Source organism: Diceros bicornis, chromosome 26, assembly GCF_020826845.1.
Source record: "Diceros bicornis minor isolate mBicDic1 chromosome 26, mDicBic1.mat.cur, whole genome shotgun sequence".
Lineage (NCBI taxonomy): Eukaryota > Metazoa > Chordata > Mammalia > Perissodactyla > Rhinocerotidae > Diceros > Diceros bicornis.
The window spans coordinates 3,656,863-3,793,300 of record NC_080765.1 but is presented as its reverse complement, the minus strand read 5'-3'; the positions used below and the strand labels follow the sequence as shown (position 1 = coordinate 3,793,300).

General features: G+C 53.2%; 7 protein-coding genes across 12 annotated transcripts; 3 read left to right on the top strand and 4 right to left on the bottom strand.

Annotated features, from left to right (window-relative positions):
- Positions 1 to 15,701: 15,701 nt before the first annotated feature.
- PRKRIP1 (PRKR interacting protein 1) lies at positions 15,702 to 40,255 on the top strand. The gene is made up of 6 exons (XM_058569057.1): positions 15,702 to 15,860; positions 16,611 to 16,689; positions 17,570 to 17,670; positions 22,552 to 22,637; positions 24,467 to 24,534; positions 38,954 to 40,255. Exons 1-6 carry the CDS (start codon positions 15,735 to 15,737, stop codon positions 39,049 to 39,051), a joined length of 558 nt encoding a protein of 185 aa, XP_058425040.1. The 5' UTR covers positions 15,702 to 15,734; the 3' UTR covers positions 39,052 to 40,255.
- Positions 40,256 to 50,108: 9,853 nt separating this feature from the next.
- ORAI2 (ORAI calcium release-activated calcium modulator 2) lies at positions 50,109 to 60,227 on the top strand. Of its 2 annotated transcripts, XM_058569053.1 has the most exons (3): positions 50,109 to 50,155; positions 53,404 to 53,641; positions 57,460 to 60,227. In XM_058569053.1, the coding sequence occupies exons 2-3, from the start codon at positions 53,417 to 53,419 to the stop codon at positions 57,997 to 57,999; spliced, it is 765 nt and encodes a 254-aa protein (XP_058425036.1). In that variant the 5' UTR covers positions 50,109 to 50,155; positions 53,404 to 53,416; the 3' UTR covers positions 58,000 to 60,227. The 2 variants fall into 2 exon arrangements, with proteins under 2 accessions (XP_058425036.1, XP_058425037.1); XM_058569054.1 differs by lacking the exons at positions 50,109 to 50,155; positions 53,404 to 53,641 and adding an exon at positions 53,649 to 53,764.
- Positions 60,228 to 60,332: 105 nt separating this feature from the next.
- ALKBH4 (alkB homolog 4, lysine demethylase) lies at positions 60,333 to 69,612 on the bottom strand. The gene is made up of 3 exons (XM_058569052.1): positions 69,460 to 69,612; positions 67,303 to 67,500; positions 60,333 to 64,342 (listed from the first exon to the last, which is right to left on the bottom strand). Exons 1-3 carry the CDS (start codon positions 69,580 to 69,582, stop codon positions 63,755 to 63,757), a joined length of 909 nt encoding a protein of 302 aa, XP_058425035.1. The 5' UTR covers positions 69,583 to 69,612; the 3' UTR covers positions 60,333 to 63,754.
- A 134-nt stretch (positions 69,613 to 69,746) lies between these two features.
- LRWD1 (leucine rich repeats and WD repeat domain containing 1) lies at positions 69,747 to 76,563 on the top strand. Of its 3 annotated transcripts, none has more exons than XM_058569038.1 (15): positions 69,747 to 69,866; positions 70,357 to 70,591; positions 70,708 to 70,824; positions 71,325 to 71,465; positions 71,705 to 71,806; positions 72,074 to 72,196; positions 72,272 to 72,386; positions 72,607 to 72,716; positions 72,935 to 73,142; positions 73,557 to 73,728; positions 73,828 to 73,968; positions 75,548 to 75,639; positions 75,822 to 75,977; positions 76,069 to 76,181; positions 76,274 to 76,563. In XM_058569038.1, the coding sequence occupies exons 1-15, from the start codon at positions 69,787 to 69,789 to the stop codon at positions 76,412 to 76,414; spliced, it is 2,046 nt and encodes a 681-aa protein (XP_058425021.1). In that variant the 5' UTR covers positions 69,747 to 69,786; the 3' UTR covers positions 76,415 to 76,563. The 3 variants fall into 3 exon arrangements, with proteins under 3 accessions (XP_058425021.1, XP_058425022.1, XP_058425024.1); XM_058569039.1 differs by having other exon boundaries at positions 69,748 to 69,866; positions 73,656 to 73,728; positions 76,274 to 76,562; XM_058569041.1 differs by lacking the exon at positions 69,747 to 69,866 and adding an exon at positions 70,216 to 70,268 and having other exon boundaries at positions 76,274 to 76,562.
- A 614-nt stretch (positions 76,564 to 77,177) lies between these two features.
- Positions 77,178 to 81,031, bottom strand: POLR2J (RNA polymerase II subunit J). The gene is made up of 4 exons (XM_058569056.1): positions 80,903 to 81,031; positions 79,629 to 79,718; positions 78,230 to 78,404; positions 77,178 to 77,412 (listed from the first exon to the last, which is right to left on the bottom strand). The coding sequence occupies exons 1-4, from the start codon at positions 80,953 to 80,955 to the stop codon at positions 77,377 to 77,379; spliced, it is 354 nt and encodes a 117-aa protein (XP_058425039.1). The 5' UTR covers positions 80,956 to 81,031; the 3' UTR covers positions 77,178 to 77,376.
- A 3,636-nt stretch (positions 81,032 to 84,667) lies between these two features.
- RASA4B (RAS p21 protein activator 4B) lies at positions 84,668 to 109,188 on the bottom strand. Of its 3 annotated transcripts, none has more exons than XM_058569035.1 (21): positions 109,032 to 109,188; positions 104,361 to 104,417; positions 102,597 to 102,710; positions 102,006 to 102,067; positions 100,750 to 100,879; positions 98,847 to 98,928; positions 98,202 to 98,333; positions 97,869 to 97,960; positions 96,460 to 96,577; positions 96,073 to 96,223; positions 95,763 to 95,827; positions 95,302 to 95,414; positions 94,865 to 95,057; positions 94,480 to 94,617; positions 93,721 to 93,865; positions 93,386 to 93,555; positions 91,552 to 91,689; positions 90,236 to 90,371; positions 88,690 to 88,810; positions 85,488 to 85,552; positions 84,668 to 85,328 (listed from the first exon to the last, which is right to left on the bottom strand). In XM_058569035.1, the coding sequence occupies exons 1-21, from the start codon at positions 109,094 to 109,096 to the stop codon at positions 85,207 to 85,209; spliced, it is 2,409 nt and encodes an 802-aa protein (XP_058425018.1). In that variant the 5' UTR covers positions 109,097 to 109,188; the 3' UTR covers positions 84,668 to 85,206. The 3 variants fall into 3 exon arrangements, with proteins under 3 accessions (XP_058425018.1, XP_058425019.1, XP_058425020.1); XM_058569036.1 differs by having other exon boundaries at positions 96,478 to 96,577; XM_058569037.1 differs by having other exon boundaries at positions 102,006 to 102,031.
- A 16,225-nt stretch (positions 109,189 to 125,413) lies between these two features.
- Positions 125,414 to 129,646, bottom strand: LOC131422117 (uroplakin-3b-like protein 1). The gene is made up of 6 exons (XM_058569055.1): positions 129,536 to 129,646; positions 127,802 to 127,954; positions 127,391 to 127,610; positions 126,786 to 126,862; positions 126,386 to 126,506; positions 125,414 to 125,522 (listed from the first exon to the last, which is right to left on the bottom strand). Exons 1-6 carry the CDS (start codon positions 129,615 to 129,617, stop codon positions 125,414 to 125,416), a joined length of 762 nt encoding a protein of 253 aa, XP_058425038.1. The 5' UTR covers positions 129,618 to 129,646.
- Positions 129,647 to 136,438: the final 6,792 nt, after the last annotated feature.

Genomic DNA, 136,438 nt, shown 5'->3' with positions numbered 1-136,438 from the left:
GCCATTCACCGCTGCCCAAGAGTCTATATGCAGCCTGACCTCAGGCCACTTCTCCCTAACACAGAGTTGATGGGCACTGTACTGCTCAAAATTGTGCCTGCTGGGAGGCTTTCTACTCACCATCCTCCTTTAGGGCTACCCCTGAGTGGGGCTGTTAGTGTAGTAGCAGTCCATTTCTGGCTTACCAACATATCAAGCCAATGTTCTTTGAACGAGGTGCAAATTTTTCTTCCCCCATCAGCTGGTCTTGATACCACCTACCCCTTCCTACATAAGTGAACGCCAAGAGGTACCAGTGCACCAGAAGAAAAGTGGGCTACTTATTCATTCCTTTTACTTGTGTCCTCTGGACCTGCTTGAATCAGATCCCAAATGCACCATTTCTGTTATACAGCGATGGCACTGTGCCACCCAACGTATGGATCTAAAAATACCCAGCTTATAACAGCCACTCCGGTTGCACAGACCATGATTCCCACGGACAGTACTCAACTTCTTCCAGTAACTAGTAGCCTACCAAGAGCTGCTTTACTTAATTTCCAAACAATTAGGGATTTTCCAGTTATCCTTTTGTTATTGATTTCTACTTAATTCCACTGTGGTCAGAAAACATACTTGGTATGATTTCCATCCTTTGAAATTTAGAGACTTGTTTTATGATCCAAACACGTGATCCACCTTGGTGACTGTTCTGTGTGCACTTGAAGAGAACGTGTTCTCTGCTGTTGTTGGATGGAATGTTCTATAAATGTCAATTAGGTCAAGTTAATTGAGATCATTGTTCAGATTTTCTATAGCCTCATTAATGTTTTTGTCTACTTGTTTTTAATCAATTGCCTAAGGAGCAGTGTTAAAATTTTCAAATACGATTGTGAGTTTGCCTATTTCTCATTTTAGTTCTGCCAGTTTTTTCTCCTTGTTCTTTGAAGTACTGTTATTAGACCTACACACCTTTAGGATTGTTATGTCTTTCTGTTGAATTGACCCTTTTACATTAAGAAATGTTCCTCTTGAGAAAGGGATGATTAGGCGCATGTGTATGGTGATGGATTGTAATTAGTATTTGGGTGGTGAATACGATGTAATCAATGCAGAAATAGAAGTACAACGATGTATGCCTGAAATTTATACAGTGTTACAAAATAATATCACTGCAATAAAAAATTAATTAACTAAAAAAAAACAGAAATGTGCCCCTTCGTCTCTGGTAGTACTCTTCATCTTGCAATCTACTTTGTTATTGATACAGCCACCCAGCTTCCTTATAGTTGGCATTTGTAGGGTATATCTTTGTGTATTTTTATATTTTCAATCTCTCTATGTCCTTATACTTGAAGAGTGTTGCTTATAAAAAGCATATAATTGGTTTATTGTTGGTTTTTTTAATTCCAGTGGGACAGTCTCTGTCATTTGGAATGTTTAGGACGCTAAATTTAATGGGATTGTCTATCATGTTGTTACCTGTTTTCCATTTGTTCCATCTGTTTTTTGTTCTTCTTTTCCTTTAATCTTTTGGACAAATCAGTATTATTTTTATTATTCTGCTGTATTGCCTCTGTGGCATTTTAGTTATATCTTTTTATATTTTTTCTAATGGTTAATCTGGTAACCTTTAACCTTATTAGAATCTACCTTGAATTAGTATTCTACTACTTCAGGAAAGATGTGAGAACTTTACAATAGCATAATTCTATTTACTCCTGCTTCCCCCCGACCCTTTGTGTTGTCATATAGTTTACTTCTGCATAGGTGAGAAACACCAGTGTACACTGTTATTATTGTTGTCTCAAATAGTTAATAGTCTTTTTAATATTTTTATTGTGGTAAAATATACAAAACATAAAATTTACCATTTTAACCATTTTTAAGTGTACAGTTTAGTGGCATTAAGTACATCCACATTGTTGTGCAACTATCACCACCATCAATTTCCAAAACTTTTTCATCTTCCCAAACTGAAACTCTGTCCCAATTAAACACTAATTCTCCATTCCCTGCTACCCTGGCTCCTGGCAACCACCCTCTGCTTTCTGTCTCTATGAATTTGACTACTCTAGGTACCTCATCTAAGTGGAATCATGCGATATTTGTCTTTTGCATCACCCTTATTTCACTTACTATAGTGTCTTTAAGGTTTATCCATATTGTAGCATATGTCAGAATTTCCTTCTTTTTTAAGGCTGAATGATATTCCACTGTATGTATAGACTACATTTGTTTGTCCATTCATCTGTCAGTGGACACTTGGGTTGCTTCCACCCTTTGGTTATTGTGAGTAATGCTGCTATGAACCTTGGTCTTAGTGTTCAGATACCTGTCCAAGCCCCTGCTTTCAGTTTTTTAAGGTATATACCCAGAAGTTGAATTACTGGATCATATGGTAATTCTATGTTTAATTTTTGGAGGAACTGCCAAGGCTGTTTTCCATGTCTTTAATTTTTTTCCATTTATTCACCCATTCCAGGTTTCTTCCTTTTTTCCTGAAGATCCAACCTAGCATTTGGGATTATTTTCCTTCAGCCTGGGGGTCTCATAGTGCAGGTCTGCTGAAGATAACATCTCTCAGTATTTTTCGTCTAAAAATTTTTGCCTTAATTTTTGAAAAATATTTTCACTGGGCATAGATCGCTAGGTTAGCAGGGTTTTTTTCTTTCAGCACTTTAAAAATGTCATTCCATTTCTTCTGGCTTCTATAATTAATCTTAAGAAGTAAGCTGTTATTCTTATTGTTACCTTGAATTTAATGTATCTTTTTCTCTGGCTGTTTTAGAATTTTCTCTTTGTATCTTTGGTTTTCAGAAATTTGACTCTGGCATGCCCAGGTATGGTTTTGTATTTATCCTGCTTAGGGTTTACTGAACTTCTTGAATATGTAGATTCACGTCTTTCATCAATTTTAGAAATTTCTCAGCCATTATCTTTCAGATATTACTTTCATGCCTTCCCTCTATCCTCTGCTGCAGGGCCTGATTTTCAGGATAGACTTTCCTCCAGCTACTGGAGATGAGAGTCTCTTTAGCTGCTGCCAAGTAGGCACTCTTTTGGTGTTGGGTTTCATTGGCTTCCCTGAGCCTGTTCTTCTCTTTCTTTAAATTTTCTAGGGCAGTAAAGAAAAGTCAGCCAATTCCACAGTTCACATAATTGCCACTACCCCCATATCCTTCAATATCTAAGGCTACAACATAAGGAGTACTTACCAATCCACTGTAAGTGAGATTCTTGGCAACTGTGATGCTATATCCAGAGAAGCAGAGAGACATGGACACTTGAGGTGGGCAGCTGTCAGTGCATATGGTCAACTCAAAGGCAGGCCAAAGAGATGTGGGTTGTGGCATCAACAGCCTCTTCTACACAGGATAACCAAATAGGCAATGAGGAAAGTTCTTTAGAGAAAAATAGCAGCTAATAAATACATAAAGAATGATATAATTAGAAATTCAATATTTTGTACCACCCAATGAAATAGCGGATCCAGGAACAACCATTACAAAAACCATTAGGTAAGGCTTTTGGAGTTTTATAATGGGTGGATTAGACTTCCAACTTCTAACCCCAAATCGACCCTAATATGACTAAAAGTAGGACAACCTGTCACAAAGGGGATCCTGAGGTGAGATGATGGAAAGAACACAGCACCTTTTATGAAAAAAATTTTTTAAATTTGAACTTGAATTTAATCAAGTCTGTAGATCTAACTATGAGTTTACAAAAAAAAAATTGATAATATTAAGGGGGTGGATGAACATATCAAAGGACACTAAAAAATGTATTTGGCCAAATCCAGAACTAAGAAATTCTATAGGAAAAAATACTCTGTTTCGGGGCCGGCCCCGTGGCTAAGTGGTTAAGTACGCGTGCTCTGCTGCTGGCAGCCAGGGTTCAGATCCCGGGTGTGCACTGGCGCACCGCTTCTCTGGCCATGCTGAGGCCGCGTCCCACATACAGCAGCTAGAAGGATGTGCAACTATGACATACAACTATCTACTGGGGCTTTGGGGGGAAAAGGGCAAAAAAGGAGGAGGATTGGCAATAGATCTTACCTCAGGGCTGGTCTTCCTCAGCAGAAAAAAAAAGAAAAAAAGAAACAGATCCACAGGCCCTCCAGATATTGGAGTTATCAGCACAAAAAATGTTTTAAATATGTTTACTATGTAAGACAAGATCAAGAACTTCAGCAGAAAACTGGAAACTATAAAAAGGACATGACAAATTTGAAAAAAAAGGAAACAGAAAATTTAGAACTAAAAAATACAATAAGTTAAATTAAGAATTTAATGGATGGATTTCATAGTAAATTATATACATATGAAGATAGTATTGGTCATCCGGAAAATATATCAGAAGGAAATATGCAGAATGAAACATGGAGAAACAAAAGTATGGAAAATACAAGAGTGAAGATACAATATATGGAGAGTACAAGTTATGATATACCTTCTAACATACATGAAATTGGAGTCCCAGAAGCACAGTAAAAAGAGAATGGAACAGAAGTAATATTTGATGGGATAATGGCTGAGAAAGTGATGAAAGATATCAAGTCACAAATTCAGGAAAGCTCACAAACTCCAAGCAGAATAAACAAAAATTTAAGGTGTTCTAAGGTCTTTGCATTGTCCTAAAGAGAGCAAAACTACCGTTTAAGTTGTTGTTACATGCCATCAAGTTGGCTGCAACTCCTGGTGACACTATGAATGAGTGATGTCCACAGTGTCCTGTCCTCCACAGCCCTGCTCAACTCCTGTAGACTCAGGTCTATGGCTTCCCTTGTGGAGTCAATCCATCTCATATTTGGTCTTCCTCTTTTCCTGCTGCCTTCTACTTTTCCCAGCATTATTGTTTTTTCTGAAGAATTCTGCCTTCTCATGACGTACCCAAAGTAGGACTGCCTCAGTTTTATTATTTTTGCCTCCAGCCGTAGTTCAGGCTTAATTTGCTCTAAGACCCATTTGTTGTTTTTCTGGCAGTCCAGGGTATCCGTAGAACTCTCCTCCAACACCGTATTTCAAGTGAATCATTTTTTTTCCTGTCAGCCTTCTTCATTGTACAGCTTTTGCACTGCACATAGTAATTGAGAATATGAGGGTGTGCGTAATCTTGGTCTTGGTCTCTAATGACACTTCTTTACACTGGGTGATCTTTCCTAATTCTTTCATTGCTGCCCTTCTAAGTCTCAGTCATTTCTTGATTTCTTGGCTGCAGTCTCCATTTAAATTGATGACTGAACAAAAATCTTCATTGTCTGCATTAAAGTTATGTAGTTCTTCTGTAGTCATGATTTTTGTCTTCTTGATGTTTAGACTTTGATAAATCTGCTACATATTGCAATCTCTGGGGCAACCACTAAAAGAATGATAAAGTGTGTATAAATGCCAAACTAACAGAGGAGGAAAAATGAAGTAAAGCAAAAATACTGAAACAATCAAAAGGTAGGCAAGAAAACAGGTTAAAAAAAGAAAGAAAGAAACAGAACTATAAGGACAAATAAAAAATACGTAGTAAAATAATAAATTTTTAAAATCTATAAATTTACTTTCAGTAAATTTAATCTTCAGTTAAAAGATAAAGATTGTTATTTTCTATGTGTATTTCTATATGTATAAAAAATATATAGGGGCTGACCCGGTGGTGCAGCGGTTAAGTTTGCGTGTTCCACTTGAGAGGCCTGGAGTTCGCTGGTTCGGATCCTGGGCACAGACATACTCACCACACATCAAGCCATGCTGAGGTGGCACCCTACGTAGAAGAACTAGAAGGACCTACAACTAGGATATACAACTATGTACTGGGGCTTTGGGGAGAAAAAAGAAAAATAAAAAGAAGATTGGCAACAGATGTTAGCACAGGGTCAATCTTCCACAAAAAATATATGTATATAGAGATTTTTTAATCTAGCTATATGAGAAAAATGTAAATCATAATGATACAGAAAGGTTCAACATAAAAAGACAGCAGGACTGGCCCCGTGGCTTAGCGGTTACGTGCACGCACTCCACTACTGGCGGCCCTGGTTGGGATCCCAGGCACGCACTGATGCACCGCTTGTCTGGCCATGCTGAGGCCACATCCCACATACAGCAACTAGAAGGATGTGCAACTATGACATACAACTATCTACTAGGGCTTTGGGGGGAAAAAAAGGAGGAGGATTGGCAATAGATGTTAGCTCAGAGCCAGTATCCCTCAGCAAAAAGAGGAGGATTGGCATGGATGTTAGCTCAGGGCTGATCTTCCTCACAAAAAAAAAAAAAGTAATTAAAAAAAAAAAAGGTAGCAAAAGGACATAGACTACAACCAAAAGTAAGTTGGTACAGGGATAGTAATATCAGACAAAGAGGACTGTAAGGTGAAAACTATTCCTCAAAATAAAAAGTAACTCTTCACGGTAATGAAAAGTTAAATTCCCCCAGAAGATACAGTGATTCTAAATTTGTATGCCCCTAATAACATTGTCTTAAAATAAATAGAGCAAACATTGACAGAGCTTCAAAGAGATATAGCAAAATCCAAAAATATTGGGAGATTTTACCACACTTTTCACAGAAACTGATAAAACAGTCAAATAATCTGTAAGGATATAGAAGATTTAAACAAGTTAACCTTATGGACATATATAGTCACAATGATGTGCCTATATGATATGGTATGAGCTGATTTGTATCTGCTTATGAGAGCCAGTTTTTAAATTTTCAAGAATTATGTAAGCCAGTTGATATCACATTGGTAGCTTGAAATTAACCATGGTGGGAGAATTTTTACCATGGTAGGCAAATGCTACAAATCAGGATTTTATTCCCTCCCCCTCTCTGGCCACCTCCTGGAAGCCAGTTGTTAAACATTTATAAGCATATCAATGTACATGGAAAACTGTATCTAATTGCAGATTGCACGTTATTTTCAAGTGTATATGAAACATTTGCAAAAATTATATACTGGGCCATAAATTAGTCTCAACACATTTCAGAGAATTGATATTATCAGAGCATGTTTTCTAATGACAATTCAAGTAAGGTAGAAATCAATAACAAAAAAAGATAACTAGTAAACTCCCATATATTTGGAAATTTAAAAATACACCTCTAAATTACCCAAGTGTCTAAGCCTGAATTCCAGAAAAAGCAGAGCTGAGACAAGAGCTTGCATGCAAGTATTTAATATTGAGGGTGGTCCCAGAAAACAGGAATGCACAACTGAGAAGACTGAAAGAAGGAAGAAGAAAAAGCCAATGCAGAGTTGGTCATCATTGTAAGCAACTGGGACTTGATCCCACTGGGACCCTCTGAGGAGCTGTGTAGAATATGCCTTAGAGTTGTCAGTCCAAGAAGTGGAATAAGGGAGTATTTATCCACTGGTTCTTGCCCCAACTGCTCAAGAGTTGCCACATGTGCCATTAAGACTCCCTTGCACTTCGAGATTTGTGAATACTTGAGTGCCGAGCAAGTCCTGGGGCAGAAAGCAAGATATACGCAATTATACTAAGACAAGATGTGCCAGGTTATACCTCTATGGAACTGGTTGGGGCTAGAAGATGCAAAGTGGGCACAAGAACTTCCTCTCCTGTCCAGCCCTTTCAGCTCCCAAATCCATTCATTACCATCCATTATGAAGCCTTCAAATGGTGCCTGGTCACAGTCCTTGCCAAAGACTTTATAAGGGAGGGTTAGTGAAACAACCTGTAGTCTTCATTGCTTTAACTGCTCCCAGGACCATAGTTGATATTCATCATCTCCCTCGTCCACCCTCCGTTCTAGACTTCCCTCATCCATGGCCAGAAGCTGGACATGGTGGCCTGACCCAGGCTTCCATTCCTGAGAAGTTGCATCTCTGAGTCGCTATACCCTTGTCAGGCCGTAGTTGCTGCATTCATCCATTCACGATTATCACCGGATGTGGAAGCATTAAGAAATGGTCCCCAGTAAACCTCTAAAGTTTTAGACATATTCCTCCACAACCTCGTTATAATAGCCTCAGCTCCTCATGATCATCAAGGTCAGTTAGTCCCACCCCTTCCTTTTGCTACTGTCTCACTGGCATAAAAAACCCAAAATAAACAGGTGGTAATCATAGCTTCAAATCCACTGGAACCCTCACTGGATGCCCCCGTGTCTCACCAACACCCAGGACTCAAAATTTCTTATCCAGCTGAGACTAAGTTTGAAAAAATGAGAAGTACAGGTTCCCCAGCAGATTTCTGGGGTGGTTGTGAGAGGAGCCACTTCTACTTCCACCTTTTGGTTCCCTAATCCATGAATTCTAACCATAGAGGATGCAGCGCCACATATCAGCTGTCAATTCCACGCACACTCTGCCTCCTGGAGGATATCACTCCAACCTCTAAACGGTGTTGTCCTTCAGCGAGCACCTTACCTAAGAATGTAACAGTCCACTCCATGCTATATTAGGTCAGCTGCTTTCAGGTATTGTGGTATATAATCTTCTCCTCATATTGCGTCTCCTTTGCCATAAAATGACCCCTTGGTCTGAAGAGATGTTGTACGAGATCCCTTGCAAATCAAACACATTCTGCAAGCCCTTGAATGATACTGTTGGCAGAGGTACCGCAGGCAGGGAAGGCAAACCCATATCTGGCATAGTATAAATTACAGTAAGACAAATTAATGCTCCCTCTAGGATGAAAGGTGGTCCATGTAATCAACTTGCCACCAAGAAGTTGACTGGGCTCCTTAAAAGATAATGCTATATGAAAGTCATTCAGTTCAGGCATTCAGCAGCAGCAGTAATATATCAGCCGTGGTGAGAGGGAGCCCATTCTGTTGTGCCCATGCATAGCCTTCAGCCCTGCACATGGCTACTCTGTTCACGGACCAACTGCACAGTCACTGGAGTGGCTTCGGACAGAGGCTGGATGACTTCCACTAGACAAGCCATCTTGTCTAACTGGTGTTGAATGCCTCTTCTGCAGTGATCGCCACCTTGGATGCCTTCTGACTTTCACGGCCTGCCTTGAGTTGATGTTTGGTGAACCTGAGCCTGCATTTTCTCCTTTCAAGCCCTCTAAGGCCATTAACAGAAAGCAGCCAACAGCACAATTCTTACACTTTCCACTGCCCCTGTGCCTTTCGAGTATCATCAGTGCACATAAGCCAGCACATCACCTTCTACCTGAATCTCAACTCAATCTATCATAGGAGAGAGTATGAAGAGTCATGTTGCTATTGCATGCCAGGGGTCATCACCATCCCACTTACCCCCAGCAGAGGAGTCCTTCGTGAGGCCTGACCAGTGCGTTAGCCAATCCCATAATCCCATCCTGAGGGACTGCTTTCTTGAGTCACTTACAGCACCAACTGTCTTAGCTTGGGAACCCTCCAGAAGTGTCAGTAGTTTATTTTGGGAAGTGATCCCAAGGGGACATAAAGTAGGGGACTAGGCAGATTGAAACAGGGAAGAAGAAAAAGCCAGTACAAGAGGGAATGATCGAGCTGGTCACTGCTGTGGGCATTCTGGGGCTCAAGCCAGCTGGGACCGTCTAAGAAGCCATGTAGAATACATTTCAGAATTTTCCACCCACGACAGAAGACAGAAGCATTTAGCAACCGATTCCTGTCCCCACTGGCTAAGCACGCCACGTGTAATGTAGCTCCCTTGCATGTCCAACTCTGGATATGTGTGATACCAGTGGACCCCAGGGCATAAAGCAAAAGATGCGCAGAGCACCTGAGGCAAGGGGCTGTCAGCCACGCCCAGAATAAAAGTTGGGTTGACAAGATTTGAAGCACAAGAGCACTAAGGAAAGGCAATTTTTTCAATAAAAATTCTGGGAAAATTAAATATGGATGTGGAAAAACATGAAATTAGGCTCCTACTTTATACCAAACCCCAAAAAAGATTTGAGGTGAATTGTAGATCTAAATGTGAACGGCAATAGAGCATCTGAAAGATAATATAGGAGAGTTTCTTTATAACTTTGGGGTAAAAAGATTTTTAAAAATAGGACACAAAAATCCCTAAACAAAGAAGATGGTGATAAATTTGACTACACTAAAATGAAGAGCTTCTTTTTGACAACAGATACTAGTAAGAGAGTAAACAGACGAGCCACACAGTAGAAGGAAGCTATTTAAAATGCATTCTGATTCCAAGTATATAGAATTCCAAAAACAGGACAAACCAAACAAGTTTTAGAAATGCATGATTAGGTGGTAAAAATATAAAGAAAAGCAGGGAAGCAATTGGGAAGCAATTACCATTAGCCAGGAGAGTGGTTACCTCTGGGAAAAGGGACAGAGTAGTGATTTGGAGGGTCGGGGTGGGCTCTGTGTGCTGGCATGTTCCATGTCTCAACTGGAATGGTGTAATACAGGTGTTTGCTTTGTGATCATTCACCGAGCTGTATGTTTTGTTTTTGTACATTTTTCTGTATGTATGTTTTATTTCATGACATAAAAGTTTAAAATAGTGTCAATTTCATAAGGTTCTTGTGAGAATTAAATGAGATAATGTATAGGACCCAGTTGCAAAGAGCCTGGCATATCGAAAGTGCCCGCAAAGGTTAGAAACTCTGATTCTCACCAGATTGGGGGCATTTTGAGTGTGGCCTGCTCATGGGTGTGGAGCTCAGCAGAGGATTTGTGGGTGGTCACCCAGGGAAGGTATGCGGGGCACGGGTTGGGGGGCGGTGTCAGGTGCTGAGAGACCACTGACCAGCCTGACAGGGCAATGTATCTCTCCTACTGGGTCCTTCAATCAGCAGACTATGGAGTCTCCCAACCTTGGGGGTCCAGGTTCATGGATAAAAAGGTAATTTATTTTTTTTAAGGGTTTTATTTTTTTAAGCATATTTATTTTTTTTCTAATTCTTTTTTTTTTTATTGAGGTAACAATGGTTTATAACACTGTATAAATTTCAGGTGTACATCATCATATTTCGATTTCTGTGTGGATTACATCATGTTCACCACCCAAAGGCTAATTACCATCCATCACCATACACACGTGCCTAATCATCCCTTTCGCCCTCCTGCCTCCTCCCTCCCCCCTTCCCCTCTGGTAACCACCAATCCAATCTCTGTCTCTATGTGATTGTTTGTTGTTGTTTTTGTCTTCTATTTATGAGTGAGATCATATGGTATGTGACTTTCTCCCTCTGACTTATTTGGCTTAGCATAATACCCTCAAGGTCCATCCGTGTTGTCACAAATGGCCAAATTTCATCTTTTTTGTGGCTGAGTAGTATTCCATTCCTTATATATACCACACCTTCTTCATCCATTTGTCCCTTGATGGGCACCTAGGTTGCTTCCAAGTCTTGGCTATTGTGAATAACGCTGCAATGAACACAGGGGTGCGTGTATCTTTACGCATTTGTGTTAGAAAGGTAATGTAGTGAGTCAGACTGGGAGCTCTGAAGGATGGGAGTCGTGCCAGCTGCAGCTCTAAGAACCTCACACCATTGCTCAATGTGGCCTGGCTCAGAAAGAGCCCTGGCCTGTGGGTGCTGACCAGCCAAGCCCCTGCCCCATGGGTGTGCAGGGCCAGAGGCATAAGTGTGGGGGCTTCACCCACATTGGCTTCTGGGCTTTAGGAAGCCTGTTACTGCCACTCACCCCTTGGCCCACATTGGGCAGGGCATGGCAGAGTAGATTTACAGGCTCTGAGCTTCTCAGGCGGGCATAATGGGATAAAGGCTGTCAGTGATCCCAAAGCCACCCAGGCAATGGGGGGTTGGCTCCCCTGCAACTTGGCAAGGTGACTTGTGTTTATTTTGTCAAGTGTATTGAGGTATAATTTTCATACAATTCACCCTTTTGAAGCGTTTCGTTTAATGATTTTGACAAACATCTGTGTTCATGTCACCAGCACAATCCAGATGTACAACACGTCCATCGCCCAAAAAATTCCCTCGAGCCCTTTAGAGTCAATCCCCTAGGCCCACCTGCAGCCCCTGGCAACTGCTGATTGATCTGAGTTCTGTCCCTGTCATTTTGGCTTTTCCAGAATGCCAAGTAACAGAATCATTCAGGTTGTAACTTTTAAATCTGGGCTTCATTCACTAAGCATAATGCTTTTGAGATTCATCCATGTGGTTGCAAGTATCAATAATTTCCTCCTTTTTATTGCTGAGTAGTATATTACTATATACTATATATCACAATTTGATGGACATCTGGGTTGTTTCCAGTTTTTGGTAATTGTGAATCAAGCTGCCGGGGCTGGCCCCATGGCTTGGTGGTTAAGTGCGCGCGCTCCGATGCTGGTGGCCCGGGTTCTGATCTCGGGCGCGCACAGAGGCACCACTTCTCCATCCATGCTGAGGCCGCGTCCCACATACAGCAACTAGAAGGATGTGCAGCTATGACATACAACTATCTACTGTGGCTTTGGGGGAAAAATAAATAAATAAAATCTTTGAATCAAGCTGCCGTATGTATTCACATACAGATCTTCCAGTGGACATCTATTTTTATTTCTCTAGGGTAAACGCCCAGGAGTGAGGCTGCTGGTTGTGTGGTATGTGTACGTTTATCTTTATGGGAAACTGACAAACTCTTTTCTAAAATGAGTGTATTCCATTTTTCTTTTTATTCCCATTGGTGGAACTGTTCTTTTGTTATCGACAGCAGGACCACTGCAGAAAGACCACTGATTCATGAATTCAATGAGAAATTCAAATTATGGAATAGTTGTAAACATTTTTGCTGTTTTAGTTCTTTAAGTCCCAACCGCAACTTAAAGGATTGAAGTAGGCGTATCTACCCACTAGGGTGACCAACTGTCCTGGTTTGCCCGAGACTCTCCTGGTTTTAGCACTGACAGTCGTGTGTCCTGGGAAACCCTTCAGTCCTGGGACCAAACTGGGAAAGGCGGTCACCCTACTATTGAGTGTCAGGTGCTTTGCCAGGCACTGTACGTCTGTCACATCATTTTGTCCACAGGCCGGTGTCAAGGGTAGGTTTGCTTGTCCCCATCTTGCACATCAAGAAATAGCTTTTGAGAGGTTAAGTTGCTCCCCCAGCCCACACTCCAGAATAGGTGGAGCCAAACTTCGGCACCAGGTCTGCCAGACTCCAAAGCCCTGGTGTCTTCCAGGGCTAGCCCTTATTCCCTAGGTGCCAAGTTCTGGGCCTCGGGGCAGGGCCAGCAGGTAGACCTGGGTGGAGCTTTGCTGCCCCCTGGTGGCGAATGGGTGGCACCCCGAGTCTGAGTCCACTCTTGTGGGGCAGCCTGTGGTGGGGGTGGGAGGAAGAGAAGGCGCCCTTTCCTCCTACAGAGCAGGATCTCAAATCTGGCCTCAGCTTTAGGAGGGTGCCACATGGAGGGCCCCCACCAGGGTCTGCTGGAGGCCTTGGTCCAGCCACCCGTGAGTCATGTGATCACTCAGGCCCCTACAGACCCAGGGCCCCCTACAGACCCAGGGCCAGACTGCTAGGCTGGAGTCTGTGTCATCCTGAGCTGTTGCTCACCCCTCTGAGCCTCAATTCCTTATCTGTAAATCAGGATGATAAACATGTCAACACCACTTAGACAGGCTTAGACATTGAGGCTGTTATTACAGCTCATTCACGCACATATGCCTTAACTCTCCTCCACCTTTGTGCACTTATTCACTGCATTCATTCACTTAACTTCCATCCGGCAGCTATCTGCCAAGCACCAGCTCTGTGCCAGACCCTGAGCTGGGGGTACCAGGGAGAGGGCTGCCATCCTGGCTCCGTAACTCTCTGCTAATCCACTGTTTTGTGTGTTTATTCATCCATGGAGTATCCATCTATTATTGAGTCTTCACTCATTCTTTCTCATACTCACTTAACTTCCTTATTCAGTCATTCACCCATCACTTGGTCATCTCATTTACACATTCATTCATCCTTCATTTATTTTTTCAGGCAGCTATTGACTCCCCCCTTTCCTCCCTCCCTCATTCCTCTGTTCTGCAAGCATCCTGGAAGCACCACTCTATTCTAGGCCAGGATTAGATGCTGAGATTCTGGCTTAACCCTCCTCCCAGACTTGTGGGTAGGCGGATGGTGAGGACACACTGTGGTAACTACCACATGCCAGCCGTCGGGACCCAGAGCAGGGGCAGCATCAACAAGGGAGCAACTGACTGCCTGAAGGAGGGGGCTGAAGGGGCAATCAGAGAAGACTTCATGGAGGAGGTTGAATTTAAGCCAAGCTAAGAAGGATGTGTAGAAGTTTTCTAGGGAGAAAAAGAGACTCCGGGTAAAATCTTTCTTTGTGTGTGTGGCATGTTTGGGGAAAGTGAGGTCCCCAGGTGGCTGGGGAGTGTGATGTAGGGTGGTGCGTCCACGACCATGTCCAGGCCAAACCCTACCTAGGTTCCAGTGACGGACTTGGGCCACTCAAGGACTTCCCCTAATTCATCACCCTTGGCCCCTGGAAAACTACCACTATCAAGTGGTCAGGAATCGCCTTAGAGCACTAACACAGCACTCTGTCACGGGGTCACCTTCTGACCCCTGGACACTCAGTGGGAGAGCTGTCCTGGGCTGACCAGGCTGAGCAGGCGGCAGCAGCGGTAGTATCTGAGGTGCCTGGCCCCAAGATCCCAGGGTCATCCCGCTAATGTTTATTTAGCGCCTTGTGTGAGCCAGGCCTTGCCCCAGACACTGGGAATACAGTAGTGAACAAGACAGAACTCCCACTCTCTAGAGGGCAACAAATGATAAACAAGAAAAACATCAATTGTAAAGACCACCCGGGACACATCTGTACTTGAACAAATCAGGTTTATTGCCTCTTTCAAAGAGGAAGCCTGCACTTACTTCAACAAGAGGGTGTTAAAGAGGACGTATTATAGAATTTGGGCTTGGATTAAGTGATTTGGGAGAGGGTTCAAGTAAGTGGGCTTCTACTTGGATTAGGTGCTGTCAGGAAATGGTGGCAATTCTATGAATGGATGTCTTAATAAATATTTAAAGTGGGAGGAATGAATGCAGGCTACTGCTGTAAAGAAGCAGCAGTTATTCATATTAGCCAGAATGGGGAAAATGTTTGGTCTTTTTCTCGTTCCAACAATAATCTTGTTTTCATCTGAGTTCAAACATGATTACAGAACGTCTTGATTATGCCTTGCTCCATCACGGTCGCAGAATGGCCTTGTGTGATGTTGGTGTTCTGGGAAATTGTTTACGTCCAACAAGAGAACACCAAGGCCTAGCTGTAAGTGCCAGGACAGCTCCCAGATGTGAGGAGCAGCTTTTCTTTTTCTCATAAGAAAGGCTCCTTCTCTCGACCGAGGTAGATTTTTGCTAGGTGCCCCGTGGACAAAAGAGACGCAGCCCCAGTCCTCAGGGAGCTCACAGTGACTTGTTTGCGCTGTTTTAAATAAATAGACTGTCAGAAATGGGAGGGCGAGTGGACCAGACCCAAGGAATGGCGAGGACAAAGGCCCGGGGGCGGGAGGGGACGCTGAGAGCCACTAGCGAGGCGCCGGGGGAGCCACAGCGCGCACGGGGACTGGAGAGGTCGGCGGTGGCCGGACCCTCGGGCATGCAGGGCCACCTCCCCCGCAGGGACGTGAGCTTGCGGCTGCCGGGATTTGTTCAGAAACAGGAAATGAAATCAAACAGCGTTGATCAAAATAACCCACCCGGCCACAGGCTCATGAATATTCAGCAGCCTGCTTCCGGCTTGCGACTCCGCCCCAGCCCTGCCCGCCTAGGGGACTGCGCTTGCGTCGCTGGCGCGCGGTTCTGTCGTCATACGTGCGTGCCGCAGCCGCCGCTCGCCAAGGAAGTAGGCAGGGTGTCATGGCGAGCTCTGCCGCCGCCTCTGTGCGACCGCCGAGGCCCAAGAAAGAGCCGCAAGCGCTCGTCATCCCCAAGAATGCGGCGGAGGAGCAGAAGCTCAAGCTGGAGCGGCTCATGAAGAACCCGGTGAGACGGGGCGCGGGCTCGACGGCCCCTCCGAGTCTCATCCCCTTCCGTTCGGGCGCCTTTGAGGGCCCGCGAGCCCACCTCCTCCGCCTCCAAACTCAGGAACTTAGTACCCGAACCCCAGGGCCAGTCCTTAGGAAGGAGTAGACTACCCCGGAGATAGTGAGCTTCCTCTGTTCGTATGTTAGAGTCTCGCCTAGATGAGGGCGCTGTGAAGCGGCTTCCCGTGCTCTAAGACCCTTTCCAGTTAACTTTCCATGAACAGAAGCGTTAGACTGGAAAGATGGAATCAGTGGGTTAGCACAAGGGTTTATTCTCTTCTAAGCGGCACCGATTGTTAGAGAGGCATTGGCCTAGACACCTGGGACAAGTCACTCCCCCCGTCCGAGCCTGGGTCCCCTCAATCATAAAAATAATTGGATGAGAAAGTCTCTTATGCCTTTGACTAGAAAGAGTTGACTCTCCTCTTACAGTAGGGTTAAAGTTGGAGGTTTCCAACCATGAGTGGTGACTTAGGTTTCTGAGTTCTCCTCTGGAAAGTGTAGCCCTGGCAAGGCTGTGGGCTGTGATAGACCCCAACAAGTATACAGGATGAAGTAAAGCTAAGACAGAGGGAAGATAAACTCAGCCTTGGGTCTTAGGAGCAAAGCCGCCTTACTTCACCAGTCCAGTTAAAATTCTTTGGTTAGAAGAGATGTGACTCTCTCCGCAGGTTTATACTTAAAATGCTTTCGTGTTTATATATTGCAGGACAAAGCAGTTCCAATTCCAGAAAAAATGACTGAATGGGCACCTCGACCTCCACCAGAATTTGTCCGAGATGTAATGGGTAATGTCTTTGGTTGGGGGGGGGAGAGTATGTAAATATAATTTTTGAGGTGTGGATATAAAAACGCTGCAGTTAGTGTTTGTTAATTAGATCTCTAATAGGAAAAAAAAAGTTCACTAGTTCAGTATTTTGCTCCTACAACGAAGGGGTATTGTTGCTCATGGTTTGGCCTTAGAGAATTTTCTTCTGCGTTATTTTTAATAATGTGTCGTATTGTTTTTTTCTACATGGGAATAGTTTTATTGTTTTGTTGGGTTGTAAATTAACATATCCTAATTATAAATAAAAATAAATAATAGAGCTATGAAAAAGTTTGAAGCACCTGTAATTCCATCATTCTACTTGTAACATTCTGAGATAGCCTTCCAAACCTCTTTATAGTCAAACCGCTCATGCTTTATAATCAACCTTTTTTTTAATAGTCAAACCACTCATGCTTAAGAAAAAATGTTTTTACAAAAATATGGTTATTCTCCCCTTACTATTTGGTAACCTACTTTTTTCACTTGTTATATCATGGACGTCTTTTCAACTAAGTAGAAATTTAGCATGTCAAATGTGAAATCATCTGGTGGGGGGGTGGGGAAAGGTCGTAGGCTGTCTTCTAGGTTTTTAGTTACTGAACCACAGGCTGTTTCTCCTCTTAATACTGCATTAGAGTGGAATTTTTAGTGACTTCGCATCCAGCATTTATGCACAAATATTGAATGATGCCTCCACTATGCCGGGCACTGTGCTCGATTCTGGAGTACAGTGGGGAATAGGGCAGGCATAAACCCTTCCATTACTTTCAGTTTCTTTCTTTGGTTCCCTTTTGATTAAGGGTAGCCTGTGTTGGCAACTGGATTTCATCAGGACCTCTGGACTGTCTCGGCTATAGGTTCAAGTGCAGGGGCCGGCAGTGGAGAGTTCCATGTGTACAGGCATCTGCGCCGGAGAGAGTACCAGCGACAGGACTACATGGATGCCATGGCTGAGAAGGTCAGTGAGCGAGGAGGCTGGCTGAGCCCTTGGGTTTGGGCAGTGTGCACTTAGAACTTTCAGAGAAAAGTATCGGAAGAACAGTAGATATACCTGGTTGTTGCTTGTGCGAGGGCTGCCTTCTCAAGTCAGCATGGGAAACAGACATCAAGTAGACTCTTAGGTCAGACTCAGCACAGCAAGATGCTCACACTAGGAGATGAATGAGGGGAGGGAGACTTCCATGCGTGTAGAAGGACACAACAGAGTCTGCTTTCCCCTCCAGGCCATTTGCCGTGAAATGGAGTAGAAAGCGGAATCTCCCACACCGCTTGAGTCACTATTTCTCTATTCTCTCTCTTTTTGGCTGAACACCTGTAATTCCAGTTAGCTGTGTGTTTGGTGTGAATAGTAGTGTGCTTTCATGTGTCTGCTGCTTTGAGTTTTCTAGCTTGGAGGCTGGCATTTCTTCATGATCGGTCTCCAATAATAATTGATTTAGAACCAAGAATTGCTTTAGAAATTGTGCTATAAGAACTGTTAAGCTTTCTATTACTTGACTGGAAGAGCCAAAACCTCTCTCCTGTTGCTCTTAAAAATACTCTTTTGGGGGCCAGCCCAGTGGTGTAGCGGTTAAGTTCGCCCGCTCTGCTTCAGCGCCCTGGGGTTCACGGGTTCGGATCCCGGGCGTGGACCGACGCACCGCTTATCAAGCCAGTCTGTGGCGGGGTCCCGTATAAAGTGGAGGAAGATGGGCACGGATGTTAGACCAGGGCCAATCTTCCTCAGCAAAAAGAGGAGGATTGGCAGCGGATGTTAGCTCAGGGCTAATCTTCCTCACACACACACACAAAAAATACTTTTGGACATTTCACTTGTTTTATTTTTTGAATTGCATTTTGGAGTTCTTTTATCCACACCATTGCTAGAATTGAGTTAATTCTTTCACTTAACTTGAACGAGAATGGATGTTACAGTGTTTAGTCATCTCCTGTAGAAACTTTGTCTTTTTTTCATTTGTTTAAATCTTTTTGTATTTCTCAGTTGTGATTTTTGGAAATTTTGCATATATCTCACCACATTTGTTTAAAGCTATTTTAAGTTGTTTGATTGCAGTGGTGCTAAGTGGTCCTTTATATTTTATTATTAGCTGTTAGTGAGAATCAGGAAAAGAATACTGCCCTGTGTATAGCGCTCCACTATTTACCTACCTTACTATTAATAAAAATCAAATATTATTTGGCTAATTCTTTGCGATTTTGTAGATCTGATTTCTCCTCTTAATACTGTGCATGAGAGATTGCCCCTTGTTCTTAATTTTACAGCATGCACTGGAAAAGTCCTTTTCCTTGGTCTGACCCTGATGCCTGTTACTTCATGGAATACATCTGTGCCTTTTAGAGAGATGCAGATACTTTAAAATGATATTCATTTGTCTGCTTTTTATGAAAGAGGAAACCGCTTTACCCAATAGCATTTGATTTTCTAATAATTTGGTTTAAAAAAATTAGACACTCTTCTTATATAGAAAATTAGAATTTCTTCCTATATAAAGGAGATAAAATACTTTAAACAATTAAAACAGGGGCCAGCCCGGTGGCATAGTGATTGCGTTCGCACGGTCTGCTTCAGCAGCCCAGGGTCCACAGGTTCAGATCCTGGGCCCGGACCTACGCACTGCTTATCAAGCCATGTTGTGGCAGGCGTCCCACATGTAAGGTAAGATGGGTGCAGATGTTGGCCCAGGGCAAATCTTCCTCAGCAAAAAGAGGAGAATTGGCAATGGATGTTAGCTCGGGGCTACTCTTTCTCACCAAAAAAAGAGAAAAAAATTAAACTACATTCATAAAAATAGAATACTACTTAGCAATAAAAAGGAACAAATTACTGATACATGCAACAACAGGAGTGATTCTTAAAGACATTATGCTGCATGAGAGAAGTCTTGTACAAACGAAACCATATTGTATGGTTCCATTTATATGAAGTTCTACAACAGGTAAAACTCATCTATGTGAAAAAAAATCAGAACAGTAGTTGTTTCTGTTGGGAGACGCAGTTGGGAGTTGGGTGAGGAGTTAACTGGGAAGAGGTATCTGGGGTGATCAAAATTGTACACTCAAGATTTGGGTGTTTTGTTGTATATAAGTATTACCTTAAATGGAAAAAAAAAGGAAAACCATAAATAAATATTAAACTCTAGTTAATGATATGCATGCTTAAATCTTTAGAAGTGAAATGTTCTGGTGTCTGCAACTTACCTTGAAATGCATCAAAAAAAATAAGATGGATTGATGGATGGATAGAGGTATAGACAGGTGGATAGATACGTGATAAAGCAAGTAGCAAAATGTCTGTTGTAGAATCTAGGTGGTTGGCATATGCACTGTGTAATTCTTGCAACTTTTCTGTGTTTGAAATTTTTCAACATAAAACACTAGGGGAAATATTAAACCAAAAGAGACAGACAAGATACAGAAGAAAATATATAGATATTGATTGGAATGGCCAAAATTGAGTTTGAAAACTATGATTTTGGAACAGAATGGGATCATTGCCACGGTGGTTTTCATCTGTATTTGCTTCTCCTGCAGCCTTTCTTGGTCCCTAGATGGTGGTGGTTCCCCTAGATGGTGGTGGTTCTTCTCCAGCTCCTGCTGCCCTGTTTGTGACATTCTCAATTCCTCTGGGAAGTTTCAGGTGGTTTGTTACACAGTTATACCAGGTCGCTGTGATGGGTTTGCCACTCTCAGGGGTAAACAAAACTTTGTATATACAGACTATTGGAAGCACTTTTTTATTTTTAAACTACTTTAGAGGGGAGGAAATAGAGCAAGCTTGTTGTCTGAAATACCATCAGTTAGTTTGAAGTTTTTATATATTGATTAAAGACCCAGAGAAAATACAGAAAAATGTTTCACAAACCTTGAATCCACATAGGTGCAAAGGTTTTTATTTCACCTGGTGAAAGATAGGCTCTGAGGTTAGAAGAAAAAGAAGAGAGGCAAGAGCATTCTCCCCTTTCCCAGTGACTGATAGGACGTCGCCACCAGCAGAGCACATCTGACTTGCTCCTGCTTGAGCCTTGCTGCAGCCAAGTTCAGCAGCCCGAGGGCCCTGTTCAGTTCACTGGGTCAGTGTAGCTGCCTGAGCAGCACAGAGTGAGACGTTTACAGCTCAGCTTCCAAACAAACCAAGTGCTTTTAGTTTGCTTTCTAGTTGTCCTCTAATAAAGCTGATTTCCTTCTTGCAAGGAGACCCTTCCTATAATTTCTGTTCTCAGAGAGTTTCTGTGTCACTCTAAGCAGATCCACACAGCTTGGAAGTGCAGACCATCGACCTTTATGGCTGTGACTAGAAGAAATAGAGATGACACTTGATATTAGTAGATGTCTTTGTAGTTTACAAGTGCTTTCCTGTAGGTTGTTGCATTTCATTTTTCTTCCTAAAGGCTCTGGGAGAGAGAAATTATTATTTCCCCCATTTTATAGATGAGGAAACTGAGGCTTAGAAGCAGGGAGCTGCTAGGAAGAAATAATTCAAGGGATGGATATATACGTGTAGGTATATATACTCACATATACGTGTGTGTGTGTGTGTGTGTGTGTGTGTTAGTAGCAGGTGATGGCAGTATGTGTTAGGTAGCTTTCGAATCGGTCATTTGATATCTGTAGCTAGTTAGGACTTGGAAATTCCATGCTTCCGGCCCTCTGGCCGGTCCATCTGATGAGCTCCAGTCACTGTCTGTAAAGAAAAAACCCACTCTTGTGTGTCTCCTCTGCTCTCATACTCTTATTACACTTCTGACTCTTCTGGTTACTGTATGTGTGGGGATTTGCCCCACACCAAGCAATTCTGTGACACCAGCTGAGTGTCCTGTAATTTAACTCAGTTCTGACGCTGTCTGCCTGGAGATAGGGTCAGATCCCATAGATTAAGGGCTCAGTCCTGCAAGACTGCCTCCTGCCCACCACCACTTGAAGGGTTGTCAACTGTGCTGCTGAGGGACTGGCTGTAAATCAGAGATTTCCCATGATCCCCTCCTCAGGTTCAATTAATTTGCTTAGAGGGGCTCGCAGAACTTAGGAAAATATCTTACTTACTAGATTTCTGGTGTATTATAAAAGAGTATAACTCAGGAACAGCCAGATGGAGGAAGGGGCACAGAGCTTCCATCCCCTCTCCCAGCACCTCCACATGTCCACCAACCCATAAGGTATCCAAACCCCATCCTTTTGGGGGTTTTGAAGGCTTCACTAAGAAAGGATGATTGATTAAATCATTGGCCGTTGGTGATTAATTTAGCCTCCAGCCACTCTCACTCCCTGGAGGTCAGGAAATGGGGCAGAAGGTTCCTCTGACAACCACCCCTCTTCCTTAGGGGCTTTCCAAAAGTCACTTATTAACATCAACTTGTGTGGTTGAAAGGGGCTTGTTATGAATAACAAAAGCCACCCATTTCACGTTTATCTCTGGAGCTATTTCAGGAACTGCGGCGAACAAAACTAAATATAATAAAAGATCCCCCTGTGGCTCTTATATAGGGAGTGTATAAGGGTTTTAGGAGCTATGTGCCAGAAACAGTGGACAAAGACCAAATACATATTTCTTGTTAAAAGTCACACTATCCAATACCCTGGCCAAACAGAGCTGGTAGTGCTGCCCCTGCCCTCAAGGAATACACAGTGTGCTCCCTCTCATACTTTGTCTCTCTCATATTTTGTTGTGCATGAGTGGTATCTTAATGGACTGAAAGAGTTCCTTAGCCATCAGAGAGCCATATATTGATTTGCTGCCCCTTAAAGTGGCCCTGGAGACCTGGATGTGCCTATAGCGCCCCCAGTGGTATGACTCTCATACCCAGCCCCAAGTGTGTCTAAATGATACGGTCGTTTTTTGCAGCAAAAGTTGGATGCAGAGTTTCAGAAGAGACTGGAAAGGAATAAAATTGCTGCAGAGGAGCAAACTGCAAAGCGTCGAAAAAAGCGGTAAGGGCTTTGCAGCATCCCATAACTAATGAGACTTAAGGGCAGGAAATGGGAGGGTAGATGACTGGTGAATGAGTCCTTGCAGTCAGAAGTTCACCTATATGACCTGTAGAGGTCTTGGGTGTTACAACCCACAGTGGAGCAACCCGGTAGAGGAAGGGCTTTTCTTCTAGTACTTGGGGGACAGATCAGGTCACTTATTGCCAGTCTCCACAGCTCCTTGAAATTGTTACCACACCAGGTCTGTTTTTGCCTGCCGCCCAGAAAGCCAATCACCGAGACGACCAGATTGCAGAGAGAGAGGGTTTAATCACAAGGCAGCCAAGTGAGGAAAATGGGAGAACAAGTCTCAAATCTGCCTCCCCAAAAATAGGGACTCGGGTATTTATGGGGAAGGGGGCAAGGGGGTCTGAAATGATTGGAAGTGAGGAGAGATGAGGTAATTGATGATCTGCGCAAGCATAGTCAGGCTTCATGTTTCTCCGTAGGACACATGTTCACAGAATGGCGGCATTAGCCTGCCCTGAGGGTGGAGTTCTAACCTCTTGCCGTCAAAAGGGCCCAGTTGATGGGTTGGTGGTCTCAGTCTGCCCCAAGTAGACAAGCGGTTCAGTTCCTGAGAAAAATAGCTCAAACATCCATTACCATGGTGACCCCAACTCCAGGGGGATGTTACCTATAGGAACCTAGTGGGAGTCAGATAGCATATTGCCCAAACAGCACAGTTAACAATGCGTAAGTTTATTATGCAGATTTAAGTCCTCATCTTCTGTTCTGATAAGTTTCTAGGTAAGGCCATCCCCCCCTTCTTCCTGGTATAGGGAAGAAGATACCTTTACAGATGGAAATTTTTCTTTTCAAATGTAAATGTATCATAAAGGGTAACCAGAGCTAAGAATGGGCTTAGCACGGACCCACCCAGACACCGGAGATGTCTATGGTGATGGCCTATTCTGGGGGCAGGCCTCCCATCCCAAACTCCTTTGGTTAGTTAGTGGTGGGTGGGGGCCAAAATGTCATTCAGGCAGAGACATACTCTGAGCTGGCAAATTCCAATCCCCCATAGTTACTAGCTGCTTAATCATCACTGGCTGTTTGCCAGTTTCAAAATTGTTGCAGATTCTGCAAAGCTTGGAGGTCAGCACTTTGGTGATCGCATGGATTTCTGTGTCTCCTTCATGTCTGTATTTTAATGTCAAGTTTAACAAGGTGCTGTGAGCAAACTTCCAATTTAGCTTCTTCCTTAAGGTCTGTGACCTCCTTAAGTGACTACTTGAGTATACAGGCTGCCTGTGTGTGTGTGTTTTAATAAATGCTCCCTCAACTTTTAGAGAGCCATGCAGGATTCTAAAGACAGTCCCTAAATATCTGGGATGAAAAAGCATCTCCAGCATTTCTGAGATTGCTTTCATCACCTCAGGACTCACGAGGATTTGTTCTTGGTCCATGAAGAAAACAGCTTCATGATGATGATATTGGAGTAGCAGAATCATGAGAAAGTATTTCTTTCATTTTATTATTGTAGTGTTTGTGTAATTATAAGTCTTTAAAGATCCTGTAAGTAGATGTTTATTTTCTAAAATATACACTAAGGTAGTTAAGAAATTAATGTAAGTCATGTGTCACTTAACGACAGGGATACCTTCTAAGAGATGCGTCATTAGGCGTTTTGTGAACATCATAGTTTGCTTACATAAACCTAAATGGAATAGCCTGCTACACACCTAGGCCATATGGTACTAACCTCTTGGGACCACCGTCATATATGCAGTCCGTCATTGACCGAAACGTCATTATTTGGCACATGACTAGTTATTTTGCATTTGTAGCCAGAAGTTAAAAGAGAAGAAATTATTGGCAAAGAAGATGAAACTTGAACAGAAGACACAAGAAGAAGGTGAGTGGTACCCACTTTTCTTGGTTGTGACCTTCTCAGTCTTGATGATAGTAGCTGACCTGTCAAGAATGAGATTTAGAGTTTGGAGCTGGTTGGCTGACTGCTGAAGAAATGAGAGCTTATTTCTATTAGTTAGGACTTACTTAATTGCAAGTGTGAGAAAACCAAACTGGCTTAAGCAAAAAAGAAAGATACTGGCTCACGCTAAGTCCAGGACAGACCTTGCCTTAGGCATGGCTAGTAAAGGAGTTTAGTGATATTATTGGCATTCGCTGTCTCCCTCTGTCCCCTGGCTCCCTGTCCTCAGGTAGGCTCATGTCCTCCATGTGGTTGTGAGGTATCTGTAGCTATTTCTAGGGCTGCACCCTGCCTCAGTGTTGTCCAGAAGGAAAGACTGAGAGGATGTGCCTAGCAGAAGTGTTTTTGTGTCTCTTTGGCTCTGACTGAATCACTTGGCAAGTCAGTTAAGAATGCTTTTGGCTCGGGGCCGGCCTGGTGGCTCAAGGGGTTAAGTGCACGCGCTGCGCTTCGGTGGCCTGGACTTCACGAGTTTGGATCCCCAGCAGGCACCAACGCCCTGCTTGTCATGCCATGCTGTGGCGGCGTCCCATATAAAGTAGAGGAAGATGGCCATGGATGTTAGCTCAGGGCCAGTCTTCCTCAGCAAAAAAAAGAGGAGGATTGGCAGATGTTAGCTCAGGGCTGATCTTTCTCACCAAAAAAAGAAAAAAAGAAAAAAAGAATGCTTTTGGCTACAAGAAACAGAAAACTCAACTAGCAAGTAGTTGAACAAAGAGGAGTTGGTTTTTCTCACGTAACAATAAATCTGGTGGTAAGTGGCAGCCCAGTGTGGTTCAGCAGCTCAGTAGTGTTAGACCCCGCATCCATGCAGTTCTCTTAGCCTTTGTCCTCTGGGCGTGAGATGGCTGCTGCAACTCGTGGCATCATACCTGTGTTCAAAGCAGGAAGAAGGGGGAAAAGAAGTACCTCTCTGGTGTTTCTTTTTTTTAAACGAAGAGGAAAAGATCCCCTAGAAGTGTCCAGCAGATGACACCTTATATCTCATTGATCAGTACTAGGTCACTTTGCCATTCCTTGCTGCCATCAGGGTAGATGAGTAGAAAACAGAATTGTCATGACTATCTTTAACGTATCGTGATCCATCACTGGGAGCTGGATACCCTGCCACCCTAGACAGAAATGAGATTTTGTTAACAAAATGGAATAGGAGTGAGTAATGTGTCACTGTCCCACAGTGCTGCCAGTCCTGCCCACCTCTGAACTCATCACAAGGCCAGAGGTGCCAGCCACTTTCCTGGAAGCCCCTGGGCTGAGAATCAGGGAGAGAGGGTCCCCAGATGGAAAGGACTGAGAATGCATTCTGCTATTGATCCTATCCAGTGAATTTTTTATCTTAATTATTGTTTTTCAGAAAAGTTCTAAAATTTCCATTTCATTCTTTTTTATACTTTCTATTTCTTTGCCACAGTTTTCTATCTTTCCGTTCGTTTCAAGAGTGTTTGCTCTTACTTCCTAGAAAACTTTTAAAATATCTGCTTTAAAGTATTTGGTAATTCCAGCATCTATCTGGGTCATATTGGTATTGGTGTTGTTGATTATCTTTCCCCACACACGTTCAGATTTTCCTGATTCTTCATATGCCAAGTAATTTTCTATTGTGTCTTGGACATTTTGAATGTTCTATCATGAGGCTCTGGTCTTGTTGATGTTTATTTTAGCAGGCAGTCAACCTGATTGTGTTCGGAACACAGGTTCTGACCAGCCTTCTGTGGGGTGTGGTTCCAGTGTCAGTTTGGTGTTCAAAGCTTTTGCTGTGCTAAGTGTGTTCTGCGTGTGCCGCCCAGTGGCCGTTCAGGGTTTAGTTCTTTGAGTTGGGTTCTCAGAGTGTTTGGTATGGTGATTAGGGCCAGATCCATGCCTGCGCTGTCAGGATGAGCCCAGGAGTCCATAAATGACTTCAGGGTGTCTCTTCTAATCTCCTCCCTCTCCGTAATCTCCCCTGTAGTTTCTGGTTTCGTGGGGCTCCCCTTTTCAGACTTCCACCCAGAAATCTGGGGCTTTAGTTATGCATTCTGCCACATACTTCCTGCAGCTGTGCCTGCTTCCAGGGCCGAGTGGTGGGAGGAAGAGAAGAAAAGCAGCAGGGGCCTGCCTGACCAGCTTAGTACCACAGCTCCCTGATCTGAGAGAAAGGGTGCCTACCGTCGAAGTTTTTGTGCCTGCAAGCACCCATTGCCACCCCAATCGCTGTTGCCACTGTGACCCTGGTGGCATTGCCTGGGAGCTAGGGTATGAGAGAATGGAGAAAAGAGAAGAAACACAAGGGTTTCCCTCACTCTGGTCATTAGGAGTCCCCTTTCTTACTCCTCAAACCAGAAGTAGAAGGTTTCTCTTGGAGCTCTGTCTGTCTGTATTCAGTCTCCACTTCTGCATATTGGATCACCCTGAGTCCAGGCTCAAGGGTACTGGAGGGAAAAAAGAGGCCAGGAAACTCAATACTGTTCCAGTGGCACTTTGTATTCTGGTCTTTTTCCTCAATCTGCTTGCTTCTCCAGAGTCCATGTCTTCTGTCCGGGTCCTATAGCTGTATTCAGTGGAGAGACAGGGTCAAATGTGCTTGCTCTGTCTTACCTGGAACCCTCTATTTGGTTTTTTGAATCCAAATACAGGACTTTATATTTAGCTCTTTTGTATTTCAACTTGGTGTTATTAGCTCTGTTAATTCAGGTTCCCAAAATCCTTTGGAATTCTGATTCTGGAATTCAGCATGTTACCATGTCTTTCCAGTGTTGTCATGGGTGGGTTTGATAAACACACCTTCTTTGTCATTGGTAAAAATGTTGAGCCGGGGCCAGAGCCCTCCAGCATCCACTAGAGAGCTCCATTTAGGCTGGCACAGACCCGTTCACTGAAATCTCCAGCTTAAGAATCAGCCGGACTCACTCTTTCATCTTACCTACAGAGGTGTCATAGGAAACTAAGGTAATTTGAGGTCATGGGGTAGGTACAGTAGACGTAAGTTCCAGGCTCAGCTCTCATTCTGGCTCACCCTGACCTCACACATCTGGCTTCTCCTATTTGGGCAGACTGTTTTTTTAGCTTGTAAAATGATAAACTCTTTCTAGATCTAAAATTATATCTGTATCTTTCTAGATATAAAATGCAATTTGATAACTTTGCCAAACATGTTGCTGTAATTAGGATATACCATATTTTGGGGGAGTTCCCTCACTGGTAAATCTAAGAAGGCTTTCAGAACAAGAAACAGGTTAGTTTGCTCTAAGTTTGTACTTAATGAACCTGTATTGGGTCTTTGGAATCACATGTTAACTTTTTAATAGTCGCTTCTAGAGCTGAAAGAGACAAGTGGCAGCATCACAGAGCTGGGGTTTCTTCAGCCGACTCTCCCTTTTCTGGCCCTTTTAGACATTAGGTGCATGTGACCATGCAGTTTATAGTCACTTTTCTTTAATTTGCCCAAGGCTATAAAGAATAGTTGTGAGCACACAGCAGGTTTGAGTACTTTCAGGCAGATTTCATCCAGAGCTTTCCACTTGTTTAAGATGGCCTTGTGCCCTCTCACTGGGTCTCCCCCGTCCTGAGCTTCAGCCTATCGAAAAGAAAGATGCTTGTGCCGGTGTCACGTCATAGAGTTGCACCATAGCAGCATGGCATGTTTTCAGACTGAGGGTGATTCTTTACTCACTGGGTCATGAAAGCAGAGCAGAAGTTGCAGCTGTCATTTTTTCAAACACAAATAAAATAGACTAGAAAATATCCGAGTGTACCATACTCTGAATAAGTATTTTGTGAAATTTTCTTTCAGTTTCTATGTGGACTGTGGGCTGTAGTCAGATAAATTTGAAAATCATTGTTTTGGTACATGGGCCCTTCTCTTATACTTAATTGTGAAGTTAGCACCTGTACATATTAAAAAATGATTAACAGTAATGCATGATGGTATATGCTTTGTACCAAATGCACAGGTAGAGAGTGCTATAGGCATAACCGTCATACAATGGTTTGTGTGCCTTTTACCTCGCCTTCCCAGTTTCCTTCCTTATTTTTCATTGATTTTTCTAGCTGTCTGGTTGAAATGAGTAGAAACCTAATGCGGTGGTACTCGGTTGTGCCACAAGGTGGCTCTGTACACCTCCCGGTTCTTGATGGACTAGGAGGTCAATCACTCAAGCTTTTTGGCTCTTCTCCTAAACAGCCATAAGGGGCAGCTGGCTAGAAGTTCTGCCCTGTTGTTGGAGAGGAACTATCCCCACTTGCTGTCCATACTGGTCCACTAATTCAGTGAAGACACGCTGCAGTTTGGGTCTCCTGTCTGAATGAGGCCCTGGGATGGCCTTAACCCAATGTGGATTATTAAGAAGCCTTGAACTCCCAAAACGATGTATTCTACCATAGGCCTGCCTACCAGAGAAACTCAGGGTGACCTTAAGGTGATTTGTTACTAGGTATACCGAGAGCAGTTTCTCAACCTCAGCACTATTGACATTTTGGACCAGATAATTCTTTGTTGTGAGAAGTTATGTCCTGTTCATTGTAGGATGTTTAACAGCATCCTGGCCTCTACCCTCTAGATGCCAGTAGTCCCCGCAGTCACTGACAATCAAAAATGTCTCCAGACATTGCCAAATGTTCCCTAGTCAGGAAGGGGACAAAATCGCGCCAGTAAAGAGTCATATCTCAGCTGGTATCTGGTGTTTGGAAGACACCTAACATATGTTTTGGATTGAACTGTTTGTTTCACTGCCAAAATTCTTAAACATACTGTGTTGGAAAACTATCCATATGCTCTATGTCTTTTGAAAATAAAGGTATGATATTTTGAGAATAAATATATGATCATTTTAGAAATTTTTTGGAATATGTAGAAAAGAATAAAGTCAAAAATAAAATTATCTATAATCCTTACTAAAAATTATCTATAATCCTTATAAAGATAATCACTTTAACATTTTAATGATATTTCTATTTCAATTTTAATATATATTATATAAACCTATTTATATAAATACTGTATTTATAGCTATCTTAATTTTATCATACAACATTATATCACAAATATTTTCCCATGTCTTTGGAATTCCATAGTACAAGGAAGGATTTTTTACTAGTCTATTCCTTTATCTGGTTAAAACTAAAAGTTAATATCAGTTTCAGTTTCACTACGTGGCATTTTACTTAGTATTCCTATAATCTGTTAGTAAAATCTCAGATTCCTGGATTTTAAAATATGTAAACAGTACTAAGAGTAATGAGAAAGCTCCAATATCATCATCCTAACAGATAATCTTTCTATCCATTTTCTTTTAGTCTCTTTCCATATGCACATGGCATTTGTCTGTTGTCATAATCAGTGTATGAACAGTTTTCCGTTTTGCTTCTTTAACATTGGAGTCATTTCCAGTCCTTCATAATTTTTTCAGTGACTGATAATATCCAACAGTTGGTGTGCTACGATATACCTAACCCCTTCCCTTTTGTTAGATGTTAGATTAATTCAGTTTTTGTCTTCTTTAGAAGAGGCTTTAGTGAATATTATGTACCTGGCTCCCTTCCCCATTTCTGTATTATTTCCTTAAGATAAATTTCCAGTAGTGGGAATTACTAGGTCACAGACTGTGAAAAGATTTCATGAGTCTTGAAATGTATTGCCAGTTTCTTTCCAAAGGAGTAGTGTCAGTTTTTACTGCCATCAACACTGGGCAACAGTGTACACTTTTACGATATCCTTGCCAGCACCGGCTTTTAAAAATTATTCCTCTACATGGATAAGAATGTGACCAGAGGAAGTCAGGGTCTCATTGAGGATTCAGTAAAAACCTTACAGAAATCTAGATCCAGATCTGGCAGGACCACAGTAGCAGCCTTCACTCTCTTCCCACCCCACCTCCCCTGACACTCACCTTTGTACAGCCTCTAAAGCTTTTTTTTGTGTGTGTGTGAGGAAGACTAGCCCTGAGCTAACACCTATGCCAATCCTCCTCTTTTTTGCTGAGGAAGATTGGCCCTGGGCTAACATCCATGCCCATCTTCCTCTATATGGGACGCCGCCACAGCATGGCTTGGCAAGTGGTGCGTTGGTGTGCGCCCGGGATCCGAACCTGCGAACCCCGGGCCAGCGGAGCGCGAGTACTTAACCGCTGTGCCACCGGGCCGGCCCCTCCAAAGCTCTTTTTAAAATGTAGATTGGATTGTCATTCATTCTTCTGTTTATATAATAACAGCAGCTAACATTTACTGAATATTTGTGTACTCCCAGTCGTAAGTGCTTTGCAGGTATTAACTCACACAGTCCTCACAGCGGCTCTGTGAGGTAAGCAGTGGTGTTATCCCCATTTTACAAATGAGGGACTTTAGACAGCAAGTGGTGACAGCACTGCAGAGCTGCAGAGGGAATGAGTGGGCAGGATTTGATCCCAGATAGTATGTCTTCACTGGCCCAGCGCTTACCCACGAGGTGATTCTGCCTGCCGGAAACCTAATCTGCAGCCCCTACATTCTTGGCCCTCCCTATCTGGCCCTTTCTCATCTCTCCACCAGTTTGGTCTGGCGCCCTTCCACACACCCTCTGCTCTCGCCAAGCTTACTCCTCCGTTCTTCTGCCTTGCTGAGGAGGCTCAGACCTTGTGCTCTTTTCTTTTTCGTGCTGCCTGACTCCCCATCTGCCTGGAGAGCGTCTGCTCATCCTGCACCTTCCTCTTACAGTGTTTTCTCTCTTTGTAAAGTCTTTCCTACCCTCCCTCCCCACCCCAACCTAACCCATCTAGCCTTTCCCTCCCCTTGCTCTCAGAGGGTTTTGCACATACTTGGTTATAGAATCTGCTAAATCACGTCACGTGCTTATCTCTTCAGCTGTAATCTCAGTTCCATCAGGGTAGAACAGTGTCTTTTTTTTTTTTTTTTTTTTTTAATAAAAAAAGCTTTTCCTTTTAGGTTTACAGAAAAATTGCAAAGATAGTATAGTACAGAGAATTCTCATGTACCCAGTTTCCCCTATTAACATCTTAAGTTAATATGGTTCATTTGTCACAATTAATGAACCAGTATTGATACATGTATTAGCTAAAGTCCATACTTTATTCGGATTTCCTTAGTTTTTACCTAATGTCTTTTTCTTGTTCCAGAATCCCATCCAGGATATCACATTACATTTAATCATCATGTCTCCTTAGGCTCCTCTTGGCTGTGACATTTTCTCAGACTTTGCTTGTTTTTGATGACCTTGAGAATTTTGAGGGTCAGGTGTTCTGTAGAATGTCCCTCAGTTGGGATTTGTCTGATGTTTTTTTCATGATTAGACTAGAGTTATTTGTTTTTGGGAGGAAGATCAAAGAGAGAGAGTACTGTTCTTACCACATTATATCAAGGCTGTATACTGTCACAATGACTTGTTACTATTTTTTTTCAATTATTTTATTGAAATCATAAAGGTATATAACATTGTGTCATTTGGAGTGTACATTGTTGTCAATTTCTGTATAGACTGCATCGTGCTCACCACCAGTAGTCTTAATTTTTATCCATCACCATACATATGTGGCCCTTTACCCACTTCTCCCCCCCCACCCCCTTCCCCTCTGGTAACCACTAATCTGTTCTCATTGTCCATGTGTTTGTTGATCTTCCACATATGAGTGAAATCATACAGTATTTGTCTTTCTCTGTCTGGCTTATTTCACTTAACATAATACCCTCAAGGTCCATCCATGTCGTTGCAAATGGGACGATTTTGTCTTTTTTTTATGGCTGAGTAGTATTCCATTGTATATATATACCACATCTTTATCCTTTCAACCACAGCAGGGCACTTGGGTTGCTTCCACGTCTTGGCTATTACGAATAATACTGCAATGAACATAGGGGTGCATAGATCTCTTAGTATTGTTGTTTTCAGTTCTTCAGATAAATACCCAGTAGTGGGATAGCTGGATTGTATGGTATTTCTATTTTTAATTTTTTGCGAAATCTCCATTCTGTTTTCCATAGTGGCTGCACCAGTTTTGCATTCCCACCAGCAGTGTATGAGGGTTCCCTTTTCTCCACATCCTCTCCAACATTTGATATTTTTTGTCTCAGTAATTACAGCCATTCTGACAGGTGTAAGGTGATATTGTAGTTTTGATTTGCATTTCCCTAATAATTAGTGATGTTGAACATCTTTTTCTGTGCCTGTTGGCCATCTGTATATCTTCTTTGGAGAAATGTCTGTTGATATCCTCTGACCATTTTTTGGTCAGGTTGTTTTTTTGTTGTTGAGTTGTATGAGTTCTTTATATATTTTGAAAATTAACCCCTTGTCAGATATATGATTTGCAAATATTTTCTCTCAGTTGGTGGGTTGTCTTTTTGTTTTGTTCATGGTTTCCTTTGCCTTGCAAAAGCTGTTTAGTCTGATGTAGTCCCATTTGTTAATTTTTTCTTTTGTTTCCCTTGCCTGAGTAGACATGGTATTCAAAAAGAGGTCTTTTCAAACACTGTATGATCTCACTCATATGTGGAATATAAACCAACACATGGACAGAGAAAACTGGACTGTGGTTACCAGGGCAGTGGGGGTGGGGGGTGGGCACAAGGGGTGAAGGGAGTCATATATGTGGTGATGGACAAACAAAAATGTACAACCCAAAATTTCACAATGTTAGAAACCATTAAAACATCAATTAAAAAAAAAAAAAAGTCTTTTGTTGTTCCATATTAATTTTAGGATTCTTTGTTCTGTTTCCATGAAGAATGACATTGGGATTCTGATTGAGATTGTATTGAATCTGTAGATTGCTTTAGGTAATATGAACATTTGAACTATGTTTATTCTTCCAATCCATGAGCATGGAGTATCTTTCCATTTCTTTATATTTTCTTTGATTTCTTTCAATAATGTCTTATAGTTTTCAGTGTATAGATCTTTTACCTCTTTGGTTAAATTTATTCCTAGATATTTTATTCTTTTTGTTGTGATTGTGAACAGGATTTTTTTTTTTTGGTGAGGAAGATTGGCCCTGAGCTAACATCTGTTGCCAGTCTTCCTCTTTTTGCTTGAGGAAGATTGCCTCTGAGCTAACATCTGCACAAATCTTGCTCTATTTTGTATGTGGGACACTGCCACACCATGGCTTTATGAGTGGTATGTAGGTCCGTGCCCAGGATCTGAACCCGTGAACCCTGGGCCACCAAAGTGGGGCACGCAAACTTAACCACTACGCCACCAGGCCAGCCCGGGGATTGTATTCTTGAATTCTCTTTCTGCTAGTTCGTTATTAGTGTATAGAAATGCAACTGATTTTTGTAAGCTGATTTTGTACCCTGCAACTTTGCTGTAGTTGTTGATTATTTCTAATAGTTTTCTGAATGTTTCTTTAGGGTTTTCTATATATAGAATCATGTCATCTGCAAATGGCAAGAGTTTCGTTTCTTCCTTTCCAGTTTGAATTCCTTTTATTTCTTTTTCTTGCCTAATTGCTCTGGCCAAAACCTCCAGTACTACGTTGAATAGGAGTGGTGAGAGTAGGCACCCTTGTCTTGTTCCTCTTCTCAGAGGGATGGCATTTAGTTTTTCACCGTTAAGTATGATGTTGGCTGTGTGTTTGTCATATATGGCCTTTATTATGTTGAGGTACTTTCCTTCTATACCCGTTTTATTGACAGTTGTTATCATAAATGGATGTTGGATCTTGTCAAATGCTTTCTCTGTGTCTATTGAGATGATCATGTGATTTTTATTCCTCATTTTGTTAATGGGATGATTTGTTACTATTGATGTTGACCTTGATCACCTGGCTGAGGCTGTGCTTGTCAGGATTCTCTGCAGTAAAGTTACTCCTTTTTCCCCCTTCCCACTCTGTCCTTACTCTGTGCAGCCCACACTTAAAGAGTCGGGTATAGTTATGCACCCTTCCGTGAGAGCGAAGTGGCTACATGAATTATTTGAAATTCTTCTGCAGGGGAGATTTGTCTCTCCTCCCCCGTGTATTTGTTTGTGTCAGTATGGACTCGTGGATATTTATTGTATACTCTAGGCTTTAATCCAGCACTGCTTTCTTTTGTTCATTAAATCGTTCCAGCTTTGGCCGTTTGGAGCTCTTTCATTTGGCGCCTGTGTCCCTTTTACATACTCTCTCATCATTATGAGGTTTTGGGTTTATTTTTGTTGTGTTTTGTTTTTTCCTTTTTTTTGCTCTCCCTTACTTTCTGGCACTACAAGATTATTCTGGACTTACCTTGTATATTTCCTGCCCTAGACCTAGAATCAGCCATTTCTCCGAGGAGGCCTGGTTCCTGTTACTGGAGAATGGTATTTACTGGAAAAATCAAGATCTGGGAGCTACGTATGCTCTTTGCTACTGGGGTGTTGTTTTTAGGCCCTCTTAACTGATAAAGCAAGAAAATATATACGTGTGTACTAACCAGTATATATATGCATATCTACAGATACTTCTATATGTAACCATCTGTGTCTGTCTATGTTAAGCTAAATATGAGTTTATACTGATGTCTCCAACTCTAATCTACTGCCGAATGGATCATTCTAGCCTTCTCAACTGTTTGTAACCTGCCGCTAAAATAGTGAGTAACCTGGCTCCCACCATCCACCATCCATTTATTTAATTGTTCAGTTCCAGGGTACATGGATAGTGGATTCAGAATTGTTAAGCTGTTGCCTGTGGGAAACAACTTTATCAGCTAGAGTACAGTGCTATGTACAGTTCCTTTTGCCGTCAGTTTTATAGACTCCACTATTTCCAAAATTACTTAGGTCGGCACCTTTCCCCACCCCCTTCACAGAGGTCGTTTCATCCATTTGTAATACAGTTAGATTCATGTGTCACCTTTTGCATTCCATCCTGGGATTCTTAACATCCTAAATGATTTTTAAAATTTGCATACATTAAGATTTATTCTTTGTGTTGTAAAGTTCTATGAGTTTTGACAAATGCATAGTATCATGTATCCATCATTATAATATTATACAGAATAGTTTCACTGCCTTAAAAAAAAGTCCCCTGTGCTTCACCTATTCAGCCTTCTCCCCACCCCAACCCCCTGGCAACCACTGCTCTGTTTACCATCTCTGTAGTTTTCCCTTTCCCAGAATGGCGTATAATTGGAATCATACAATATGTAGCCTTTCAGACTGGCTTCTTTCACTTAGCAAAATGCATTTAAAGTTCCTCCATGTCTTTGCGTGGCTTTATATCTCACTCCTCTTCATCGTGGAATAGTATGTCATCATGTGGGTGTACCATAGTTGATTATCCCTTCACCTATTGAAGGACGTCTTGGTTGCGTCCAGTTTTTGGTGATTATGAATAAAGCTGCTAGAAACATTTATGTGACGGTTTTTGTGTGGATATAAACTTTCAAATGTGTTGAGTATATACCTAGGAGGGTGATTGCTGGATCATATGATGAGAATATGTTCAGCTTTGTAAGAAACCGCCAAACTGTCTTCCAAAGTGGCTGCACCATTTTGCATTCCCACCAGCAATGAATGAGAGTTTCTGTTGCTCCACATCCTTCTCAGCATTTCATTTTGTCAGTCTTCCAGATTTTGGTCATTCTAATAGGTGTGTAGTGGTATCTCGTTGTTTTAATTTGTGTGACAGCATCTTTTTACTGCTGTGTCCTCAACATTAAGCATAATAGTAATAAGCAGTTTATTATTTATTTATTATGTTGAAAGAATGAATGGGTGAAATAATTTTGTTGAATTACCAAATGACTTGAATGTGTACCAGATTCCTAGGTTTCTCTTCGAGAGTGGTACTTCTAGGCCCCGACAACGTGCTAGGCCCCAACAACATGCTTCCCACCCACAAGAATCAACTGGGTTTACTATTAAGTGAGGTTCTAATTTTATTTATTTATTTATTTATTTTCCCCAAAGCCCCAGTAGATAGTTGTATGTCATAGCTGCACATCCTTCTAGTTGCTGTATGTGGGACATGGCCTCAGCATGGCCGGAGAAGCGGTGCATCGGTGCGCGCCCGGGATCCAAACCCAGGCCGCCAGCAGCGGAGCACGCGCACTTAACCGCTAAGCCACGGGGCCGGCCCTAAGTGAGGTTCTACATTTCCAGGGCCTTCTCAGTCACAAGGAATGCTTTGAGCCCTTCTCTGTTAATCAGCACCTCAGGCATCTAAAACACACCTTGCCACAAACATCCAGGTTAATCAGTGTTCTACTGTTTCTTTAAGATGAGAATTAAAGATCAAATCGTATGCTGTCGTCCTGCTGCGTTCAGACCTATGTGAGTGTGGCTGGTGGTTCTTAGAGAGGCTTGAGGCAGACAGAGTATGACTAAGTTACCGACCAAAACAGAAGTAATGAGCAGTTTCAGCCTTGGAGACCAAGTTCTAGAGCAGAGCTCCCAAGCTGGTATATGGGGAACGGGCTATAAGCGGCAGAGCCTTGATTCCCTCGTCCTTCAGGGTGGAGACTGAGTGCCCAAGGCCTTGGACCAGTTGCCCATGTGCCATAGAATGTCCTTTTCCATACATGTCATGACATGAGAGAGCTGGGGGAACACTGCCACAGGAGTCCAGGGAGCTCAGAACTAGGTTTTTGACCCATCTCCAGTTTTTCACTCAATCTCTCCATAGCATGCTTTTTTTTTTTTTTTTTTTTGTGGTAAAATACACATTACATAAAATTTACCCTCTTAAGTGTTTTTAAGTGTAACAGTTCAGTGGTGTTAAATACGTTGACATTGTTGTGCAGCCATCACCATCATCCATCCTGATAACTCTTTTCATCTTATAAAATGGAAACTGTACCTATTAAACTCTACTCCCCATCCCCCCCTCCCCCAGCCCCTGACAACCTCCATTCTACTCTGTCTCGATGAATTGTACTGCTCTAAGTACCTCATATAAGAGGCATCATAGAGTATTTGTCTTTCTGTGGCTGGCCTCTTGCACTTAGCACACTGTCAGGGGTGCTTCCCTGTTGTAGCATGTGTCAGAATGTCCTTTCTTTTCAAGGCTGAATCATCTTCCATCGTGTGTCTGTCCATTCAGTATGCTCATCTCACTCCTGCCTCCATCTTGTTTTGTTTGCCTCAGTTTCCTTAGGCATTTTTGCAGGCAAGGTAGGCAGAGGCCTAGAGAGTCAGATAGTCCAGATTTGAATCCTGGGTCCTTGTTTTACTGATTATGAGACCTTGAGTAGCAAATTATTTAACCTCTCCGAGCTTTATTCCTCACCTGTAGAATGGATTACCTCACAGGCTATTGTTAGAATTAAACACAAAGTGTATGTTAAGGCTTACCCACTGCCTGGCACAGAGTAGGTCTTCAACGAATAGTAGCTATTAAAACATGCTCACCATTTGTACTTTTGAAACTTCTTGTTCTTTTTGGAGGAGGAGGAATACCCTAAATTAATTAAATTCAATCTTAGCAGTGGTTTCAGCCCATGGCCATGAGTGGTCTCTAGTGTCCCATCCTAGGGTGTGAGGGTGAATTTCAGATTGTGCTGTGCTTTGGGCACCCCAAGGCCTCCCGCGTTGAAGATCTTTGTCCGACTTTGTGATGACAGCGGTAGTGAAGCTCTGGCTACCTGTGGGCTCTGGGGGTGCTGGAGTGAGTTCCTGCACGTCTGCAGGGAGGAGGCCCATTGGTGGGCCCAGGTGAGCGCACTGTGCCTGCTAGTGGCCGCAAGAGTGGACCATGAGCTGGAGGACCGGTGCTGCTTCTCTGGGCTCTGCCTCTGCCCCATTCCAGTTCTCGCCCACTGCCCTGCTCCCTAGAAGCAGGAAAGAGGAGGAGGAGCTGGGAACAAGTTGTCTGCGTGCTCTGCTTTTGGCCAGCTCAGCTGCACTGTGGGTACTGGCAGTCAGGCCAGGGAAAACACTGGAATTCAGAGCTGCACGTGGAGTGTCGAGAGAGAGGATTTCTGGGTCTGTGGGAAGAGCTGGCAAGCTGGCATGTTTGTGGTGGGCAGAGCCATCTGCTACATAGTTTTTGAAAATCCTTTTGCAGACTGTGGTGAGAGCTTGAGGCGTCAGCAGGAGTGTTGTCAGTGTAGCGTTAAATGTTAAAGGGCTGGCTGGGGACGCCACCCTGCCGAGGTGACAGACAGTGGTGTTGATAGGGGCCATATAAAAAGCAGTGAGGCCCGATTTATGGGATTCTTGTGTGTGCAACTGGACCTTTTTATAAGGATGAGATCTACCCAGCAGCAGTGGTAGGTCAGTTTTGTGACCAACCCTTTATACCCAGGGAGTGGCGTTGGGAACTGATGGACGTGAGGACCTCCTCTGGCTCCTCAGTGTCCTGTCCAGGAACAGCTAGTTCCTAGTTTTTCCTCTCCTCCTTTTTTAAAGTGCCCCTGGATTCTCTGAGTGAATTTGTGTGTCTCTGATCTGAATGTCATGTGATTACAGGATCCAGTCAGTCCCAGGAACAGCCGTCCAGTAGCTCTGAGGAGGCGTCAGGAGCAGAGGAGGAGGAGGACGAGCCCAGCTTCATCATGGGGCGATGACGATGTTTGCCACAGCGGCTCTCTGGACCCTGGCCCACTCTGTGACCAGGACCTCAGAAAACCCTCCAAACGACCCAAGGGGAAGGGGGGCTGTTTCAACTCAGTTTCCCTCCCAAGCCCTCGCTGGATAGAAGCAAGTGGGAACCCATCCTGACTGCTCACAGCCCCCCTGGCGGCAGGACTCGGAGCCTGCGGGAGAGAGACGACAGTCTCCTGGACGCTCAAGGGCACTGCAAAGCAGAGTTCATTCACGTTCCCACCAAAAGGGGAAAATGTAGCCTTCTGCCCCTGGTGCCTGTGCTTGTATTTGGACAGTGATAAGTTTTGGGCTGGTTTCTGTGAAGGGCATGTTTATTTAGTAAAGAACAGAAAAAGTTAAGGTTTTGTTCAGACCTCTGTGACGTCGATTACAGAAGAAGGCTGTGAAGTGACATGATAGAGATGGGGCCTCGAGATTTCCTGGTACATGGACCTGATCCCAGACTCGTTGAAGGAAATGGCTTTCGCTCTGGGGCTAACTCACATTGCAGGGCGCCTGGTCTCCATGTCCTTCAGCTGAGAGTGCAGACTGCACCCCAGAATATGTGCTCCTGCCTAGCAGCTCCCAGTACACAGGTGTGTGTTGGGAAGCCCCCGGCATGTGCAGAGGGAGATATGGGACTTAACCAGGGGGCTGGGCCATAAGAGGGGAAACTTGATGTGTGAAAAGAGCTTTTGGAAAAACAATTGGAGACTAGAAAATCCAGGCTGGGCTGAACCACAGTAGAGGGTATGTGGAATCCTGGCTGAGCGGGAAGGACGGGGATGGACTGGCCAAAAGCTGCATTTTCATCCTGAGGTCAGAGGGGATTTAAACAGAAAATGGGAGGTGACCAAGGGCAGCCTTTCAGGCCAACAGGAGCAACAGAGATGGTTTCTAATTAGAGCCTTTGCTCACTTTTTGGATTGTTTATCTCCAAGTTTCTAAATATATTTTATGCCTTTTATGGAATTTGATGGGATTAAGGACAGTGGTTTTGAGTGAAGGGAAACTAAGAAGCATTTTACGTGTCTTTTCACTTTTGCTGTATTGATTTCCCTGGCCCTGCCCTCAGCCATGTGACATCTGGGGTCACTGCTGTCCCTTCAGCAGTTCAAGTGACAGCTTCTCTGCCAGGAAGCTGAAATGGAAAGTCAGCCCTAATAAATTAGCACACACCCTGGGCGTACGTTTTGAAACCCCTGTTTCTCTTTTGTCAGGGACTGGCTAGTTCATTCTGTGTTTTATGTTTTGTTCTCCTGTCTGAACTGTTGGTTACCTTATCTGCCTCCAAAATGTGTGTCCCGACTCTTGCTCTGAGGCTGCAGCCTGGATCTCGTGGGCGTTGTCCTGCACTGGAGGCTGTGCAGGGTACTGAGCGTGGAGCCTGGAGATGTGGGTTTGAGTCCTGACCCTGCCTCTGCTGAGATGGGGACTCTGGGCGAGTCACTTCCTGCCTCTGCCCAGCGCATCTGGCCAGAGCTGATTGAGACACCACAGCAGATGTGTGTTGGGCAGTGGGCGAATGGCTAAGCAAATAGGATGCCAGGCCGGATGTGTGTTTCACACCTTTACTCGATCTCAGAAAATGATGTTTAGGTAGGAGGTGTCCTGTAGCCATTTCTGGCCATTTTTAAGGGGTCATCGGTACCTTGTGTTGAGTGACTCTAGGTCTGTTGTCTTCAGGGTAGTGTTCATTTGGGAAAGGGGAAAAATTAGCTGTCATCAGTGAGAAGGGATGGGTGGTATGCTCCCACTTGGCCCCCCCTCAAAAACACCATGATTAGGGGAGAAGCGTTAAGTAATGCCCTTGTTGATTGGCTCATGGGTGGGGAGGAATCTGGAACTGAAGAGCAAAGGTGCACATAACTTGGCTGTCTCAGGAAACCTCATGTGTAAGAATTCTGAAACACCAGACAAGTTAGGCCCACTCACTCACTCACCAAACGTTTATGAGCACTTCATGTGACAGCTCTGTGCCAGGCCTAGGTCTTGGTATTAGAATACTGTTTGCGCTTCAATTAGATGTCCCATAGGGATTTACCAAACAAGATTTATGAACACAGAGAGGTTTGGAAACTTGCCCAGGTCACCCAGCAAGAAAGTGATAGAGGTGTCTTTGAGCTCAGGCAGTGTGACTCCAGAATCCATCATCCTAGCCCCTGTGCCATAGCGCTGTGCTACTCTGCGGGAGCAGCTGTGCAGAGCCCACACCTGATGGGGAGGGGGCCCTAGGTGCTGCTTTCCAAACCTGGGGGGAGGGGCGTTCAGGTGCTACTCTTGGTGCCAGGGCTGGAGGCTGAAGGCCCCTCCTTACGCCCCCAGGGGTGTATATGTGTGTGTGCGCATATAATGATAGAATGGTATATCATAATATGTAATAATTTTACATGTAGTGGTCATATGCAGATGTGCACAGAGTAGTGAAAAATCTGAGTTTCCTGACGCTCCATTTCCCGGCTGTGGTCAAACAAGGCTGTACTTTGCCTTCTTGATTCAGTTCAAACTTGTCTATTTAATGGCAGGTTTTTTGCATTATCTTGCCTTTTTTTGGTGATTTTGCTGTTTAAAATGGCTCCCAAGCATCGTGCTGAAGTGCTACTTAGTGTTCCTGAGCACAGGAAGGCTAGGATGTGCCTTAGATAAGCTTCATTCAGGCTGAGCTATAGTGTTGGCTGTGAATTCAGTGTTACTGAATCAATAATATATATTAGCTAAAATGTCTCTAAATGACACACACATAAAGCAGCGTTATGTATTGATGAGTTGATGTTGTGTACCAGAGGCTCACAGGAACCTGACCCTGTATTCCCCCGAGGGGCAGTGGTTTGATATTCACTAATTCTGCATTCTCGGGCACTTCATAGTCTTCATGTAACTTTATCTAACTACTGTGACTAATGAGAATCAACTGTGTGTGTTTGGAGAGGGAGCAAGCCCAGAATCACAGGGAAAAGGGTTTTCTAAAGCAAGGAACTGGGCTTCACTGCTGTATTCCCTGGTGCCAGCAGCACTTGATGTCACCTGGAGACTCAGGCGGCTGGAATGGTCAGTCCCACTTGGAATGAGGACCACAGCTGTCGCATAGGGCCCAGCACTCCCACCACCTTTCTAAAGGCACTTGGACCTGTCCTCTTCTCAGACCCCACCCCACCCCAGCAGGTAACTGTTTGCTGAAGCGTGGGGGAAGCACAGGCTCTCAGGGCATTGCGGCCAGTGTGCCCTGCTTTCCCTCCTGGTCCAGTGCAGGGTGCCCCCACCCAGTGTCCTGCATCTGCGGGCCCCTCCCATCAGCAAGCAGCTCTGGTGTCTCCCACTGGGAAACAACAGAAGCCCCTGTCTCCATATTCTCCTGCGACTACCACCCCATTTACCTCCTCCCCTTCTCATTCGACTCCTCTGTTTGCTGCCACCGCCTTGTTCTCCCTCCCCAAATTTTCATCCCTATCACTCCACTGAAATCCTAGTTTTGCCAAATCCAGCCTGGTGGTGGCATTCTGTAGTTTTCAAACTCAGCATTCCTGACAGTCCTGCCTTTCTATCTGCCTTTCCCTTGCTTGCATCTCTAACTCTAAATGTAGCAGTGACCCAGAGCACTGTCTTCTATTGATTGTCAGCACTCAAGCCCCAGGAGATCTTACCTAGCCCGTGGCTTTAAATACCATCCTCACTGATGTCTCCCAAGTTTGTGGCTTCACCTTCCCTTTGGAGCCCCAGACTCACGTCCACCTGCCCACCTGATGTCTCCCGGTGGCTGTCTGATGGGCACCTGAAGCTCAGTATAAGAAAAGCTTGATTTTACCCCTAAACATTCCTCCTCTGTCTTCCCACCTTGGTAAATTGTGCCACATCCACACAGTTGCTCAAGTCCCCAACCTAGGAGTCAGGGTCATCCTTGGGTCCTGTTTTTCTCACCCCCTCAGCACATCCATCCATCAGCAGGTCCTGGACCTGCTCACTCTCAACTGTCTCTACCCTATTCACCCCAGTCCACACCACTAGCATCTTGCATTTGGATGGATGCTGTGGCCTCCTTCTACTCATGCCCCTTCCCCTCAAAAAAGTGTTCTCTACACAGCAGCCAGCAGAAACCAGATCTTGTCACCCTCTGTGTTAAGTCCCCAGTGGCTTCCCTCGCACTTTAAATAGGAACTCCACGCCTTTTCTCCAGCCCCTGCCTGCTTCTCTCTCGTTCCCACTACACTCACTCTTGCTCCCGACAGCCCCATCTCTGGAAGCTGTTCCTGCCTCAGGAACTCTGCACTTGCTTGGCCTGTTCCCTTCTGTCGGCCTCAGCCTTCCACTGGCCCACCACCACAGTTCTGTTTCATTTTCTTCCATAGCACCCATCACCGGTTTACTCTCTGCACTGGGCCACGCCAGCACCCCCACAGCCACAGACTGGACTCTGAGCGCCGTGAGAGCAAGGGCCTGCCTGTCCTCTTCTTTCCTGCACCCCTAGTGCCAACTCAGTGCTAGGAACGAAATGGTTGCTCAAATGTCAGGTCGGTGACTGAGCAGAGCTCAGGGACCGAAAGCAAGCAGGAAAGTTGTTCACACCTGAGAAGCTGCGTCTACAGAACGAACCCCAGGGTGGATGTATGCAGTTAGCTGTCTTTGCTGAGACGCCAAGGTGACGCCCACAGTGCAGCAGCAGCGGAGCCTGCCTGAAAATCCAGACTCCCTGGCCACGCCTCCAGAGACTCCAAGGCATCACAGTCCGTGCCCCAAATAGGCGTGTAAACAGGGGCCCTGGAGATTCTACTACGGACCCCTTCCCATACCCTGGGAAACACTGGTTTTGAACATATTAAGTATCGTTAGTATTTTAAATTCACTTCCCTGTTCTCAACATTTATCTTTTTGGAAAAAACAAAAATTATTAAATTGAGTTACACGAGTGATGTTCTATTGGCTTTTGGAAATAGGAATATAACTTGGTTTCCAGGCTGCACGGAAGGAGTGCTGAGTGGAAACTGTTTCCTTTGTTGTCATCATTGGAAACAGGCATCTTTCCTTCTTCTCCCCTTTGGTTTTTTTTTTTTTTTCTTTGTGTGTGTGAGGAAGATCAGCCCTGAGCTAACATCCATGCCAATCCTCCTCTTTTTGCTGAGGAAGACTGGCCCTGAGCTAACATCCGTGCCCACCTTTCTCTACTTCATATGGGACGCCGCCTCAGCACGGTGTGACAAGTGGTGCATCGGTGCACGCCCGGGATCTGAACCCAGGCCGCCAGCAGCGGAGCCGGTGCACTTAACCACTATGCCACGGGACCGGCCCCTCCCCTTTGGAAGTTAGTTTATGTCGACTCTTTGGCTTAATTGACTAAAGTGAGCTACAATTACCCTGTATTAACATATTTCTTTTTTTTCAATTATTTTATTGAGATGATATTGGTTTATAACATTGTGTAATTTCAAGTGTGCATTATCATATATCAGTTTCTGTATAGACTGCATCATGCTTACCACCAGTAGTCTAATTTTTATCCATCACCATACATATGTGCCCCTTTACCCCTTTTGCCCACTCCCCCATCCCCTTCCCCTCTGGTAACCACTAATCTGTTCTCTATCCATGTGTTTATCTTCCACATATAAGTGAAATCATGTGGTCTTTGTCTGCCTTTGTCTGGCTTGTTTTGCTTAACATAATACCCTCCAGGTCCATGCATGTTGTTGCAAATGGGACTGTTTTGTCTTTTTATAGCTGCGTAGTATTCCATTGTCTGTGTGTGTGTGTCTGTGTACACCACGTCTTGATCCATTCATCAGCTGATGGGCACTTGGGTTGCTACCACGTCTTGGCTATTGTGAATAATGCTGAAATGAACATAGGGATGCATAAATCTCGTTGAATCGTTGATTTCATGTTCTTTGGATAAATACCCAGTAGTGGGATAGCTGGATCATATGGTATTTCTATTTTTAATTTTTTGAGAAATCTCCATACTGTTTTCCATAGTGGCTGTACCACTTTGCTTTCCCACCAGCTGTGTATGAGGGTTCCCTTTTTCTCCATATCCTCTCCAACATTTGTTGGTTTTTGTCTTGGTAATTATAGCCATTCTGACAGGTGTGAGGTGATATCTCATTGTAGTTTTGATTTGCATTTCCCTAATAATTAGTGATGATGAAGATCTTTTCATGTGCCTATTAGCCACCTGTATATCTTCTTTGGAAAAATGTCTGTTCATTTCCTCTGCCCATTTTTTGGTCGGGTTGTTTGTTTTTTTGTTGTTGAGTTGTATGAGTTCTCTATATATTTTGGAAATTAACCCTTTGTCAGATATATGATTTGCAAATATTTTCTGTCAGTTGGTGGGTTGTCTTTTCATTTTATTCATGGTTTCCTTTACCTTGCAGAAGCTGTTTAGTCTGATGTAGTCCCATGTGTTAATTTTTTCTTTTGTTTCCCTTGCCTGGATAGACATGGTATTCGAAAAGATGCTGCTAAGACTGATGTCAGAGAGCGCACTGCCTGTGTTTTCTTCTAGGAGTTTTATGATTTCAGGTCTTACATTCAAGTCTTTAATCCATTTTGAGTTAATTTTTGTGTATGGTGTAAGATAATGGTCTACTTTCATTCTTTTGCACGTGGCTGTCCAGTTTTCCCAAAACCATTTACTGAAGAGACTTTCCTTTCTGCATTGTATGTTCTTGGCCCCTTTCTTGAAGATTAGCTGTCTGTAGATGTGTGGTTTTATTTCTGGGCTTTCAGTTATGTTCCATTGATCTGTGTATCTTTTTTTGTGCCAGTACCATGCTGTTTTGATTACTACAGCTTTGTAGTATATTTTCAAGTCAGGGATTGTGATGTCTCCAGCTTTGTTCTTTTTTCTCAGGATTGCTTTGGCTGTTCGAGGTCTTTTGTTGTTCCATATAAATTTTAGGATTCTTTGTTCTAGTTCCGTGAAGAATGTCATTGGGATTCTGATTGGGATTGCATTGAATCTGTAGATTGCTTTAGGTAATATGGACATTTTAAGTATGTTTATTCTTCTAATCCATGAGCATGGGATATCTTTCCATTTGTGTCTTCTTCGATTTCTTTCAATAATGTCTTGTAGATTTCAGTGTATAGCTCTTTCACCTCCTTGATTAAATTTATTCCCAGCTATTTTATTCTTTTGTTGCAGTTGTAAATGGGATTGTATTCTTGACTTCTCTTTCTGCTATTTCGTTATTAGAGTATAGAAATGCAACTGATTTTCGTTAAGTCGATTTTGTGCCCTGCAACTTTGCTGTGGTTGTTGATTATTCCTGATAGCTTTCTGGTGGATTCTCTAGGGTTTTCTATATATAGATTATGTCATCCACAAACAGCGAGAATTTCACTTTTTCCTTTACAATCATATTTCAATAAAGAGAACACCCTTAGGAATTAACCTGGGGCAGGTCCTGAGGCAATTTCGGTCTTATTATTCCATAGGATGTAGCAAATCTTTATTGAGCACGAGGAAGTGCTAAAGGCAAAGGATTCCTGAGTGCACTTTGCTAGGCCGTGGGGGTGACAGTGAGCAAGATGCAGTCCGTGCCTTCAGGGAGCTCCAGATCTGTTCAGGGACACACACAGGAAAAGGCCACTGTCGTTGGGTGGGTGTAGCACACACTGCCGTGTGCGCACATGACCCAGGCCTATGGGACAAGCCCCGGGCAGCGCAGTCATACAGCGGCGCTAAGACAGCAAGCCAAGGACGGGGCAGACGCCCTGCCAGGGCCTCCCAAGCACCGGTGAAGGGGACTGGAGTTGATCTAAGCCTGCAGGGAAAGCCTGAAGGGCTGGAGGGGAAATGGGGAGACACTAGGGGGATTTTTCACTTTGCAGTGTGGAGAATAGACTGGAAGGGGACAGGTGGCTCTTGCAGTAATGCAGAGCAGAAGCGATAATGGCCTGAATTAGTATAGAGACCAGTGGGGACAGGCAGAAATGGCGGAGATTCCAGAGACGTTTAGGCAGGAGAGTTCACAGGACCTGATGGGGAGCGGAGGAGTCAGGAATGACACTACATCTATAGCGTCATCAGCTGGGTGGATGGTGGAACAAGTATGTGAGGGAAGTGACCTGAGGCAGGTGACCCAGGAGATGGAACAGGTATGTGAGGGAAAGGTGAGGAATTCAGCTGTGGGCATGGTGAGGTTGGGGGCCCTTGGGACACGCCCTGCCAGCCTGGGAAGAGATCAGGGCTGGAGGTGTGATTTGGGAGTCATGAGACTCCTCGAAACAAGGCGAGTGGGTGAGACGAGTCAGGGAGAAGTATAGAGGGGGACCCAGACAGAACCCTGAGAAACACCCACATCTAGAGGAAGACAGCAAAGAAGGAGCCTGCACAAGGGGAAAAACAGTCAGGTGGGGTCACCGGAGCAAGAAAGGAGTGTTTCCAGCTGGAAGGAGGGGTACCCAATGACAGACAAGGCAGCAGCTGAAATATCTTCTGGATTTAGCAACACAGCGTCAGTGGGCTGCAGAGGGCTGAGCAGGGACTGAAGGAAGTGATGACGGCTCTCCTGAGGAGTTCCGTGTGAAGTGGGAAAGGTGGTGGCAGGAGAGGTTGGAAGGGGTCTGGCTGAAGAGGGAAGGAGGCAGAGAGGGAGAAAAGGGGGGTCTCGGCAGAGTCAAGGAAGGGAGGTGGTGGGTTGAGAACTGAGTGAGAAAGAAGGGGTCAGCAAGTGGGATATTCGAATTTAAGATTTCACAGAGGGTGATGACAAGGGCTAGGCCATAGGAGTGAATGGCCAAGGGGACAGACGGACGTGTCAGGGGACTGGATACATTGTCCACCCCAGCTGTGAGGCCATCTCGGATGATAAGACCTGGGTAGAGAGGAAAGCAGGGCCTACAATCTTCACTGAATGAGGGGGTGCGTTGATGAGGAAGACTAGAAGGTGTTTGACCCTGGAATGTGCCTCAAAGAATTGATCTTTTTCAAATGTGGGGTAGCTAAGTCCTTGGGAGAGGAAGCGACTTGCCAAGGACAACCAACTAGGGAAGTAGCTCAGACTGTAGCCCGGACATCTCATCTGGGTGGCTGGCACTGTGGCCCTTTCCCTGAACCTCCTTCTGTGTAACTGCCACTGACCCTGTGTGCCAGAGGGCCTCGCTGACTATCAGCATTGTGATCCTTAAGTCTCTCTCCTTTCAACATGCTGCCGTCCCCTTCCTTACTCTTCTGGGTGAAAAACGCCACTTTCTGTGTGTGGTTAGGAAACTCTCTCCGCAGAGCACTGGTAATTATGACTTACATTTGCTTCTGTCCAGGCATGCTGGATGAATGTGCTTGGGCATGGAGGCATGGCTAACCGGCAGGGGAAGCAAGGGTGGGAACTCAAGCAAATGACTCCATTGCTGAAAAAATGTTCATCTATGATGCAACTACTGTAGTTTACCAAGTGTTGTCTTCCTGTTTTCCAGGTCATTTTATCAAGAGCTTGAGGTTTGGAAGCCAAAGAATGATTGCTTTTTGAGGACTTTGCCCCCTGAAAGTCAAATGATCCTTTTCGTATAGCCATCCATGGGGGAGAGGGCAGTAATCAGACCCTGGAGTTCTCCTGTGCCCTTTGTTAGGGCAGTGACTGGGGGGGGTGGGGGGGCAGGCAGGGGGATGACACAATGACTGCCTTAGTCTGTTTTTAAGTGTCCTCCTGGATGAAAAGGTATCATTCCACCTCTCAGCAATGGCCTCTAAAATGAATCTTGAAGTATAAATGGATTTGGCCTGGCATCTGGAACATCTACTCTTCCAATTGTCAGAAAACTTAGACTGGCTGGCACGAGTGGAATTTTTCTTTCATTTGGATAAATGTGTCACGGTCCACTGCTGTTGTGACAGATGGAAAAATGCTATGTAGGGCACGCAGGAAGGACTCTGAGGGCCCATCTGGCACGGCAGGTTGATATGAACCCCTATCACCTCTTAGTGAATTATTCATGTGCACTTCCTGAAAAGAACGTTCCTGTGTGAATATCTTGGTGGCAAAACCGGAGAGTTCACTATTCCGGGGGTGCGGTTCCCTGCAGTAGTGAATGGAAAGAGCAGGGGCACCGCAGAAACGCTTTCACCCCCCGGGGGCTCTGCCGACCCCAGAACACTATGAGGACAGCTCTGGGCGCGCATCTACCCGGTGCCCAGAGTGCCGTAACCCGGTTAGGACCCCCTGTGGATCGGAGGTGCAGTCTGGGCGCCCACCTGACCAGCTCGGGTGCGCACTCTGCGGAGCGCCACGGGCCATCCTGGGAAACTCGGGTATGGCAGCCTGGGTGCTTCCCAAACGGAACCTCCCCTTCCACCCCTGTTCCCCACGCCCCCCACCCCACACTGCCCGCCCCGTAGTCTGATAACGGGATACCGGTTCCCTGTCCCTACAGGGTGAGCCCTTGTGGCCTCTCCCCACCCCTCCACGTGGCCAATGGCCGGTCCTAGGCATCCTCCAGGGCTCGCCCTGGGAACCTCGTGCCCCCATTCTGCGCTCAGGCCGACACACCTCGGGCCGCGCAGGGACCACCTGGCCCTGGACTTGCTGGCCAGACCCAGGGGTCAGAAAAAGCGCGGCCCCATCGTTCTGTCGCCGAGGCCCAGGGCGCCCGCGCGGCCGGCGGGGCGGGAAAGCGAGGATGCCCAGGCTTCCGGCTGGCCTCGCCGCCGCCGCCGCTTCGCCAGTCTCTGTGACCGCGGCGCACTGGGGGCAGGAGAGATGAGCACCCTTCGCGGGTGTGCGCGTCCCGGCTGCCAGCCCCGGAGTGGCCGGGCGTGAGCTGGGTCCAGGCGGCAGGGTCCCCCGGGATCCCCTGGGAGGGGTCGCGAACCCCTCCCCTCCCGGCCCGCTGGGTCACGTGGCCCGCAGCGCCCCCGCGGGCCGGTCACGTGACGGCGGCGCGCTGTTGCCTTGGCAGCGGCTGCTGCGGGCCGGCGGGGGACCCCGCGGGCCGGGCGGAAAGAGGGAGGGGGCGGTGCTCGGCGCCCCGGCCGGGCCACGGGGCCACCGGGCCACACGGCCACGCCAGTGCCGCCTGCCGCGAGCCGGAGCCCGAGCCGGAGCCGGAGCCCGAGCCGGAGCCGGAGCCGGGCGGGGCAGGCAGGGCAGCTCGGTGAGTGTTCGCCGCGGGAGGTCTGGCGCGGGAAGCGGGGTCCCCGCCCCGCCGCGGGGACGGCATTGCACCGGGAGGCTCGACGGGGGAGGGGACGGGCTTTATCCCGGGCAGGCTTGGGATGGGACTACGGCGGGGTTGGGGGGCGGCCAGCTAACCCCCGCCCCGCGGGATCTCCGGGCAGGGTGCGGCGCCCAGAGGACTCGGAGGTCGGGGCGCGGGTCGAATCCGGGTCCTGCGGCCGCTGGGGCTTCCTAGGGGAAGGGACAGAGATGCAGTGGACGCCTCTGGGAGACCCCTGTGGCGGCTGCTGGGCCCACGCCCCGCGCCGGCGCGACAAAGAAAGAGAGTCAGAAACAGACGTTTCTGCGTGGCACTCGCCATTGCTCGTGTTCCAGATGTTTAAAGGAAGTTGAGACAGGCAAACCTCCAAACCTACCCCCTGGAAATGTTTCAACCAGGCCGGCCAAGGAGAATTGCGGATCTGTAGAGAGAGGATTACCGTTACCCTATAAAGACCTCTGTTCTCTGACTGCTCCCCATATAAAAACAAACAAACAAACAAAACCCCACAAGGTTCAGCCGGGAGAGCATCCTTTGGAGCTTCTGCCACCCGACAGAAATGTCGGGCTCCATCTTGCCCCACCCCACCCCATCCCACCCCCTGCCGAGCCGCCGTGGGGTGTGAAGACCAGACTCTGCCCCGCCCGGTGCAGGGGTAGGTGGCCCAGGACCACGTAGGACGCTGGCGCTGGGCGGGTTAGGATGGGTCTGAATCCCATCCAGGCTGCTCCCTCTGCAGGAAGTGGCTCTTTCTTCTGGACCCACAGGCCTGCCTCAATGCCCAGGCTCCAAGCAGACAGTTAGCCCTTCCTCCCCACCTCCTGTCACTCTGAGGACGTCGCAGGCCTCCTGAGACTGCCCCTGGAGCTCTGCTCTCCACTCTCGACCTGGAGCCCCGCGCACACTCACTGACAGCCCCTGGGCTTCCCTCTTCTTCACTCCATGCATGCTTTCATCCCTTTGGAGGCCACCAGGCCCTCCCGTCCCTCCCAGTCAGCCAACCATCACAGTGGGCACACAGACCAGACTGACCCCAGATTGCTCCCTTCACCGACCCCTTTTATGCCGCATGCTGCCCTGGGCTCCACAGACTCCCTGCATCCTGTCTTCCACCCACATTACCCTGAACCCCTGGGCAGCCAGCCTGCCTGCCAGGTCCCCCTGCCTCTCAGAACCCTCCCGTGCGCACAGCATCTTGTCTTTGAGGGAGAGCCCCTCTGCGCCAATGCTGCCTTCACTACCTACGTCCTTGTCTCCTGTCCTTGCTCCCTAGCAGGCACCTTCTCCCTGCCCAGGGCTGAGGCAGCCAGCCAGCCCCCTGCTCCCTCGGCCCGTCACACTCCTCCACTAAAGCAGAATTTAGTTCACTGGATGGGAATCACCTCCTTATCTCGTCCCCCCACTGGGCAGTGAGTTCCTTGAAGGAACTCACAGGATTCTCACCTCTTTCATCTTTGATGCCTAAGTACCAAATGCAGTTTTACTTCAGGGCCCAGTAAGCATCTATTGGATGCAGGATGGAGAGACTGGTACTAAGGGGCAAAGGTGGTGCCTTTCACCCTTCCACACGTCTTCATCATACCTGTAGGCTCACTTATGCTACATATGGGGAAAAAAAAGAGAAAAAGCACATTTCCAAATGCTATTCTAAATTATTTCGAGCTAACACATTGGTTAGTGAGCAACATTTCTCTGAATTCTCCCCAAGGGAAGGGATGTTCCAGTGGTTGAAGTGCTTAAAAGCTAGGCTGCTGGCTGCAGATGTGGGCAAGGGGTCAGTGACTCAGGCTACCAACGTTCCTATAAATGACCTAGTAATTGGCATCCCCTGGCGGAGACAGAAGAGCCCAGACTGTTCCCTGGCGATCTTGTTGGCCAGTAAAAGCTGTGCCTCTGAAGCCTGGCAGAGAACAGAGAGGAAGGTACCCCAAAAGAGAGAGCTCTTCCCTTCTAGGACCTTCCCATAGAGCCTTTTTAGAGATTGACATGAATGGATCAGTTTGGGGCATTTCCTCAGCAGCTGACCCTGGTAAATAGCCCTTACGCCACCCACCTACCTCCAGCCATGCGCCCGGGGACCTAGAAATGCTGACTGTTTGTAATAGCCTTCAGTAGGCTTTGCCTGGGGCCTCTGCGGGCCTGAGCATACAGGTTGACATCTGATGCCAGGTGAGCCGTGAGGTGCCTGTGTCCTTGAGTCCTGCCCTGCAGATTAATTAGAGCTGATCCTGGAGTGCTGCCGCACAGGCCGGCCCCTGAGACCACATGAAACCGCCAGTCCTCTATTTGGATTAGTGGAGATTTGGGTTTAAATTCACAAGTCTTAACAGATCAGTCCTTCTGATCTTGATTCCGTGTTACTGTCAAACCAGCCGTCTAGCTGGGGTGATTCCTGGGGTCTGCAGTCTCCATTTCTCTGTAAAACGTGTTCATGTCACTTGGTGGATTTAGTTTCTCATTTTGCTGAAGGTTTCCATTGCAGCCTGGATGTGGCTTTACTTTAGTTCTAGAAACCCAGTATTTTTTGGAGTGAACCATGTTGATTACAAGTTAAGTTGCATTTGAGAAACTAGCGGCTGCTTAGAAATGTTTATTTTGTGGTTGGCACCTGGACATTGAAAAGCAGTTTTGAGTCTTCAGGTTCATTATTTTGTTCAGTAGCTCTGTAGGTTGGGGATGTCCCCATTTGGAAGTGAGCGCAGTCAGCAAAGTCAGGGGTCATGCTCAGGATCACACAGTAGGGTCAAACGCAGGTTTGGTAACTTTAGGTCCTAGGATCTTTCTAAACGCTACAGCTCCCTGTTCCCTGAAGTCAGGTGCAAATCAGAGGATTCCTTAGATGCTTTTGGCCAACCTTGGAATTCCGTTCACCCACGAGCCACACTTGATTGGAGCCTCTCTGAGCGTTGGGATGGGAGGCCGGATTCCAGCTTTTCAGAGGAACTGCACTGGACGCTGCAGGGGTTTCTGGAAATGCACTCCTGACCCTCCTCTCCTTCAGACGGTTCCTGCATTCCAGTGTGGGGACTGCCTCAGAGACCAGGGCACCACACTCCCGCTACCCCTGGATCCATGGCCCTGCCGTGGGAGGGATACAGTGGACCCCAGGGAAGATTTAAGGGTTCTGGCTTTTCCAGGCCCCGGGAACCCTCCGGGAGGCCTGAGTGTGTCTCTCCCACCCCCAGCCTGGCTCCCACCATGAGCGCTGAGCTCAGCGTGCCTGTGGACCCCTCCACCCCTGCCTGCTCTGAGCCTGGCCACAAGGGCATGGATTACCGCGACTGGGTCCGCCGCAGCTACCTGGAGCTGGTCACCTCCAACCACCACTCTGTGCAGGCCCTCTCCTGGAGGAAGCTTTATCTGAGCAGGGCCAAGCTGAAGGCCTCCAGCCGGACCTCCGCCCTCCTCTCGGGCTTTGCCATGGTGAGTGCAGACACGTGGTGGGGAAGGCAGCCTGCAAAAGGGGCTTCTGCTGCTCGAGATCCTGTGATGCGTCAGGAAGCAAAGCACGCCCTCTGGCCTGCTGGCAGCCGGGATGGACCATTAGTAAGTCTCCCCAGGTCCCAGCTCCTCCACGGAGACTGCTCTATCAGCCTGAGGGGTTGCCTGGGAGATCCAGGGGAGTCCCCAAGCCCAGAGCCTGTGGGAAGCCCCACTCTCACGTTCACGTAAAGTATTTCCCTGGCAAGGAAGTTGGGGGGATAATGAAAATAGCTTCAGTGTACAGGACTTCCTGGAGAAAAGTACCCACATCTGCCCCATCTCAGGCACCACCCAAGGGTTTGGAAATCTGGGGGATTTGAGCAGGAACTGTGGGATGGATCAGGGTTTGTTCTGTTTAGCCCAGCTGGGGACACAGATGCTCCACAAATGTGGCCTCCGGGGTGATGAAGCAGAGCCTCTGGCCTGACTCCGGCTGTCGGCTTCGGCTCTCCTTCTGAGTCATCCCAGGACAAGAGTCCGCCTCTGGCAAATCCTCATGCCCTGAGAAGGGGCACATCTCTGGTTGACTCCAAGGCCTCTGGACCCACATCCCTTCAGAGATTTGTCCCCGAGGGGGAGGATGTGGGGACTCAGAGTGAGAACATGGCTGCAGCCACCCCTCTGTCTCTGTTGTTGCTCAGAGGTCCTATTGGGCTGGAAGCAAATTTTTTTTATTGTAAAAACAATTGTTGTTTTTCCATAGCCCAGTGGCTCAGTTGTCAAATTGGAATGCAGAAAATAAAAAGCTGTCAGAGCAAGCGAGCCGCTGTGGCCACTCCTGTGGTAAGGGCCTACTCGGTCATCAGTGTGGACCACCCTTAGAAAAATGAGACCCTATGGACTCAGGGCATGACTTCATCCAGGGTGGAGCTGAGGTCACCAAACTTGGAGGGTAGTAAGTGTGGGTTTAGGTCTGTAGTTTAAAGCAAGGCCGTATTCAGGTGTTGCGTTTTATCTTTTTTTAACATAATTACAAACTGTATGATCACGTGGTCTCCAACTTTGACTCACAGTGATTTTCCTCCTGTGGTTTCAATCACATAAAAAAACAGAATATTTTCTTAAGCTTAATTTTAAGAAATATGTATGAGAAGTTTAAACGTCACTGTCAAAATCAGAGCTTTTTTTTTACACCACAGAAGAACTATAGTATTGCATTAAATTTTTCTGGCCCATACTTATTATTTTTAACTTTGGAAAACTAACTCTGAGAAGTGTCACATGACATAATGCCGTGAGACACTTTGCTTTCTCTAAATCACTTCCTGTCTACAGCGATCTCTTTAGACCCCAGCCTTCCAAACATTTGGATTTCCAAATTTAAGAAAGTTTCACTGTTTTCCAGCCAACAAAAAGCTCACCCAGTTGAAGACTTCAAAACCATTCATTACAATTTGAAAACAAGCCCTGTGAATCAAGTTATCAAACAAAGGGTGAATTCTGGAGGAGTCACTTGGGACGGAGTGGCAGGGCTGTGAAGTGGTCCTAGAATAAGAACAGTGACCATCGGGAGACCCGATGGGAGACTCCACGTGATCCGGAGTGCCATCTGTCACACTTTCCAGTAATGATTCATTTCTTCAGCATTTACGGAGGATCTCCTCTGTACCAGCAAGTGCTTCCTAAGCAGTCTGGGGATACATTTCAGAAGCCACACAGTGCCCTTGCTTTCTCTTCTAAAAGGTTCCGCTCCGGGAGGCTGCCACCCCTAACACGTACCCGAGATTCAGCCAAAACAGTGAAAACTGGGAAGCAGAGGAACCGAGACCAGTGGTGGGGCAAGCAGCAGGGTGCCTTCTGGGTTAGATTAATATACACCGTTAGATCAAATAATTCTTCAGACCGTGGAGCAGCTTGGGAGAAAGAAGTGACAAGTGCGCATCATCAGTATTTCAGCAGTGGAAGCCATAGCTGAATAAGCACGGCACGGAGAAATGAACAGGCAGTTTGCTAGGGGAGCCCCTCTTTCTGTTATGCGTTCCCTAAGTAGCATTGCAAAGCTGTTCCTTTGTCCAACAGGTGCTTACGCCTGACCTGAAACTTATTTCTCCATGTTTATCCTTCCTCTAACACGGAGAACTAGTGATCCGAGACCCCCTCATAAGATCTTTGCATAAACACACTGCAAAATGGCCTTTTGGCCTTTTCTCCTCCTGAGGCGGAACAAAACTGCTTTCCTTGTAGGCCTCTTAATCATCTTTGTTTCTTATCTCTGTGCCTTCTGCGGTTTACAACATCCTTTTGTTGGGCCATATCCTTTGTGGTAACAAGAGCCTACCTAGGCCACAGGGCACTGAGAAAAGACCACCCCTCAACTCCTGTCATATGGCCACTGTCTTTTTGGAGCAATAATCACTGCTGAGTTTTTCTGTTAGGCTGTGGTCCACTAGGACTGCCATATCTTCTTTTTATCTTCCAAATGTTCCAGCTTCACTGAGGGGATGAGGTTCTCACTCTAAGAGGCGGTAGTTGCTAGAAGAAGTTGTGAAATCTTCTTTCTTATAAATTTTTAAAACCAGGGATGGCTCAGATCTCGGAGGCAGACACAGCGGGTGTCCTCTGGCTTCTCTCTTTCTGCCTTCCCACCCCCCCCCCTTTGGCTGGTCTGGTTTCTTACCTTTGGGTGCCTGTGAGAAGGCCTTTGGTGAGTCCCAGCGTCCTCGCTGGGCCTGGACCAAACTCTGCACTGGGGAGGTCCACAGTGCAGGGTGGGTGCTGGACCGGGAGGGAGCCATTCTGAGTGGACTGGTCTGACTTGGGGAGGTGTGGAGGGCCATGTTGCCTAGTCTGTGGTTTGAAAGCCCCTGAGGGCTTGTGAGCAGGCCCCACCTAAATGGCTGTAGACATTCAGTGCTACAGAGAGAAGCTGGACTTCTGGTCCCCTTGGTGGGCCTTCTTTCCCCTTTCATTTAAAAAAAATGTTATCAGTCAATATATGCACATAGTTTAAAAAATTCAGCACAGGCGCTGCTGAGAGGCTTATAGCGGAGCCCAGCAGCCCGTGTCCCCTCGCCCGGGGGGCGGCCACTTACAGCTCCCTCAGTCTCCAGGTCCCTAACACCACTGGAGGCCGCTGTGTCTCAGTGTGTCCATCTTAGACGCTACCTGTTGGCATCCTGTGACCGCGGTCAATGGTTCAGCTCACTTTTCTCAGCCCCGCCCCCTTCCGACAGCCCCTCCTCACCCTTGTCCTCATTTATGTCGCCGTTCCTGGCCTTTAGGATGGGGGCATCTCCCTCCGGCTGTGGGTCTCAGCTGAGAGACGCACCGTGTGGTCTGTGTGAGGCTGTCCAAGTGTGCAGCTCTGAACCGGGGGGCCATCAGGAGCTCTGTTTTTTACTTTTTTTTACGTTTTGCGAGGTCAGATTTTATTTTTTGAGAAACAGCAGGCGTTTTGCAGCTAAGGCAGCCTGCAGCCTGGCTCTGAGATCAATAGCAAAGCCACACATTCCCAGGGAAGTATGGCCTCTGCCCTGGGTTGTGGCTCGGCACCCAGATACACCTACAGTGTGTGTCTGCGAAGGCACCCAGAGGGTGACCCCCCACCCCGCCCTGTGCTTCTTTAGTCTCTTCTGGACTTTTTCGATTTGTCGTTGGTGAGATCTTCTTTACCTCGTTAGAAAAAAGGAGAGTTCGAAGCACCTGAACAGCGAGGAGGGTGCCCTCTGTCTGCGAGGGCCGGGAACACGGTGAGGCCCGCAGGCGAGTCCGTGGGGGCCCGGCCGGCCCGGCCCAGCAGCGCCCGCTCTGCCTTGCAGGTGGCCATGGTGGAGGTGCAGCTGGAGACGCAGTACCAGTACCCGCGGCCGCTGCTCATCGCCTTCAGCGCTTGCACCACGGTGCTGGTGGCCGTGCACCTCTTCGCCCTGCTCATCAGCACGTGCATCCTGCCCAACGTGGAGGCCGTGAGCAACATCCACAACCTCAACTCCATCAGCGAGTCGCCGCACGAGCGCATGCACCCCTACATCGAGCTGGCCTGGGGCTTCTCCACCGTGCTGGGCATCCTGCTCTTCCTGGCCGAGGTGGTGCTGCTCTGCTGGATCAAGTTCCTGCCGGTGGACGCACGCCACCAGCCCGGCCACCCGGCAGGCCCCGGCGGCCACACGGGCTGGCAGGCCGCCCTTGTGTCCACCATCATCATGGTGCCCGTGGGCCTCATCTTCGTGGTCTTCACCATCCACTTCTACCGCTCACTGGTGCGCCACAAAACTGAGCGGCACAACCGTGAGATCGAGGAGCTACACAAGCTCAAGGTGCAGCTGGATGGGCACGAGCGCAGCCTGCAGGTCGTGTGAGGTGCGGCCCCGAGGGCTGAGGCCACTGCGGCCGGCACAGATCGCCTGCGTTTTGGAGCATTTCAAAAATGCAAATTGCTAAAGAGGCTACCTACACGCTGCCAGATAGGTCAGGACCAAAGTTTTACTCCTGTCTTAATGCTGTAAAACCCAGATCATTTTCCCTTAGAAAACGGAAATCTTGAACTAAATGAGAGACTCTGTGTGGAGGAGCTTGGGGCAAAGATAGGCTGAGCCCTTGGCCCTGGGATTTCCTGCAGAGCTCCGAGCAGCAGCCGGCGGTCAGGGGCAATCTCAGAGACGTGGACCAAGTGGCCAGCGGGTGCAGGGCGCCTGGTGGAAGCCCAGAGAGTCGGGGCAGGCTGTGAGTTCAGGGAAGGGGTTGCCCTGTGACACCCGAGGTGGCTTTCGTGGGGGCCGGGCAGCATGTCTGATGGCACCACCTTGCTGAGATTAGACGGGGCACAGGATTGCAGCTCGGCCTGGGCTTCCCTGCCCTGCCCTGGAGACAGTTGGGCAGCCCGGCTTGTGGGAGAAGACAGGAGCCCGGGCAGGTCAGTCTAGTAGGTGTGGTGAGTGCTCTGGCAGGCGTCAGACTTGTCAGACCCTGGGCAGACTTCCCAGGTGGATGCCTGGGAGGGTCGGGGAGACATGTCTGTGGGCATCCCATGTGAGATGCCCACTTGAGGAGGCTGTTAACTGGTGGGTGCTCCGAGGCAAAGTGGGCTGAAATTCCCTCTTCCCAGCCAGCCTGGAGCCCAGGCCACATTGACCCAGCAAGGCTGCCAGATTGGGGCAAGGGCCCACAGTCCAGAGGCTTCCATCTCTTGGCCACAGAATGTCCTCTGAGCCTGTCAGCTGCCCCCTCTGAGCGGCGGCCACAGAAGGCCAGGGGCACTTGTTCAGGCAGCAGGGCCTGCCCGTCCTCCTGCTGCCTGTGGTCCCAGGTGGTGGGAGGGGGCCACCTGGGGGACTTCCTATCTAGACAAGGCCGTTGGCCTGGCCTGGTCTGTGGGTGGTGGCGCCAGGGGCTAGCCCCGGCCAAACACAGGTCCTGCTTATAATGACGTGGAGCAACCGCAGGGAAGGCAAGACCCCACATAGTGTCCCCCTCCTGGGCCCCGCAGGCCTCGCAGCAAAACACGGGCCCAGCCCACATTTGTCCACAGCCGTGCACATGTGGGTTCTGGTGTTTTCACTAGAGCATCTGGGAGACCCGAGCCCGGGCCCTTGGGCTGTGCACACTCCTGCTACGTACGGCCCAGCCCATGTGTGAGCACACTGCACCCTGAGCTGCTCTCAAAAACCACCTTTACCGCATTGGCCAGCAGCCGCCTGGTGAGAGAGGCCTTTGCTTTTGTTTTCATAAGTAGTCATTGGACTTCGTGCTCTGATGGCCTTTCTGTCGAGAGCTTACTATGTCTGTGGGGTCTGGGTTTCCTGTGCCAAGAAATCCGACCTGGCCTGGCTGAGGTTTCTGGGAACGTGACACACTGTTGTACACAGAACCCTGACATGTGACTGAAATGCTGAGGGCCCCTGGGAGCTGTGCTGAGTATCACCAGTGCAAGTCATGACATCTGTGGGGAGTCTGGACATTGCATACTGCGGGGCCAGAGGAGAGCCCTGGCGTCTGAAGGGCGTGGCCCTTGCATTTTCTGCAGACGTCTGTTGTGACTTGCTTGCTCTCTAGCGCATGCCTGTTCTTTCCCGGAGCTTATTGAAAAGGCTTGTCTGGTTTTAATATCTGTTTGCTTTGCAAAGAATGTCAGCATCACTGCAAGAAAGCCACTTGGTGTCCTGGCACGGATGGGAGTGGTTGGCTTCTCCCCACAGCTGGGAGGGGACAGCAGGCCCTCCCTCTGGCCTGAGCCTTTTGAGAGGGGCCATGCTGGGCCCACTTCTGCTGGCCACTTTCCTGGGCCTTCTGGTGCCCCTGCCCTAGGTATGTCAGAGCTACAGAGTGCCAAGCTTCCCAGACTTTGCAAAGCACGCCCTCAGGTCCAGCTGGGGGCCAGTTGTTACACCTGGTCCATGGGCAGAGCTTTTAGCCTGGCCTGGCAGCAGCGGGGTCAGATACTCAGTGCCCAGTGACAGTGCCACATGGGTAGGAAAGATGGCACATAAGCCATTTTTAACACTGATTAGGAGAATAATGTTCTTGTGGTTTCTTGTTCTCTTTGATCCAGAGGGCTCTCCCAGCTCCAGCCTTCCCAGTTCCCAGAGGCATGGGGCAAACAGCATTTTTGTGGGAACAGAGGTGACTGTGGGTCTGGGGACTGCTGGAGGGGAGCCCCCTCAGGGCAGCCCCAGAGCTTGTCGGGGGATGAAGGATAAGCTGCCATTTGGAGCTGCAGAAACAACTCAGTAGGGTGGTTTGGGGAAGGGGGAAAGCCAGTCACAGGCTAGAAGTTCGGTTTCTGGAGGTTTCACCTGATGGTGAAGTATTCCAGGGATAGTGGCCTCCTCTCCGTGGTGAGCAGTGCCGCGGGCTGCCCCAGGGCCTGCTCAGGCTTGCCCTGTTTCCCTCTGTGCAGAGCCTCCTGGTGCTCATAGAACAGACAGCGCAGACGCTCTGAGCCCTTTCCAAAGTGGAACACCAGCTCCATTCAGTACCTGACCAGAAGGTTCAAAACTCGTGTTTCTATTTTAGAAACTGTGAAGGCAGAATGTATCTTAGTGTCTTCTAGGAAGGTCTGTTGAGGACAAAACCGCGTAGGCCTGAGTGGATCGCGTTCGTCTGCATCCTGACCTGTCCTGTGCTGACTGACGGATCATGCATGACATTGTGTACGTCGCATAGGGTGCACATACCCCCATCCTGTGTATTGATTTTTAAAACAGTTGCCCTGGGTTGAATAAACCAGTAAAGCTATGAAACGTGCTTCTGCTCCTGGTGGAAAGCCATAGAGGTGACCCTCAGAAGCCCCAGTTCTTTCCTGGTGTCTGTTGTGTCCTGGGTGACAGCCCACTTCTCCTGAAGCCCTCCTGCCTCCTCCTAATTGCTGGCACCAGCCAGTGTCCTAACACTGTCCTAACAGGCTTCCCATGTGAGGTGGGTGGACGCTGGAAAGGACAGGCAGGGCGCTCGGACCCAGACACCCTGCGAGGCTCCCACCAGGTGGAGCCGTGATGGAAATGAGCGCCTCTGCCTGCTGCTTCCCTTCCCAAGTGAGGCTCTCCCATTCCAGAAACACAACAAGGGGCAGCCCCATGTGTGGGGTGAGCACCACCAGAGACCCTCTGGACAGGATGACCTGAAGGCCCCCAGGCCTCCAGGAGCCTCCGTAGCTCTGGTTTCGTGGGGCCTTCTCCCCGCCAGGGACCTGTGGCACTGGGGCCAGGGCTGGGGTCTAGCCAGGCAGCAGAAATGGGCAGATCCCTCCCACAGCCTGGTGACTGCTCATTAGGAAGCTTCCAGACATTGGTAGAGGTAGAGGCCCCCTTCTAGAGAAGAATTTGTCCTTTATTATTATTATTATTTTTGTGTGTGTGTGAGGAGATCAGCCCTGTGCTAACATCTGCCAATCCTTTTTTTTTTTTTTTTTTTTTTTGCTGAAGAAGACTGGCCCTAGGCTAACATCCGTGCCCACCTTCCTCCACTTTATATGGGACACTGCCACAGCATGGCTTGCCAAGCAGTGCGTCGGTGCATGCCCAGGATCCGAACTGCGAACCCCAGGCCACTGCAGCGGAGCGCACACACTTAACCGCTTGCGCCCCCGGGGCCGGCCCCATGTCCTTTATTATTATTTTTAACTTTCTGGCCCAGGGCTCCTAGGAATCAGGTGTGCAAAGCAGCTGGCACCACTGCATAGAAAAGTTCTGCCAATCCAGGGGGCAGACTGCCTCTGTAGCCCAGGAGGACTGAGGAATGTCAGCAGAGCTCCCCACAACTCAGTCTGGAAGAGGATGCTTCCGTATTAGCATATCCCCATGGACTCAGGCTGTCTCCTAGTCTGAGACTGCAAGAACACAGAACAGACAAAACAGTCCGCACAACATACACCTGGTGCTTGAGGTCAGTGCGCTGAATGCAGGAACGGCCACCCAGAATACGGGGTTAAACAGACGTTGCACCCCTCAGGCTGTGGGACCCAGGAGCGGGCGCCATCCCAGCAGGTGGCATGAGCAGTGGATGCTTGGGGGAGACAGCGGCACAGGCAGCCCGATGGCCTTCGTGTAGTAGCTTCAAGGACAAACCCGAGTCAGGGACACCACCTTGACCGTGACGTGAAGGAGCGTGTCCTGAGGTGTACCCTGCAGTGGAAGGGTCCACTGTCAAGTGCTCGTAGCACTGGTGATTCCAGGGGTAATGGGCTGCTTTGCTGAGTGGCCCCCAGCCTTAACACGCCTCTCCCTGACAAGTCTGGGTGTGCAGCGTTCCCCATGGAGCCCTTTGTTGGCAGAGCATCTTCCAGGCTCCACCCAGGGGGGCGGGCTGCTCCCAGGCTCAGCCTGTCGGGCAGAGGCTCTCCACCAGCCCCTGTGGAGCAGACCACCGTGCCTGCAGGCCTGCCCGGCTGCTCAGATGCAGCAGGATCAGCTGGCACTCCACTCAGGCTTGCAGCTGAATGCCCAGTGAGGGACCTGGAGTTGGGTCTGTGCGGGCTTGCGTGGAGGTCACAGTACCTGGGAACAAGCAGTCTTCCACTCTCCTGCTCCGAGCGAGCTGACCCAGGGAGGGGTGTCAAAGCGTCTGGGAGCCCACCGTCCCGCCCCGCCGGCAGCTGGGCTCACTCAGCCACGAGAAGCCCAAGCAGCCTCTCCACTAGGTCTCTGCAGGGTTCTCCAATCCAAGCCAGTGGCTCAGCAGCTGTGATGCCACTTTGCAGATAGTGCACAGCGGCCAGCGGCTTCCCCCTACCCTGACAGCTCTAAGAAAATTCCAGAATGACTGTGAAGACCAGTGCTGGCCATGAACCTTTCTAGGCTGTGATGGGGCCCTGGTCCCTCGAGTTTGGCTCCCAGCATGTGGCAGGTGAGCTGAGTGTATTTTGTCATATAAGCAGCAGGAGAGAGGGCTGGTCACGCAGGCCCAGGGCCCACCGCTATTGCCCTCAGCCTCCACAACCTGCTCCTCTCTTGGCCGCAGGTGCTCTGGGACAGCCACCCATCCAGACAAAGTGAACCACCTTGTGTTGTCCTGGGAGCTGAAGAGACGTTTTCCCCCTACTTTTTAAGAGCACTGGGGCCGGGGGTGGGGGGATGCCCGACTCTCAGGAGAGTTCCCTGTCCTCATGCATTCCACACCCCAGGGGTCAAGCATGACCCAGACAGAGCCTGACTCAGAAGCTATCACCAGCTCTGAAGTGTGAAATAATAAAAACCTCAAATCTACCAATTCCGTTCTCCAGTCCAACACACTGCCCAAGTGACGGGACCGCAGGTGGACTTCGGGAAACCTCACTAGAGAGATGGAGAAAGGGGAAAGTGGTTTCAAGTGGTACCAACATTTTTAAGCTCAAATTACACCACTGCCCTCAAACTGTGGCAAATTAAGTAACCCAAACAAGTCGGCACGGTGCAGGTCAAAGGGGACAGACCTGAGACACATTCCCACCAAAACCCACTCCCGACCAGGGCTCCCCCTACCACGGCCCCAGGGTGTCGCGCAGTCTCCTCTTCAAACCTAACGGGCTGGGAAGAAAGACCCTTGTGCTGGGCTTCCCCCCTTCAGTCCTGGCGCATCATCGACTCTGGAGCCCGTGGCCCCAGCCAGGCCCAGCACCAGCTCCTGTCCCCAGGAGGCGGCTCACATGGGCCTCCCTTGAAAGGAGAGAGAAACTTGCCGGAGCTCCTGCCCCAGTTCTTGCTGCTTCCCGCCAGGAGAGAACTCGGCCGACAGCTCCCTGAAGGTAGCGCACACGCGGCGGGCCTCGATGTGTCTGCGGTGGATGGCGTGCTTCCATTGGTGGCGCGCAGCCCCCGTGAGCACGAGCAGAGAGCGGCGGGGTAAGGGCACGGCCACCTCCACCTCCTGGCACAGGACGGACCTGCTGGGAGCCATCACACCTTCCACCAAGGCCTCCGGGAAGCCCGACGGGGCCAGGCAGAGCAGCAGGCTGCCGGGCGCCTCCCGGGACATGGACAGCACGGTTGGGGACAGGAGGTTGAGGCTCACCAGCCGCTCCCCCCAAAGCCAGGCGTCGTCCAGGTGGGGGTCGATGGCCGAGCCGCGCTCCGGGCAGTAGTCCAGGTTACACTGCTCCACGGGCCGGAAGTCCTCCAGGAGGGGGTAGAGGCCCATCCTCCGCACCACCTCCCGGCTGAAGCTGGGGAGGCCTCTGAAGCCAGCGGTCTTGAGCTTCTGCTTCCGAAAGTTGACTTTGGGGCCGTAGTCCTGAAGGATGAGGAAAAAAAGAAGTGTAGAAGCGTGTGAGTTGACAGAAATGGTATCACAGACCAGCTCTGAAGAATTCAACCACAGTGACCAAGACAAGCAAAAATTCCTCACATGAATTCATGCAGGAGAAGCCGACACCAAGGAGATGTGAATAAACAGCCAACATCAGACGGCAGTAAATGCTAAGGAGGAAAATAAAGCAGGGAAGGGGGATATGAAGTGTCGGGGGGATGTCTCAGCCCAGGTACCCAAGAAAACAGAGCTAGAGACAAAAGGCCAGTGGTGTATAGGTGGCGTGCTCCGGGATGGGACACCAAGGAGTCGGGATCTGGGAAGGACGAGCAGCGAGGGAGAGAAGACCAATCCAAGGCAGTGTTATCAGCTGGTCAACACTGGGCACAACTGGGGTTCAGAACCACGAGGGAGAAGAGAGTAAGCACATGACCCAGCAGTTCCACTCCCAGTTACGTACCCAAGAGAACTGAAAACACGCGTCCACATAGAAACTTTCACACAAATGTTCATAGTGGCACTATTCACAATAGCCAAAAAGTGGAAACAACCCAAGTGTCCGCCAGCGGATGAAGGGATGAACAAATGGTGCATAGCCACACGATGGGATAGCATGCAGGCATAAGAAAGAAGCAGTGATACATGCTGCAAAGTGCTGAACCCTGGAAACGTTATGCTTGGTGAAAGACACCAGCCACAAAGGGTCACATTTTATGTAATCCCATTTATGCAAAATGTCCAGAACAGGCAAGTCCACAGAGACAGAAGGTAGATCAGTGGTTGCTGGGGAACAGGGGAATGGGGAGTGACTGCTAATGGGTTTTTATCACCTTTGGGGTGATGAAAATGTTCTGGAACTAGATAGTGGTGATGGTTGCACAATATTGTGAATATACTAAAAACCAAACCACCGAATGGTACACTTAAAGTGGGTGAATTTTATGGTACGTGGCTTCTATCTAAAAAAAACACATTAGGGAGAAGCCTTCTAGAATACACTTCAGATTTGTAGCCCAAGGAATGAAAGAGAGGAGCATTTATCGGCAGACTCCCACCCCCTCTGGTCCCCCTCCCATGGAGGGTGCCTCTGCGTGTCAGAGTGCCCTGGCTCCTGCAGGCCACCTCTGGGCAGCAGGCAGAAGGCCTGAGATGGGAGTGCTGGGTAGCGAGAATGAAGCTGGAGCATTTCAGGAACACTGAGGAGGCTACTGTGACCGCCCTGGGGGACACGCAGAGAGCAGCAGTGTCCTGAAGGACAGGCTGGCAGCCGACGCAGGGCCTTCCCGGGCGTTGTAAGGACTTTGCGTTTAGGTTGAGATGGGGCTCTGCTGGGTCTCTAACAGAGCGGCAACTCGATGGGACGAGGCATCAGTGGTGTCACTTTCCTCTCTACTGAAAACTGACCACAGAGGGGCGAGGGAGCCACAGGAAGCTCCTGCAGCTTGGTGGTGGCAGTGGTGGGGGTGGTATGTTCTCAGATTCGGGGTATGTTTGAAGGAAGAAAGAGCTAACAGGAATTACCAAGGAGAGACAGAGAAATCTGGAAAGATCCACGGGTTCCGGCCCAAGCAGGTGGAAGACAGAGTTTGCCGAGATGGGGACACTGAGGGGTGCAGGTGTGGGCCGAGAGCTCGGTCTCGGGTCTGACAAATGGGAGACGCCTCGGCTGGAGATACGAACACGGGAGGCCCAGACACACCCACAGCGTGCAGAGCTGTGACTCGCTGAGAGCAACAAGGGAGCCTCTGAAGAAGAGAAAAGGCCCAAGGATGGGGCCTGAGAACCGGCCACTGGGTATAGGGCGTGGAGGTCAGCGGTGGGAGTGGTTTTTGAGTGGGTTAAGGGAGGAGAGGAATCGAAGAGATTCAACAACTCTTGAGCAGCTCTGCTGCAGAGACGAGAGAGGTGGAGCTCACTGGTAGGCTGGGGGAAAAGATCCAGTCAAGGCAAAACTGATCTTGAGGAGAGAGGGGAACAATGCTGGACGATGTCTTCTGAGCAGGAGGGAATGGCATCCAGCTCACAGCTGGATGGGGGCTTGGCAAGAAGCCCGGGGCACAGGCGAGCAGGAAACAGTGTCCCCACAGTGCAGGCAGCTGTGTTCTCAGAGAGGCACAGTCATCAGCGGAGTGAGGAGGGGCAAAGAGAAGGTTTGGAAGGAGAGCGGCAAAGTGAATGAGCTGGGGGAGGTCGGTGACTGTGGGAGCAAAAAAGGCCCAGCTCGTGGTGGAGAGTGGAGCCGGGGGAGCCCCGCCAGCAGGCCTGGAGTGGGTGTCAGGGGGTGGGGGTGGGGGTTGGATGCGACCATGGCTGTGGCTGAGGGCAAAGAGTGATGACAAGTGAGAGGCAAAAGGGTGAGGCAGCACCCGAGGGAGTGACGGTGTAACAGGCGGCGGTATCCTAGCTGGGTAAGGAAGGCTGCCAAGAGAGAAGGTGGCCCAATGGCTGGCTCCCAAGTCCTCGGGGAGTTGAAGATTGCTGGAGGTGAGCAATGGAAGGAGAGAGGAGTGGGACCAAGAAAGGAGGGGGCTGTGATGCCCAACACAGGGAGGGTTCAGGATTTGGAGGCCGCACCAGCAGAACGGGTGCAAGGAGACTCGAAACTGATGGGGAGAGAACTTCAGACAGGAAGGCAGCTGGCAGCCTTCAAGAACCCTCCATGACTGCCACCAGCACTAGGTCAGCTGGGGAGAGGGGCGGAAAGAGCTGAGTGGCTCTCTGCCTTAGAGCCCCGCCTCACTGGCCTGTCCCCTCCCCAGACACACACCATCTGGCAGCCCTGCCCACTCGCGGCCAGAGGTCAGGGGGAACTTGCCCCAGTGGCCCTGGGGCGCCGTGGGGTATCGTTGCAGAGGAGGGCACTGAGAGGGAGGTGAGCAAAGGGGCTCGGGGACGAGGAGTCGGAGGGCCCGGCGGGGTGACTCCTCCGCTCAGGGCCGGCATACCTGCTTCCTCCGTCCTGACTGTGAGGGCTTCCAGGGCTCCCGGTCCATCAGCTGCACCATCTCTGCCTCTTCTTCCTGGCTCACGAAGTCCTCTATCAGCGTCACACCCGGGAAGGGGAAGGCCCAGCCCTCGAAGTCAGACTCCTCGGCTCCCACGGCCCAGCCAGTGTCAGAGTAGTAAATGAAACGGTGTGTTTTCTGCACAAGAAAGACAGGGGTCCTGGAGCCACTGGAGCTCTGGCTCATCCCACACATGTACCCCCAGGAGGCCCCCTCGGGAGCAGCCCCTGCCCAGTGGCTCATCCTCCTCTGAAGCCACTTTGGAAGGCAGCTGGAGTCTAGAAGGAGGCAGAAACTCCTGGGAAAGGCCCGCAGCCCTCTCCTTTCTCACTTTCCTCATCTGTAAAAGGAAAGAGCATCTGCATAACCATTTTTCATTCTCCAATTTACAGATGAGGCTCAACAAAGTTAAGGAACTAGCCTCAGGCTACACAGCCAGGAAGCAGCCTATAATTCCATACTGTTCCCCTGTAGCTGCGGAGTGTCTTCTGTCCTCCCCAACCTCGTGAGAATTAAAGTGTGTGAAAGCATCCAGCCCAGACCAGGGCTGGATGAGGAATATGCTGCCCCTAAAGCTGAGGCCCTGAGGCTTCCAGGGAGTGAGCAGCACATGCTGGGAGGCCAGAGGGGAGAAGCCCTTTGCAGCCGAGGAGGGGATGTCTCTGGGCCCTGCCTTACCCTGTGGCAGCCACAGGCACTGCCTGAATCTCCCTTCAAAATAGAGCAGAGCTTGCCAGTCATCAGGAGGAGTGCCAGGCTAACGACCTCCTGCAGCAGTGCCCTCGGGATCTGTCTCAGGTTTCGAGTGGAGGCCATCCTTGTCCTGGGCAGCCCCCGGCCGGTGACCCAGCATGGGCCTGGCCATTTCAGCCCAACACCGGACTGCCTAATGTGCTCTGGAGCTTCCAGTTGGGTTGGCCAAGACTTTTTCAGACCTGCAGGGCAGTCTGAGGTCCTCCCTGCCTGATTAATTCTGCTTCCTCCCCTTTTAAGTTCCATAGGCATTGCTACCACCCCCACCCCATCTCTGAACCACCGTGTCCTGTCCCCTGGCACCTCACACAGGACACGCTGAAAGTGGAGCATCATCCTGTACATTTCACCCATCCCTCAGCCATCAGGTTGGGAAGGTGGTACTACCCCGCCCCCCAGCCCTATGCCTCCACACCCATAGCCACGCCACAGTTCAGTATCACATTCTGTTTATCCATTCATGTGTTGATGGGCACTTGGGTTGCTTCCACCTTTTAGCTATTGGAATAGTGCTGCTATGAACATGGGCGTGCAAATATCTCTTCCAGACCCTGATTTCAATTCTTTTGGGTATATACCCAGAAGTGGAATTGGTGGATCACATGGTAATTCTACTCTTAATTTTCTGAGGAACCGCCACACTCTTTTCCACAGGACCTTCCGAGCTCTTACCAGGGACATTGCGACAGTTTCTTCCCTGGCTTCCCAGCCTTCATACCTTCCTATGCGCCCTTCCCACCGAAGGATCTGTCTCCAACTCACTTGTAACTTCCTTTAAACTTCCTCAGGAGCCCTCCATAACCCTCAGGACAAATCCAGCCTGGTCAGGCCCCACCGACCATGCCATCCCCCCACCTTCCAGGCACACGCCCCTCCCCCGGTCCTTTGCTCAAGCAGTTCCCCCAGCTGGAACGTCCTTGCCCAGCTCGAAGGCTCTGAGTCCTTTTTGGTTAATTAATTGGATTAATTTCCTCCTTGCCCATTTCCGTCCAAGGCCTTCTGGGAGCCCTCTGCCCTGGTTTTCGGCACCCTCTACTCTTTCCGTGTCGTCTCCCTACGGGCCCATGAAGCTCCAAGCCCAAGACACGCGGGGGGGCGACGTGGTTTGCTGTCAGTCTGCCCCCCAGCCCCAGAGGTGCGCTGTGGTCGGACTGCGCCCCCGTCCCAGGCCCTTCCCCACTCCAAGCCCCCTCCTCAAAGCCCTCATCTCTTCACCCCGCAACGCTCCACCCCGAGAGCCCCTGACACGGTTTGATCCGGGGCCCGTCTTCATGGCCGATCTGGGCCTCAGTTTCCCCATGTGAAGAACGCAGCTGTGGACGCGGCTCCTCTCCCAGACCTCACCTGCGGTGGATGCTGCCAGGGCGCGTCACCTCCGCGCTGCCGCTCACAGATCAGACAGGTCCGGATCCCCTTGCAGCCGCATTCCCGAAGGATCTCGGGGGCCGCCACCACCGCAGCTGCCATCGCCGCGTCCTGGGGCCAGGGCGCAGCCGCAGGGCCGCTTGGCCGCGGGGACCGCTGGGAGTTGTAGTCCCCGCGCGGGTCACGAGGCCCGCGAGGCCGCTTCCTTCCGGTCGTCACTACCGAGGGGCTCGCGCGGCGCCACCTCCTGGGCTCGGCCGACGCTGGTGCCGCCGATCGGGCCCGCGCGGGCCGCGCCTCCTCGCCATGGGTCCCCTGTCGGCGCGGCTGCTGATGCAGCGGGGGCGACCCAAGAGCGACCGGCTGGGGAAGATCCGGAGCCTGGAGTAAGAGGCGGGCCGGGGCCACTCAGCCCCGCCTCCTGGGCCGCGGTCGTCGGGCGGGCGGGAAGAAAGGCGGGGACCCTTGCCCACTCCCTGCCCGGCGCCCTTATCGCCCCCTCAGTTCGGCAGAGCCTCTAATCGCTCGGGCCAAACGCCGCCCTCTCGTATGGGATGGGCCGAGTGGGGCCCGAGTGGCCTTACCCCTGAAGAGGACCCGGGCTGCTGGGGAGACAGTCTTGCAGAAAGAGAGTATTGAGCAACCTGTTGAGACAGTTACAGAGGAGCCCCCCAGAGGATCAGGAAAAGCATCCTGGAGGGGGCCACGCTACCCGAGTGCTAAAATAGTTACAAGATTTTAAAAAGCGGAGTTTTGGGGAGAAGCTGTGTATGCGCAAGAGCGGCCAGGTGAAAAAGCCTTCCGAGGCACCCAGAGGCGTGGGGGGTGGGGGGCGGCCTGCCCCTAAGCCCTCCTGGTCTGCCCCCCTCACTCCAGCCTGTCCGGGCTGAAGCTGCTGTCCGAGCACTTGGACCCCAAGCTCCTGAGCCGCCTGACGCAGCTGCAAGAGCTGGACCTCTCCAACAACCAGCTGGAGACGCTGCCCGCCAACCTGGGCCTGCCCCACCTGCGCGTACTCCGCTGCGCCAACAACCAGCTGGGAGACGTCTCAGCCTTGTGCCAGTTCCCACAGCTGGAGGAGCTCAGCCTGGAGGGCAACCCCTTTCTGACAGTAAGTGGAGACCCCACCAGCCCCGTGCCCAGGGCCAGCACTCTCTTGGACTCAGGCTCAGCAGCCCCAGACTCCCAGGCTGGGCACCCTGGAGCCACTCTTTCCTCATCCCCCAGGTCAGTGACAACCTGAAGGTATCCTTTCTCCTGCCCAAGCTCCGTAAGGTCAATGGCAAGGATGCTTCGTCCACTTCCTCTCAGGTGGAGAACCTGAATCGGGAGCTGACCAGCAGGGTAAGGGAGCTGGGAGGTGTCTGGGACTTGGGAGCAGTCAGGGGCCTTGGGGAGGGAGTGACAGAAGCGGACATTTGGAGGACTCTGAGGGCGATGACAGGGGCTCTTTGCCCTGACACCCAGCAGCCCTTAGCCGCTGGCCTGTCGTGCTGCTCTGAGCCTGGCGGTGGTGCCTGGCCTCTTGTCCTTGGAGGTCGTGCCCCCCCCCCCCCCCCCCCCGGTGTGCAGGCGGGGCCCAGTAGGGGAGGCTGAGACACCAGCACAGTAACTGTACCAGGGGCCAGCTCCTGCTTCTGGCGCTGGTACTCGTGTGTGTGTGTGTGTGTGTGTGTGTGTGTGTGTGTTGCTTAGCTTTGTGCAACCTGCAGCTGAGAAGGCTGTGGTTTGGGGAGGCTTCCAGGTTGAGACACCTATGGCCATGAGATTGCAGGCAGAGGTGCCATGGAGGGTCCAGGAGAGCTGGGGTGAGCTGGGCCTGAATCTGGTCCCTCTCGGGCCAGGTCACAGCTCACTGGGAGAAGTTCATGGCTGCGCTGAGCCCAGAGGAGGAGGCGGAGAAGGCCCAGGAGGACTTTGTGAGGTCTGCTGTCAGGGATGTCCGCTATGGGCCCGAGTCCCTCAGTGAATTCACCCAGTGGCGGGTATGTCCTCACCCCACTGTGCTGGGGGTCAGTTCTCCCAGCTTCTCACTGGCTCCTATGCACTGTGCTGCCCTGGAGGTCTCTGGCCACGAGGGGCTGTGGGGAGTGGGGTGGGTTAGGGAAGGCAGCCCTGTGGGCTGGAAAGGACCTTTCCTAACTTAGGAAACACAGGCTCCCTGGGGAGGGGCTGGGGGCCCCCAGGACTGTGCCCAGCTCCCTGATGGCCTGGCCCCATGCAGGTGCGGATGATCTCTGAGGAGCTGGTGGCCTCTGGTGGGATCCAGGGGTATGAGGCAGACAGCCCAGAGAGGCCCCCAGAATCCACAGCTGCCCATCCCAGGGTGAGTGTGTTTCCATGCAGCTCCCAGGCCTCCAAGGGCCTACCTTGGCCCTTCCTGCCTCAGGAGGCTGCAGGGAAGAGGGGGGTGCTGGAAATGAGCCAGGAGATGGCCTCAGCTGCCCAAGCTAGTTCTCTTAGATCCTGGGTCGGCCCTTGTATCCCACACCATGGGAGGGTGCAGTCTAGCCTGTGATGGGGAGGAAGAAAGTCCTGGGCAGATGGGCCCATGGTCACCAGGCCCTCAGCCCGCCTCCCACGCCCTCCACAGGCTAGGCCAGTGGCCTTGAAACGGTCAGATGATATCCCACTCAACCTCTCCCCCAAGAAGCGAGTGTGCACCTCACCGTTGGCTCCAGCGGAGGGCAGCCCCGTGGGCTCTGGTGGCAGCCAGGTAAGCTAGTAAGGTGGCAGGGAGTGCGTGGCGGGAGCCAGGGCTGGGCCGCCGTGACCCCCTCTGCCCCCACAGCCGGTCCTGGAGCTGGAGCCCCTGCACTTCCTGCAGTGCCACAGCAAGAACAACAGCCCGCGGGACCTGGAGACCCAGCTCTGGGCCTGCGCCTTCGAGCCGGCCTGGGAGGAGGGTACATCCATGGTGGGCAGGCAGGGCCAGGGTGGGGCCCCAGGGAGCAAGCAGAACAAGCTTTCTAGAAGGGAGCCCCAGAATGCCTCCTGGGGGGGGCTGCGTGGGTGGGTGGGGAATCCTGAGGAACAGAGAGCTTAAAAAGTATTGTTAAGGCCAGGAGGAGCCGCGGGGGGAAGCTTTACAGAAAATATTTTTACTAAGCTGACCCCTCAAAACAGGGCATGCCGGGGCCACGTCCCAGACCGTGGCCACGTGTGGCGGGGAGGCCGTGTGTGTGATAGACTGCCAGACGGGCATCGTGCTGCACAAGTACAAGGCGCCAGGCGAGGTGAGTGCCGGGGGCCTGCTCCTGCAGGGTGACAGGGAGAGCCTTGGCTCCTGGGGGCGGGAGTGCTGGGTTGGGCGTCCAGGCTTGGCCACCTACTCACCAGGTGACTTTTTTCTTTGGTGCTGGGCCTCAGTTCCCCAGCCCGATGCTGCAGGCCTGTGCACACACATATAGCTCTATGACCTGCCCCTCGGTGACTGCTCCCCCTCTTCCCCCAGGAGTTCTTCTCAGTGGCCTGGACAGCCTTGATGGTGGTCACTCAGGCAGGCCACAAGAAGCGCTGGAGTGTGCTGGCAGCTGCAGGCCTGCGGGGCCTGGTCCGGCTGCTGCACGTGCGTGCCGGCTTCTGCTGCGGGGTCATCCGGGCCCACAAGAAGGCCATCGCCACCCTCTGCTTCAGCCCCACCCACGAGACCCACCTCTTCAGTAAGACCCGCTCCCCAGACCCCTGGGGCTCCCCGGCACCCCCGTCCTGCAGCCTGGCACCTCAGTGCTCCCTCCCTGGGATGGTGGGGAGCTCATGGGGCTGGTGGGCCTCACACTGGGCTGCAAGGTCGGCTCCGACCGTGGTAGAAGCAACGTGGCTTCGTAGTCAACAGACTGGGCTTCGGATCCGGGCTTTCCTTCCAACCTGCTCTGTGGCCTTGAAGCTTGCCAGCAACCTGAGCCACTCTGTCTGACCTGGGTGGATACCCCTGGCCCTCCAGGTGTGGTGAACCCAACAAGGGTATTCTGTGAGCAGAGACCTCCCAAAGACGGCTCCCTGGTGTGGGTTAGAGCAAGATAGGGACTGTAGGCCCCTGAGTCTCCTAGCTGAGGCCCTTCCTCCCTGCCTTGGAGGGGTTGGCCTTGGGACCACAGTCTCAGCCTGGGATACAGCCCGCAGGAGGGAGCAGGGCCTCCTCAGAGCCACCTGTCCTCCTCCCATCACCTCTTCAGCGGCTTCCTATGACAAGCGGATCATCCTCTGGGACATTGGGGTGCCCAACCACGATTACGAATTCCAGGCCAGGTAACGCTTTGGGGCAGGGCTGGCGGGGAGGGGACAGCTGCTAGGATAGGTGGACACCTGGGTCCATGGGCTCACGCTCTCTGTCTCGCCTGCTGGCAGCCAGCTGCTCACGCTTGATACCACTTCCATCCCCCTGCGCCTCTGCCCGGTTGCCTCCTGCCCGGATGCCTACCTGCTGGCTGGCTGTGAGGGTGGCTGCTGCTGCTGGGACGTGCGGCTGGACCAGCCTCAAAAGAAGAGGTGAGGCCAGGTGGGGATGCCTTGAAAGCCAAGCCTCAGAGCTGGGCGGCTGCCAGTCCAGATGTCTGACCCCGGGCACACCTGCCCAAACCATGGCCCCATCCCACTTTCTGGGCTCTCGAGGAAGGGATCCTGTGACCCATTCCTTACCTGCGCTGGGCTGGGGACTGGGCTGTGATCACATTACCTTCAACGTGGGGCTTCACCAACCGCCCCAGGTCCTGCCACCCACTAGCAGAGTGACCTTCCCCTGTCCTAGCATAATTTCCTTATCTGTAAAGCAGGGACAGCGACTTGCATCCCAGGGCTAGTCGGGGACAAGGGAGGTGTGTCTGGACAGGGATGAGGCCCGGGGAACACCAGGGTGAGGCCTGTGTCCCATCTGTACCAGCCAGAAGACCTGAGATGGCTCGGCACGGGGTCCCTGCCCTCGTGGGGCCCACAGCCTAGTGGGGGAGATAGGCCTTAAACTAAGGTGGCCAGTTAGAACCCTACGAAGTGTGACATCAGCTATGAAGGAAAGAGAACAGGGTGCTCTGAGAGGGGAACAGGGGTGACCAGTGGTGGACAGATGGGGTCTCAGGCTCCTGCTGTCCGTGAGCCCTGCGAGGGAGTCAGGCAGGAGAGGGAAGGAAGGTGCTCGCACAGAGGGAACAGCATGTGCAAAGAGCCCGCGGCAGGGAGAGCTGGCTGACCGGGGAGGTCTGGCTACAGCTTGGAAAACTGGAGGAAATGGCACAAGATGAAGTGGCAGGGTTGCCGGGACCAGGGCCTGTGGGCTTTGTTGGCCGTGGTGCGATTTTGTTTTGTCCTAAGTGCAGTGACTAGCCTGGGAAGAAGTTTACAGTGGGTGGCAGGAGTGAAGCAGCTGCTTCAGGGAGGGGAGGGGAAGTCTCCGCAGACTGTGGCAGCTCTCCAGCCACGTGTTGGTGGTGGCTGTGCTGCCCTGGGGGTTTAGCCCTGGGCCTGTCTCCTCCCTGCCCGGCCATGTCTGCGTGGCCCCCGAGTCCTCTGGCCTTCCTCCTGCATCTCAGATGCATCTGCCTCTCATGCTTGGTACTTGGCTGCCTTCTGGCTCCAGGTGGCCTCTCAGCACTCCAGGCAGCTGCTGGCTGGACTTTCCAAGCACACTGTGACCCCACACAGTCTCAGCGAGGAAACATTCAGCAGCTCCTCCCCACTGTCCTCGGGGGCAGAGTAAACCCCTCCCCAGTCTCTACTTTCTCAGGCCCCCAGGGCTCAGCTGCCTGGTGAACTCCTCCTGCTCTTCTCTCAGTCCCAGAGGCACTGCCTCTTTCCGGAACCCTTCCTGGCCACTCCCCCCACCCCCATCCTGGAAGAACCAGCCCCTCATGCTTCTAAAGTCCCACCACCTGGAACTCAGTACACCCAGGTGCTAGCTCCTCCTTCCAGGGCAAAGCTGAACGCCTCCAAGGCCCAGAATGGGTCTTTCTGGTTGCATCTCTTGACCTTCACCCAGGGCAGACCCCAGAGTAGATGCCCAGCTGATACCTGAACAAATGAGCAGCTTCTTGTGTGTGTGAGGAATAGCCGACCAGCGTCTTCTGCTGCCCCCCAGGGTGTGTGAGGTGGAGTTCGTCTTCCCCGAGGGCCCCGAGGCATCTAGACGGAGAGTGGATGGGCTGGCGTTTGTGAATGAGGATGTCGTGGGTGAGTGAGCCTGGCTCAGGGGCCCGCCTGGCCTCCTGGGACGCAGGTGGGCCCTGGGAAAGCCTTCGTGGGTCACTTCTCCGTGGGCTGGGGTTTGGTCTGAAGGCTTCTGAGGGGTCCCCACTGGGGAACAGGCAGTGTCTGGAGAAGGCCCCTAGGCACAGTTCTGTTCTCCCCCACAGCCTCTAAGGGGAACAGCCCAGGCACCATCTACCTGTGGAGCTGGGGCCAGACATGGCTGGGCCGGGGCAGCCAGTCCACAGTGGCGGTAGTGGTCCTGGCTCGGCTGCAGTGGTCACCCACCGAGCTGGCCTACTTCTCACTCAGCACCTGTCCTGGTGAGCCTGCCCACCCCATCCCGCCCACCCGCCACCTCTAGGAGCTCTGCCCATCCCTGCCCCCCTGAGATTCCAGTGTGTGTCCTGGCAGATGAAGGGATTGTGCTCTGTGGGGACGAGGAGGGCAATGTGTGGGTCTACGACGTCAGGCACATCCTGAGGCAGCAGCCTCCGCTGCCGGCAGGCCTGCAGGCACCCACACAGGTATACATGGGTCTCTCCCGCCCCCGGGGACTGTCAGGACGAGGGGCCTGGTATCTAGGAAGCAGAAGCCCAGCCCCCTCTCTTCCCACCAGATCCTGAAGTGGCCCCAGCCCTGGGCCCTTGGCCAGACGGTGACCAAGACCATGGTGAACATGGTGGTGGCCAACCCCACCTGTACCTACCTCACCGCTCTGACGGACTCCAACATTGTAGCCATATGGAAGAGACAGTAGCCTCGAGCACAAGCTCTGCCTCTGCGCAGAGCACCAGGGACACAACTTAACTTATTCAGCTTCTGGGCTCATGATGGGGATCTTTTTATCGGTGAATATTTTTATTAAACTACTACGTAAGAGAAGCCTGTGGTGAGCTGTTTGGGGGCCCTCTAGTATTCCTACTTTGAGTAAGACAGGCAGACCTGGCAGCTGAGGCTTCTAGAGCAGAGACTCATGGAACTACATGGGTTTTCAGTTTCCTTCTGCTCAAGACTGCCTCCTTGGCAGCCGCCCAAGTTCCCAGTTGTTGTCAAGAATGAGCTTGTTCCTGCCACCCTCCCAGACAGAAGCCTGGGTCTCTGGGTCAGTCTACTTTGAAATGTGGCCCCAAAGTGGCTTTGACACAGGTCACCTGCCTCCACCGAGACTGACAATCCATTTGCTGTGAAGTCACCTCTGTCTGCTTCAGCCCACATCCAGGTCTTTTTTTTTTTTGAGGAAGATCAGCCCTGAGCTCACATCCGTGCTAATCCTCCTCTTTTTGCTGAGGAAGACTGGCTCTGAGCTAACATCTATTGCCAATCCTCCTCCTTTTTTTTTCCCCAAAGCCCCAGTAGATAGTTATATGTCATAGTTGCACATCCTTCTAGTTGCTGTATGTGGGACGCGGCCTCAGCATGGCCAGAGAAGCGGTGCCTCAGTGTGCGCCCAGGATCCAAACCCGGGCCACCAGTAGTGGAGTGCGCACACTTAACCGCTAAGCCACGGGGCCAGCCCCACATCCAGGTCTTTTCCCTGCCACACTTTATTAGGAGGGTAAAACAATCTATGTACAGGACACGTCGGTGTCGGGGGTGAGGGGCTCACTGGGATATCTACAAGGAGGCCCACAGCTGGGAGGAGGTGCTCTCCTCCACTTGGTGCCTGCAGAAGGGCCCGGTGCAGGACAGAACTCGCCAAACCAGACTCCTTCCAGCCCACTATTCAATTCCTTCTTGCTTGTCTTTGATGGCCACCTGGGGAGGAAGAAGGCAGCACACTTAGCTGGAATGGCCGGGGTGAGGATGTTGGGAACGCAAGCCCAGCATCCCTGACCAAGGTCTGACGGGAAACTACTGCCACGGCCCTTCTCCAGAGCGCTGCCAGAACTGAACAGAGGCAGCAAACCGGGGCCCTGAGCAGCTCCAGGGACCCCCCTGAGCCAGCCCCGCCCAGCCCGTGACTTCTCTGCAGCACAGGTCCTGCTGCCGGGGTGGGAGTGAGGTGGGGCAGAGGGACCTCCTGGTGGGCATATGACTTAGATATGAAAAGCTGACACGCCGGATCTTTCCCACTCTAACTCATCTCAACTCTGAAGTCCCCTGCAGGAACAGGTGTGACCACACCCATGTCGCTTCTTAACTGTGGGACCCCATCCTAGGATGAGCTGCCCCCTAGAGAAACTAATGCCCTGGAAGCAGCCAGACCTTACAGAGCACAAAGCAGCCAACACCACAGAGAAAAGACTTGGAGGAGCAGCCCCAAGGGGCACTAGGCCTCTTACTTCCACAGGGACCACGAGAGCTCCCAAGGAGACCCTGGAGCGCTAGGTAGGGTCCACCCATGGATGCAGACAGCAGGCCCTGGGGCTCAACTCCGTAACCCCTTAGTCCACGCTGCCTAGAGGCTGTGGTGGAGGTCCCTGCTCTGTCATCACCTCTGTCCCTCCCTCCACAAATAAATCAGAGGAAACGACCCAGGGCTCATCTTATGTGGCATGAGAACACTGCAGCTCTGGGCACAGGCTGGCACCTAGACCACCCCGACCCCCAAGCTGCACATCTGGTTCCTCACCCGGAATCGCTCTTCCAGCAGGGAGAGCTCGCTGATGAGGTCTGTGATGGCATTGGTGAAGGCCTCCTGGGGGCTGTAGTCTGGTGTGGTCTGCACGCGGATGATGATCTTGTGCTCCAAGGGGTGGGGGACTTTGTAGCCAGCAAACAGCACCTGTGGGTCCTTCAGCAGCTGTCTGAGACAGAGAGATGGGCAGTGTGAGGGAGGCGAGCCCAGTGCCCCTGGGGCTTTGGCCCCTTCTGGCTTACCAGGCTTTCTAACCAAGGAATCTTCCCATTGGGTTGAGGCGTGTAAGCAAATACACTGGGAGCTGACCCCAGGTGGTTCCCTACTCTTGATTTTTAGTGTTTTTTTTTTTTTTGTCCCCCCAAAATCTTCAAAGACAACAGACTTGAAGAAGATATACCATGTGGGCACTCCTCCCACACCCCCCTACATCCATGAGCATCAAGGACCCTAGCTGGTAAACAGGGTTTCCAGCAACCTCCTCCCTCAGGGGAAGTCAGGGACCCCGCAGCGCCCACAAAGAGACCTCCCTAGGCTGTAAACATCCAGCCAGTGTTCAGTAAACCAGAACACAAAAGCCCCATTCCAGCCCCAAAAGAGCATCTGGCACAGCAAATAAAGGGAGCAGGGGCCCCCAGCTCTGAGCAGTGAAGAAATGGAGATGGAGGTCCTTTGGGCAACACCAGCTGGCAGCTGCTGTCCACATGTGGGGTCCTGTTCTACGTGGCTGTGTGAAGTGAAGCCTGCATCGTGTGCTGTGCCCTGGGCAAGCGGGGTCTCTCTCCAGAGCAGCTCAGTCAAATGTGAGCACCAAGAAGGAGGGCCCTGGCACAGGTGGGGACACTGGGCTCACACAGCAGCGGAGCAGCAGGGGTGCACCACTGGCTTATTCAGGGTGGGAGTCATTCGGACAGAAGATGGGCAACCCCACCCCCTACTTACACCAGGAGACCAGGCGGCTCCCGCCTCGGCCTCAAACACGCAAACCTGGGAGAGGCCTGGCTTCACTGATGGCACTGTCGGCAGTGAAATGACACGTCCCTGGGCCAGAGCGGCAACCACGTCACTGACCACCCACCTGGCCAGGACTTAACTGGTGTAAACATACTCACCAACCAATAGCAGGAACCCACCAGGGGCACCGGCTAACCACAGAGCCCCTCTCCCACTTCTTATTCTGTTCAGTTTCAGTCTCTGCCACACACATCTAGAATGCAAGGTGTCACTGCGGTCATGTTACCAATAGGGGCACCAATAGGGGAGCTAATCCTGACTGCTTCTCTGTGCTTATTAGCACAAAAACAGACAGACTTAAGAAAATCTTCTGGACCTGATGCTTTGCCTCAAAGAGCCCCATTAAAGGCAGCCCAAGAGCCTTGGACCTGGAACTTACGATTTAATGATGTTTCCCAGCGTGTGGTCTTCTTTGTTGATGGTGAACAAGCAGGCATTGGGTACCTTGGTGTCCTTGTTAATGGTGATCCTAGGAAGAGGCAGAGGCAACAGATGGGGGGCAGGGGCTCCCCTCCTCCCCCGAGTCTAAACCCTGCCCTTCAAGGCAGGCTCAAGTCCCACTTCCTCCTGGAAGCCTTTCCCAATCTCTTCGTCCCATGAAGACCCCTGACTCAGGGCAGCAGTGAGTCTCTACCCTGACCCCAGCCACACCCTGACTCCGTGGGACTCGCGCTGACTCTGGATTGCTCCTTTCCCTAAAGCGGAGTTTCTTAATCTTGGCACCACTGACATTTTAGGCCAGATAATTCTTCTCTGTAGGGGGCTGTCTTGTACACTGCAGGATATTAGCAGTACCCCTGGCCTCTACCCACTACATGCCAGGAGCACCCCCTTGGTGACAACCAAAAATGTTTGCAGACATTGCCAAAAGCCCCCCCTGGGGGGGAAAATGGTCCCCGATCGAGAACCGCTGCTCTCAGGGACACTGAAGTGCCTGGCAAGAGGCAGACCACAGAGCCCTGCAGACCAGGCTGTTCAGAGAAGGAAAAGCCGACGTTGAGGGTCTTCTATGCCCTGAGCCCTGGACTAAGCACTTTACATACATTACCTGATTTAATCTCCCCTTAGCGAAAATCCTGTGATTTAATGCAGTAATAAGCCCATTTTCCAGATGAGGAAAGTGGGCCTCAGGCAGACTGAGTCACTTGCCCAAAGATACAAAGTCCTTAAGGGGGGGATCCAGGAGCCAAGCCGAGCTGTTTGACCCCTAGACTACATTCTCCTTCACCCTGCAGGCCGTGAGGAGTCACTGAAGCTTTTACACAGGGGAATGAAGATCGGATGGGAGTCTACGAGCCCCCACTCTGGCTGCAGCAAGGAGGATAGAGGTGGCAGGCAGGAAGATGAGTGAGGAGGCTGCCAGATTCCAGAAAGAAAGGACTTTGGAGCCAGACATTCTGGGTTCGAATGCAGACCCACCACCTCCTGTGCTCCTGGGGGAGTTACTTAACCTCTCTGAGCCTCAGTGTCCTCATCTGCAAAATGGGGAGACTCACCACCGCCTCGCAGGCCTGTCTTACTTTGGCAGACTCGGCCGAGCGGACGCTCAAGCAAAAGCTGCTTCCATCCCCCGCAGAGGACGGGCAGGAGAAGCCCCAGAATCTGCGACCGACCCTCGGTCCGACCCTCCCCGCCCCGGCCTGCTCCACTTACTTCTTCTCGCCCTCGAAGAGCAGGAACGACTCGAAGGCGGGAGGGGCGTTCATCCCAGCGCCTCAACCGGCTCCAAAGTCGCAGCTGCTGCCACCACTGCCTCCACAGCCCTACAGCGTAACCTCTTCCGGGTTAGCGGCTGCTTCCGTGTTACGCCGGCAGTGCCAAAGCCGCGTGAGGACCGGCTCACCGCCCCCTATCGGACTGGAGGATCTTGCGCAGGTGCGAGAAACGCCCGCGGGAGGGACTATGGGAGGCTGGTGGCTCTGCGCATGCGTGAGTCCGGAAGTTCCTCTCGGGGGTTCGCCTGCGGGCGCACTTTGGCGTATGCCCCGAGCGCTGAAGGGTGGTCTGTTCGTATTGAGACGTCGTCGTCCAGGCTAAGCCGGAACCTTGAGCTGTCCCTCTCTCCACTCCCCATACCCCTTTATCCTCTTTGGAAATGTGCCCTTGGAGTACGTAGCAAGAGGCCCCTGAGTGGAGAGTGGAGCCATGGGGTAGTGTGCAGGTGTGGCCGGGGGAGCGCGAAAGAAACCCCCTTGAGCCGGACGGTTGTGTATGGATAAAGCCCCTGCCCAGGCGGACTGCTACAAGACCCCTGGCTGGGTTGTCACTGGCTTGTCAAGTGGGCTTGTGGCCTAGTGAGCTTCTTGTTAGGGGGACAGTTGGGTGAGGGCTGGGGGAGGAGGCAGGTGTGTGTATAGAGGTGTGAGAGAGGCACTCCGAGGGATAAGTGTATCCGTCCCTGTTTTGATTGGTTGATATGTTGCAGACTACAGTATAAAGGCCCTACCTGAGCTCTTTGAAGCAACAGGGGCTGGTTTCTCAGATCAGCGACTGGGGCCCTAATAGCTTCCCAGGTGTTTCTTCAGGGCTGGGCAGCAGCTGAGGAGCCCCCCAGGAAATCTGGAGCTTCCACCACCACTTCCTGGCAAGGGCCCTTTCCTACTTGAGCCTGGAGTGCTGGGGTGAGGAGTGTCATTATTTGCGGGAGGCCCACAGAGAACCTTCACTCTCCAGGCCAAGAGGGTGGGGGCCTCTAACTGGTGTGGAATAGAAGGCAGTGAGGGTAATGATGCTCCGAGATGGTACCCTCACCCTTCTGGGTTATCCTGGAAAAGTTTGGGCCAAGGATTCTACCGTTGCCAGGGTTACTGAGGCCTGAAGGTGACGAGGCTGGCCACCCTTAACTGGGGTAGGGACAGGGTGAGGAGAGGATTTTTACCCAGCAGGGGCTCCACTCCCTGCCACTGTGGAAGTCTGTCCTCTCTTGGGGAGTTCTGGTCTCACTCACCCTTTGATTCCCAGACCAACATGAGATCCTGGGCTCCAGAAGCTGTCAGCCCCCAGAGTCTTCAGCGGCTCAATGCAGGTGTCCCCAAGGGGAGGCCAAATGAGCATTCTCACCTCTCATCTTCTCATAAGACTAAGAGAGAGAGGCCTGCTGGGCACCACTGTGGAAGGGGCTGCTGGAATGTGGGGTGTTGAGAAACATTCTCCAACCTTGGAAATAAGGTGAAAGGCAAGTGTGCGGCATATTCTATCAATGTCATACTGGAGCATTGTTGGACAGGTCTGACCAAGGGTTATTTCATTAACTGGGGCAGAGATCGTAAAATGTGAGGGCTTGTGGACCAAATCAAGCCTGCCACCTATTTTTGTAAATAAAGTTTTATTGGAATACGCCATGCGCATTTGTTTACTCATTGTCTGTGGCTGCTTTTGTGCTACCAGAGTAACTGGGACCAAAACCTGCATGCCTGGGCCTTTGCAGAAAAACCTTGCCAATCCCTAATCTTGGGGAACGGACCTTTGTTTTACTTTGATATTTATTATTTGATTAAAACCTAGACACTGAAGTTACTTACTAACTTGTAGGTTTCTATGCCATAGAGAAGAAAACTCCATTAACCAGTTTTGTATCAAATATCACAATCTTATTCTAGCAATCTGTTCTTGGAATGCTTACAAATACCCAGCTTCTCAAAACGCTCTACAAACCAGCTTTGCCAAACACTCATTTCCTCCTTGAAGTGTAATAAATCTTTGATACATGTTCATTCTATATTTGTATGTCATTTTTTTATGTATTTGAAAATTACACTTTGACAGGAATTTCCCAAGAGGCGGCTGGTAGGAACTGCCCCATATTTCCTATGAGACAGGCCTGGAGGATGAAAGACACATGTACTGTGTGAGCTAGGCCCACCCAGGGCTGCGCAGGGTGCTGCCCTGTGGTGAATGCCAGCCCCCTTGGCTGCAAGCCTCTGAGTGTCCTATCAGACATCTGGGGGACCTGTCCAGGCCCCAGGTGAATAACAGGCCTGGCAATCCCAGGGTGACGTGGGGGTGGGGTGCAGAGTCCCTGGGCAGGTGTAGGGTGTGACCTTCACACCCTCCTGTGCTGTGCACAAGCAGGAGTCTTTTCTGTCTCTCTCCTTTTCCAGGTGGCTTCCAAAACGAATGTGGCACCCTGGGCTGTAGGCAGCTCTGCTCAGAGCCTGAGAGGAGAACCTGGCGTGCGGGGTACATGAGCAGTGAGGGCAGTGCCAGGCACTTATTCATTTTAACCCCCTCCTGGCCACAGTGGCCACGCCCACACCAGGATCCACTGGAGGAGAGGGTGGCGGCTGCTGCCGGGTGGGTGGCTGTGTGTGTGCAGTTACAATCCAGAATTTGATTTGTTGCCACCCCAGTAAGTGCTCACCTCTCTTTCCCCTTCACTTCCTGCATTAGGGTTCAGTAGACCCTGGGGTCCATACTTCCGGACCATGAGGTCCTTGAACCCAAGAAGATCCACAGGCATGAGGATTTGGGTGAAGCCTACGGAAGTAGCTGGAGAACCAGATGTTGTGCTGTGGGGAGGGGCGGAGCAGGCTCAGCCACCCCTGGACCCAAGCCTGGGCCAGGAGGGGAAGGAGGCCCGGCCCTGCAAAGAGGCCCATGAGGCCCCTAGGATGGTAGCATCCCCACCAAGGAGTTGAGTTGGTGGGCTGCTTGGGGGCGGGGGGACAATGCCCCCATCAAGGCTGTGGCCAGGAAAAGAGGTTGACATGGCCCCCAAGCCACAGGGTAGAGTGGAGGGGGCAGCCCCTTGCTCCTTCGACCGCCCCCCACCCCATGCCTTTCTACGCCATCCCTCAAGGAACCCAGTATGCAGCCTGCCCAGATGGCCCTGCCCCAGAGCCTGGCTGGTGAGCTGGTGCAGGGGTCCTGCCTGTGACCCAGGCCCTTGGGGACTGTCCTAGGCTAGAATTCACAGGCGAGGCTCCAAGCTTGGCTAAATAAGAGTTTTAAGAACATGTTGGAAGACCCTGCCCCTCTCCCGTCTTGTTAATTATGTTGGAGGTTACTGTGTACCTAGAGGTGGATCGGGATGAGGATGGGGAGGTGACGACAGAGGTGACCTTGCTTTGGCAGAGAGGGCTGGCATAAAGGACACTGCCAGAGCCAAGCCCGTGATTCAAGGGTCTGAACCCAGCCCCGCTGTGCAGTCTTCAGGACACTTGGAGGAAATGCCTGTTTGGGGGCTGTGAGGAGAGGGGCAGCTCGTGAGACACATCAGGCTCTGTAGCCCATGGGGGACAGAGAAATGGGACCAAGGGGTGTGGTGGGGACAGTGGCTGGGAGGAGAAAGGAGCACCCCTCAGGATGGGGGGAAGCAAAGAAGGGGCAATAGGGATTCGCAGAGGCCATGCTGGTGGCCCCAGTCCTTGGCCACTCCCACCCACTCCCTCCCCCAACCCCCATCATGAGACGCCCGAGTTGTGACAGTCACAGCAGGTTTATTGTCAGCAAAAGAGCACCGTGACACTCTCCCGGGGGGCGCAGCCAGTGGCCATGAGGGGGGCAGGCGGGGTGGTAGCCGAGAGCACAGTGGGTGCTGAGGTCGAGGCCTAGTCTCTGGCCCCATGTTCCCTCCTGCCTCTCTGGGTCCAAGGAGCGTCGGTCCACCTGGGCCTGGACTATCCTAGTGGTGGTTCCTGGCTGCGTCTGCCCTGGGCAGAGAGGAGGGTTCCTGGGGAGTCTGGGATAGTGGTGGCAATGGCTGCAGGGGCCGTATGGAGCAGCCAGACCTCAAAGAGGAGCGGGCGCTCCCGAAGTCTCCTAGAGACTTCAGGTGGGCCATGCTGGGCAAAGCCTTGTCAGCTCTGCACTTCTGGACCCCCTTGTCCCTGGCTCCCCCAACTCACCCGGCCCACAAGAGACCAGGCCGAGTGACAGGGACTGAGATGAAGGGCCAAGAGTGCACCAGGGGTCTCCAAGCACCTGGCAGGGGCTGGCGAGGGGGTGTGGGGCAGGCCTCACGTCTGCGGTTGCAGGCGGCGGCTGGGCTCTGCGGGCAGGGAGCCGGCTGGGCTGGATCTATGGGCCTCCCGGAGGTTCTGAAGCACCTGCAGCAGCTGGGCCAGCGGGTCCTCAGGGGCTGCAGGCAGACGCAGGGTGAGGCAGAGCAGGCAGGGCCTTGCCTGCCAGCACCTGACCCGGGGCCAAAGGGTCTCTGGGAATGGGCCTGAGGAGCCCCCCAACAGGCCCCCTTCAGGGGGCCTGGGCCACCACTCGAGTCCAGATGGGAGGGACCTACCTTCGCAGGGGCCTGTGGGCACAGAGCCTGCCCCCGTGCCAGCACTCAGTTCCCGGTGCTTCTCCCTGTGGGGTGGGACAGAGTGAGGGCTCCTGGTGCCCTTGGGGGGAAGGTGGGGGGACCCAGTGTGGCCTCCTGAGCTGGAGCTCCAGGGCTGCAGGGGCCGCCTCACTCTTTCAATCTACGGGGAAGAAACACGGGCCCAGGTCTCGGCCCCTGCCACCTGCCACTTGCCCTCTTCCAGCCTCCTCCTCTGCTCCCCCTGCCAACTGGAGGTCAAGAGAAGGCGGTCTGGAAACAAAGCTCGTACTGCGCCACTACTGTTTCAGAGGGCCCTGGGGCAAGCAGCCAATTAAAGCCTGCAAATACCCTAATTAACTGGCCAGGGCATGAGGCTCCTCCTTTGGGAAGGGGAGACAGCGATGTTTTAAGCACGGTTCCTAAGTGGGGTTCACCAAGGCTCCCTGAGGCCTCCTAGGTACGATCCTGGGGGCTTACACAGAGGGAAGGGGTGCAGCCATGTGGCCCCCGTGCTTTAGGAATTCTACTGGCTCAGCCCTTTGACCCTCTCCCTGATCTATTTCGGGGGAGATGTGCCCCTCTGTTAAGGTCCAACAGGCTCCTCCTCCTCAGACGCCTTCTAGAGGCGTGGGGTCCTGCGGTCGCCCAGCCTGCCTTCCCACTTCTCCCAGGCGCAGTCATGTGACCTTTTCCCCATGTTGCCCCTGCTGCCCAGAACTCCCCCTCCCCTGCCTCGCCCTCTGGGAGATCCCATCAACCTCACAGACCAGCTCGCTCGGCTACGGCTCCGCTCAGGCACTGCTTCTACATGTACTGAGGGGCCGGGATGTGTCGGCACCCTTCTTAGCGCTGAGCTCAGTGCAGGAAATTCCAGACAGCAGCCTTCAGGGAGCTCACAGTGTAGTTGAGAGATAGGCAGAAAAGGAGGAAACAGCACGTATCGATGAGTTCCCTAAGGTTGGAGAATGACGGTGGTCCCGGAAGGCCTCTCTGACAAGGTGACATTTGAGTGGAGGCCTGAATCAGGTGACAGAGCAAGCCATGTGAACAGCTGGGGAAGAGCGTTCAGGCAAAGGATATAGCACATGCAAAGGCCCTGGGGTGGAGTGGCCCAGAGACAGCAAGAAGGCAAGGGCAGCTGCTGCAAGCTCAGCACAGAGCAGGGGGCGGAAGAGATGAGGCTGAGAGGCAGGCCAGGCAGAGCCCGCGGACTTTGGACTTAAGCGTGTGAGAAGCCATTAGGGGTTTTAAGCAGTGAGTGACGTGATCTGTTCCATGTTTGAGAAAATCACTCTGGGGCTGTGTGGGGAGCAGATCCTAGGGAGGCAGGAGCAGAGGCAGGACGGCCAGTTAGGAGACCGCTGATCACCCCTGTGATGGGAGATGCGAGAGGCTCAGAGTGGGGAGTCGCAGTGGAGATTCAAGGAGGCATCGGATCTAGCCTCATCCTGAAAGTAAAGCCAAGGGGCTGGACTTGCTGGGGGCTGGATGTGGGGCTGGGGAGGTGAGGAAAGTGGGCCTAGTGTAACCACAGGGTCTTTACAGGAGGGAGACAAGAAGGTCCAAGGAAGAGGCGGTGACGTAACCATGCGACAGGGACTAGAATGATGCTCTCTGAAGATGGAGGAAGGGGCCATCGGCCCCTTTGGGTTTCAGCCCATTGAGACTGAGTTCTGACTTCTAGAACTGCAAGAGAATAAATCTGTGTTGTTTTAAGCCACCAAGTGTGTGGTGGCTTGTTACAGTGACCTGTTACACAGGAAACTAATACAGCAGGGCCACGGACGGGCAGACGGGTCAGTGGATCAGAGGCTGGGTTAGAGATCAGAGGGCAGAAGGACTGGTGGCGGTGGCCAGCGGAGGAAGTGAGCCGGCATGAGTGGAGGGTGGCCTGGTGGCCCTGGGCGGGGTGGCTCTCAAGGCAGATGTGGTGGTTAGGACCCACCTGAACCCAAGGTGGCTTAGGTTCCCATCTCGGTTCCACTGCTCCCTGGCTGAAATGGGGGAGAATGAGAGTACCTTCCTGTTGAGTGGTTGTGAATGTGAATGAGCTTATCCACACAGTGAAATCAAAATGAAGCCGGGAGGGGAGGAGGGGGGAGGGGGATGGGAGGAGGGGGGAGGGGAGGGGAGAGGGAAGGGGAGGAGGGGGAGGGGAGGGGGAAGGGGAAGGGGAGGAGGGGGAGGAGGGGGAGGGGAGGGGAGGAAGGGGGAGGGGGAGGGGGGAGGGGAGGGGGAGGGGGAGAGGAGGAGGAGGGGGAGGGAGGACAAGTTCTAGGGTGTGGCCAAGCGAGTGAGGGTCCAGGTGGGTGGCAGAGCAAGTTTCAGGAACGAAGGAAACAGGGTAGTGGCTTTGTCCTCTAGGTGGAGGATGAAGTCACCAAGCAAGGGACCAGAGCAGGTGTGGAGAGGGAGCTGGTGACAAGGCTGTCAGAAAGGAGGTGGCTGCAGAGTGAGCTGGAGGCCGCTGGTGCCTGCAGCTCACAGGGGAGCGGCGGGGACAGCATGAGCTTTGAAGGGTTCTGAGGAAGAGGTAAACCCTGGAAGAGTTGCTGAGGAACAAGGACGCCCAGCACCCCCACGGCCCCCGGAGTCAGGGTGTGGGAGAGGAACTCCCATTCGAGCAGGCTCAGGGACTCAGTGCTCTCAGGAAGCACAGGATCTCTTTAAAAGATCCCCAGGCTGGGCCCCACCCCCAGAGATTCTGAGTCAATGGGGTAGGGCCAGGCATCCTGTTTTTAAAGTTCTTTTTAAAAGCATCCTGTTTTTCCTAAGCAGGCGCCAGGACAAGAATCAGTGAATTCAACGAGATGGCTGAAGAACTCAGGGAACCGGCTGAGGGTAATCTCTGCTCTCCAAGGGCACCACGGGAAGGCTGGGCAGACGGGGAGGCTGGGTCAGCCTGGGGCAGGAAGCAGCCATGGCCCCCACCCTGGGCTTGCAGAGCCCTTGGGACCTTTGTCGGAACAAGACCCAGCCTCATTTCGCAGGGATCCAGTTGCCCCTCCCCAGGTGCCGCTGCCAAAAGCAGGAAGGTGCTGGGCCTGATTAGAAGCGAGGAGACCAGCCCTCACGGTGCAGCCCTGAGCTGGAATCCCAGCTCCGACCCCGCCTGGCACATGCCCTGGAGCTACACAGGCTCTCCCTCGAGGAACTTGCCGCCCTGCACAGGCCTCCTCACCGCAGTGCGGCCTCCATGCCCAGCAGGTGCTGGTAGATGAGCTGGGCCTCCAGGTCCTGGTCCAGAGGGTCATTCCACTCCTGCAGGGTCACCCGTGACCGCGTCTTATCACAGCCCAGATCTGGGGGCAGAGAGAGGGCAGAGTTGCAGGCAGGCACTGTGAGAGCTCACGATCAACTTCCTGGTAGTGCAGATGGGGAAACTGAGACCTAGAGAGGGAGAGGGCTGGACTCAGGGGCCCCAGTAAGGAGCTGGGCTGGGAGCACAGCCTGGGAAGTCAGGCCTAGGGCCTGCCTGTGGCTCCCCATGCTTCCGCGGACAGCAGCTCGACCCTCTCAGGTTCAGCTCCTGAGCCATGGGATACGTGACTGCAGGGCGTGGGGGCTGCGCAGGATAGAACCTCAGGAGCTGGACAACTTCTGGAAGGTTGCCTGCCTGGAAGGAAGCAGCGAACAGCCTGGAACTGTAAGATCATGATGAAGGGAGCCAGGAGAGTTTGTGCCTTGGGATGAGCTGGCCCCGCCACTTGTTGGCTTTATTCCTTGGCAGAGGCATCTGCCCTCGTTAAGCCTCAGTTTCCTCCTCCATGAAATGGGGCTACCAGGCCCTGCCTCGTAGTGCCCTGGGGAGCCCTACTCCTCCAACGACGAGGGTGATCACCACGAAGCTTATAGCCAGAGGCTGCAGGTCAGGCCAACCAGCCAGCGGCCCTTGTAAAGAGCTGCCACTGCTCAATCTCACCCCCAGGCTGGGGCTGGAGCGGGTGGTCAGCTTCTGAGGGCCTCCACCGCGCTGGCTCCCCGGGTTGAGGCTTGGCCTGGCCTTGGGGCCGGGGGCTCCAAGTGCTGAGTCTCCTCTGTGACTGGGGAGCAAGAATTTTGTAAAGCAGGTGGGGCTAAGGGACAAAGATCTTGAAACTTCTAGAACTGTGCTGTCCAAAAGGGTAGACACTAGCCACATAAGGCCACTTAAATTTAAATTAACTAAAATTAAAATAAAGTTCCTCGCCACATTTCAAGTACTCAGCAGCTACGTGTTCACGCCAGCACATGCACAGCACTGGACAGCACAGATACACACCATTTCCATCACCACGGAAAGTTCCAGTAGAAGCTCTTCTCTGCCATCCCTCTAGTGCCCAAGGCCCAGGGTCCCCCTGCCCACAGCTCCAGTATCAGGCTGTCAGCCTGGGAATGTGCAAACTTGGGGGCCCTCTTCAGCCCTGGTTAGCAAGAAATTCCTAAGGTGTGTTCCTCGGAACATTGGGTCTGCAGGAAGCTCACCCACTGGGCAAGAAAAAGCTTCCCTATCAAGTGAGTTTGGGAAGAGCTGGGTTAAACAGTGTTAGAAATGGGATTCTAGCTCGTTTTTAGGCCTCCTCAGCGCCGCCAACATCTCCATGTGCAGCACACACACCACGCGGCATTTCCCAAACCACGGGGTCACGGAACCCTCCGGGCCCAGAGCATCTGGAGGGACTAGCTTGCCTCACGTGAGTTCCCACAGGTGCACAGGGTTCACGAGCCCCAGGGCCAGCCACTCTCACCTGTCCTGTCCTTCTGGTGGCAGCAGCTCCACTTGTCCCCGCGGAAGACCCCGGGGTGGTAGGAGCCCAGCAGGCCCGGGTTGTTGATGCTCACCTTCCGCAGCGCAGACAGCCACTGGTTCAGCTCGTTCACACACTGCGGGGGACGTGGGGGTGCTGCTTAGAGCTTACCCCTCCAGGAAGCCCTCCCTCCCTGGAGCCCCCATGCTGCCCAGGAGGACATGTCCCCCACCAGCCCACTCAGCAGCTTTGATGAACTGGGAAAGGCTGCCCTTTCTCCGGACGGATACAGCCCACACCTGGCACCTGGCTTGGTGAGCAGAGCGTGGGCTGGGTTTCAGTCACCACTCATCCCCTCAGCCATGCCCTTGGGCAGTCCACAACCTGCCAACTATACCTGGTGGCCCTGCTGTCACTATTTTTTCCCTGTGGCTCTGGACTCTGACCCAACAGGGAGTTCATAGAACGTGGGGCCCCTTGGGACGGTCTGTGACCTCCTACCACTTGCCCAGGACAGTCACTCCCTGGAACAAGCCAAGCCCCCTCCAACATCAGCCTCCCTACTTGTTCCATGCTCATCTCCTGGATGCTGCATCCCTCACAACGTCCCTGCTCAAATGCCCCCTGTCAGAGGCCCCCCTGCCCACCCTTTACAAACCAGCACCCCTCCCTCTCTCTCAGTTGCCTTTGGTGCCCTTCCAGGCTCTACCACCATTTGACATTTTAAATATTTATTTATCGGTCCATCTTCTTCCCTGGCTTTAAGCTCCACGAGGCAAGGACTCTGCACCGTCTGCCGCTGTACCCCACCACTCAGAGTGGTGCCTGCCGCTAGCAGGTGCTCAGTCAGTATTTTTTAGATGAATGAATGAATGAGTTAACACAAGAACAGATGAGAAGGGGATTTGAGAGCATACACCCAGAGCCATACACTTGCACAGACATGTGACTGTGGGGTGTTGATACACAGAAATGCACAAGCACCAACTCAGACACTTGGAAATATAGTTTCCTGCAACGTGTAAGATACGAAGCTCCGAATCACAGGGAGACACCGTCCATGCACTGGACCACACACAGACCCACACGTGGGTGCCTAGGCAGGCCCACAGAGAGACACGGGCATGGCCTCCCAGGCACCTCGACCCCAGGACAGACACACGCACTCACTCGCTGCTCTCACATCAGATCCCACACACTCTGCTGTGCCTGATGTGGCCGACAAGGGGGTGAGAGACTCACGAGCTCCTCATTCCAGCCCGCGCAGGGGCTCTCACAGCATCCCCTCCCCAGGGGTGCCCCTCCGCGGCCTGCACCTTGCACTGCAGGTAGGCAGTCTGGGGCCTGCCAGCGTCGTCTGTGTAGATGACCTGCAGGACATGCGAGCTGCCGAAGCTCTTCTCCTCCACCTTTTCTGCGGCCCGGACATTCGCTAGCTTGATGAGGGTGCTTTTCTGGGGCAGACAGAGGAAGGCAGGCTCAGGGTCCCAGCCGGGGCCACCCTACTTCCTGTCTCTGGGCTTTAGTGATCCCTTCTGAGCACCAGAGTTGGCGGAGGGGACCCAAAGTGCCTATCCCTCCCAGGAGCCTGCTCTGTGAGTGACCTCAGCCAGGACAGAGCGCAGGCAGATAGGGACAAAGCGCCCAGCCTCTCACGGGCACCCAGCAGTCCCGGGAGGTCTGAGCTTCAGAAAAGCGGACACCCAGCATCCCTCAGGGCTGGAAAGTCATATCTGCCGTGGACCAGGCCCTGTACCTTTGCAGTTAACTTCCCACCTCACCTTTATTTTCCCAGGCTCTAAAAGTCACATCCCATCTCCTGCCCCTTCCCCACTTCATCAGATCATGAATCTGATGTAAAATAGCCACATCCCCGAGGGGCCCCCAACCTGCTCGAGCTGAATCTATGCTGCCAGCCCCCAGAATCTGCTCTCCTTGCCTCCTGAATGCTCCCCCATCAGAACTCACCAGGGCCCCCATCATCCAAATGACCAGTCCCCATAGCCCTGAGGATAACACCCACACTCCCCAGCCTGGCATCCAAACCCACTGCCCCCGCCGGCCTCAGTGCCAAGCAGAGCAGTCAGTGCCATCTCTTGGGAGGAGTGGGGAAACCCGGAGGGGACACGTGTCTGAGCCGTCCTGCGGCAGGGCCTCCCAGAGGACAGAAAGGACAGCCCAGAGGATGTGCTGCCCGGGCCAGGCTGTGCCTGCTGGAAGGGAGGCAGCAGGGGGAAGTGGAGGGCGGCACTGCACAGGGGGATACAGGGGATGTGCCCACAGAAGGGCAGAGCTCAGTGCCAAGGAATGGAGAGGAGCCCAGAGTGAGGTGAGGAAGGACCCTGCCACGTAGCCAGGCTCTGCTCAGGCTGCAGAAAATGCCAAGGGGACCCAAGGGCCGGGCAGCTGTCCAGAGCCAACGAAGTTGGAAACTGGGAGGCCTGAGCTGACGGGCCACCCCAGGGAGCTCCCTCATCCCCGCAGCCCCCACCCCAGCTCAGGGCTGGGTTGGGCACCCCTGGCAGACCGTCCCCAGAGCCTGGCTGACTGGGGGTCGGGTTGGCCCAGCTCGGGTCAACAGGTCCATCCAGAAGTATGTGCTCAGCCCTGCTTGGGAGAAGAGCGCTCCCCGGAGGCCAGCGCAGGCGATGCAGTGTCCTTAGTGATACCATTGCCCTAGATCCTGCTCTGGGACAGGCCCTGCCTCTGGACCCTTAGAGAGACCATCTCATCTAATCCACAACAATCTGGTGAGTGGTACCATTATCCCCAACTTACAGGCCAAGACACCAACACTCAGAGAGATTGAGACACTTCCCCTAGGTACACAGGGCTGGAACCCAGGACTCCTCTCAGCCCCTCTCTGCTTCCCTGATCTCCCAGAAGCGCCCCTCGGCCCCCCACTCCACCATGCACCTGACCAAGAAGCCAGGGCTGGACACTGCAGCTGCTGCCTGCCCATGCCCCCTGGGCAGGGGAGCTTCTTCATTGGTCTTAAGTGAGGTACTGGCTGACACCAGAAGCCTGATCCTGCCTGGCTGTCCTTTCTGACCCCAGCGGACCTTGAGATGGGCTCCGAGGAAGGGACAGGTGCCTCCAGGGTGTTCTAAGCCCTCGGAGCCCCATTTGCCCGCCTCCTTCCTTACCCACCTTGGAACTGGGCGTCTTGGCAAAGCTGAGGGCCTCGGTGGTGAGGGAGAAGTGGAGCTTTTTGAAGGAGGAGGATGTGAGGGGGCCTTTGCCCTTGGTCCTGTGGATGAACAGTGGTCCCTCCTTCACCAGCGGTGCCTGCAAGCCCAGCGCCCTCTGCAGGTCCAGCTCTGCCGGGCCGGGAGGAAGGGCAAAATGTGAGCCCCGGGGCGAGGGCGGGGCCGAGCAGGCTGTGGGTGGCGCTGTGAGAGGCAGGGACAGAGGCGGGCGGGGCCGCCGGACGAGGGCGGAGCAAATGGCAGCAGGAGGTTGCGGGCGGGGCCACACGGGCTCACCCTCTTTCTCCTCGATGTCCACCAGCTTGGTGATGAAGTCCTTAAGCTGGGCCACGCCCTGGCGCACGGTGGGCTGCAGCGGCTCCATCCAAGCCTCCTTGGCCCTGGAAGCCTGCATGTCCATGTTGCCCACGTTCTGGACCGCCTGGGGATGACAGCAGGAAGGACCAGGTTCTGCTGGATCAGGTGCCCGGCCACTGCAACCCACCCCCCCACCCCCCCCCCACCCCCGCCCCCGGCAACCATGCCTCTGCTACTCCTGCTGTAGAAATGGAGGCAGACGCGACACAGGCTCTGCTCACGGGCCCACTCCATCCTCACTAGGAATCAGGAGTGAACGGCTCCCAGAGTCTGAGGCATTTGGGCACCTACTAGTTGAGACTACTTGTGCCCAACCTATTGACCTTCCTCTGCAGGTTTAATGTCCGACTCTGCTCCACTGGGTGTCCCCGCCCCAGCCCGGTGCCAGGCTGACAGGCAACTGGGGAATGAGTAGATCTGAGGGTTAGAAGGCCGCGATTCACCACTTCCAGGCTGTGCCGCCTTGGGCAACCTCCTCCCCTGGCGGACCTCTTCCCTTATCCATGACACTGGGTGACCTTGAGAAGGCTTTGTACACTGTAAGTGCAGTGCCACGGGACAGTATCAGTGGCCTCGCCACAAGGCCTCCCCGGAGCCAGGTGCGAACACGCTGCAGCCCAGGCAATGACCCCTATTCGGCACCCAGCTGGGCACCCCGCCGTGTGCACAGGCCCGCACCTTGGCCAGCAGGAGGAGGGTGCGGCTGGTGCGGGCGTCCGCGTGCCGCTCCCGCAGGTGGAAGAGCTTGGGTGCCATGATGGCGGGAGAGAAGAAGCGCAGGCACAGGAAGCTGGTGACGGCGATGAACGGCAAGTTCTGGAAGGACGCGGGACAGCCGGGGGCTGGACTCCCCTAGGCCTGGGCCACTGACAGCTCCCTCCCCATTGACGCTGTCCTCACCTCTCCCCATGACCCTGCCCCTCTCCCCGCCTTGGGACTGGCCCGGCGCTCGGCCTGTATGTAACGCCCCATCCTCCCCATCTTGCCCCGGGGCCCCACTGCTCTCCTTTTCCCCACCGCTTTCTCCCCTCCGCCCCGCCCAGCCCCGCAGACAGGGGCGCACCTCGTGCTGGGCGCCGGGGAAGCGCTCGCGCACACGCCAGAAGAGCTGGCGGAAGGTGGCGCGGACCACGGCGGGGCAGGCGCGAACCGAGCGGCTGAGCGCGCTCAGCAGCGCCCCCAGGTGGGCGCGCAGCGTCTGCGCGCTCTGCTCCAGCACCTCGGCCTCGGTCTGCGGGCGGTGCAGCCCGGAGCATCTGCGTGGGCCCGGGACGGACCCGCAGAGAGGGTCGCCGTCAGCGCCCGCACACATGACTCGGACAGGGGCTGCCAGAGACACAGGCACAGAAAGGCATCCGCCGAGACAGGACCCAGAGACAACACACACGTGGGCAGAGTGAGGAAGGGCAGACCCAGCCAGAAGGAGCCATAAACACACATTTGCAGGCAGCGCCTGACCTCCCACTCCCTGGCACCCCCACGGATCACCCCCGGCCTCACCCTACATCCTTGACCTCCACCTTGCTGGGGTCCAGCTCCACGTACTTCTTCTCCTCAAACACCCTATTGATGATGGGGCCCAGGACACCATGCAAATAGTGCATCCCAGCCACCTGCGGGCCACCGCGAGCCACACTGAGCCACACTGGTCCTGTCTCGCAGCTCCAGCTGCCCGCCATCACCCCAGCCGGCCTCCCAGCCACCCCTACACCACCTGCCTGCTATATCCACACAGGAGGGGCCAGACACACAAGGAGGGCAGCTCAACAAACTGCTGCTACATGAATGAATGAAAGAAGGAATGCATGCAGGCAGGCATGAATAAATGAAATTCTTAGCCTTAAAGAGCCCTGGACAAGGAGACAGAAGATTTGAATTTAAGTTCCAACTCGGTGTCTTGGCCTCTCTGAACCTCAGTCTCCTCACCTACAAAACAAGAAGAATATATCATGCAACCTCACCTTCAGAAAAGACTCCATGGACTTGGAGGCCAGAGAGTTGCTCCGGAACAGAGTGTTGGCCTCACCTACAAGCAGAGGTTCCAGTGGGTAGGCGACTGAGAGAAGCACAAGGCTTTGTGGAGGAGGACAGAGGACCTCGGGTCTGGGGGGTTCTAAGATGGCCCAACCCACTGCCGCATCTCTGCCTTCTGCTCTTTCCCTTTGCCCCTAATTTGGCCCATCAGCCTCCTACAGGAGGACTTCCCAGATTTCGTCCCTCCCAGCATCTCTGGAGTCCTTGGCTCCAGGCTCCCCTCTCCCCAAGCCTCACTGGTGCGACCCAGCTCCAGCTGGAAGAGCAGGTCCAGAAAGTCCTTGGCCAGCCCCTGCCCCAGGAAGAGCTTGAGCAGGCTGGTGGCCACGTCCTGGCGGCACTCGGTGCTCGTCATCTCCTCAATGAGAGAGATCAGCTGCCCTGGGCCCTGCAGGAGGCAGCAAGGACAGGCAGGGCTGGAGGACACCAGGGAGCCCAAACCCTTCCCTCTGAGGACCTCAGAGGACCCGGGGAAAGGGGGTGCTTTCCTAGGGATGGCGAGGGCCCTGGGCACTGGCTAGTTCAGCATCATCCTGAGCTCTTGGTTTTTGCTCTTCAGAGTGAGCTTAGAAGGACAGGCCTACAGTCCCTGGACCCTCCCACCTTCCCTTGGGGCCCCCTCACCTGGATACCCAGCTTCACCTCATGGCACAGCAGCTGTACCAGGGGCTGGTAGCAGCCAGAGGGCAGCACCGTCTCGTCCCGCAGCCGCACCTCCAGCTGCAAGGAGCCCAGGTTGTCCCTGGAACAGGCAGCCTGTGACCTCTCCACCACGGACCCAGGACGCCCTGAGCCGTGCCCCTGCCCCACCGTCTCTCTCGTCCCCCCTTGGCGCCAGCCTCACAGCCTCTCCGCTCATACCCTCCACCTCGGTTCCTCGCACTGCCCAACTCCCATCCTTTGCCCAAGCTGTTTTCTCTGTTTGGAAGGCTTTCCTGCCTCCATACTCATGGAAACCCCACCTATCTTCAGGGCCTGGCTCCCTGCCACCTCTAGACCCCCGTAGACTCCGAGCTTGAGCCATGTGGACATGCTGGGCTCTCCAGCCTCCCTGATGTATACGTTTTACACTGGAAGCAAATCCCTTACCCTCATAACAACCTGCCGGGGGAAACTGAGGCTTGAGCAGGTTAAACCACTTGCCACATTACATCTAACTTCCAAGCTCCTCTGCTCTAACCTGTCCTGGTGAGGGCGTGAACCAAGGCTTAACAGTCTCTAAGGCCCCCGCTGCCCGTAGCACAGCACAGTTCACTAAGGGATGCTGCTCAGCGCACCGTCTCACACGCGGTAAAGGCCGGACGGAAAGGTCTTGGTGCGGGACACAGCCATCTGCCCTGTCCCCGCTCACGGAAGGTGGCGATGGGGGTCTGGGGGGTTCTACAGAGAAACAGAGCTGAACCATCCGAGGTGGTGGGCACTGCTGAGCCCCCACTTCCGGGTTGAATGGTGGCAAGGAGGCCAGAGGGCTTCCTTGATAGAACTGCCAGATTTACCAACATAAAAATACAAGACACCCAGTTAAATTTGAATATCTGTAACATACATTTGTCTCAAATATTGCACGGACATACTTATACTAAAAAATTACTCATTGTTTATCTGAAACTCAGCTTTAACTGGACTTCCTGCATTTTATCTGGCAACGAAATTCCTGGAAAATTTGGGGGAGAGTTGGAGTGTGGTGCAGGGACACTGACTCAGAGCTTTGGGACTTGAACTCTGGTCTGAAGTCTGCAGAGAAACCCTTAAAGTGAAAGGAAGGGTCTGACGGCTTATTCCAGAATCTGCCAGAAGGCAGAAATCAGGAGACCTGTACTGCCTTGGAAATCAGAGGACAGGGCTGAATCCAGCAGTGGGAGAAGGGAGAGGAGGCAGGCTCCAGCCGGGATGGAGAAGCATCCTGACCTGGTGGAGCTGGATCATCCACCCCTGACAGTCCACCTGCCTGCCCGCCTGCTGCAGCCAACTCAACCTCCCGGGGCCCAGAGCCACCAGCCTGCCAGCCCTGCCGCCGAGCCCCAAGCACTCACTCTTCCTGCCGACTCTTGGACTGGTCGGGCTGCAGCCGGAACCAGCCTTCTTCCTGCTGGGCCACCCACAGTCTCTGGACATTGAACACCACCTAGGGGCAGGGCAGAGGTGGGGGGGCCATGCTGAGGCTGGGACCCTCGGTCTCTTCCTTGCCAACTACTGTGCTTTTGGAGGGGGTACCTTCCGAGGGGCCCTGAGCACCAGCGGCTGGTTCTGGGCAGTCCCAGGCCTCCTGAGTGCCCCGCTCTGGGGCAGCTGGTGGGACAGGATGACTAGAATGAAGGCCAGGTGCTGAAGGTGGCAGGTTCAGCCTGAAGGGGCAGGGTGCTCACTTTGCCCAGGAAGTCGTTGCGGCTGACGAGGTCCCAGTCCCAGGCCTCCACGCACAGTGCCTCCGCGGCCCCCTCCTCCAGCTCAAACTCGAATGTCTCGTTCCAGCGTGGGTAGCATGATTTCTTCACGACCTGCCCAGGACGGGGTAAGCTGACTCCACGGGGCTCCCTAGGCCCCCCCAAGGGCAGAGCCACCCACACCTCCCTTGGGTTCCCTGCAGGGGCCCTGATTCAGCTTCCTCTCCTGGGTCCAGGCGGAGGCCCTGCAATAGCAGAAGTAAAAGCTTCCTGTCCAAATCCCCTACTCATTTCTCAAGTGGGGAAATTGAGGGCCAGAGTGGGTAAGGCACTTGTCCCAGGCCACACAGCAAAAAGGTAGCAGGTCGTACTGAGAACCCGGGTCTCAATGCCCTCTCACCCAGGGCTGAGCCCTCACCCCGGCTGTTTCCCAGAGGTGAGGAAAGCAGCGTGGGCAGCTGTTTGACCTCACCAGTTAAGGCCATAGCGGTTGGTGCCAGAAGCCTAGGACCTGCTATGCATCCTCAGAGAGGTCTCCCGCTTTTCGGAGCCTCCTCTGTAAGACAGCGGTCCCAGCCTGACCTCCCTGAGCCTCCCAGCCCCTCCCCAGCCCACCAGCCTCCTCACCGAGGTCTCCTGCATCCGGCCGTTGTAGCGCACTCGGACAAAGGGGTCAGATGCACCATTCCGGTCCTTGGGGGCTAGGTCCCTGGGGGTAAGCAGAGCATCCACTTGTCACCGAGCCCCCCCAGGCTGTCACCCCACCACTGTGGGGTAACCACATCAGGCTGGAAAGGCCTGGGCTCATCCTGGCCCTGGGAAGCTGGGTGACCATGGACAACACTCCTCCCTTTCCTGGACCCTGATTCCCATAGCGTTCACCCCATGGGCCCCCATGTGGCCCCCAGACCAGGCTAAGGATCCCCCAAAGTGGAGGCCACAGCTCCAGCTGACTTGCCAGCTGCAGAGCAGCTGCTGCACCTTGTCTGGGGGTGGGGGAGGCAGCCATGGGGCAGCCGGGGCCGTGGCCCCCACCTGGCCCTCTGTGCTCAGGGCAGCCCTGAGCAGGGGCCACTTCTCTGAGCCTCGGTTTCCTCATCAGTAAAATGAAGAAGAGAATCCCTGTAATTGAGATAATGGGCTTCTAGAAGGCCTGACCCCACAATATCCCGCTACTTGAGAGGGGTCTTGGTGAGTAGCCCCGATCCATCATCCTGCCCTCTCGCCACAGCTGGGCCTTTACAAAGCCTAAATCCGGTCATGGCACCACCAGCTCAGAATCCTTTCTGGAAGAACGACAGAGCCCAGCTCTCTTCCATTTGCCATAAATATTATTTTCTGCTCTTTTCCACACTTTAAGTTTTAAGCCTCTCATGCCTGCTTTTGTTTCCTCCTGAGAACTGTCTAATAGAATTCCAGAGCGTGGCCTTGAGAATCTGCCCAGAAGGATGAGGAGAAAGTGTTCTTTCCACCTCTACAGCAAAGGCGGCTTCTTAGGCTGTCTCAGAATTCCTGCTGGGGACAGCAGGGGACACGTCCCCTCTCGCTCTAAAGAGAGGCCTGGCAGACCATCCCCCACCAGGGGCTTGCTGAGAGGAGGCCAGGCTGGCCCAGCCATCGCGTCCCCAACAATCTTGGTGGCGTGTGAGCGTGTGTACTTGTGCCACAGAGCCTGTGCCAGGAGAGGCTGGGGAAGGAGGAGGTGGGCGAGCAGGGCTATGCGCATGAGAGAGAATGAGCGTGACCATGACTTTGCCCAAGTCCAACCAGGTTCCATCTGGCTATGCCTCTTCTCATTCCAGCCCAGGACAGAAAAGAAAGCCGGGGGAGCCACAGTCTTGGTTTTCAGGAGAGAGAGCTTCCTCCCAGAGAGGCCGACCACCCCATGGGTGGGGCACGCTCCTCCACAGGTGCGGCTGGCTGGCGCCCCTCCACGGGTGGCAGGCGGAGGCAGGGGCCGCCCTCCCGCCCCAGAGGCAGCAAGGACCCCGTGGAGGTGGGCTGCAGGCAGAAAGGAAGGCGCTTCTCTCGGAGTGTGTGACTCACACTCAGGCTCAGACGAGTGGAGCCTGCTGCTAAAAGTACCCTGGGGGGGTGGGGTGTCCCTGTCACAGGTGACTCAGACCTACCTTCCCTTCCCAATCACTGTCCCTCCTGGCGAGAACTCCACCCCTCCCATCTGGAGATTTTCAGCAACTCCTTTCACCCCCAGCCCATCGAGGACACCCCCTACCGAAGGCCAAGTCCCATTGGCATTAAACCTGGGAAAGCCCTGTCTTGGCATTGGGGCCGTATGATCAGAGTTCAGGGACCCCTGCCCCCGCTACCCCCACCACACTGTGATGTCTGAAGTTCTGCCATTAGCACATCACGCATTCCCCTAAGGGTCACTTCCTCCTGAGTGGGGGTCACCCAGGAAACATCTCCGGGTCACGGTAACCTCCCCAATCCGCCCGAGGCCCAGCACCCACAGTGGGTTTCTCTAGTTTCGTGGGGCCCACTGCCCAGCTCCCCAGCCCCCACGTCTCACCTGGCCTCCAGCACAGAGCAGCGCAGCCGGCAGGCCCGGGGCCCCCGCACCACCTCCAGCCGCAGGTGGATCTCGCCCTGCACCTCCTCATCAGGGTCGACCTCCGTCAGGTGGGCCCACCCACTGAAACCTGCGGGGGCTGCAGCTCAGCCAGGGGCCTGGCCCTTCCCCTCTATGCCCCTCACCCTCAGCCCCGCCAGGCGCCACGGGGCCCCTCCATAATCCCCTTAGAATCCTCACAAACTCCTATGAGGCAGGGGCTGCTGTCCCTGGTGACAGATGGGGAAACTGAGGCTCAGAAGCTGAGCAATGGCAGCTGGAAGAGCTGGGATTAGAATCCAAGTCCGGTGACGCCCGTGTTCTCACAATTGTGCCACACTGCATTTGGTGGCCCTGACTGTAATTCATCATGGAAATGCCCTCTCTGTCCTCAGTTTCCCCATCTTAAAACAGGGGGTGAGTGGCTCTCACCTAGGGCTGCTGGGAGGAAGGCCTAAGCCCAGATGGGGAACCAATGGGGGAATGGCATCCTTGGGGCCACAGGCAGGAGAGGCCTCTGGCCTTGCAGGGCCAAGAGGCTGCATGAGTCAGCAAAGTCCCCCCGGCCCCACACGCCTGCCCCAGCCTCACAGACAGGAGCGGGTGCGTGCCGGGGAGGCCCTGGGGAGTCACAGGGGCTCCGGCTGGCAGAGCCTAAAGCACCTAAGAGCTCCTGATCTGAACCTTCATTGGCAGATGGTGACTCAGCCCAGAGAAGGCAGCACCTGCCCAAGGTCACACAGCGAGGCTGGGGCAGGGCTGACCCCTCAAAACAATGTCAGCATCCCAGGAATCGTCCAGGCTGATGTCTCAGACTTAGGACAGAGTGGCACTGGGGTCCAGGCTGAGGGGACCCCACGGGGCACAGAGGAGCCAGCCAAAGTGGGAGGAGGGGGTCCCTACACCTCAGCAATGGAGCACAATGAGGCCCCTTCCTCTGCCTGCAGAGGCCTCAGGGGATATGGGGTCCCAACTCAGGGGCAGAATGGGGCCCAGGGCACAGAGGCTGGGGTGTAGGAGATGGCCACAGACCCTTCTGGGGAGGCAGAAATAGCTTTCCCTGAGCATGCGGCTTGAAGGAGTCTAGAGGACAGGTCTCTCAGTCATTGGGGTGGGGGGGCCGGGGCTGGGGCTGGGGCAGACAGTGGGCGGGAGACAGGAGGGAGGCCAGGGGAGGGGGAGCAGGAGCAGGCCATGGGCTCCCCGGGGAATCTTACCCTTAGGGTGAGCGGCCAGGGTGTCCCTAGTAAGGCAGACCTTTCCGATCACATCATCCCGGCTGGAGGGTGGAGAGGGAGCCAGAGCTGGGCAGGGCTCTGCAGGGAGCCCAGGACCCCCCCCCAACCCAGTTCAGGGTCCCTGTGGGAGCAGGGAGGCTGACGCTCCAGTCACTTACAGGAGCCTATTGGAGCAGGACCCATGACCCTTCTGTAGGCCCTGGATTCTGGACACCCTCGTGGGTATGTGTTACGTTTCTGCACATGGACCAACAGGTGTGCCTGAACACATGCCAAGCTCATGCTCTCTGGGTGTCCATTTCCTAGCTCACATCCCTGCACACAGCCCAGCGCAGCTGTGCCTGTATCCCCCACACGTGCATGCATGATGCAGTGTGAGCACAGTGAATCCCCACACACAGACACCCGCTCGCTCAGACCCTGCCCCCTTGCAGACCCCCCTGGGCTCCCCCTCCCTCCAGGCTGCAAAGAGGATACAAAGTGTCCAGCAGCCCCAGCAGTGAAATGGGCCGGGGAGGGGCAGATGGCCGGGTCCTCCGGGCCCCAGTTGAAGACGGGGGGCCCACCCACCTGAGGGCATCCTCATCCATGACGTAGAAGGCCACCGCGTGGAAGGTGGGTGATAGGTACACCTGATACTCCTCGCCCCAGAAGGGGCACAGGGTCTTCCACACAGTGGCTGTCCTGCAGGAGACGACCCTCAGCACTTGCCCAGGCCACCCGCAGGCTCCGGGCTGGGGGAAGGTGGGGCTGCCTGACTTGGGCCCACCTTTCTGCACATCCCCCTCCACTCCCGGGAACAACAGCTGCTTTTACGATTTTGATGATGTTTTTGATGATTTGATGGTTTAATGATGTGATCTGATGGTTTCATGATTTTCCTTATCCCAGACCCCACTGTCCACCACCGATCATGCTCTACTGACCCTCCTCTCTGCCCTGGGTGGGGCACAGGCTCCCTCTATCAGGCCATTTTCCATTTGAGGAAACTGAGACCAGAGGTGACAGTAGCTGGTCTCAGATCACGCAGCAGGACAGCGGCAGAGCCAGGACAGGAAGCCTGGCCTCTAGCCTCACCCTGGCCCCTGATGCTGCACACACTCACTGAGGGTGGAGGCAGGGGACAGCCAAGTTGACGCTGCAGCCAGACAGTCCTCCTGGGGGGCCTGGGAGCCCAGGTCTAGGGCCTGACCAGAGAGCTCTTGTCTGGGCAGAGCTTCATCCAGCTCTGGCCAAACCCCCCAGGGCAGAGCCTTCAACTCATGGACCTCAGCACGGTGTGTGGGTAAGGGGAGCTTCATGAAACCCCCAATGACCCAGATGAAGGCTCAGGGGATCACCTTCACCCCATCCACTTCTCGGACAGGTCACTTGAACTCTGGGGCCTCAGTTTCCCTGTCTGTCATTGAGACAATCAGAGCCATCATGCCTCTCTCCCCCGTTGGTGGCCACGGTTTGGAGATAATCTAGAAAGAGGCCTGGGGCCCTGTTTGCCGGTGCGAAGAACTGTGAGTCTGGCGGCCCTGGCTAGCGGTTAGCGATGGGCACTCAGGTGGGCAGAACGGCGGAGTGGCTCTGACCATGAACTTTGCAGCAGAGGCCTGGGTGAGGGAGGGGATGGGACAGCAAAGACCCTGCCCAGAGCCGTGGAGCCCCTGGAGTAAGGGAGGTCCAGGACTGGGCCTTCTGGGTGCAGGCTGGGCGTGCCCAGCCTGGAGAGGAGCAGTTTTTCTGGGGGATAACCCCTGCGGGCACCTCTCAGGGAGAGGGGTCCCCAAGTCAGAGCAAGGACCAGGGAAGGGACAAGGGGTTCAGGCTTTGGGGTGAACAAGACTTGGGTTCCAGTCTGGCTTTGCCACTTACTAGGTATGTGACTTTGGGCAAGTTACTTAGTCTCTCTGAGCCTCAGTGTCCTCATCCGTAAATGGGGTTTAACAGTACTACCTCCAGCTCACTGTGAGTATTAAGTGGCTGGACTCATTTAGCACAGGGCCTGGTGGAGACAGTTCTCCAGCAGCCACAGCTGTTGTTACTGATCGTCATCATCGTCATCTGGCCCTCTGGGGGTTGTAAGGAGGAACAGAGCCAGTGACAGGCCCCTGGCCAAGTGCCTGGCCCACAGCAGATAATCCCCGGACGGGCATCAAGGTCAGCAATTAGCAGGACAAGTTACAGGTTGGCCTTTCTCACCTCCTAGCAGGTGTGTCAGGGCGTGTGGGCCCAGGGGATCAGATGCCCATCTCCCTACAAACTGCACAGCCCTCGCAGGCGCGTGTGCTGGAATGGGCCGCGGGGTGGACGGCGTGCTGGGGGAGGGGTGGGGGTGGGGGGTACCTGATGATGGGCTCATTGTCCACCTTCACGATGCAGTAGGGGTCGCTGCTGCCGGTGCTGCAAGATACACACGGGCCGGGAGGGGCGGAGCTGGAGGCGGGGCCTCCCAGGCAGCTCCCCTCCCTCCACCAGGGGCCCTTAGTGACCCCAGAAAAAAGACAGTCGAGGCTCAGGCCCTGGGTCCTGGGCTAGGGCCCAAAGGCTCCTCAGGCCAAAACGTGGGCCCCCACCCTCAGCCCGGGAGGCGTTGGTGAGGGAAAGACAGGAACCTGCCCCAGCGCTCCTGTGCTCACTGCACCTCCTGCTCAGGAAAGGACGCTTCTCCTTCCTCCCACCCCAGGCGGGGGAGGACAGACAGCCCAGGCCAGCTCCCCACAACCCTCCCCTCAACACCAAGTCAGCCCCTGCCTCTCCTCTGAGCCTCTGCTCCTGCTCTTCCTCCCTCCTGGACTGCCCTGACTCTCCTCCCGGCCTCAGCCCCTCCTCTCCAGCCCTCCCCTGTCCCAGAGGCAGGGAGTGACGCCTCGTCTGAGATCCCACTGCCTGCCCCGTCCCCATTATGTCTCCCTCCATCCCAGTATAGCTAGAGATATACTGTCATCAGCTACCTCCCCCACGTGACTATGAGCGGCCAGAGGGTGGGGACCACTTCTGTGTCCCCAGGGCCTAGGACGGGGCTCGGCACAAGACAGGGGTCCCGTTAGTGTTTGTTGAATGAATGGGTGAATGAATGAACACATATAACAGTCTGCCTTCGAGCTCCCAGCCGTCTGGGAAAGAAGGAAGACAGCAAACCGGGACTGCTCAGTCCCCCCGTCTCGGGTCCGTGGGGGATTGCTGGGTTGAGGGCAGCCAGGTCCAGGGCTGGCGCTCGGCAAGAAGAGGGGCGAAGACTGTCTCCAGGAGTGCCCTTCACGCCTGGCATCCGTAAAAAGGAAGTGTATTTGCCTGCTGGAGGCTGGGGAATTCCAAGCCTCACTTCCCCTCTCAAATGGGGCTCTTCTGGCAGAAGAAGCCACTGGAGACAAATGTCTCCAAAGGCTCTCGCAACGCAGATGGGAAATGTCTGCCAAGACTCAGTTTCCCACCGTGTAGAGTGTAATGCCAGCTCACTGGGCAGCTGCCCTGAGGCCCTGACACGAGGTGAGGGCCAGCTGTGGGAGGTGTTGAGTAAATGTTAGCACCGCCCGAGACCCCTTGCTCCTCTGCCTGTAACCCCCTCCCCCATCACTCAAGAGCCCCCTCCTCCAGACAGCCTCTTGGGAACACCCCCGCTTGTACCCCACCACCCTAAAGGCCATGGGACTCCAGGCCTCAAGTAACAGGTCCCCTTGCGCCCCTGTGGGCAGCAGGGCCCAGAAGCTGCAAGTATATTTGAACAAGGAGCTCGGAGGAAGGAAGGAGAGGCCAGTGAGGGCTGAGGCCACTGTGGGCTGCCCCCCACCTGCCCTGTGTCTGCCTCCTGGTCTGGGGGCCCTGCGGGTTCCTGGGGGCAGAGAACCTCTTGTTTATCCCTGCGAGCCCAGCACTGCCACTGCTCAGCTGTCACTCAAGGGCTGAATGCATGAATGAACAGTGAGGTTTGGGACTCATCTGGCAGGGAGGGGGTGGGCAAAGGCCCAGAGGCAGGAACAGACCCAGGTCTGCAGGGGCAGCTGTGAGCTGGGGGCTGGATCAGAGGGGCGTGGAGGGGACAGTGTCAAGAGTGGGCTGAGGCCAGACTTCAGGACCTGAGCCCAACCATGGTCCCTGGCCAGCTGTTGGGACCTATGCCCTGCCCAGTGCCGTCCGCCCTGGTGAGGCCCATGGGCTGGTCCTCTCTCCCACTTCTCCTTCCCCAAGCCACTGGCCGCCGCTGACCCAGCCTGGCTACTTGCAGGGCCTCTATATTTAGGGCCTTGGCAGTTTCCAGGCTGTGGAAGGGGGAGGGGATCAGGGCAAACCCTGAAATAGCCCCAGGGCTGTCCCGAGGGCCACTGGGTGTGGGACCCAGTGGCTGACCAGTCACCATGAGACTCAGCTTCTGTCTGGCTGACCCAGGCACTGAGGGGTGGGAGACGGTGGGAGGAAGGGTGGCAGCAGCAGGAGGGCTCTGAGAGCTGCTGATGACGGGGAGCACAGCTGTGCTCTGAGCCCTGAGGAGGACTAAAACCCCGGAGTGGAGGTGGCAGGGAGCCAGATGGCAGCTGTGTGGGAAGGGCTCCCTCCTCAGAACTGTCTCAGTCAAGATGGGCCACTATGAGAGGTGGTGAGCTCCCTGTCCTCAGAAGTGTGCCAGCTCTGTCTGGAAGGGATGCTGCTCAGAAGACAAGCTCGGGGCTAATGAGGTACACTGAAGCAGGCTCACCACCACCCCTGCCTCCAGCACTCAGTGGGGGCCTCCTGTGATCTCCAAACCCCTGCCATCCCTGCAGCCAAATGTTTTGCATGGCATTTGTGAGGGTCAGTCCCCACTGAGCCCCGCGGCAAGCTTGCAACTGCGGTCCAGCTAGCCTCACTTTTCCCATTTACAAACTGAGCATATCTACTTTATAGGGCTAATAAGAGGAGTAAATGTGAAGCTCCTCAACACCCTTCTTCTCCCCTACCATGGACCAGGTGTCCCTCAGGGCACCCAGAATGCCAAGATGAATGAGTCATGGTTCCTACCCTCGCAGTCACACGACACAGGCAGCCCAGGAAGGAGCGATTGCTACCCAGGGCTTCGTCCTAACTTCAGCTGCCCCAAAGTGCTGGAAGGCACAAGACGGGGGCAACGAACCCTGCCTGAGGGCACCAGGGAAAGCCCTGGAGAGGAACAGAAGTCTGAGAGGGGTCCTGAAGGATGAATAGGAGTTTTCTGGGGGACTCTGAAGGGGAGTGCTTGAAGGCAGAAGGCCTCTAACATGTGCAAAAGCAAGGCTGGGAAGGGCAGCAAATGTGAGCAGCTGGGGGAGGTCACAGCTGGATTTAAGAGACGATTGACAGGTCAGAGATGTGTACATCGGCCACTATGGGGAAGGCAGAGGGGCAGGACAAGGAAAGAGATTCTAGAGTCAGAACCAACAGGACTTGGTGGCCCCTCCTGGGGATAGGGGCACCTTGCCCAGAGTCCCTCAGCTGTGCAGAGGCAAGGCTGGGCAGGGAACCAGCACCTCGGCTCCCAGGTGGACACAGTCCACAGCTTCACCGCCCTGGGCTGGTGAGAGCCTGGAGCCAGGCACTAGGGCCAGCACTGACGGCTGGGGAGGGAGGCGACAGATGGAGGGGCTGCTCCTCCCAGCCGCCACCAGCCAGAGGAGGCCAAGCTGACCTAGTTACCGTGCCAGTGTGGGGGGTGCTTAGAGGCTGGGCCTGGAGACTGAGACCCTTCTCAGAGCTCATCTGCCTTCCCACCCAAGGACCACATTCCCAACTCCTGCCCTGCCTCACCGCCCCCCCCGCCCCCCCCAAGAAACCCACCTTGAGAGTCCAGCCCACCCCCCCACCCATTGCCATGGTAACTGTTGAGCCCCGCCCCATCAGGCCCAGGGGGCCTTGAACTGGAACTGCTCAAGGCACTGAGGGAGCAGGGAAACTCACAGGGGCCACTGTCCACACCCCAGCCTCCTGCACCCCCCCTCTCCAGCTTGCCACCTCTCTGCATCCAGGAGCCCGCTGAGGAGCCCAGCAGACTTTGGACCCTATGCTGCCTCCAGGCTCCCCTTCCCCCTCCTCCAGGCAGCCAGCGCCCCCTCCAGCTTTGTGCTTTCCACCGCTCATATCTGAGAGGGATTTCGATCTCCAGCTTACAGAAGAAGGGGCTGGGGCTTCGGGGACAGGGAGCTGCCTAAGGCTGCATCGGAGGGAGCCAGGGATTGAATCAGGCAGGGGATTACTTCTACTGAGAAGACTGGAACAAGGGGCTCCGGAACCCCAAATCTGGCCAGGGACCTTAGGCATCAGCGCTTATTAGGAGCCCTACACTCAAGACCTTGCTCTGCCACTTAGAACCAGCATTTCACGTGTCTGAGCCTCAGTTTCCTTCTCCGTAACACAGAATGATGAAAACTGCCTTGCTGGGTGGTTGTGAGGATTAAAGGCGACAGCTTGGGTAAAGCCAAGGGCACAAGCAACATCTACTACCCAGCCACCCCCTCTTGCACCGGTCCTGGCCCCCTGACCTATAAGTCCACTCTGCAGGTCAGTCCCTCCTTTCCAAGTGCACAGCAGGAAGCCCCGGGACAGCCCCTGGGCCCCAGGGCATGTTTCAGGTGCACACTCCCAGGTACCAAGGGTTCCAGAACTACGGAGGAAGACCCCTGTTTCTAGGGGGGCACCTCACCCCCTCCAGCCACACCCCCGGCAGTTGACCCAGACGTCTCCCCTGCGATGTCTCCCCCACGCCCAGCTCCCGTCCTATCAAGGCCTCTTCCCCCCTGAGCCGCCGTTCTCTCCCTCCCCGCTCACTAATGCCCCTTACAGATCCCCGCCCCCTCCTCAGTCCCCGGCCCTTCCCTGTCACCCTCTTCCGGGGCTCCCAGCAAATCTCACTGTCCCCATTTCCCTGCCAGTCTCCCACTGCGGCCACACTCGCCACACCCTCACCGCTGCTCTACTTGCGGGCGGGCCGTGTGGACCCCAAAAAGGTCAGGCGTCAGGGGCAGCGCCCCTCCCCGGAAAGTTGGGGCTCCCACCCCCGGCCGCGCTCACATGTCCTTGGCGGGCAGGTTCTTCCCCTCCACGATGCGGATGGACAGCGAGCTGCGCTTGGCCATCGCGGGTCCGCGACGCGGGGTCCCGGCCCCGGGGAGCCGGACGCCAGGGTCTGGTGCAGCGGATCGCCGGAGGGCGGGCGGGTTCTGGACTGAGCGCCGCGGGGGGCGGGCCTCGCCGGGCGGAGGCGGCGAGCGGGGGCGGGGGCATCGCTGCCACTTCATTCACCCCGGCCCCCGCCCCACGTGTGGGGGACACTGCGCCCGGGCGGGCCAATCGGCGGCCGGGGCTCCCCGGGGTGGGCGGGGCCGGCCTGGGCCGCGGCGCTCATTGGCCTCCCGAGGGAGGGGCCGGGCGCCCGGGGACGAGCTGGCGCCCCTCCGGGCTGGTGGAGACGCCGGTGGCCTGCGGCCTGGGCACGTGTGGGCGGCGGGCGTGGGCGAGTGCCAGCACCCAGGGGCGCGGGCGCTGTGCGTCCGAGTTTGTGCTCGGCGTGGGCAAGTGCGGGGACACGCGGGCGGGGTTTGTGCGAGGACCGCCCCGGCCACTGGAGCCTGCCGCGTGGGAGGCCCTGCGTAGGTGTAAGTCGAGCGAATGGACAATAGGACGGACTTAGCAAACAATATGAGTGTTTGTGTTAGAACCGCCTGGACCCAGAAGGAGAGCAGCCCGGAGGATTGGAGACCCGGCACAGGAATCTGAAAGACCTGGATTATTTTTGAGAACCTGCTTGGGAGGAGGGGGCTTTCTCGGTTGTCACTTCACTTTCACCTCCGACATCCCCCGCAGTGGGAACCTGGAGGAGGCCCTCAGGTTCGCAGAGGGAAAATTCCTTGCTGAAGGGCACACAGCTGGCCCCAGGCCGGGCTAGGCTTGACCTCCCTGGTACTGCGTGACCGCGAGCCTTTCCACTGGGGCACGATCCTTCTCCCAGACTCAGTGTCCCGAGCTGAGTTTCTAGAATTGTCCCCCTCGTGGTTCCCTCCCAGATCTAGAGGGCACAGTCCTGGGGCTGGCACAGCGGCAGCTGGCCCTGGACAGCTGGCTCCCCCGGAGGGCATTGCCCCAAGCATGGCTGCAGACTTGGGTCCCAGGCCCAGCTCCACTGCCCCCTCCTGCCTGACACTGGGCCGCTTTCTGACCTTCTCTGAGCTGGTTGCATTTCATCACCTGCAAAGAGGGAGCAGTGACACCTGCCAAAGGTTCCGGGAGACACGGTGCCGGCACCTAGCACAGGTTCTATTTTCTGTTACGTTGTTTTCTTTTACTGTTTTGTTATTTATACACTACATGCACGCTTTACCAAATTCAAAAGATATAGAAAGTTTACGATGCTTTCAATGAAATCAGTCTCTCTTTCCTCTCAGTCACACAAATTCCCTCCCCCGAGGCATCCACTATTTCCGGTTTCTTGTACATCCTTCTGGAGACGTCTCTGCCTACAATGCATCAGCAGACATATATTTTTTTCTTTTGTACACAAATAGCAGCTTACTGGTTACATTTGTAGTTTCACTTCCTTTGTCTTGGAGAGCAGTGCATGTCCACACGTAAAAAGCATGCTCATTGTCTTTGCCACATGCCCAGTTTCCATTGTGTGGATGTACCGTCATCTCTTTGATGGATCCCCTGTTCTGGATCCCCTGTTCGTGGATGGGCAGGTTGTTGGCATCGTTTGCTTTCACCAAACAATAGCATGACCCACACATCATTTTGCATGTGAGCGAATGTAGCCAAGGATAAATTCCTAGAAATGGAATCCCTGGCCAGACGACACGTACCTGTGGGACTTCCATAGGATTTGCCAAATTTCCTGCATCAGTGGTTGTTCCAGTGAACACGACCACCACCATCTGAGAGAGTGCCAGCTCTCCCATGTCCTCACCAGCATGCTCCTTGTCAATCTGTGATCTTGTCTAAGTGATCAGTGGGAAAAGAATGGTTTCTCAGGGTACTTAGGGCTGTTTTTTTAGGTGGTTTATCAGGGCCATTACCAGCCACCCTTGGCTACTGAGATTTGCCCCCTCTGCCTTGTCATCCTTCAGGCTTGTGCCCCTCCCATGCCCACCCCTAGGTTTGGGCAGGCCACCTGGGAGTGAGAAAAGCTTGGCTGGCTTCTTGGTAGCCTGGGGGCTCCCTCCGCCCACTGCAGCCTGTTATGGAGGCCTGGGTGGTGGGCAGAGGGCCTCTGTCAGGTCCAGTGTTTGGGTGTTGCTCAAGGCTAATCCCTTCACCTAGTGTGGAGACACACACCCTGAGGCCGGGCCTGGAAGCCCCGGCTGGGCTGCTTTTGTCTGCTTCAGGACCCAGTCCTTGCTCACCTCCAGTGCCAGGGAGCTTACCTCCTCCCAAGGCAGTGCTGTCTGTCTTCAGACTATCCCCGCTGTGAGCAAGGCCTGGCGCCCACCCCTCTGAGCTGCTGGAGTGGCCCTTAGGGCCTAAACCATGGCTATTCTCCCCAGCGCCTTCAGCCCACTCAGCTGCAAGCCCAGCTCCCTCCCCTGCCGTGAGCTCTAGATCCCACACTGACCAGGTCATTGTCCCCTAGAGAGCCTCCACTGTGTCATGGGCCCTTCTGGAGTTGAGCTTCCAGAGCAGGGCTGGGCCTCCCTCCTGTGCTCTGTGCTGCACAGAGCAGACATGCACGGACCAAACCCTCCCTTCTTCTGGGCGCTAGACCTTTAACGATGCCACTCACAATCCCATTAGATTTTTTGGGTCACGCTGCCCTGGTTTCTGGTTCCAAACAACAGAAACCAGCTCTGACTAATTTAAACAGAACGAGGTTCGTTAGAAGGCTATCGAATGTGTCACAGATTCTCTGGGAGGGCTGGAGAACCAGGCCCAAAGGCTACGCCCAGCCAGGAACAACACCCCACATCACACGCTGGAAGTGGCTTGGTGCAGACACCCCTGCCGCCAGCCCTGGCCACAGGCCCCTCATCTCGCGCCGACACTGGACACCGGGTGCTGCCACTCCAGCCCCTGCACTGCTGTGTGCCCCCCTCACAAGAGGCTGGGAAAGCCAGTGACAGTGTTGCCAGCGTCTGTGCTGGGGGCCCACCTCAGAAGATGGAGTTGGGGAGAGAGAGGAGGGCCCTGGACAGAGGAAGGGGGTTCAGGTGCTGGGCATCCCAAAGAGTGACAATTTCTCCAGGTTGCACCCCAGATGACATCCTTTAGCACCCCTAGATGCCACCTGGACTCCGGGCACCCACATAGTTTTCTCATTTGGTTCTCATGACAACCAGTGCTGTCACCCCTTTTCCCTGAGACTCCCGTGACGTTTCGGGCCTCCTGCAGCTCGCTCCTCTTCAGACAAAGGGAGGAGGCTCCGTGGGGGGTGCCGGGCGGGTCTCAGGCTGCTGCCTCCCACTCTCGTCCCGCTGACACGTGAGGGCCTTCCCTCTGCACTGCCCCTTCCCTGGCCCTGTGGCCTCAGAGCATGGGGACTCCTGGGGCAGATGATGGTTGACATGGAGGATTCAGCCAGGGAGGCGAGCCAAGCTTCCAGCACATTCCCAGAAACCAGTCTCTGGGGAGGGGGTGAGTCAGAGGGCGGGGCCTGTAGGGGAGCTTAGCCCTGGCTCCACCATCAGTCCAGACCCTCCCTCTGTAGAGGGCTATGGAGGGGACCCCTTTGCTGAGCAGACCACTGCCCTCATTTCCTATCTCCCTCATTCATTCATTCACTCATTGACTCAGAAGCTCAGTCATCTGCTATGTATTCAGCATTCATTGTGTACCTGCTGTGTGCTAGGCCCTGTGGTGGGCACTGGGGATCCAGAGAAAAACCAGCTGTGGGCCCCACCCTCCAGGGGTTCACAGGTGAAGGGGAGAGATGGACATAAGAGGGTAAGTGCTAGAGCAGAGAAATGAATGAGGAATATAGGGAGGGAGGCGGCTCTGGATCTTCACAGTGAAGTGACCTTTGAGCCGGGTCTGGAAGGATGCACAGGTGTGCACGATGTGGTCCAGGTGGGAAGGGAATGCTCCCAGTGGAGGGAGCAGCCTGAGCCAAAGTGTGCAGGCGTGATGAAGGCTGAGGTGTTCTGGAAACATCCAAAGGAGACGTGTAGGAGGCTTATGGTGTGTGAGACTGGAAAAGCAGATAAGAATCAGCCAATGAAAGACCTTGACCATGGGGAGGGCCTGGATGTTTTCCTGGGCAGGGTTTGAGGGGAGGAGCAACACGGGCAGACTTGGGTGCTGGAAATGCAGTGGGTTGACATTTTGACGTGTTAGCATATGGGTCTCCTTCCCACCCTGAACTTCCTGTGCCCCTCACCCACGTGGGCAGTGGAATAGAGTATTCCTGCCCGCATATTTTTAAGGACCCACAAAAATGGTTTCATTTCTTTTAGAATCAGAAGAAAAAAATGATGTAATAGTAGTGAGTATGTAACAATGAATCCAGCCTGGATTGCATTTGTCTTTATACCAAAGCATATATATAAGTTGTAAAGTAAAAGTTTCAATATCTTGACCCATGCCAATCAAAAGTGTCTGAGGCTCATGAAAGTCACAGTGCTCCCGGGCACAGGACGAGAGGCAGCCCCTGAGTTTCAACGCATGCCTGTGAAATTCACGGTGCATCAGTGAGGATCAGTAACGTTGAAAGAAGAAAGTGTTTGAGTCGCAGAGTGTGGGTCTGGAGAATCAGAGGAGCCTTGGAAGGACCAGCTACCCCGCTAGCCTCTGCCATGGATGGGGAAACAGCCTGAGACAAGGGTGAGCCCCCTGGGTGCTACCCCAGGGAGGGGTGTGGATGCCAAACGGACTGAGATGAGAAACGAGGGTTTGGTCAAGATTACACTGAATGATAGAAAAATAAACTTTTACTTGGGAACTCCTAAGCTTGTGCACTGCATGCCTTGCCCATCACGCAGGGCTATTTTTGAAACTGCATCAGCCAGAGCTCCACTCCATACCCCAATAAACATTTACAAACGCACCCAGTGCGGGCTGGGGGAAATGGGTGAAAGTGGTCAAAAGTTACAGACTTCCAGACAGAAGATAAATAAGTCCTGGGGGTGTAATGTACAGCATGGTGGCTATAGTTAACAATACTGTGTTGTGTATTTGAAAATTGCTAAAGGAGTAGATTTTAAAAGTTCTCATCACAAGAAAAAAATTTGTGACTATGTGAGGTGGTGGATGTTAACTAAACTTACTGTGGTGGTCATTTTGCAATATATGCAAATATCAGATATCAGATCATCATGTTGTACACCTAAAACAAATGCAATATGTGTCAATTATATCTCAATAAAACTGGAAAGAAATTTATTCATTAAAATGCACCCACACCAGGTTCCTCAAAAAGTTAAAAATAGAATTACCACATGATCATGTGATCCATCAATCCCACTTCTGGGTATATAGGCAAAAGAATTGACAACAGGGTCTCGAAGAGATATTTGTACATGCGTGTTCACTGCAGCATTGTTCACAATAGCTAAGAAGTGGAAGCAGCCTAAATGTCCATCGATGGATGAATGGATAAAAATAATGTGGTATAAATAGATACAATGGAATGTTATTCAACCTTAGAAAAGCATGCAATCCTGTCATATGCTACAACATGAATTAACCTTGGGGACGTTATACTCAGTGAAATAAGCCTGTCGGAGGGTTGCTGCGTGCTGCCCCGGATCTGCGATGTCTGGAGGAGTCACACTTGGAGAAACAGAAAGCAGAATGGTGGTGCCAGGGTTCCGGCCTGAGAGGGAGGAGGGGAGTGATTGTTTAATGGGGACAGAGTTTCAGTTTTGCAGGATGAAAAATTCTGGAGATGGTTGCACAACAATGTGCATATATGTAACTGCTGAACTGTGCACTTAAAAATGGTTAAGATGGTAAATTTTATATTACACATTTTTTACCACAATAAAAAAATGCAAATATACCCCAACTTTATAGTATTCTTTTGGCTGTAAAAATATTTGAAAAGAAGAATTTTATAACTTAGCTTTTGAAGCTGTGCGGGTACCAGTAACTCATTTGATTTGCTGCCGGCCTCGACTCCTCTCTAAACATCATGCGCTCTTGGGACTCGAGGGGATTCTTTCAAACTGAGAAAATGTGACCTACAAATTGTTTTCATGCACAGTGACACGTTTTAAAATACTGAATTTAACAAGGGATGAAGCTGACATAATGTTACATTTAGGAGAAATTTAAGTAAACATTTCAATTTTTTTAAATTTTGCAGTTTTAATCTTTTGGAACCAATGCATTTCCCCCCACCAGACTGCAAGGATTTTCCTGAACTGGAGGCCCCATGCCCACAGGGCCTCCTGGGGGACTTTCCTGCCCAGAGGACAGGCCTTCTCATGCCGCCTTCCTGTCCTCCCGCTCAGTGCCACGCCTCAGCCCAGGGCCCCAAGAGAGGACTTCGGGGAGTACACAGGACCAAGAAAGTGAGAGGGACAGCCAAGAGAGGATGTGAGGGAGGAGCAGGGAGGGAGAGGGAGCTGGGCCGAGGTGCGGGGCGGGGTCGCGGTGAGGGCAGCCCCACACAGAGGTCAGAGGGGCCCGGCTGTGAACACACAAATGCTGGGCGCAGGACTCTGGGCTGAGCCCAGGGCCACAGGGAACCCTGGCAGGCTCCGGGCCGAGTGGCAGCAGTGTGCCAAGAGGTCTGGACTCGCCAGTTGTGAGAAGCCGGGAGGGGGCAGGCCGAGAGGCACTCGCAGGCCAGATGGGGCTCTATCCCCAGCTTCCCCCTGCCCCACCAATCTTGACACCCCCACCTGCTCCATTTAGACAGATAGCACTGAACACTATTTTAAAACCGAGGTCCACAGTGAAGAAGGGGCCCCTGGACCAGACCACTGAGCTCAAATCCTGGCTCCGCTACTATAATAGGACCTGCTGTGTGACTGTGGGCAAGTAGCTCAGCCTCTCTGGGCCGCATGTGCCTAATCTGTAAAGTGGGGCAATGGTGGCTGCACCTATAGAGTTGCTGTGAATAGAGCGTGCTGACATCACCAAGCCTCAGGAGGCACTTTCAAGTGCTGAGCACTTCGGGGACATTCTCTCATTAGTCCTCACGGGAGCCAGCGACCGGCTCATCATCCCCCTTCTACGGATGGGAAACCACAGACGGAGCCCTGCCCTGTGCGGCCGTGCCTCATCACCCCGATCCACACGGCTCTGGGACTCAGTGCGTGTCCCGTCTGCTTTGACGGCACCGACTCCTGGCACGGCCCCCACCTCCCTGGGGGGACAGAGAAAAGACCTTCCTCAGAGAGGAGAACAGAAGGAGGAAGGCAGAGGCAGAGAGAGAGAGAGAGGAAGTCAGAAAGAGGAAATACAGAGGGCACTGTTCTAGACCCCAGGCTGAGGTGGGGGGCAGAGGGAGGGGAACGTGGTCCCCCAGTTATCCCCAGGGACCCCTTGTTGGGGGGTGGGGTGGGAACAGGTTGCAGGTCCCTCTGGGCATCTCCGAGGTGACTGAGAGTCGTCTCGGGCAGAAGCCAGGGTGGGCAGAGGCAGGCACAGGGCTGGTGACACGTCCCTCAGGTGCCCTGTGGGCATGGGGATCCCAACATAGCAGGGCGTGGCAGCCAGGAGGAGCTCTGAGGCCTCCCCAGAGCTGCAGTCACTTCATGCCCTCAGCCTCAGCCCCTGTAGGTGAAAACTACTTTCCTACTTTTTAGAGCAGGAAACTGAGACAGGGCAAGGCAAGTGGAGAACCAGGAGTCCTGGGCAGGTGGAAAGCTGAAGTGTGGGAGTCCAGAATCTTGGGTCCAGATCTCTGCCACGCCCTGCAGGAGCAACCAAATGCACACTCTTCCCATGCAGGGAAGAGATGTTTCGAGTGGGCTTCCTGGAAGAGGTGGCACCAGGCTAAACTTGAAGGAGTAGGGGTGGGGCTGGGAAGTGGGGCAAAGGGGCCAGGCACAACTCTCAGGGCATCCCCTGAGCAGAGATGGCCCAGGGCTGGCGGAGACAGATTCCTAGGAGATCCTGGCCTCCAGGGCCGTGGCTGGGCCTCCTCTGGCTCCAGGGGGAGAAGGATGTATGTGTGCAAGACAGGAGGCTTGGCCTGGGGCCAGTGCAGCTGCAGCCAGAACATAAACCTGTCGTGGCTCCTGGCGCCACCGCCTTCCCACTCCAGCCAGGGACAGGACCCTGGCTGGGCTGACAAGAACCAGGAGCCTTGGAGTGAAGGACGGAGCTTGGCAAGGGGCCAGGAGCTGGAGGCGGCTCCTGCTTCTCCGCCTGAGTCCTGCTCGGAGAGCTCTCCCACACCCGCCACACTCACAGCCCCTCTGCACACCGCTCCCCTCTGCTGCTGCCCCTTCCTCCGCTCCCACAGCTCCTAGTTCCCCGTGGGCACTCGGGACCCCGGCCTTTAGTGCTCCCAAGCCCTCAGCTCACTGGGGCCCCCTGCCCTAGCCACCCCCAGAAGGACCCCCACTGTCCCTACTAGTGTCTCTGCTTTTGCTTTGCCTGGGACCTTCTGTGTGACCGTCCCCTCCCTCCCCTGCTGCGCCCCACACAGTTTCTTCCTGATCTGTGCCTGGGTGGGGGGCAGCCAGGCTGACAGTGTGGGCAGTGCAGGGGGAGCAGCCTTCTCAGGGTGAAAGATGGCTCCCCACACCCCAGCTGCAGGGGCCTCTGTCTGTTGCCCGCTGTGGCTGGAGTGGCACACAGTGGGTGCTCCATAGATGCTCGTTGAAGAAACATGGACTCTCTTTCATAAAGTAAGACACAAATCCTAAGTGAACAGCTCGATGAATTTTTACACATGCGTACACCTGGGTAACCAACACTCAGATCAAGATCTAGAACATTTCCAGCCCCCAAGAGGCTTCCTCACACTCCAGTCGGACTCATCCAGTATACGTTCCTCTGCGCCTGGCTTGTCTAACCAAGCTTTAACCAGGACGGTCACCCACAGTTACATGTATCCACGGTCCATCCTTCTTTATTGCTGAAGCGTACTCCCTGGTGTGGCTGGAGCTCCCACAATTCCTCCTTCCTTCACCATGGACGGACATCTGCCTGTGTCCAGTTTGGGGCTGGCATGGATGAGGCTGCTATGAACATAAATTTTTTCGTCTGTCTTCTGGCGGACGTGAGCACTCATTTTTCTCAGGGAAATGCCTTCAAGCAGAGTTGCTGGGTCCTGGGGTAGACATAAGAACACTGAGTCCCGGACAGGTCAGTTCTGATTGTCCCATCCCAGGCACTTCACACTTGTCTTCACCATCTCCCCAGCAGACCCACCAGGTCCCTTCTCCACCTCCCCCCTGTGGCCCAGGGTGGGAAACTCCAGATTCTTCAGCCTTTCTTGGCAGAATGGGGCAGCCCTCCCGACCTCACTCCGGCCACCCTGCAGGCCCAGGGCCCCCCTCTCACAGCCGAAGGACCCACTGGGTTGCTCAGCAAGGAAAGAGACCTTTCTCCCTAAGAGGACCCAGAACTTTCTTCCTGCAGACTGAGAGCTCCTCTCATGACACTTTGGGACTGTCTACTTGGGATCTGTCCCTCCGTTCTGGCCACCCTCCCCTCATAGGACAGGGACTGTGGCCAAGCTGTTCCTGTGCCCGGCATACAGACTGGGGAGGACACCAGGCAACCAGGGACACACAGAAAGGTGGAGTGGGAGAGAGCAGCCTGGAGAGAAATGTCCCCACGTTGGGGACTGAGGCTGGAGATGGAAGCTCAAGGTCCCGGCTGTCTGCAGCTTTTAACTTCTGGGGCCTTAGCACAGGCCTGGCATCCCAACAGGGTCCAGGTGGGATTTGGAACCGGTTCTTTCCTTCACCCCAGCCAACTGAGCTTTAGACTCAAGGCGGGCGAGTTGGGGACAGCCAAGTCCATGGCGGCCACACCCTCCCCAGGGCCCGAGAGCCCACCTCTGGAACACACAGAACACTCTGGAAACCTGGAGCAAGTGCATGGTGGGAAGAAAAGGGGTCTCTTGCCCGGTTGAGGCAGAGAAGGCCTCCATCCAATATCTCTGATATTCTCGGAGACTGCTCGGGGGCCCACTGGCTGGTCAGAGAGGCCAAGCCGTGGCCCTGGGGCAGCTGGTGGTCAGGCTCTGTGACCAGAGGGGCCGTTGCCCACCCCGCCCTTGGCCCTCAGCCCAGACCCAGGTTCCTCTCTTCCCAGAATTTCATCCCCCTGAATGGAGTTGCGTGCTTTGCCCTCATTAACATCCTGAGCCTTCCAGAAAGGAGTGGAAACGCCCTGCTTCATTTTCCCACTGAGGAAGCCGGGGTGGGAGTGGGGGAAGGACGGGTGATCCCCCGGGCTGCTGCCCAGATCAGCGGCAGGGAGGGAGAGCTGGGCACCCCTCCCTTACCACCCAGGGCCCCGCAGCCCCCGCCCCTCCAGTCGAGCTCTGAGACCCGTCCCCTGTGTTCCCTGGTGCCACTTACCTAAGTTTCTTCATCTGTAAAATAAGGCTAATCATGGAATTTCCCCACGGAATTCGAGGTTCACGTCTGTGAATTGTTCAGGCCAGTTCCTGGTGCCCAGTAAGCGCTGTGCTAGGGGCAGCCCCTCCTCTCTCCTCATGCCTTCTGTGTCTGGCATTCGCTGGGTTGGGCTGGAATGATGGGGTGGCTGACAATGGTGGTCTGAGTCTCCCTGTCTCTGTTTCTGCTGCTCCCCATCTGTCTCTCTCTGTCCAGTCTCCCCAACAGGGATGGACGGAGAGTCAGCTTTGTGGCAGCTGGGAGATATTCTTGGAGTCCTTGAGATTCAGAGGGGACAAATAATTTGCAGTAGAAGGGGTCACAGATGGCCACAAGGAGAAGGTGACATCTGAGCTGGGCTTGAAGGACCAGGAGGGTTGGGCTCCAGGTGAAGGGAGTGGGAGATGAGAACAGCAGCAGGAGGGCAGAAGGAACAGCATGTGTGAGCCCTCAGGCCAGCAAGATGACACAGGAACCTGGGGCCTGACTCTGGGCAGCTCAAACCCACCCAGCATGCAGGATTCTGGCCCCTGCAACACCACGTCCCCAGCATCCCTGCACGTCCCCAGGGGGACCCCGGGAGCAGCCCACATCTCAGCCTGGGGCTCACCAATAAGTCCTGGGAGGGCAGAGAAGGCCACCCCCTTGTCCTGGGCCTAGACTGTCCTCCCTGGGAGGCACCTCCCAACAGGGTGGCTGTCCCCTCTCTCAGGTCACACCCCTACATCTTTGTGCTCCGAGGTGGAAACATCCCCCAGGGAGCTTAGGCTGCTAGGGTCAGACCTGGACCCCAGAATCCAGGACGAGCTGATTCCTTCCTCTCCCAGGCCTCACAGCACCCCCTGCCTGCCTGGCTTCCGGTATCCCCTGGGCCTTCAGACCCCTCTGTATGAGTCAGCGTGCCCAGGAGAGCCCCAGATCCCATGCCAAAGAGGGGGTACAAATACACACTGTGGGGAGTGGGAGAGAGCTGCCTAATTTCTTCCCACAACAGTCCCTCGGGCCACCTGGGCTCCTGCTGCAGGGGACAACAGGGTGTCTGGAGAGGGACCAGGACATGGAGATGGTGAGACTGGAGGCCGCAAAGGGTGTTGGGGGCAGGGCCAGCAGGAGGGGGGTCCATGGTGACCCTCTGTACCTGCCAGTTGGGGCGATGGGCTGTGAACTGTCCACGTCCCTGACACACATTCTCTTTCTCCCTTCTCCTATCTGCTTCTGTTTTGCCCCTTTCCCTTGCTGAGCCCAAACCTGGAACAGAAGCCAGCTTCTGATTGTATCTGGTGTTTATTAGGAAATGGTCGTGCCCATCTCTGGGCCAGCTCGGACGGCTTCCCCCCAGGAAGGGAGACGAGTTCCCATGGCTTGTCACTGTCAAAAATAGAAACGAAATAGAGCGAGGAACAGGCAGAGTAACACAAGGGAGGGGGACAGAGAGAGAGAGAGCCAGAAAGACAGCAGCAGGTCCTTCCCCCATCCATTTGTCCATTATCAGGCAGATGTCAGGAGACGCGTGGCCCACGTGTCGAGGCCATTGTCCCCATGTCTATTTTCCCCAGGTTTGTGCCCCGAGAGCTGGAGTGCTGAGTGGGCTGGTGCGGCCTCACCCTGTGGTCAGGGTCACCCCACCAGCCCCTGCAGCCCCTGCAATGCCCGCAGAGTGTGCTTCTCCATCCCTAGAGGGTCCCCTTGTTATCTCTGTGTGTGTATAGTCCTCACTGAGCCGGGGCTGGTCTTGAGGGCCAGGATGACATGTCTCAGCGCCCAGCAAAGCCGAAGTCCATGACTGTCTGAGTGTGGGAATGAACGGATGAGCGAATGAACGGATGGGGAGAGACTCAGTGATCCTAGGGCCACAGCTGGACGGGAGCTTACTGCTCGTCTCTTCCATCTTCTTCATGGATGAGAAGGCCCAGGAGGGTCAGGCAGGGTGCCAGGGCTGGGGCAGAGACGTGGACCCTCGCAGGGCCCCGGCCACTGTGTGGTGCTGCCCCATGTGGCTGTCCCTGTGAGCCGGTCCCACGGGACGGCTCCGGAGCTGAGGCTCCCTCTCTGCTCCACAGGGAACATGGTCAGTGACTTTATGGGGCCGGACACTCTGACTTGGGCCTTCCCTTCCAGCCAGTCCTGGACGCCCAGGCCCCAGAAGGGCCCAGGGAAGCAAACTCAGACATGGCTGAGCTTCCAGTGGGAGTGGGGGAGATTCCCACCCAGTCTGTGCTGGGCTCACCACTAGCCGCTGAGGTTGGGCTCTGAGCTCAGCACTGGGCAGGTCCCAAGGAGGTGGCTTAAGCTTCGTGGCCAGGCTGTGTCTGTCGTGGAAAGTGGTGCATGCCCAGTGGGGGCCTGTGGTCAGGGAGAAAGGTTGATCAGAGGACTGGGGAACTAGAAGGAGGCGTGGGGCTGGGGGCAGCTCTGGGTTTGGCTGTGGAGGTGATGTGGTGGCATGAGGTGCCTCTGGAACATCCAGTCAGAGGCAGCCAGGGGACCGAGGACATATGAGAAGCAGCTGAGGGGAGAGACTGGGGGTCATTAATGCACACAGGGCCTGGCTGAGGCGGTGGAGGGGGTGAATGCCGAGGGAAGGGGAAGTTGATGAGGAGGGTCCAGAGGTGAGCTAAGTTGCCCAGGATGAGACAGGGCTGGAGGGTGGTCAGCTATGAACAGGAGGGCAATGTTTCTCAAGGATGCAGTGCCGGTCCAGAATATGAGCAACGACCAGTGACAGGGGGTGGAGGAGGCGGGGGAGGGGGAGCTGTGCTGCACAGGGCACTTACTCCAAAGGGACTTGAGGAGCAAGGAGGACCCCCACACTTACCACCTCCCGCCTGAAGCATGTAGGTAGGTTCCACCCAGGAAGGCTTCAGGGAGGAGGTATCCTCAAGGAAGAGGCAGGAAAGTGGTGAAGGGGCCATTCAGGGGCCCCAGCAGCTCCAGCCGGCAAATCCCCCTGTCCTCCAAGACTCAAGGATCAGCTCCTGCAGAGTCCCCTCTGCACACTCCCATCCCAGCCTCAGGTAGCCCTATGTCTGGGACTCTGTGGTCATCCGTCTGCCCCTCTCTCCAGTCTGAAGACGGCCAGGGTGGGGAAGGGTCTGAGTCCACAGGATCGGCACAAAGGCAGCCTGTGCCCCTCTGTGACACTGTGATATAATAAGAAATATATATTTGGTCTTTGTCGTGGTTCCTGCCACAGATCTCCTCAAACCCTCGGAATTTTCTGAGTGCTAGGGGTGAGAGGAGCATCTTTTGTTATCTATAACGAACCCCTTTCAATCATACCTGAGTTTATGCTAATGAGGCAACTCTTGGTGGGGCCCCCCAAGATGCTTCCTTCAGGCGTTGGTCACCAGAGGAAAGACCACGTGATTAGAGGGTTGGGACTTTCAGCACCATCCTCACCCCCCAACCTCCAGGGAGGGGAGAGGGGCTGGAGATTGAGCTCAGTCACCGGTGGCCAACGATTTAATCACCAGGCCTCTGTAATAGAACCACCATAAAAATCCTAGACAATGGGGTATGGAGAGCTTCCTGGTTGGAGAACATATGGAGGTGCTGGGAGTGTGGGGCACCCAGAGAGGGCATAGGGGCTCCATGCCCCCTCCCCGACACCCTGCCCTGTGCAGCTCTTCTATTTGCTGTTCATGAGTTATATCCTTTAAAATAATCGTGTAATAGTTAAGTAAACTCTTTGCCTGAGTTCTGTGAGCCATTCTAGCAAATTATCAAACCTGAGGAGGGGGTCATGGGAATCCCCGGTTTGTAGCCAAGTTGGACAGAAGTGTGGGTACCCTGGGCCCCCAGTGCTTGTGACTGGCATCTGACGTGGGGGCAGTGTTGTGGGACGGAGCCCTTTACCAGTGGGGTCTGCACTGACTCTATGTAGTTAGTGTCAGAATTGAATTAAATTGTAGACACCCAGCTGGTGTCTGGAGAGTTGGAGAATTGGTTGGTATGAGAAAAACCCACATGTTTGGTGTCAGAGTGCTGTGAGTAAACAACAGGTCATAGGACCCCCTCAGTCCATCCATAGGACCTCCCTCCAGTGGCTGCGTCCCTCTACCCACAGCCCCTGCTCCTGCTGAGCAGGACCCTTGGCCGTGGCTCCTGTTCACTGGCACTGGAAACGCCACCGCCTCTCGTCAGCCCTTCCGGTACAGGAGTGCTTATGGCCCATCAGTGCCCTGGGCCACCCTCTCCTACTGGTCCCCTTAACACGCTGCCCACACCTTTGTAAACTCTCTCAGTTGCCCTGCTAGACAGCCATCTAGGGGCCGGCCCTGTGGCGTAGCGGTTAAGTGCGCGCGCTCTGCTGCTGGCGGGCCGGGTTCAGATCCCGGGCGATGCTCGGAGGCACCGCTTGTCAGGCCATGCTGTGGCGGCGTCCCATATAAAGTAGAGGAAGATGGGCATGGATGTTAGCCCAGGGCCAGTCTTCCTCAGCAAAAAGAGGAGGATTGGCAGATGTTAGCTCAGGGCCGATCTTCCTCACACACACACAAAAAAAGACAGCCATCTATTTCCTGTCATACAGGGTGTTGCTTTGTGGAGTGCAGGGCCTTAAGAGTCACCCAGTTCAACACTTGCTTTTTACATAAGGGGAAACTGAGGCCCAGAGAGGGTAAGGGGTCTGTCCAGCCCCAGGGTCAGGGCTCATGGCTGCCATGAGAGAGGCCAAGGCTTATGTGGGCAGAAGCTGGGAGTCTGTTTGCCCCCCTCCCTCCCTGACACTCCCGGCCTGGCTCCCCCCGTGGTCATGTGAGCATTTCCTCCAGAGCAGGAGCAGGATGCTCTGTACCAGAAAACAAACCAATTAGGGCCATTTGCACCTCCCAGAGACAGGCACCTGGGAACCCAGCCAGCACCCTCCTTTCCCGACCCTCTGCCCAGGAGGGCAAGGCCCTCCACGTGGATGGGGCACCTCCTGGCCTCCCCGCCATCCCTCACCCCACCCTCTAGCTGCCCCCAACCTGCCACCAGTCCCCAAGCGCTTCCAGGCCTTTGCACATGCTCTTGCTCCCGCCAGGGCACCCTTCCCGTGTCCACCTGCCACAGTGCTGCTCCTTCTCCAAGGCCACACCTGCCCAGGAAACTCCAATGCCTGCACCCCCTCCATCCCTCGTGCGCGGGCGGTGGTATCCCTCTCCTCCCCTCACAGTGGCAGGCAACTTGAGGATGGAACCCTGCCTGGTCATCTCTGGCCCCTCGAGGCCCGGCCCAAGGGCTGGTAATGACAGATGCTAGGCGCTCAGGATTGGGTTTAGGGCTGAGTCTGCGCTGAGCTGTGCACAGACTTCTCCAGCTGCTGCTGCTCCACACGCACTTCCTGCCCCCACGTCCAGAGTGGGCACAGGGGCGTGTGAAGCTTAGAAGCTGCACTCTTGTGCACTCGAGGAGGCATTGGAGGGAGGAGAGGCGACGGTCTAAGTCCTCCAGCCAGGAGGCAAGGCCAGCTGGAGAGGGGGACCACAAGGAGGATGCTGGGGGGTGAGGGGGCAGCAAGTGCCCGACATGCAGTTCCCTTCCTTGGTTTAGCCTCAGCGTGGCCCAGCAGGGCCGGTGTTATCAACCTCATTTTACAGAGAGGGACATTGAGGCTCGAGGAGAGCTTGCCCTGCCCCAGATGGCTCAGCTGGCTGGGACCCTGCTCCCCACCCGCAGTGCTGTGTCCTCCTGAGAATCCCCCCGCCCCCAGAGGGGACAGGGTGCAGGGAGACTGCCCAGGTGTACAATGACACAGACACACAGGCAGGTGTTGGGGACATTTATTTATGATGGGGACAGGCCCAAGCTTTGGGCTAAGGACATCCTCCCCCCACCCTCATTTAGAAACAATCTCTCCCAGGGTTCCATCCAAAAGTTGCAGGGCATGCCCCTAGTCCAGGCTCTGCAGCCTGGACCAGGGGGGAAGCTGAGGGGCACATGGGGGTCCCCTGGAGCCCCTCAGGAGCCCCCCACGGCTGGAGGGCTGAACATATGGTGGGTGTTATATCTTCTCACACCCACTGACTCCCCTGGGCCCGAAATGGGCATGCTCCCACAGGTGTTGTAGCTTGGGGGGAGGGGAGGAGAGAGGAAGAGAGAATGATGAACGCTCTAGGCACAGGAGCACTGGGGAAACTGAGGCTCTGCTGGAGGGCACCAGGCTATTCCTCTAAACCTCACAAACCCAGCTCCCCCTTTCCTGCCCGTTGTTAGCACCCAGCCCCAAGGATGCCTCTGAAACACCATCTGCCTGTCTCTCCTGATCAAAACCCACCACTGGCTCCGTCTGGCCTTCCTGATACAGCCCATTTCCTCAGCTGGGAATTAAGGCCTGGGCCTTGCTTGGCTGCCCGCAACCCTCCTGCCCCAGGCCCTCCCCATCTCTGTCCTGGAACTGCTCTCCTCCCCGCCACAAATCCTACCCTGGGACCAGGTTTCCCCTTTCCTCCAGGAAGCCTTGTGGACACCCCCTCTCCACCAGGCCCCAGCACCCGAGCCCTGAATGAAGTCTTGAGGCCAAGCTCAGCACTTAGACTAAAAGTAATGCACCTCCACCTGGGCGTCTCCCACCCGGAGTGTCTGCCACCTGCCCCTACTTGTAATTCCAGATTTTGCCACCAGGGGGCGGTGGTGCCCGCACAGAAAGTGTGGATCCGGTGGGAAGGTGGTGGGCAGAGAGGGACAGCGGAGGGAGGGGTTAATGCACACACGCCCCCACTGAGAAGTTCTGGAACTTTGGGAATCCCTTGCTCAATAGTTGTTACCCTTGTCTGGCCTTCAGGGAAAACCCCTCCAGCATGGTTAGCAAGGGGGAGCTGGGACTGGGGCGGGGGCCGGCAGGAGAACCCAGAGAGGGAGAAGGAGGCAGAGGCCACCCAGGTCGGCCCACCGCTCCCATGGGCCCGGGTGGTCTCGGCCCTGTCCTCTTACCAGGTGTAGATGAGCAGGGCCAGGAGGGCGGTGAGGAGGATGGCCAGCAGGACTGACAGGATGGTAATGATGACCACAGTGCCCGTGCTCTGGGGCCCTGGGGCAGCCTGGAGGGCCTGGGCTGAGGGAGTGAGGGGCCCACAGGCGGGCCACGCAGGGAGGAAAGAGATCTGATCTGACCTGAGAAGGGGGACCTGGAACAGCCTCCAGACCAACCACCCCCAACCCTGGCCGGGACCCCAGGCTGGGGGAGGGGCACCTGCAGACACCAGGGTGGTAATGGTGACTCTGACCGATTGGAGGCTGGCCCATTCCCCCTAGCCAACCCCCAGTCCTCGAGAGCCCCCCAGGCCCCTGGGCCCCCAGCCCTAGTGTTTGACCTGCTCATCTGGCCCCATACCTTGCTGCAGGTGGGTCTCACTGGACCACTCTGTGTCAGCCACTGGTCCCCTGTCACTCATCACCAGGAACTTCACTCTGAACAGGAAACCCAGCATTGGAGGTAAGGGTCCTGGGGTGCTGAAACCCTCTGGCCCTGGTGCCAGTCTATCCCCTTGACTGCCAGGGCCTGGAGGGTGAGGGGAGTGGGGACTGGGGCTTAAAAGCACAGTCTTAGAGCCCACCAGAAGGGGCTCCAATCCCAGCCATGACACTTCCCAGCTGTGTGGCCTTGGGTGTGTCCCTCTCCCTTTCTGGGCCTCAGCATCCTCATTTGGGAAATGTGTGTGGAGTGGATTAGATCCCCTAGCACCAAGCATCAGTGATCAAGCCCTTAGTGAGGGGATGGAGGCAGGGCCCGGACAGTCCTGCCCTGGGGCACGCCCTGCCTGGATGGGGAGACTCCAGGTGCGGGGTCCGGAGGCTTGGGGCTTGAGTAGGGGAGTTCACTGAGGCCTTGCTGCCCCTGCCCCTGCCCCCGCACTGGCAGAACTGAGTGGGGAACCCAGGCCCCCAGCAGGAGCTGCTTCATGCTCAGGTTTGGGCACAGGCCTGGCAGCGTCTCACTGGTAGGGGCCCGGGCCCGGCAGGGGGTGGTTGCAGCCCCTCGTCCTCGGAGAACAGTGTGTGTTGTTGCCGACGCGGAGGACCCGGAGCTGGTTGCCGGGCTGGCCGCCCGGGTAGAGTGCCCGCTTGGCCGTCAGCGTGAGGTAGTAGCCCTCCTGGGGGAAGTCGGCGGGGACCGGGCTGTCCTTCACCCTCTGTGGGGCAGTGAAGTTCTGGGTGGCTGAGGGTGGGGCACTGCGGGTCAGACGGTGGGGTCCGCACGGGCAGGGCTCTCCCCATCCCACCAGGCCAGACAGCCCTGCGGCCACACCCCGGCAGCATCTCCCCCTTCTCCCCCCAGACCTGCTGCTCCTTACAGGCCCCTGCCCATTTCACAGAGGGAGAGCCAAGGCCTGTCCCGGCAGCACCCACCATCACTGTGGGCCACCACCAGCCAGATGGCGTCAAAGTCGGAGATGTTGAGGTGACTGAACTGGCCCCGCGGCTGCTCCAGGGTGAAGGTGGACTGAGTGACTGTCCCCGCCAGAGTGGCATTTGAGAGCTGGGGCACATAGCTGATGTGCTCTGGGGCGGGTAGGGGGCAGAGAGAAGAGGCTCAACGGGACCACCAAGCCCCCACAGCCCAGTCTGAGGGGGGAGGCACAGCCCTGCCCTGGGAGCCCCAGTGTGAGGGGGGAGGCACAGCCCTGCCCTGGAGCCCCAGGCCGAGGGGGCAGTTAGGGCTTTTCCTGGGAGCTTTGGCAGACACTCATCAAGAGGGCTCCCTGGCCATCCTGTGCCCGTGAGGCATGGTGGGCAGCCTGAGTCCTGTCCCTGGCCCCTGCCTTGGGAGCCTACTAGAGGTGGGCACCATGGGAGGTCAGGGGTGGCCCATCCAGCCCGCCCCACCTGAGTCAATGGGGTCTCTGTGATGGGCAGGGCCGGGGCCGGGGGACAGATGCCTGGAACAGGAGGTCCCTTCCCCCAGCTGCAGGCACAATTCTCCTGGGGAAGGGGTCTTAGGCCTTTTTGGGGTGAGAGTCTAATTTCAGGGAGCCTGAACCGCAGGCCAGACTCTTGATGGAGCCCAGTGACTTTGAGCTCTGACTCTCTGGGCCTCAGTTTACCTACCTCTCAAGTCCCTCCAGCTCTACCCACATACTCCAGGTTGTTTCCTTTGATGAGAGGAGTGAATGGCTTGGGGGTGGAGGGTGGGGAGGTGACACAGGAAGGTCCCCGCCAAGACCCCAGGCCTGGATGTGGGCCACATCCTGGCTCAGAGCCTCGGACATCCTCTCCTCACCCAGTGTTGTGCCACTCCCCGCCCCCACAAGGCACCCTCCCCTTCCGGAGCCTGTCCCCCTCAGCCCCTCAAAGCCTCCCCTGGGGAAGGGCAGGGACAGGCGGAAGATAAGAGGCCTGGGCCCCCAGGCCGGGGCTCAAGATGGGCAACCAGCCGGTGTCCAGCCTTGCTGCTCGGAGAGCTCAGAACCCCTAACTCTTCCCTGGGCTCCCTGAGAGCATTGCTCCTCCTCTTTCCAGCCCCCAATACCAGGGAATAGAAGAGAGATGAGGTGGGCTCTCAGGCAAGTCTCCAGAACCTTCTCCCTCTTTCGGCTCAGTAGTTCAGTATGATTCATTTCCACTTAATTCAGCTCAGCTCCAAAGGTTCAGGGCTAGATCTCCCCTTCCAGAGCTCCTGGTTCTCTCGGGCTCAGAGCACACTGCACACAGCAGGCACTTAACGTTCCCTTAGCGAGGGAAAGGGCGCGGAGCAGCGGAGACGGGGACTGCATCTCCAAGCCCCCACGTTTAAGAGCCCCACGAGTGCACGCGCCTGCAGCCCCTGGGAGAGCTTCCTTTCGGGGAAGGCGGCTACACCTCTCCGCAGGGACAGGAAGGAGGGGGCCATGGGTGAGAAGTGGGGTGGGGGCTCAGGATGTGTGGGGATGAGAACCCCAAAGAGGGGGGAAGCATTACCCACTCTGCCGCCTTGGGGTGGGGCTGGGTGTCTGTCTTGTGGCCTCTTTGCTGGGCTGTCTCCCTGACCCCCCAGGACCCAGTCCCCAGACTTGGGGCTCAGGAGGCGGCTGGGGGAGGTGGGGTCTGTCCTCCTGAAGCCTGAGGGGCAGTGGGCACCCCCGCCCTGCCCCTACCCTCACTCACCCAGGCCTGCCCTGGGCTGGAGGCGGGTCAGCAGCAGCAACAGCGGCATCAGCAGCCGAGACTGTCCCCCACTGAGCCCCATGGCCAGGCCAAGTGTCCAACCGTCTGTCTGTCTGAGGGTCTGTCTGCTGTGTCCAGAGCCCCAGCACCTCCGCCGTCTGTGCTGGGCTGGGGGAGGCTGCTTCTGGCACCTCCTGCCACCCCTCCCAGGTGCCCCCACCCCCCAAACAACTGGTTGGACAGGTTTGGGGCAGAATCTGCTGGCCCCATGGATCTGGCATGGCCAGGGAGGGGTCTGAAGAGAACAATCAGTTGCTGCCGCCAAGACAAGCCTGGACACCCCCACCCCAACTCCAAGAGGGCCTGGTCAGGGAGGGGCCGCGGGGGGAGGAGGCAGCCCCAGTGTCCAGGCAGCCCCAGGGACATCCCTGCCACACTCTGTGGAATCTCCTCGTCCAGGCCCCAGCCTGGCAACCAGGGCTCCCCACAGCCCCCCTGTGCAGAAGGGAGTTGCCCTCACTTTCTAGGTGAAGCACAGAGTGGGGAAGGGGGCTTGTCTAAGATCCCCCAGCCACCAGGGCAGATCCCGGAATTGGAGGCTCACACCAAGGCCAAGCTTGGGGGCACTCCCTGCAGGGCCTTGCTGTCCCCCTGCAGCCTGTCTCTGGGAGGGGGCTCCCAACATCGTCCTCCCACCTTTCCTTACCCAGGTGGCCTGCCCTCTCTCCTTCCTCCATCTCTGGCCACTACCAGGGCAGGGCGCTCCCTCGTCGGACAGAAGGTTCCCAGGGGGAGCCCAGGGCGAGTGGGCAGAGCACATCCTGACCACCTCTCACCCGGACAGGAGGAGCAGCCCCCCTGGGGCTCCCTGCCCTAAGCCCCAGCCCCCCTCAGCCCAGCCTCTGCACCTGGCCAGAACCACCCTCCAAACACTCAAATCAGGCCAGGTGTCGTCTCTCCTGAAAACCCAGCAGATTGTCATCCCCCCGTGGCCTACATCCCCCGGTGAAGAGGGGGTTCTCCCTAAAGGGGACATAACTTCGTTCCTTGGGAGGTTCAGATCTCCACCCCGACTCACTAGAACCACTCCTAGAAGGAACCTGTGTTACGACTGGAAACCTCAAGTGCACTGAAGCAGGAAAAGGTTGGGAATCGTGGGCCACCAGGTACTTAAAGCTCAGAGTCCTCCCAATCAGACTCCTTGCTGCTTCCTTCTTTTTTCTGTGAGGAAGATCAGCCCTGAGCTAAAATCCATGCTAATCCTCCTCTTTTTTGCTGAGGAAGACCAGCTCTGAGCTAACACCTATTGCCAATCCTCCTCCTCTTTTTTTTTCCCTTTTTTCCCCTAAGCCCCAGTAGATAGTTGTACGTCCTAGTTGCACATCTTTCTAGTTGCTGTATGTGGGACGCGGCCTCAGCATGGCCAGAGAAGGGGTGCGTCGGTGCGCGCCCGGGATCCGAACCCGGGCCGCCAGTAGCGGAGCGCGTGCACTTAACCGCTAAGCCACAGAGCCACTGCTTCCTTCTTGAAGCACCCAGTGCTCCCTCACACCTCTGAGCCTTTGCATTTACTGTTCCCCTGCCTGGAATCATTTCCTTCCCAAAAAGAAAACTCCTACTGCTACTTCAAAACCCAGTTTAGATAGATATCACCTCCTCCATGAAGGCTTCCTAGCCTGTTTCCCTGACCTCTAGAAAGACCGAATCCCCTCTTTCTCAGTGTTCCCACTGCACTCTGGACAGGCTGATGTCCTTCCTGCTGCTCTGTAACAAGTCGGCCATGCACTGTCCACCCTCTGTGAGCCCAGCTTGCACTGGGGCAGGTGGGAGTTGTCATCGTTACAAGTCCTGGGAGCCCTGATTTAGCAGAGAGAAAGCCAGCGTGGTTTCCAGACCCTGGAAGGTGCTGCTGCTCACTGAGCTTCTCCAGCCTGGTTTCGAGTGACACGATAGGACAACGGTAGTTATAGAGGTGACAAAAAGCCATTCCCCACTGCAGCATTTCACAGGCCTCTCCTGCTTCACCAGCGCCCATCACCATAACAACCACATCCCGTGACGAGCAAGCGCATGGTGTGCAGAGAAGAGAGACATCATCTTTCTATCTAACTTGGCTTTGGGGACCCTTCACAGCCAAGGTTCTTGAGAAGGTTGTCTACACTAGGTGTCTACACTTGCTCACCACCTACTCCTCATTCTAGCCCTACTGCCGTCTGGTTTCCACCCCCAGCTCCCCTGGCTGGGATCTCATCAAGGTCACCAATGGCTCTGTTATGAAAAGACCAGCTGACCTGGTCGCCTGCCCTCACTGAGCACCAGATGCACTCGCTGTCTCTTCGTCTCTCCTCTTTAAGCAACTCGCTTACACTTGTTTCTCTTCTCACCTCTCTGGCTGCTCCTTCTCACCTTCTCTGAGGGTCTCTCTTCCTGTCCCTGAAATGCAGGGTTTTCTCTGGCCTCGGTGCTGGGCCTGCTTCTCGTCCCCCCGGACTGGCTCCTCCTCTGTGATCTCGTCCACTTCCACAGCTGCACTTCCTGCCTTCAAGTCTTGCCCAGTCCTCTCTCCATGTCCCCATCTGCCAACTGGACATCTCCACCTGGTCCTCCCACAGTCTTCTCATTCTCAACAGGAGCAAAGCAGAACTCTTCAACCACGGCCCGACAGACGTGCACCTCCTCCTCCAGGCTCCTCTCTCTCAGCTAACGGATCCCCCCATGGGCCCATTCCCACACGGTAAACCTGGGAGTCCTCGTCAGCTCGCCCTCTCCTCACAGGCCCCCAGCAGTCCTGGGCGCTCTGTCTCAAGGCCTCCCAAGTCCTTCTCCACCTTTCCCGCTGCCCCAGCCTGGGGTCAGGCCTCATCATCTCTCACCTGGACCCTTCCAGCAGCTTCCTGGTTCGTCTCCCTTTAGCAAAGCAGCCATGCACATCATTCATTCATTCATTCATTCCATAAATGTTGCTGGTGTGCCTACCCTGTGTCAGGCCCCTGCTGGACGTGGGACCTCAGAAATGAACACAACTATCCCTGACGTCTTGGAGTTCATGGGTAAACCTATGGACAGAGTTGGATGGATGGATAGACGGATGGAGGACGGAGACAGAGATGGAGCCCAGATGTAGGAGTGATTCCCTGGAGAGGAAGTCAGGGAAGGCTTCAAGGAGGAGAGGTTGACAGGAAAAGGAGATATTAACATCTTGTCTCTGCTCTCTCCCTTAGGAACGTTGACGGGGCCATGGCGACCCAGCCTCCTCCTTTAGGCAATACTTCAAAATAATTTTTAAAACAATTATAAATATTCTCTGGCTGTTATAAGGCATTTACACTCTATTTGATTGCCAGTCCATGTATATTATTTTTCTTCCCCAAAATCCTTAAGCTGTGCCAATTGTTTGTTACAGTGAACTTCAAAAGGGGAAAATATTCCTATTGATACTACGTAACTACCTAGTAGGTTTTTGTGACCAACTCTTTACTCTGATATGCTAGTAGATAGTTTAAGACTTTCCTAGATTTAAAATTACTGTATTTCGGGGCCGGCCCCGTGGCTTAGCAGTTAAGTGTGCGCGCTCCGCTACTGGCGGCCCGGGTTCGGATCCTGGGTGCACACCGACGCACCGCTTCTCCGGCCATGCTGAGGCCGCGTCCCACATACAGCAACTAGAAGGATGTGCAACTACGACATACAACTATCTACTGGGGCTTTGGGGAAAAAAAAAGGAGGAGGATTGGCAATAGATGTCAGCTCAGAGCCGGTCTTCCTCAGCAAAAAGAGGAGGATTGGCGTGGATGTTATCTCAGGGCTGATCTTCCTCACAAAATAAATAAATAAATAAATAAAATTACTGTATTTCATCAGTGATTGACTCAGCCCAAGGAGATTGTGGCCGAACCCAGATCGAAGGCTCCAGGAAGGCAGATGAGGTTGGGGGCCGGGGGTATCCCACATGTACATGGGCTGAACATCAGCCGAAAGCCACTGAGATGACCCCTTACAAGGCTCTTGCTGCTTTGTGCCTCAGCGCCCTTGCCTGGGCCAGCCCCTTCCAGGAGGGCCCCCACTACCTTGCAAGACCCAGTGAACTTTGTCCTTCAGCCCTACCTACTCCAGGGGTCGGCACTACTAGAAATCGTCCCCTGGTTGGCCTTGACGCCTCCCCCTGATGGTCCCCTAGCACCGGGCATCCCCTCCATCTTATAGTCATCGTAATACAACGTATTGTTACGTCAAGGGCATCCCCACACACACCTGTGCCTGCCTGCTGCTGAAAGCTCAGTGAAGGCGGGAACTGGCCTCTGTACCCACTGGGGTGGGGGCTCCCCGTGTCTCACACAGGGCCCTCCAAGAAGCAGGCAGTTCAGCGTGCTGGCGGTCACACCACTGGGTCTCAGAGGTAGCATTTAGTCACAGGACTGGGAGGCAGATGGTCAGAAGTTTAAGCAGGTACGTGGGCCTCTGAGAGAGAGCATGGCTGCTGCTGCTCGGCCCAGACACAGGCTCCAACACAGAAGAGGAGGGGCCGGCCCGGTGGTGCAGCAGTTAAGTGCGTGCACTCTGCTTTGGTGGCTTGGGGTTTGCCGGTTGGGATCCCGGGCGCACACCGACACACCGCTTGTCAAGCCATGCTGTGGCGGCGTCCCATGTAAAGTAGAGGAAGATGGGCACAGATGTTAGCCCAGGGCCAGTCTTCCTCAGCAAGAGGAGGATTGGCAACAGATGTTAGCTCAGGGCTGGTCTTCCTCACAAAAAAAAAAAAGAAGAAGAGAAGGGGACAGGAGTGGGTCTGATTGAGGCCGGCAAGGCCCAGTCAGATGGATCCCTGGAAAGGCTTTTTGTTTTTAGTTTTTTTTTTTAATTACCACTGTTTTTTTTTTCTGAGCTAACATCTATTGCCAATCCTCCTCCTTTTTTTTTTCCCCCCAAAGCCCCAGTAGATAGCTGTATGTCATAGTTGCACATCCTTCTAGTTGCTGTATGTGGGATGTGACCTCAGCACGGCCGGAGAAGCGGTGCGTCGGTGCACGCCCGGGATCTGAACCCAGGCCAGCAGCAGCGGAGCACTCGAACTTAACCGCTAAGCCACGGGGCCGGCCCTGGAAAGGCTTTATCTCTGCAGATTTTTATTATAGAAATTGTCACACCTACAGAAAAGTTAAAAGTATATAATACAATGAATGCCCATATGTATAGCCTCCACCTAGATTCCACAAGTATTAACATTTTGCTATATTTGCTGTCTATCCTCTCCTTCCCATATATATATATAATATATATATTTACTATATCTTATACCATGTTACTGTGTCTATATTTCTACATATCTATATATACATATATGTATATATAATAGATATACTTACACATAATATATTTTTGTATAATATATATCATAAATATGTATTGACTTTTTCCCCCTCTCTCTTTTGAAAGGCAGTTGAAAGCAGACACGACAACACGGGAAGAGCTTGCTTCATCCTTTTCAAAGCCCGCTCTTGCTCACCGACGCATCAGCTGCTCAGCTCCCCAGAAGTGGGCAGTGCAGGCATTCTCATCATCCAGATGAGAAAACCGGGCCCCACAGAGAGAGGGACTTCCTGCAGCCCCGTGGGGGTCAGCCACCAAGCCGGAAGTCAAGCCCAGGTCTTCTGACCCAGGCACGACTCTCCCTCTTCTCCCTTTTCTCTCTGTGTTTAACCGGGGCCCGCAGGAGCAAATGCTTCATGTCCTTCGTGGTTTGTGGCTTCATTGCTGCTCTGCACAGGGCCCTGTTTTTATTTTTCCTTTTTGCTCTTCATGCCCATCTCTATGCCACTCCTGCCACCTCCTCCAGGCATCTCCCCTTGTCAGTTTGGAGTCTGTCTTTATCAGTTACCTGTGGCTGCCGTGGTATATATTACAATCTTCACCTGTGGGACCCAGCACAGAGCTCCTGAAGGGGCATCTTCTGTTCCCTGAAATAACTCGAGTGATAAATGTGAAATGGGTGGTTTTGTTTTTCCTAACAAGCCCTTTTCAACCACACCTGAGTTTACGTTAATGAGGTGATTTTTGGAAAGCTCCTAGATAACCACAAGATGAGAGCTGGTTGCCAAGGGAACTAGCCATGTGATTAGAGGGTTGGAACTTTTAGCCCCATCCCTCCTACCTCCAGGGAGGGGAGAGGGGCTGGAGGTTGAATTACTCCCCAAAGGCTAATGGTTTAATCAATCATGCCTACGTAATGAAGCCTCCATAAAAACCCAAAATACTGAAAAAACTGAGAAATCCGTTCTTTCCCTATGATTTGAAATGCTGTTTTTATCATACACCCCAGCCGTAGGCCGTCCTCAGTGTCCCCTCTCAGCCTGATCCAGGACAAGCTCCCATACGTCCACACCTGCAGCCCGCTCAGGGCACCAGCTGGCTCAATTTGTGGCCCCAGGCTCAGGGATGAGGGCTCTTTCCCAGACCCATAGGGCTCCAGGAGTCCCATGTCGCGTCATCCCGTCCCCCACCCCACCCCAGTCCTGCATTCATCCTGGGGCTGCTGCAGGTGACAACAGGGGAGCCAGGCGGCAGACAAGCAAAGACTGGGCCAGGCTGGGGGACGCTCCCTCCCACAGTCCTGGACAGGGGCCTGGCCACCAAGCCGGGGGCCAGCTCACACTCGGGGACAACTGGGCATCACCAGAGTCAGCAGCCCCTGGCAGCGCCACTGTGTGGCAGAAATGAAGACAGCAACAAGGGGCCCAGGGCAGACTGAGGCCAGAGAGCCCGCCTCCGCTCGCCTGGCTCAGCGCTGGGGCTTCAGCACACGCTCAGGAGGGGAGAGACGCCACGCAAAGTGACCAACACTGGGCCCACAGCTGGAGGGAGTGGACGCCAGCAGCCAGAGGTGCTGTGATATAGAAAACAAAGAAC

Bases quoted from the DNA above. Each gene is read 5' to 3' on its own strand.
- ALKBH4 (XM_058569052.1), bottom strand. From the start codon at position 69,582: ATGGCAGCTGCGGTGGTGGCGGCCCCCGAGATCCTTCGGGAATGCGGC. The intron at 67,501-69,459 runs GTGAGGTCTGGG...TTTCTTGTGCAG, and splicing joins CCTGGCAGCATCCACCGCAG to AAAACACACCGTTTCATTTA. The intron at 64,343-67,302 runs GTATGCCGGCCC...CTCATCCTTCAG, and splicing joins AGTCAGGACGGAGGAAGCAG to GACTACGGCCCCAAAGTCAA.
- ORAI2 (XM_058569053.1), top strand. From the start codon at position 53,417: ATGAGCGCTGAGCTCAGCGTGCCTGTGGACCCCTCCACCCCTGCCTGC. The intron at 53,642-57,459 runs GTGAGTGCAGAC...TCTGCCTTGCAG, and splicing joins TCCTCTCGGGCTTTGCCATG to GTGGCCATGGTGGAGGTGCA.
- POLR2J (XM_058569056.1), bottom strand. From the start codon at position 80,955: ATGAACGCCCCTCCCGCCTTCGAGTCGTTCCTGCTCTTCGAGGGCGAG. The intron at 79,719-80,902 runs GTAAGTGGAGCA...GCCTCTTCCTAG, and splicing joins CTCTTCGAGGGCGAGAAGAA to GATCACCATTAACAAGGACA. The intron at 78,405-79,628 runs GTAAGTTCCAGG...TCTCTGTCTCAG, and splicing joins CTGGGAAACATCATTAAATC to ACAGCTGCTGAAGGACCCAC.
- PRKRIP1 (XM_058569057.1), top strand. From the start codon at position 15,735: ATGGCGAGCTCTGCCGCCGCCTCTGTGCGACCGCCGAGGCCCAAGAAA. The intron at 22,638-24,466 runs GTAAGGGCTTTG...TTGCATTTGTAG, and splicing joins GCAAAGCGTCGAAAAAAGCG to CCAGAAGTTAAAAGAGAAGA. The intron at 24,535-38,953 runs GTGAGTGGTACC...ATGTGATTACAG, and splicing joins ACAGAAGACACAAGAAGAAG to GATCCAGTCAGTCCCAGGAA.
- LOC131422117 (XM_058569055.1), bottom strand. From the start codon at position 129,617: ATGGGGCTCAGTGGGGGACAGTCTCGGCTGCTGATGCCGCTGTTGCTG. The intron at 127,955-129,535 runs GTGAGTGAGGGT...TACCCGCCCCAG, and splicing joins CCAGCCCAGGGCAGGCCTGG to AGCACATCAGCTATGTGCCC. The intron at 126,507-126,785 runs GTATGGGGCCAG...TCACTCCCTCAG, and splicing joins TGAGACCCACCTGCAGCAAG to CCCAGGCCCTCCAGGCTGCC.
- LRWD1 (XM_058569038.1), top strand. From the start codon at position 69,787: ATGGGTCCCCTGTCGGCGCGGCTGCTGATGCAGCGGGGGCGACCCAAG. The intron at 69,867-70,356 runs GTAAGAGGCGGG...CCCTCACTCCAG, and splicing joins GGGAAGATCCGGAGCCTGGA to CCTGTCCGGGCTGAAGCTGC. The intron at 71,807-72,073 runs GTGAGTGTGTTT...CGCCCTCCACAG, and splicing joins CCACAGCTGCCCATCCCAGG to GCTAGGCCAGTGGCCTTGAA.
- RASA4B (XM_058569035.1), bottom strand. From the start codon at position 109,096: ATGGCCAAGCGCAGCTCGCTGTCCATCCGCATCGTGGAGGGGAAGAAC. The intron at 95,828-96,072 runs GTGAGGCTTGGG...CTCTGCTTGTAG, and splicing joins GCTGGAGCTGGGTCGCACCA to GTGAGGCCAACACTCTGTTC. The intron at 85,329-85,487 runs GTAGGTCCCTCC...GTCTGCCTGCAG, and splicing joins GCCCACAGGCCCCTGCGAAG to CCCCTGAGGACCCGCTGGCC.